Source organism: Condylostylus longicornis, unplaced genomic scaffold (genome assembly GCF_029603195.1).
Source record: "Condylostylus longicornis isolate FDR11 unplaced genomic scaffold, ASM2960319v2 ptg000044l, whole genome shotgun sequence".
NCBI lineage: Eukaryota > Metazoa > Arthropoda > Insecta > Diptera > Dolichopodidae > Condylostylus > Condylostylus longicornis.
In genome coordinates this window covers 10,755,556-10,899,734 of record NW_026578013.1, presented here as the reverse complement: position 1 = coordinate 10,899,734, position 144,179 = coordinate 10,755,556, and the positions used below count along the sequence as shown (strand labels likewise).

General features: G+C 25.2%; 1 protein-coding gene and 1 non-coding gene across 2 annotated transcripts; one reads left to right on the top strand and one right to left on the bottom strand.

Moving 5' to 3' along the window:
* Positions 1 to 5,312: 5,312 nt before the first annotated feature.
* Trnaa-agc (transfer RNA alanine (anticodon AGC)) lies at positions 5,313 to 5,385 on the top strand. The gene has a single exon. It is a non-coding gene; the product is annotated as a tRNA-Ala (tRNA).
* Positions 5,386 to 32,532: 27,147 nt separating this feature from the next.
* On the bottom strand, positions 32,533 to 94,363 carry LOC129610172 (zinc finger protein 777). The gene is made up of 2 exons (XM_055522589.1): positions 94,143 to 94,363; positions 32,533 to 35,187 (listed from the first exon to the last, which is right to left on the bottom strand). The coding sequence occupies exon 2, from the start codon at positions 35,075 to 35,077 to the stop codon at positions 32,888 to 32,890; it is 2,190 nt and encodes a 729-aa protein (XP_055378564.1). The 5' UTR covers positions 35,078 to 35,187; positions 94,143 to 94,363; the 3' UTR covers positions 32,533 to 32,887.
* Between the last annotated feature and the right edge of the window lie 49,816 nt (positions 94,364 to 144,179).

Genomic DNA, 144,179 nt, shown 5'->3' with positions numbered 1-144,179 from the left:
TTTCATTACATACAAAAATATTTACACGGGTTTAAAAAAGTTTACACTATAGTTCAATTGTGTCGCGGCTCTAATCTTTAAATTAAACAATACTTTTTTTTTGTAATAAAATTTTTGCAAGTTGCATTCCACTTTTTGCCTAACTATTATACCTGTTTCGATCTCATTTAAATAACCTAGATTTTTGTTTTGGAAAAACATCTACACATGTTTGTAAGTAAATTAAAAAAAATATATTTGTTAATTAAGTAATTTCAATTTTAATTACAGATCAGTAAGTTAATTAATATCAGAAAGCATTAATTTGAGTTTTGATTTAAAAGTATTTATAACAGTTCATTATACTTACTATACGTTAATTGTATGGGTTTTTACCATTTGAACTGTTTTTGAACTTGAGACTTTGTACGAATTGCTACCATAATAATGCATTATTGCATGCATTTGAAATATATGTACATATATCCAATAAATATAACTTTGTATATATGTACGTATATAGTATGTGAGTTAAAAAAAACAAACTTTTAGAACGTAAATATTATAATGGTGCCATAATGTTATAAAAAATTAAGTAATTTAAGCCATCAAAATGAAATAACGATCAGTTTGAAAGCGCCAAAAAAATATAGTGTTCTGCGAAAATACGGCGAATGAATATTGGTGTGACCTGTATAAAATACAATCTTGACCTCAAGTATTTATTGCGCTAATAAAACTGAAATTAGCAATCAATCAAAACATAATATGAATTTCGTATATGACCCAAATTTTGTGATAAAATTTTGGTTCATGTAAATATTACCAATAGTGGCAACCGAGTATTAAGAATTATTAACGTTTACGAAAGAAAATATTTTATTTTAATAGTTATAGAGAATTTTTTTTTGCAGTGTTATTTTGCTACCGAATAATGTTTTTGTATTTATATTTGTGTTGTCCAATCAGTTAAAGGGTGTCCATTAAAATGCATACATGAACAATTAAAATTGTTTTCGTAAATAAGTAAAGGTCCCCATTTAATTAGAAGCACTTACTTTATTACGCATATTTGATTTTCATAAAAATTTAATTAATTCCGGAATCGTGAAGAAATTTTCACATAGCGGAAGTTTAGTATTAAAAGTTTAACACTACAAATAGCTAAGCCTCTTTAAATTTTTCTAATTCTAGCTATTTGGAGCTTTTCTTTCATTAAAAATTATAACAATTTTTAATTGGTCTACATAGATATTTATAAACTATTTGTTTGGTAGTTTATTGAACTGCATAAATACTAAATAATTGTAGCATACTAACGCTATAGGTTTACTACACAAGAAAACTTGTATTTACCAATGGTAAATTTAAAATACGATTTGGTTCTTATATAACTGTATAGAAATTGTTGATGTCTAAATAATTAAGTGAACAAATTAGTATAATTTTCATTTTAGTGTCTAAAATATAAATGTTAATACATCATGTTTACGTAATCATAATTACATACATACTAATGTAAACAAGTAAAGTAATTAACTCCTCCAATAAAAATTGTGTTACGAATAACGAGTAAATTTTTCATTTTCACATTTTATACACATAGTGTATTCATATAATACATACATATTGTTATACTTAACTTTAAGAACTTAGTAAACATACACTTGTACAATAGTCTAAAATTGTATAATTTTTGTTAGTTGTACGAGAGTCGTGCTTTGAGTATTCACCATAAATTGACACCTCAGGGAATTTTTTTTTTTGTTTTAATGTTGGAATATAATCTAAGTTATTTTAAACACACTTACTTACTAACCATATCTACAACAATTTTTAGTAGAAATACCAAAGTTATTTCTGTTGAATGACGATAATTGACAGTTTTTAAATTGAATGTTTTGAATTTTTTTTTTAAAAAATATAATTAAATTTTTTTTCTCTTAAAAAATATTTTAATTGATTCATATAGGTGAAAAAGGTGAATGTTAAAAGTTTACGGTAAGTTTATGCATTTATGTGTATGTATGTATGATAATTTGTGAATATTTTATAAGATCATTATAATGATTAATTAAAGCTCATTATGTAAAATAGCATTTTGACTATTTTTCATTAGAGTTCGAAATAAGTTGTAGTAATAATTAAACTCGGTTTTTATTAAATATTTTTGTTACTTATTTCACAATTGTATAAATGAGATAAAAAGTGTTAAAGCGTAATTAATTTTAATTCATTTACTATGTGGATTTTACATGAGCATTTTTGACAATTTTACACTTTTGCATTTGAACAGGTTTTTTAAACAAATTGTTGCAGTTAATTAATTGTTTTTGATTTAATGTCATGTTTGGTATTCAGCGCTTTAAATCACATATCATAAGGTAATTATTGAAATCCCTCTGCAATATTTTGGAAAAAATTTGAAAATATCAGTACTATTCCTCGCCTATGTAAATTTTACATTCAAAAGAGAACTTTATTTCAATTCAGTAGAATTGACTGTAATGACTGTAATTGGCTTCTGCAAGAAAAGTACCTATACGTAGTAAAGTATAAAAGTTGAAAGTTAAAAAGTACAGTTTTAGGTACTTTGTATTAGCATTGTAGTTTAAAGCACATATTGAAAAAATAAATTACTGAGAAAAGTGATTAAGTTTAAATCACTTCAAGATTCGATTTTAGATTCAATTGTTCTTTTTTCTTAATATTTTTATTTTAAAATTTGGAGAGTGCCATAAATTCACTCACGAACGATCTAAAATAGTTTAAATTAAAGTTCTGCATAAACAACAAATTGAAATCTGCAAGAAAAATATTTAAGCCCAAAACTGTTATACGTAAAGAGAGTTGATGTTATACAACATTTACATAATAATAATTAAAAATTTATACAAGTATAATTGATTTTTCAAAAAGTATTCAATGAGCAATTAAAAATACGCCTTTAGTTTATTAAAATTTGATCTCTCGCAAATTTCATAAAAAATGAGTACTATTAAGGGGAATGTAAATTTATATAAAAGTTTTTACTCATTCAACTATATATACAGTGTGATTTAAAAAGTTATACAACAACATATACCATTGGTTAGAAGATCGAAAATGGGTAAAACTTTGGTTCCGGACTGGTTACCGAATCACAAGGGTTTCCGAGTTCAAGGGATTTTAACGAATTTCCACGAAATTTTTACTTATCCAAGTTTTTTTGATTATATCTTGGGTGCTGAAAAAGATAGGAAATTCAAACAAACAGTTTTTGAAAGACCTAGTAAAGGGTTTAAAATAGACATGCTGGTTAATTCTTATTTTATGAACCTTCGGAATACCAAGAATTTGAACTTTAGGGAATATTAAATTTTTCCATTTTTTTAGTTTTTTGTAACCAGATGATTTCGTAAGAAATTTTTTAAAACCTTAAACTTTGTTTATAGAATTTTTCCCAGTTGCTTAAGCTCTAATTTGAGTCCTCAAGCATGGAAAAATTTTTTATAGTGCAGAAGATATAGCACAAAAACCACAAATATTGTTAGCCACAAATTCAATTAAAATCAAACCGGATGTTGATGAAACTAAAATTAAATTCAATTTAATTTTCCTTTATCAAAAAATTTGGAACAATATGAATTCCAAATATCCAAAAATTTTACAAACAAACACCAAATTCTATTACGAAATTTACCTAATTGGGCAAAAATTTATGTTTTTCTTCTTTTAAATCTATTTCTATTCAATCACATGTTTTAAATTTTAATTGTTTTAGTGGAACACCTCTTTAGTTGCATCAACCGTACTCCAATTTCAGCTTTTGTAGAAATATGTCTAAAGTTTATTAATCCCATTAAATTATTTATTAATTACTTATTACCTTCATAATTTAAATATCACAAACTCCATTTTGTTCAACAAAATTAAATTTTCCTATTAAAAAAAATTTTCCTATTAAAATAATTGTCAAAATTTGTAAGGCATGTCTTTAAAAACTCGCTCCAGCTGGATAATTTTAATAATTTCAGATGCCAAATGATGTCTGGATTCCGAAAATATTTTTTTGAAATTTTTAAATTGCACCCAATCCGAGAGAAATGCATTTAAAAATTCCAAACCATATAGGTACCATATCTTATAAAAATTGGCAAAAATTAAAAACCTATCAATTTTCTTTACCAAGAAAAGTTTCGAAAAAAATTTTTTGATTACTAGATTTTTTTTTGTTTTCATAATACAAAATTCTAGTTTTTCTTTTCAAAAATTTCAAATTTTTTAAATTCAATTTTTGTTTTTCAAGTTTGTATAAAATTTTGTTTCAATTTGTTACATTTCAATAAAAGCATTAAAATTCTGATTTTTTATCAAAATAACGGCTCTTCAAAATGCCAACTGTATTTTCGTGTGACTGTTGTTATCAAAAATTAATGATAGTTGATAATTACAGCGTTTAAAATCAATAAAAATCAAAAAATAGCGAAAAAGAAGGCCTTTAAAATCTTGTCATATAGAAATCTTTGAGGACTTATAAAAAAAATTTCAAGGTTTTAAAAAATTTTTTACGAAATCAACTAGTTAGAAAACTGAAAAAATACAACAAGGGGAAAATTTGATTTTTCTTAAAGTTCCAATGCTTTGTATTCCGAAGGTACATAAAATACAGAATTAAGCAGCATGTCTATTTTAAGCCCTTTACTAGGCGTTTTAAAAACTGTTTGTTTGAATTTCCTATCTTTTTCAGAACGGAAGTTATAATCCAAAAAAATTGGATAAGTGAAAATTTCCTGAAAATTCGTTAAAGTCCCTGGAATTCGGAAACCCTTGAGATTTCGCATCCAGTCCGGAACAAAAGTTTTACCTATTTTCTATCTTCTAACCAATGGTATGATATATTTTGTTGTATAACTTTCTGAATCACCATGTATTTACATATTTATGTAAATCTATCTGTATGTTATTGAGCTTATAAGTATTTTTATTTTTAGTTTGATTTTATTATTAGGCTTACATGTTATGTTATTATGTAAATTCCTCACCTGCTTTTTGTCCAATAGTGTATAATTTATACGAGCAATATTCATGCAGCATAAAAATAAGCTTGATCAGCTATTTTTGAATGAACAACAAAAATCCAAAACAATAAATGAGAGTGCTAAATAAACACTCAATCAAATACAAAAAATGTCTTAGATTGCAGAAAATTTAAAAATGTGGAAGAAGTAAAATAAGTTATGCAATACAATAAAAAACAGAATCGTTTTGACTTTGATTTTTATGCGAGGCATGTAAGTATGTAAAATGAAATGATTTGTTTATATTGTTATTTTATTAGTATAATTTCAAATGGGGATGTAGCTCAGATGGTAGAGCGCTCGCTTAGCATGTGAGAGGTACGGGGATCGATGCCCCGCATCTCCAAAAAAAATTTTTATATTTTTTTTTTTTTTTAAACCAAGACAAATTATATTTTGAATTTTTAGCGCGAGAAAAAAATATCTAGGTAAAAGTATATTTGAAACATCAATAGTTTTGAATGTACTTTAAAAAAATGTTAAATATAAAGTGTTAAAGTGGTGGCAAAAAAATATTCTGAGTTAAAATTAAAATTTTTAGATCATTTTTAAATATTCGAAGTAATTTCGGGAAAAAAATTAAATAGAAAGAAAATTTCATTTCATAGTTCATTTCACCAACTTCACCAGGCATTTGAACTCATTATATCTATATTGTTTCAATCTATCATTAGTATTGTCGTGATTGGGTCAAATTTTATTATGATGTATGTAGATTCCAATTAGAATTTGGTGTTTGTGTATTATTTTGGTTTTTGTGAGAAAGAGAGCAAAAGTGTAATTAGTGTATGACGGCAAAATTGTACTGGTTCAAGCATCCGGGGCTAAAATAAAAAAAATCTGATATTGTATGCAGTGCGGTCGGGAAATAAACTTTTGCTTACTTGCTAGGGCTTGTAAACATTTTTAAAATAAAACTAATGAAAATATTTTTTTTTTTTGAAATTTTTGATTTTATTTTTTTAACAATATAATTTCTTTAATTTTTTTTATTTTTTTTTTATATTTTTATTGTTTTCTTGTATAGGCATTTTGTATTTTAGCTTAAAAATTTGGAATTCGAAATTTTATTTTTCCTATTTAAATTTAAATTAATTAATTGCACATAATGTCATTGTTCTTAAGTTTATTTTTACGTATAATAAATTACTTTTTGATTTAGAATTAAAAATTTTTTGAAATTTTAAAATATTTTTTTTTTAATTTTAAATTTTTTTTTTTTTAAATTGAGTATGGCTTTGGCAAGAATTAGATTTTAGAAAAATTTGTAAAAGTTTGTAAAATTTGTATTTGTTTTTTTTTTATTTATTGAAAAAAAGAGACTTCTTTTCTATCAGTACGATTTAATTAAAATTTGTTTTTTTTTTTTTATTTTTATTTTTCAAAGATTTCTTAATGTTCTCATATTTTAAATAACTTCGTTTTGACTTTGTTCAATAAGGAATTAAAATATTTTGTAATTGAATTTACATTTATACAAAATTCTCTCACATATTGGGCTCTAATAAAATTGCCAACCTAAATAAAGCAGCAAAATAAAATAAGAATGGATATAATCGACAATGTCAGTCTATTGTAGTCGTGCGATTTAATGATTTTAAGTTTCGGAGAGAATTGACATACAGTTTCATACAATTTCTTGCTTTTTATATGTCTATTAGTATTTTATGCAAGCTAAAAGAGTTTTATTCAAAATGATTGCTACATCACCGAATTCCTTTGTTCAAAATTTTAGCTTTGTAGCTTTAATAGTTTCAGGACTATGCACAAACAGTTTATAAAGTATGAATAAATATAATTAAGTGTATTTGCTTGTGCACATTTTCAAAATGTGGGATATGGCTAAATAAATTTTGAAGTTATATGGCATTTACCCGAACCAATACCTTGATCATATCTAATTTAAATAGGGTTCCGATATTTACTACTACAAATCATTTGTGAAAATTTGATGAACTTAGCTCAACTAGTTTTTGAGTTATAACTGCAACGGGCGGAGGGGCTCAGAATTCGATGCCGATCAAAATACTTAATGTCTATATCTCAAATACTTATGTCTATATCTCAGACCATTTGACCATTTTTAGCGTTACAAACGGTAAAGTAAGTTAAATATACCCTTCGAACATATGTTCGTACGGGTGTAAACACATGTTTTTGGAGAATAAAGTTAGGAAGGAAAAAGACTAAAGTCAAACGAGATTGCTAAAATATCAAGAACCTTTGAAATATTGTTTTTTTATTTAAATTTAAATCTTATATTGGATTATAAAGCATTGTAGTTATATAATTTGCCTTTATATTGATTGTTATAATTGTTATACAATCAATTTTTTGTTAATTTTTTTTCCTTCATAAATTTCTTTTTATTTTTTAATATTATTAAAAATTTTCAATATTAATAAATTTGTTTTAAAATAATTTGAAAGTTTTTTTTTCTTTTTTTTTCTAAATTTTGTTTCGAAGTAGACAGAAGAAAAATATTGCAAATTTAATTATTTTTACAGTAATTATTTAAGTATTGCTTTTAAGAGTGTTCTTTTTTCTGGATTTTTTTTTAATTATATTTTAAGAAAAAATATTTTTATATAAGAGTTTTGTGTTCGTTTTAGTTAGTTTATTTTTTAAGATTAAGAAGTGTTTAAGATTTTTTTAATTTTTTTTATTCAATTTAATTAATTTTTCTTTTTGTATTTTTAAAGATTTGGTACTTTTGCAATTAATATTAGTATTAATTTTATTTGTTATACTGGAATAAAAAAAATATTTTTCTGTGGTTCAACCATTAAAATGATAAAATTAAAATAATTAAAATCGATTGTCATTACTTTTATAATTTAAAAATTAATTTTAAGTTAATTACGAGTTTTATTGTAGCATAATTGTATTTAAACTTGTATATTTTACTAAAACAAAAGTATGCCATTGTATAAATGAATTTTCGCTAAGAACAAATTAAAAAATAATTTTTAGTTCGTAAATGATTAATTTTAAATTTAAAAAAACTAAATTAATTAAAAATTTATTTTCTATATTTTAAGATTGTTTTGTTCTTTGTTCTTATATTATTTTAATTATTTAAAATTATTTTTATTGTATAATATAAAAAATTATTTGCATTTTCGATTTTTATTTTTGCCTAACTAATTTTACAGATTTGGTTCAATTTTTCATATTGTTTTGTTATTTTTTTTTTTTAAATTTAATATAAAAAGCTTTGATTTGTATAAAAAATATTTTGCTGTTAATTAACTTTGTTGTTTTAAAATTGATTTTTTTTTTAATTTTATTTGTTTTATTTTTAAATTTATTTAATTTTACTTATTATTTAAGTATAATACATAATTAATATAATTAATATTTTATAATGGAAGCATTGAAATTTTGGAATTTTTTTTTATTATTGCTAAATATTTAAAAATTTATTTAATAATATTTACAAGAGGGTCGTCTAAAAAATGATTTTATGTAGGTATATTTCTGTTTCATTGCTACATGTACTAACTACATGTACTATAAATATATGACGTTGTATGTGAAATTTAACATTTCCATCACCATTCTTACAGCCTTTAAAAATTTTCATTGCATCTATTGTTCTTAATGCACATTTCTTTATTGTTATTACATACAATATATTTAACAATCCCATTTAAAATAATTTACTAATTCAATTTCCTTATATTTTTAATGTCCGTAAAATGCGTAATTGTTAAATTGGTGTTCATACTTTATTAAGCGGCTATATTGCGTGGACCTTCTTCCTTCGTCGTCCCACCTTATTTTCATTTTTAGTGATAATTAATTAAAATTAAATTAAAAATAAATTAATCAATTTGTTATACACGTCTGCAAAACGAAAATTTATTAAAATTCTGAATTATTTGATGAGATTCTGCTGTTCGAATTTAAAAAAATAATAAATATTATGTAATTTTCTTTTAATTACAGAAATGAAAATGTGTGCTGTTGTAAACTCTTGCAAATTTTAGATTTCTCTGTTTATATTTTTCCAATTCTAAACAGAATACATACACAATCGAATCTACGACCCATATTTTTTAAATAAATTTTATTTTATTTTCTTCTATTATGTAATTATAAGTGCTAGAATTATAAGTCATTGTATATGTACAATTTTTTTTTAACAAATAATTTACAAGTTATTTACAAATTGTTAATTTTCCATTTTTATTCTTACAATTTAATATTTTACATTTTGGAGAAGAAATAATCTTCTAAATTGCTTTTAAATTTCCTTTTTTTCTCATTTATCTACTTTCTAAATTAATTAAATTAATTAATAAATAAAATAAAAACATAATTATAATTTTAACTAATAGTCAATACTTTTTGTAATTACATAATTATAAAAATATTAAGGCACTCCATTGACGGAAATTTATTTTTTTATTTTCTATAGAAATTATTTAAAATGTTTATACTTAGACTGAGATATAAATTAAGCAAGATCAAATTATTTGGTACCATGTACATAAGATAAAACAAAAAGTTATTAAAAATTAATTTGAATCAAACTCATAATGGCGATTATTTCAAGGTCTCCAAAAAGAAATATTCTAAGCAAACTTTTGATGTAAAATTGCATGTAAAACTTCTGTTGTAAGTTTAGAAGCTAATTATATGAAACATTATTTAATAAAAAGATTTACATTAATAAAATATTGTAAAACTTTTAGTATTCGTTCACTTACATTTATAATGCCTAAAAATATAAGTTTTAACCAAAGTTACATTAATAATCACAAAACAATAAGAATTTTTAAAAAGAGTTACAATATTTTCATGATAAATGCATTTATTCTAACTCTTTTTAGCACTTTTTCAATAAAATTTTGAAAAAAAGTGCCTGTTAGTTTCACTCTGTCCGTCGTCCGACCGTCCGTCCTGGAAGATAGAAAGCTGAAATTTTATATGTGCATAGATCTTTACTAGAAACTTATTTCCGTTGAAGAAAATTTTTTATTTTCGTAGAAAATTTTTATCTACCTCCCTCCCTCTACAAGTTATACCCCCCTAAAACCCAATGAACGGCATTTTTTAACAATTTATTGTAATGAAACCATAAGCATTTTTCAAATTTTGCAAAACCAAAAAAATAGTACTGGCTTATTCTATCGCGACATACCATTTCTGAATTTTAAAAAAACAAAATGGCCATTAAAATTTAACCTTATCTAAAACCAGTTTTTTACAAATTTTTTAACGCGTTTTTCTTCTACAGCGTACGTTACAGGGGTCTGAAAATTTATCAGCTTTTAGATATTTATAAATATGTAGTTTATTTCGTTAGAAGAAAATTTTTTCCATCTCTACCCTCTCTCAGGTTTTAGCTTGAGCTAAAAGTCGAATTTTTGTCTCCTTATATTTCCGAAAACGCAATCTTTTTCAAATTTCTGTAAACGCAGAAAGCTAACGGAAAATTCCATGATATTAAAAAATTAAATTATTTTTCTTAACTCGCGCAATTAACCCTTAAAATCGAGCATTATGTTTACCCCTCATTAAATTAATTTTTGCTTTATTGCAAAGACTGCATAAATCGTTAAACCTAAATATATGCAATTCTAGAAATAGTTTCGTGAATGAAAATATAAATGAATCATAGAAATGAATGAAAATATCTTTAATAGTGTGGTAGGTATACATATACTGTATTTAAAAGCAGTATTTTCACTTGTTGAAGGGAAAAGTGCTCCAATACAAACCATTGGTTTGACCCAACTTTATTATATTTGAAAACAATACTTTTCATATTATTTTATAAAATGGTATTTATACATACAACAATGCCATCTGGAAATCTTCACACTTACCCAGAAATACAAAACTAAGAATTTTCAACACATAAATGAAATCAGTCTTGTTTTATGGCCAGCGAAAAGGGAATATACAAACAAGATACAGATATTCATAAATAGAAGCCTAAGAATCACCTGCGAGCATTCTAGTCCAGATGAATAACTTACACAGACCCCTTGGTTTTAACACACCAAGAGCCTACGGCAAGGGTAATAAAAGAAAAAAATTGGTGATTGATAGCCAACACATTGCGACGACCACCTGAAACAACTGCAAGGCAGATATTGGAGTGGAACCCAAAAGGGAGAAAAGGACGAAACGTTTTTTTGTTCTCCTGGAGTCTTACTATGTAATTCGACTTTCGTGAAGCGAACTTCGTTCGCTTTTTGCTATAGCTACTTTTTTGCTATACTTCCATTTCTATAAATACGAAAATCGAATTACATAGCAAGGCTCCTGAAAATCGATGTATTTGAAGAGTATGCAGAACCGTCGATTTGTTTGATTTGATTTTCAAACATTTTAAATTATTAGACACCATAAAAAAAAGTATAATTACAATTAATAGCATAAAAAATTAAAAATATTGGAGAGTTGTCCTTCATATTACAATAAAATTTTATTTTCTATAGTTTACTTTCATACACATATATGTGCGAAGGTATTTGTTTATTACAATATGTCTGAAGAACCCATAATAATTAAATTAATTTAATTTGGTTTAATCAGGGCAGACTAATTTTAGTCATGTTTAATTTAATAATTGAGTCTATAAAAATTAAATTTCCGGATCTATAAAAGCCAATTCGATTTATTTTTTCTTAAGGTATGTGATATGTAGGTATATAAAATAAGGTTCGTAGGATCTCTCCTAAATTTATCTAAGAAATTCTTTATATGTAATTTATTTTTCTTCTAATAAATTTATTTTTTTAAAATATTTAAATTTCATGCCTCCAGCAAATTTATGTTAGAGGGTTATTTTATATACATATAAAAAAAACATAATAGAAAACTTAAAGTGTTGTTATTTACAGCATTCTACTCCAAGTTTACCTTGCAAGAAGACCACCGTCATACCAATAACTAAAATTGTATATTGTATTTGTTCATTTGTGTGTGCATATAATAGGATGCTTTTTTAAAACTTGTAAAATTTTAAAATAATAGAAATTAGCACAAAAAATTAAAATTTAATTAAATTTTTTTTTTTATTTTCAAAAGATGTCATTTGAAAGTGACCTTGAGTATACATATAGCTACCGCTTTTTATGTTGACGAAGTGAATTGTGAACTACCTTTGGGAAACTTTCCCGACAAAACCGTGATCGTTTGTGACGAATAAGACAAAGTTTGTCTCTAAAATTTCAAGTGTTACTAGCATAAATCGCGCAACAGAAAATAATCGTAAAATATCAAGTCGAAGAACGTTGGAAGTCATTTTATTGATCCACTTCTCAAAAACAAAATGCTGCCAGATTTTAATACAACAAGTATTTAACTCGGCGATCAAGTGGCACGCGAGTTCATCTTGCTTCAAAATTATAATGTCTGGTTGTAACTATGTGGTCCGGTGTATAAATATTTTTCCATAATGCTTCATTAAAAAAATACGTTCCGCTTAGTATTTTTCATTCAGGCAAACATAATATAGAAATTGGTCCCAGATACCTTTGGATATAGTGAAATCTTCAGAATCTTTTATGGTCAGTTCCGACTAGATATGCGGAATTTTAAGTATTTTAAGGGTTAATTAGGTAAGGCTCATCGAGAAGGAGTTTACGCATAATTTACAGAATACAAATAAATGACACAAAGTGAGCGCAATTTATGACAATTAACATAGTGGAAAATTTTGTTAAATTAAAAAAAAAAACACCCTATAAAACGTTTTGCAGACATTGATTTGGGAACTTTTACTTCATATAAGACATATATGTTTGTATGTACTTTTTTATAATTGTACATTGATGCATATATTTAGATACAGGAGTCTTTTTTTAGAAGATTATATAAAAATTGATTTCATTTTATATTGTGAATTTGTGCGATAACATCCATCGACCGTCTGCTGCATCGAATTGTTCTAATTAATTTAATCAAAATATTTAATTTTTTCCATATTATCATATTTTTAAATAAATGCATGCGTATATGCAATAGGTTACTTTGAAGTTATTTTTAAATACCGCAGCGCAGAGCTATTAAGATGAGGATATCATTTACATCTATAACACAAAAATCTAAGTTGGATTTATTATCAACTTATGTATGGGTCTATTAATTTATTCAGGATATTTTTTAATGTTATATATATTATCGAATATGTGTACGTATATCTAGTATTTAGCATACAATTAAAATTATGCATGATATACCTTACGTACGTACTCGTATATAGGTATATGTATAGGGTAGTATAGCAGTGTATGGTTTAAAAATTCATTGATATATCAGATGCGTTAACGATTATGCTAATCAATTTGGCTACCGCGTTTCATATAATTTTAATATAAAATGCCTGCGGTATAAAATTTTCTTGTTTTAATTGTTTGTTTTTCATTATGCATTTTATTTTCGTTTATTTTTATGAATATATTAAAATTTTACTATGCGATATAGAAAATTGTCTAGATTATGATACAGGACGGTCTCAATAGAACGTACTTTGATAATAAAATTTATTTGAATAAGGTAATAAATTTATTCGAATACATAGGTCGTTACTCAAATTGGGATAAACAACTATTCATATACAGGAGCCTTCATGTTAAAAGCAAAATATTAAGTTGATCTAAATTTTGGGTGTTTGAAAATTTTTCCGAAAAATAATAGTCAACCAAACTTTCGAGAAGTTGAGAAGAAATAGAAAGTTTCTTGAACAATTTTTACTTAAAAATATTTTATACAAAGTGAAAAAACCAATAAAGGAACGTAGCTTTACACAACGATTATCAGCTACTATGTAAAGATGTCCTTTTTTGATGGGAAGGATTGAGAAAAAAGTCTAAAACAGGATTGATAAGAACCGAGATCGATATGATTTGTTGGGTAACCAATTCAGAAAAGATTTTTAATTAATATTTGGAATGAAGTATTACAATTTGGAGTTAAAACTTCTCAGTATTTTGGTTATAGGGCTGCATAACTTGTTATATTATATTGTACATTATAATGTTCTCGAATTTCAAGGGTTATATTTTATAAGACAGTTACTGGAGTACTAAGGGATCCATGAACCTAAAGATAAGCTGAAAAACAAAATTTTTTGTTATTCTGTATGTTACTCCAAGGATACGAAACTTATGAACAATACTCATAATATGGCGGCAAGGTTCAAGAATTTGACCTGCCAAGATCGCTTAATGTGAAACGAAAAAAGCTTCCCGAAACGACGTCGACGAGTGTTTACAGTCTCAAACACTTCTTAACCCTCATTTTCGAGACTTTTTAAATAACGATGCAAGTAGTTTTTAAAATTAATTATATTTTTTTCATTTTGAATTTTTCAAAATATTTAGACTTAAATAAAGTGCACTGGTAACAGAACCCAATATGTAATCCGTGTCACAAATATTTTTATGTAAAACAAAACATCATGTTTTCATTATGAACTCTACTGTGAATTTTTATTCCACAATGCAATGAAATTCGTATAATATATACATATGTATATGGATGTATTTGTTATTTGCCACTTAGAACACATTTGTATATTGTGCACTCGCGTATACATACGAATATAACATTCACATACCTGCGACTTGTATTTGAATTTTTTTTGTTATTATTCACAAAGGAACCTACACATAACATGTAAAATTCTGATTGAGACTGTAAAGAAAATATTTTGATCTAAATAAATTAAAATATATTAGCTTCGCAATTAAATTTGTCTATACTTTAGAGTACTTGTTTGATTGCAAACATAATAGAACTTTAGTCACAATTATATCGACATAGAAATACCACATAAGCATATTGATAGGAATCTAATAGCTAAAGGCAATTATTTGGCGTAAAATATAAGAACAAAAAAAAAAAATTACAAAACAACCTTAAGAATGTTCAAAATGTTCAAATTCTGAAGAGGCAACCATAATAAAAATGTTAGACATACATAGATAAATAAAATTAAAAATTTTATTACAAACAAAGAAAACAAACGCGAAAAACGGGAATTGTAACAAAAATTTACATACATGCGCATGCACATGCATATTAACAAGGAAATAAGCTGAGGCTCAAATAATTCTTCATATATTGTATAGAATGTATTTGAGACTAAGTAAAGCATGCATGTATTATATAGGGACCATAGAAATAGGATGTCATATTTCATATACGCAAAATACTGCGTATCTTCTTGATGAATAATATACGCTACTTAAAATTTTCATAAAGCATTCAGAAAAATTGAGCTTGCTTAAATTTTTTATGGACCACGGTTGTATTCCCTAATAATAACCAAAAATATCACTGCATTTTGCCAATAATAAAAAAAAAAGAAAACTCAAAGTATGAAATTGCAATCGTGGAATAGAAAATTTACTTATGCAAGGAGAAATTAACATAATTTTTTTTTCACCATTATAACGTATATAATATTTAATATAAAGTCCTACTACAAAAAAGTGTTATGACTTTATGTTAAATATTTTTCCAATAGTATGAGAATTTGTTAGTTCGACGAATTGATTAATATTTTCCAAAATTGCGTGTTTAATAAAATTGTTGTTACAGTGACGTTTGCGAACATGGGAACTTCCTTCTAAAAGAGTTAATATTTAATTATTTGATGTCTTAAAATATAAAATAAAAGCAATTTTTGAATACAAAGAATTTTGAATACAATGCGATGAATAAGAAAAAGAGAATGGCAAATTTTATCTGCAATTCACGTACAGGTTCATCTCATATCGTTTAAAAAGAATCAAAAAAGCCTTTTCCATAAAAGTTCTATTTTCAAATAATCTTTCGTATACCTTAAAATTATATATGCTCGTTATAAATTGTAAGGAAACCTGCCTAAATGTAGGACTAAAGATAAGTTGATTTATAGAAGATTAAGGTAAAATCAAAAATTTATTTGAGTATATTTAATATTACTTGCCAATAAGTTACGGGTATTTTGGCAAGGCAAGTTACAAAAGCAAGGCTTTTAATAACAATCGTCAATAAACTGACCACTAACGGAAAACTAACATTTCAATCGTCATAAACTGACTGAATATAATACCCTGCACTTTGACAATCTGAGTTTAAAAATTTGTTTTTGAAATATTTAGAATTATATTTGCTCTGTCAAATCACTCAATAGAAACTTCACAGGTATGTTTGACCTATAAGTGGACACACGGCTGCTGAGTTTCATGATTCTAGCTTTAATATTTTCCTGGTTTAAAATTTTCTTTATCTGCCCGAACCTGTCAAGCCATTTCACCAAAACTTCAGGACTATATCTTACCTGAAATTACACACACGTTTGCCTAGTTATATGAATCTACCTTTATTATTTTTTCAAATATTTAAAATTAACTTTCGGAGTTGTATGGCAGCTACCCGGACCAGTGCAACCGTTCAATTAAAATTTTCAGAATATATGTGAAGTGTAATTGAACACATCTTTGCAAAATTTGATATTAATTTCCCTTTTAATTTTTGAAATATTTAAAAAATCTCTTTGAGTTTTATGGCAACTACCCGAACCCTTTGTTCGAAACGGTCCAATTACCATTGCAGCCGTCGCTGGCACAAAAGAAAAAACTTGTGAAAGTTTGACGGATGGACGGACATTCGAAGCAAGTGTAGAATTCTACGCTGAGCAAGAATATATATAAATGTCAATACCGGAGATGACTCTTTCAATTGGTTATGAACTCCATTCCAAAGTTAATATAACCTTCACAAAGTGCAAGGCAGAATTAATGATTTATCAACATTCATAATATCACAAATACCGACTTAAATGCAAATCGCTTATTGTGATACCTACCGAAATAAGAATATGCTTGAATATTCCAAGTATACAAAAATTATTATGACTCTTTCTTTAATTCGCATGCAAAAAATCTCACAAAAATATGCACACGTTAGTTAACAGTAAAGTTATAAATGTTAAAATATACACATACATCAACCTACGAATCGTATAGACGTCAAAAATAGGGTCAAAACATTAGCCGCAACCTGCAATGCACCATCAACTTCATTATTGTACTTGTGTATAATATGTGAACAAATATTCAGAATTTGTTTGTTTTCCCTTTTTTAATTTGATATTTTCTCTTTTTTTTTTACTTTTTTGCATTTTACAATCCTTTACTGTTATATCAGTATCAAATTTGGGTATCTATATAACATTATTATTGCATAATATCCTTGTACGTAGACATGTACACGGAGACATTCAAATATGTGTGAGGAAATACAATAATATAATTATAAAAGAATACAAGGAAAATAAAAAGCAACAGTGAGCAGACAATAATAAAAAGCAAAGCGAAACATAAAAATCTCATCCTCAAAAATTGATGGATACTAAAGTAACCCACTGAACTCCTATGATTGCTAAAGAATGAGTAAAAAATAATAAAAAGAGAAAACGAAAAAGAAAATAAATGCTAACAGGACGGTTACTTTAATAAGTCATGAAGTTGCTTTAATGTTCACTATGGAAAAATAAAATCCCATGATATCCTTCAGTTCTCAATTCATTGAAAATAGAGAGAGAGAAACATGAAAAGGAAAAAGCAAAATAATTTTTTATTGTGAAACTTTTAAGTTTCATTGTAGCTTCTCTTCTTTTCGTTTCGAAGTCTTAGACATTATGTATATGTAGGTGCATGTACACGTACGTAGTTAGCAAGTTTACCACCCTTAACAGATAATTTATCTATATTGAAGAACACATAGTATATGGTTTATACAGCTCGGTATATCACATGTACATTGAGCAGTTTTTATAGTTTCTTTGGGTACTTTAATATTCTGTTTTGTTTATTATTGCGATGACTTTCGGGCCATATACACATAAAGTGCAAGTTAGTTGACAGTATATTAACTTTAGATAGAGTTTATAATAAAGTCACAAAGGAAATAGTTCTTAAAATTTAATATAAACTTTTAAGGTTTGTTTTAAAATTAAAAATGTTTTACAGAAAACTTAATAAAATTATGTAATTTGGCTGCTTACCTGTAGATACTGCCGAAAGTGGCGAAAAGTGGAAAACTTTAAAGTGGAATACAAATATTAAAATTGGTATGTAGTTCAAGTTTTACAATGGAACAAATAATTTTTGAATAAAAAATTAAGAAAAAAACAAGGGAAGATTCAAGAAACCTTAACTTGAAGTTCTGAAAAACAGTGAAATTGCATTACGAATGTCATTTGCAAATGAAAATGTCAGAATTACGACGTTATGTGGAACTAACTTGGTTTGTCTTGAAGCAATAATTGTTCTAAAATTTGAAAAAAAAATCTTGAGTTATTTTAAATATAACCGGAAATTTTATTTTTGGACATTTGGTATAGAGAGTTCAGATTTTTTGACATAAGGGAAAAATTTACTGCGATTTCATCTTTCCTCATATTGCAAAATTTTTTGCACTAATTTTAAAGTTCTTATATTTTCACCATATCTGTCTAAAAGGTATTTGCATTTGGTATTGAAAAATTCGACATTTCAAAATGAATGAAAACAAGTAAAAGGAAAGTTCTTCTTTAGATATGGTCAGCAGTGCCTACAAAAATTTTATTTCCTCTCTCACTTTTAGTGTTTTGAATGCAGCACACTTATTCTTATTATGTATCTGTGGTGTACCCACAGTTATTTTCTTTAAAGAACGAGCATCCTAATAAAAAAATATTTTAACAATTTACATTTGTTTGTGTGCAATTTATGCAGTCTATTCGTAAAGTATAGATAAAAATGTTCTTTTAACTTTAAATTGTTTATACTGAGAAAAAATGTAAGAGAAATTTACTTGAATATATGAAACTAATATCAGTTATATAAAAAAATTGTTACAGATACAAATATGATTTGTGGCGAATAAGAAGTTCCAGATAGTACACTTCTACCTTCATATTATACAACGCCATAGCCTATGATGAGATTAGAAACGTGTATAATAACTTTTGACAATGATGCTCTTGAAGGACAATAAGAGTTTTTAAAGAAAAAAATTAAAATTTTGAAAAGCTTATATATTTGAACCAATCAACAATGAATCAATGATGTTATTTTGAAGTTGTGTAGGTCAACTAAAGGTCATCTGCTATGCTTTTAATGGTTGGGAAGTCATCTTCTATGCTTCTATAGAATATATTATCACCCATAATGCGGTATCGAAGATATAACAATTTTTTTTTTTGAAAAAATTGGTAATTATTTTTTCCCAATTGTAGGTTTAACAAGATTCAGCCGATTATCGGTTCCATATTTTAATTTTATATTGGTTATTTTAAGTTATTTGTTTGATTTGAGACTGTGTTTTTCTCTGTGTTCACAAATATGTACATATGTACATAAATAGCAATATTTTTTTTATTTTTTTTTATTAAAAAAAATAAGTGGACTCTGATGATTTAAAATAATAATGTTTTGGTGAACCGAGGTCTTTCATAAAAGACCTAAAACAGTAGAAATAAAAAGAAAAAATATTTTAAGATTTTGTAAATTTTTATGTTAGTTCTCTGTTGGATTTTTGCCGAAACTAAAATTTACTCACTAGACATATTTATACAGCTAATTGAGGATTCTTTAACAGAAATTCAAAGGATTATAAAGAAATCTTCATATTCCACTAGGTATTGAACAACTTTGCCAATTTTTTTTTTTCTGTTGCAACAAAAAAGAAAAAAAAATGTAGTAAAATGAAAACAACAGAGGGTGGATGAACATTGCTATTTCCTGTCTCGTGAATTTTTTATGAACTTAAAATAGTTATGATGTTAACAAGGATACTTTTGGTTTTGTTATTTATTCTATATTTATATATATAGGAAACCATAGGTATTTGGTCTTATGTTTCTATATTTAATATTTTTTGTACGATTGAAAATATTCGATGATTTTTCGCATTTTATATACAGTCTAATTTATATGAAATAGAGGGTTCTTCTAGTATTAATGCCGCAAAAGCTAGAAAAAACGCAATTTGTTTTCTGTTGACTTGCTCCTTAAACAAAACTCAAGTTAATTTTAATCTTTCATTAACACATATTTTGCGTAACACTATCCAAGATAATTGCAATTACGATATTTTCTTAAAATTCAAAAAGTTTAAAATTTCTAAATGTTAAATTATTTGGAATTGCTTAGAACAGAGCAAATAAAATTCCTTTCTCTTAATATCGTTCCATACAGTTTCGATTTCGTAAATGTACGAACACAGTTATTCCTTTCTTATAATTACAAGTATATAGGAACACTAATTGTAAATTAAGTGTAATAAGATAAAGATATGAATTTTTCAATTTATCCAGCACTATGAGAAGATTTACTTTATCAAAACTTCCGATGTATTCCTATATCTATGTTATATGATTGTTTCCTCTCTTAAAAAATAATCAAAACATGGAAATGAAGAGAGATTATCTTGTACTTTCCTTTTCTCTAAATTCAACAAAATTAACATTGCCTATTTATTAAATCAAATTTGCATCATCCGCCAGCAACGTAAAAGTTTGGATTCAATGGATTAGTTTTAACATTTTTTAGACATCTGCCATTTCCTTTTTATTTATCTGTTTTAAAATTTTATGTTTTCGTTTCGTTTACTTGAAGGACGACTTGTTTCTTAAATTATTTGAAAAATAAAATCTTTCAAGTGTTGATCTTTCTAGTATTTTGAAAATTTCTTAAATTTCTTAAAAGTAAAGGAAACGAGAAAAAATAGAGTTGACCTTGTCAACTCCGTGATATCCGTACGAATTTGTTATCCTATGTGCGAATAAATATGCCATAACTGACTATGGGACAGACTATGACTTTAAGTTGCCGTATTACAATATTAATTTATGCAAAATTTCAGCACTGTGTTTTTTAAAATACTGTGTGTGCCAAACTACTATTGAAGTTGTATGGCAGCTATCAGAAAGAGCCAAGAAATTTTAACGCATTTTATCAAGTACAATCGCTTGTGTGTTTCATTTTCAATACCGTAGCTTTTATAGTTTCTGAGATATAGCCAAATAACTTTTGAAGTTGTATGGCAGGTACCAGAAGGAGCCAGGAATTTTTAACGACTTTTGTCAAGCACATCGGCCCTATTAATATATTCACTTGTGTGAAATTTCAATACCATAGCTTTTGCAGAGTTTGAGATATAGCCAAATAAATTTTGAAGGCAGCTACCCGAACCGGTATCCCGATCATGTCCAATTTAAATATGGTTCTGTCACTTACTACAATAAATCATTTGTGAAAATTTGGTGAAGTTAGCTCAATTAGTTTTTAAGTTATCGTTGGGACGGACGGACGGAAAGACGGGCAGGCAAAGCTAAATCAATTCAGAATTCGACGCTGATCAAAAACATACACTTTGATATATCAAAGTCCGTTATTTCTTAGCGTTACAAACGGTAAGGCAAATTTAGTATACCCTTCGAACATACGTTCGTACGGGTATAAAAAGAAACTGTCAGATTTATTAAATTTAAGAATTAATTGAGAAAAAAAGAAAAACTTTTTTTGTTGATTGAAAATCAAAGTTTTTTGCTGAGAACGAAGATAAAATGTGTCAAAATATTCTAGCCTCTTCACTTTTTCGAATTTATGCTGCGTATACAAATGTATGTACTTATGTAGTTGTGTTTTTTATTCTTAAAGAATAATGGTTAGGCGAACTTGTACACACGTTAGATTTAAAACTATTAAATTAAATTTCTACTAGAAGTTCGCATTGGAATTCTTCTTACATTGACTTTTGCCATATTGTTTTAAATACTTTAAGAGAAAATTTGTAAACGGCGATTTCGTAATTAAAAATTATAAAAGTTTTAAATTTATTTTTGGTCTAACAAAACATATGCTTTGATTGAAGTCACGTAATGAAATTAAGTTGTGCCTTTTTAAAAGTGAATGTGATTCTGCCAATTATCTAAACAAAAAATATTTCTAAATACGCCTAGCATTTAATACTGAAAAATGGTGTTGCCATAATATCAAAAAATAATTTGAAATTTATAAAATATTTCATAATTTCACTTAAATTTTATTTCACAAACACTGAAAATCGCTAACCAAACTAAGAGGAATTTATATCAAAAATATGGTAAAATCTTCACTTTTAATTCTAATTCTAAAACAAGCTATAAAACTAGATCGGAATAAAAAATCAGGAAAAATAATTCAATATTAGTTTAACAGTCATTTTACACATTCTTATTAGAATTGGTATGCGAAAAGCAGATCAGATGTCTTTGATAAATTTTCAACATAAAAATGACAAACAAATCAGATTTCCTTCTTAATGTCTGGGGTTATTAATATTTTGTATGATCGTTTCATTTATATGAACTATATAGTTAAAGTTTCATCATATTTTCTTTTATCATCTTTATTTTTATGTTCAATGGTAGTGAATTTTAACTCTTTTTCTTAAAGTGGAAAATGTACTGAATTTATCATTTCATTTACAATGTATACTCAGAAATTTGAATTTAATTATTAAATTTCGGATTTATAAATTAATATTTTTAATTTTATCATGGATTTTATGGTTTATCTCCTCGTTCACTTCTGGATAGTTTTGTGAGAGTACAAAGTTGTTAAGCCGCTGTATCGTTACGCCATCTTTGAAATCCCCTCATAAACAATTCGACTTCCGTGTAAAAAATAAAACAAAAGCTACACACGTAATGTGCTCGGCGAAAAACCCTTGTATACTAAGCTTATTACCATTCTCGGGAATCTTATAAAAATTTTTGCCACAATTTAATTTTCTGTGCACAAAACCCTCAAATATACAGAGACAACTAAAAATATTTACTGATTTTATAATTTTTTAAGTATGTTTTGTTTATGGACTAGGAAAAATAAGTGACTAAAAATGAAAAAGTAAATATAATTTGTGATTATATGTAAAAATAAAAAAACAAAAATTTTTTTTATATCTGCTGGTTCTAAAACACAACTACTTTAAAACAAAAATTCAAAACGCCAAAAATCCAAATACGCGAGCACGAAAATTTTCTAATATTACAACGCACAGAAGGAGCATAAGCATCACTTTCTGATTTTTAAGTATCAATAAACTAGATATCAAGAATTTTAAAATTTGTTTTGAATTTTGTTTTCTCGATTATTATGTTGGTTATTTAATTTCATTGGTATTTTGGTAGTCATAGATGACATGAAGTTTTACATGTATGCTTTAAAATCTGGATGAATTTTATATTGGAAAAACTGCTGAAAAACGAAAATAAGAAGTTGTGTTGTTTTTTCTACCTCCTTCTCGCTATACATGCTCTCTTTCTTAAGATAATCCTAACAAGTTTCAAGGAAATTAAAGGTAAACTTTAGTTGTTTATACACATAAACAAATATGTGTGTAAGATTCATCGCAGTTCCTCATATTTAATTTGAGGAACTACGATGAAAATTTTGCAGTTTTATTGCATAGGATTGTTTATTTTATTATCTACAAATTTGATACATTGAGCTGACTTATGAAATTTATCAGACATCTGTCCAATTTTTGTATTATATGTCAAAGTATTCCTTTATATTAGTACAGTCCTTATGGTTTTATGGTTTATGATGAGGGATTGTTTACATTCTGATGGGTAAGTATTCCTTCTATTTGAAAATTTATTCTTCTATTTGAAAATTTTGCTTAGGTATATAGAAAATATTTTTTTCTTTGCAATATTGCATGTTAATACCCGCAGAATATGAATTTCTGTATGGCTCGTGTATACTCGTATATCTGAATCTGAAATTTTTTACTTTTATTTTTTTGTTTCTCTTGAAACAAAAAAATTTTTATTTCTTAAAAATATTTTAATCTACATTTTAAATAAAAATTTTTTAAGCTTGTAATGTTTTATTGTTGAGCTTCAATAATTTGATCTTATTTTTGATTAAAGTTCACAGTTATTCCACGTTTTTAAGGAAATAAGACAAAGTTTCTAATGTTACAGTTTTAGTTACTTTTTATCACTAAATTCAATATCTATTTTTTGAAAGTTGGAGTATTGCAAATTTTGTTAATAAACGAAAATTATGAATGTAGAATTTAGGTACTTTTAATAATCTTCGTTATGCAAGTTGGTATCTCAAAACAATTTAAGCGATAGTAGTGAAAGATTTTATTTACCGTTTCTCCTACAATTTATTATACCAAAAACTGTTATATATATAGATTTATTAAATTTATCCTTCCTACAACACTTTCCCTTAAACTTTTTTATAATGCATATAAACTCAAATTACTTTTATCCTTTTACTGCATTCAAACGAGTCGGTAACATAAACGCGTCTGTAGTGAAATAAAAAATTTCACGAAAATTAAATTTAACAACCATAATAAAAATTGTCCTTTTATTATTGTTTTAGTATCATTTATGAATAACAAAAAAAAAATCAATAGAAGATTGCAAGGACATCAGAATGTTAGAGAATAATTCTTGGGAGATTTTAAAAAACTGTTAGTTGGTATACTCTGTATGGTATAACATTAACAAGTAGCTTAGTAAAAATTTACCTTATTACTGCAATTATAGTTTCATGTTTAAGTTTGGAGTGTTATATAATTAAGAGGATAAGAAGTTCCAACATTAAATTTATATTGTTGGAATTTCTCAAACATCTCTACATAAATCAAATTTAATTAACTGGAGCGTCATAATTCCAAAGATATTAATTTCACCCTTAATTAAAATTGTTAAACAGAATAGCAGTTATTAGTGTTAAAGTTGGATTTGTATAATTATCCAGGTTCTAAATTAACAATTGTACGCTATCGTTCATCTATCTGAGAAATTGTGTGTACAATATTTTAAAATAAAACAATTGGTCGACAAATTTCAATTAAATCATTGTTCATGTCGCCATTGTTATAAACTTTACGATAGTCAGCGATAACTACGGGTAAGTAAGTCAGAATAAGAAATTTCAGGTTTATCTTATAGATATCCCTCTTAAAGATTTCTATTCATTTTAGGAAGAAATTTGAATAATATACACTTAAGTGTATAGAACTTAATGTATAGAACTAGGTTAACATTTTTATTTAACAATTTAATTTCTGGCTTCATTTAGAAAGATTTCCATTACTTTATATTTTAAGAACTTAAAGAAATTTTCGAAATTATATGCATTTTTGCTAAGTAATTGGAGTGGTTTTTCTCAATTAATTTAATATTTAACGGGAGTAAACTATTTTTAAAGGTATTATGTCAACCTTCCTGTCTATCAATTTCTATATCCCGACTAAACCGATTTGTATGAAAATTCATATCAAAGCTTATTGTATGGAACAGACATGTTGATTAATTTTTAAGGTATGTCATGTCCTCACTGCAGAAAAATTTTATAATTTTGCAAAATGTTTGAATCTGCAATGATTGAATTTCTTTATTCCTCCAACCATATCTATGGAAATAATTGGCAGAGTTTGACAAAGAACTTGTTAATAAATTTCTTATAATTTGAAATGAGTATACAAATGAAATATCCATAATTAATTACTTCGTTAAACCCATAAGAATAGATTTATTGAATTTTCAGAAAAAGCACATTGTTGTTGTCGGTATGACAATAATGTCGGTAAGACCATATCTGGCTTTTTAGTTCTATCCGTAAAGTTACGACGTAAAGAATTATTTCCTTAAAACCCAATCGTGAAAAAGAGCTCTTTCGTGTCTGTTATTTTTTCGACTTCCTCTTATTCAATCATATGAGCTTTATTTGTTAGTCTTTAAGGTACCTATGGTACATCCAGTGATAGACGTGCTGTCTTTGCACATACATACATATACCGAAAATATTTTCACTGAAAAAATTATGAAAATAATGAGAAAATCCTTGTGCCTTTGTGCTTGCTTTCAATTTATTTATTATTAGTGCAGAGAAATGATTGTGTCTAAGGAGAAAATATTTTGTCACTTGATTTCGGTTTTTTTTTTTCATTTTCTTTGCAATTTCCAATTTCCGTTCTTAATGGAATTATTTAGTTTTATTATCCTATATGGTCAACTATAAAATTTATTTATGAAATTTTTACAGTTAGTTTAAAGTATAGTTACAGTTATTCCAAATATGGTCACAATGAAATGAAAAAAGAAAGAAAATGCCTTTTTCAAATCAAGGAAAGAAAATTTTTTATTTTCGTTTCGTGTTTTTTTTTTTGTTTTTTGAATTTCAATTTCAGAATGCAATTGTTTTCTGGTTGGACACAAGGCTATAATTTAAATTATAAATTTTATGGTGAAGACAAGTTACAATAACATGCACGTAAAATGCCAAGGCAAAATCAAGAAGTTAATTAGAGCAGCAGGTGCACAGTACATGTTTCAATTCTTCTTCTTTTATAAATCTTTTCGGATGAAATGATAGGTGCTCTTTTTTTGTGCTGACTTCTGTTTTTCCCTTTTTATGTATGTGCATTTTATTGCATGTATGAGCATTAAATTTAGTATTGTTGATCTCGTTAAAAATATGAATTTTGCAATTTCACGTTTCTTTTTTTTTTATATTATTGTTTTTTTGTGAGCATCATAGAAGTGTTGTTTTATTTTTCATTAATATTAATTTTTTTTTCTCATCCGCAATTTTCTTAAATTTATTATTGAAAATTGTGAGGAAAAACAAGAGGGGAGAAACAGATTTCCTTGCTGTTCCACCATAAAATATTACAATTTTTTTTTTTTGTTTAACTTTTGATATATTGCAAGCTATTCTTCACCCTCTTGACAATATTTATATTGTTAAAATGTGATTACTTTTAATAGTAAGACATGTTGGCTTCTACACTTGAACATTTTATTCATACAAAATTTTCTTTTTGTTATTTTACATTTTTTTTAAGGTGTAATTTGTTAGAAACTGAATTCTTGTAAAAGTGTAAATGAAGAAAGCTCTCTTTTAATTTTAAAGACAATTATTAATTTGTTTTTTGTGTGTTGTGTCCAAAAAGTGATGAATAAAAATCGACTTTGGCGAGAATGAATCTTTAATATTTGGTACAACACCATGGCTGTTATTCCATTTTCATGTGTGTGTGCATTTTAAATGATCATGTAAATGTTTGTTAATTGAAATATTATGCATAGGCAGAAATTTTTATTAAAAAACTGTGCATATTATGAATATAGATTGCATAATATTGTGTGTAGGTAAAATTTTTTTGATAAAGAACTTTAATTTATAAAAATTTTTGATTGAAGATTGCCAAGATTATGTAAAACATATTTTAAAATTTTATGTGAAATGATTTGATTTTAATTTTTTTTATTATGATTGCAGAGGAATGTTATATAAAATTGATTAATCGGTTTCATTTAATCGAGTACAAGCAGCACGGTCTTAGAAAACGCAACTTTTTTTGTATGGGTTTCGAAAAATGGTGTTCCATTGTTTACATATTCTTGCTAAATCAATTTAGAATTTCATGTGGTAATTCTGTTGCTTTAAAATCACATATCCTGCGAGAAATTTTCAAAGTGATGTTTTAAATATGGATAACTCTAAAAAAATATTGTATTTTATTTATAAGATTTTAAAATCAGTTGAATTTTTGAGCATTAACTTGATATTTACAAGAAATTTAACGAATTTCGATTGTATATTGATCACAATCAATAAACTAGAACCTTTAAAATTAGGCAAGTTCTCTTGTTAATAACCTATTGGAATTTCCCTGCTTTCGGGATTATCATTTCATGTAATGCAAAAATTGGCAAGTGACATATTGACAATTTCATAAATCACATCAGTTTCAATCATATGAGAAAAGAGATTAACGAATGAAAGATGAGATTAATCAAAAAGTGGAAGTAACATATGTGCTATTCTATTTTAATTTTTCCTAGCTTACAAACACCACTACTTATCGCTCGCTCTAAGATGTTTCAGATGAAGGAATCTTGCAACTTGTTCGAAAAATAGCTGAGTTTCTAAATCTAAATGTGAACTAAACATAAAATCTAAATAATATCAGAATGCGTTATGCACCAAAAACCAATATCTGTGCTATCTGCTGTTTTTGATAATTAATTTTATTTAAGTTGCAAACCCGAAAGTATGACATTTGCAACAACGACTTCAACTAATAATATCGAACTTGGATATTTACGCAAATGACATTCCCGAAAGCAGGGTTTATTATTATTTCTGTAACATATTTAAAAGCTGTTTATACCAAGGACCCGAAAACAAAAAAAATTTAAATTTTATTCAAACAAAAATATTCTTACATTTTAAATTGAAAATTATTTTTTGCCAAATTTAAATAGAAAATATTGAAGCAGAAAAAAAATATAATTTTTTTTTTGCAATAAACTGTGAAATTTTAAAATCTCGACTGGTTTTAAACTTATTTAGAAAAATTGAAAACAATGCCAAGTTAACGCAACTTATATGCGGGTAAATTGTGTATGTCTACTTGTACACATAAAATTTCTTTATTTTCTAATAATAACGAAGAATTTGATTTCTAAATTTTTTATTGAAACTTTTAAATTTTATTATAATATTATGTATGTAGCAATACACACATACATAAATTGCATATATCCTTGAACTTCATCCAAAATTTTAAAATTCATAACCCTCATGCATATTAATGAATTAAAGTTTCATAAACAAGTCTTTCAACTCTAATAAAAAACGAATTTTTGCTATTGAATCTTGGAATCGTATCGTATATGTAAGGAGAGACAATCTTAAATTTAATTTGGAAATTTTATCTTATTGGTTGTCACATTTATTTCTAAATTAAAGCCGAATTATTCTTATATTTAAAAATTTTTTGATTTGGAGTATCAAGAAATTTCTATAAATTCTATAATAAAACATAATATGAAATAAATTTAAAGATTAATTTACAATCCTGAGTTATGTACATACTTATATCGTTGGTTAATGAAACTAATTACAATATGGCTAAATCGGGAACTGAGAATGAAAAATTTCTGACTATTGTTAATAATAATTGACTATTTAGTAATAATTAGTACAGCAACTAGCAAGCGAAAATTTGTAGATTTTGTAGATTTGTAGGACCGGGATAACAGCTCGTCACGACCACATATAAGAATCTATTGTGGCCCGGGAGCATTACCTTCCCTGATGTACAAGAGCTTCTTGTGAGGCGTAACTCTGCCACTGTGACAGCAAATTTCCCCAGTATTTCCATATAGCGAATAAAACTGACCCCCTACATTCCAGTTTTTGACCAAATACTTTATAAAATAAATTTTTCTTATAAAAATTTAAAATGGAACTAAAATAAAAAATGGTAGAATAGAAAATAAATAATAAAACTGAAATAAATGTTTTAATAAAATATTTAATTTAAAAATAAAATTAGAAAAAAAAAACTTCACAAATTTTAATTTCATTTTTTTTTTTCATTTTAATTTCTTTTACAGTTTTACAATGATCAATCATAAAAAAAAAATGCCAAACAAAAATTTAATAACTTAAATCGGGAAAATTGAAAACAAAAAAAATTAAAAATAAAATTTAAAAATTTTTCTTCATAAATTACAAAAATAAAAATTAAATAATAGTTAAAAAAAAGAAAAAAATTCACACAATAATGTAGAAAAAAAAATAAACTAAAAAACAAATAAATAATTTTTTTTTTAAAGAATTTTTTGCTTTCTTTGCTATTTTTTTTTTAAGAATATTTAAATATAAAATTAACTTAAATTAAAAATAATTGATAATTTTAACTTAAAATAAACAAATTTCATAATTTTCTTGTTTTTCTTCTTGTCTTCTTAAATTGAACTCAATTTTAAAATTAAAATTAACAAAAAAAAAAATTCTTTTTTTTTTTTATAAATTAAAAAACTAAAAATTATACAAAAAAGAAAATATCTACTGGAATAAATTTTTTTTTTTTAAATTAATTTTCTTTTTTCTTGCATTTTTTACTATTAATTTTATTTTCTTTTTTTTTTGTTTTTAATTATCTAACTGTCATACTTTTAATTAAACTCAAAATATTGTACATAAATTTGAAATTAAGAATTTAATAATAAAGAACGAGAAAAATTGTAGGGGCAATAAGAAAATATTGTGCTAGTGTCAACAAAATCTCAAAATTAATTTCAGAAATTCAAAAGGAAAACCGAGAAATTTTCAACTTTCGTGTATTTTTCGCTAAGTTTTAGCTAATACGCCCCAATTTATGCAATATGAGTGCAAATAAGCATGAGTAGAATTGTGAAATTTTTGTCTTATTGATTTTACTTTAACGTATTTAAACTACTAAAGCTATTTATCATTAATTCAAATTTTTGGGAATTGAAAGAAAAAATTAATTTATTTATAATCCGATCTGTTTTGCTGTAATGCTCGTAATCCGATTAGCAAGTGGAGCTTCAAATTTATCAATCTATTTTGTGTATGGGGACACATTGAATTTCTGATATAATTTCTGTATAGTATTGATGAAAATTATAATATGTGGCGATAAACTGTAACTAGTGTATAATTTTTACTGTTGTCTAATCAAAAAGAAAAAAATTTTTGAAGAAATTGACAAAATAGTCATTTGTTTTTTTTTTCAATAGACAAATTGAATTTTTACAAATCTTTAAGAATTTGTGGCCTAAATTCTAATGATTCACAACCTTTAATATGAAATCTATATATTTATACATGATGCATGTTTATGTATATTTTCTAGTATGTTTAATAATAAATTACAAGAAAAAAAAAACAGGACTTACAAATTTTACAAGTATTTTTTGTTTTTCGTTTTGTTTTTTTAAATTTAAATATTAACTTGTACATATAATTTTGTTCCACATTAAATCAATTAATTATTAATTATAAATTAATATTTAACGTTTTTTTCATTAAGTATTTTTCTCAGTGAGTATAAAATAGTTTTACGATATTATTATTAAATAATAAAATTTGGATATAGAAAAAAAGGAACGTAGAATATTTTTTAAATAAATTTGGTTGAGCTTTGTTTGTTTTTTTTTCTTTTATTTTTTTATTTTTTTGTTTTAAATAAAAAATACGAAATCTTAGATTTTAATAAAAATTTTTTTTAAAATGTATTAGGAAATTAACGACGAAACTTAATTATAAAGCATGAAAATAATATTCTCCTCCCCATGTTTATAGTTAATTGACCAAAAATATGGCAAATTTTTAGTATAATTTCTTAAAAAAATTACAATGGAGTTTTGTTTAAGTTTTAGGGACTATATTCTGACAATATTTTTTAGTACTAATTGCAAACAAGCCGACATAAAGAGAATCAATTTATTATACTTGAATGTTAAGCATGAGTGAGTGCTCCATTTTAGTGTAGGGCTTTGGAACTTTTTGTACGAACAGCTAAACGAGCAACATACTTTTACAAAAAAATCAATTAAATTATAGAGCGTGAAAGTGAAGAAATATAGTTGGCAAGAAAAATACGCTTTAACAGAAGCACAGTGAGAAACTTTTATTGTGCGGAAGCTTGATCCCCACTCTCTATCAAAAACTGTAAGATTCTTTCATTTCGCTAATTTGTTGCTGCATTCAGGCTGTTGAACATATTGTTGAAATTTGGAGCCGTGTATGGCGTTTCACTACAATAGGTAATAAAAAATACATGCAATTTTTAATTTATTGAAAAAATTAATAAAATACGAAAGAAAGGAAAAAACTAATAGCGAAAACCAAGAATTTAATGAAAAGTGGGAGATTCAAAGAATCTCGAATGAGTATGAGAAAAATTAGTACGTTTTGAAATGCAAAAATCGAGTGAGATAAATATGAATTTCAATTGTGTATGCTACATTTGAATGTGTGGCCCGTATAAAAAATTTTATTTTGAAAATTTTCCGCCATCCGCAAAAGGTTACCGTCCTCTGCTGTAGAATGTTAAAATGTATAACATAAAATCGGTATAATTTATTAACAACATTTTTTTTTAAATATTTTTCTCGTTGCGAGTCTAAAAATTATTGTCAATATTGGAAATACACTAGGAAAAAATAAACAAATTTGTTACATACTAAGCCTTTTGCTCCTTTATACTCTTATTATAACTTTTTTGTGCATCTCTTTTAATCTTTTAATTTCAATTAGTTTTCCATTTTATTTTTAAAAAGTTTAGCATGGTTAGAATTATGTGACCCGGCCCCATACAAATTGGTAATTTTTAAGAAATTATACTTTAATATTTACGCTATCTTGTCAATTTTGTTAAATAATGTATAAATTTACAAAATAAATAAAAAAAAATGAAATATGAAAAAGTTCATAACAATAAGCACTATAAATAAGAAGTTTTTGTTGGTTTCTTTAATTAATTCTTAAACAATTAAATTGAGCCTAAATTTGTTCCTTAAAACTAAACTGAAATAGCCTTAAATTATAAATATGTTTGTTACCTCCCTAATTATTAAGAATTATTTAAATAATTTATATCTCAGTCTTTGTATAGAGATTGAACTTTTTTTTTAATTATATTATTTTTTTTAAATAATTTTCATTTTATCTAGAATTCCATGCAACTTTAACAAAAATCAAAATTCAGAAAATTTAGCGCATTTTTTTTTAATTTTTAAATATAGTAACATTTAATTGTATTTTAAAAAATAATTTAAAACCAATTTTATTTCAAATAAATTAGAAAATTAAATTAAACAAATAAGAGGAAAAAAATTTATGATCTCCATGGGAGTCTAAAAAAATTTTGTAAAAATTAACATTGTTTTTCTTTTATAAAACAAAAATTTTGCTTTTTCTGGGGTTCGTATTCAAAAGAAAACTGTTTTAGTTAATAATTGTTACCAGATCTACTCAATAAAAAAAAAAAACAAATTAAATATTCTCTTACGCACTCTCCGTTTTAACAATTAATGGCATTTGCATACCAATTAATAATGGTTGTTGTATTGATTTATGTTCTAAATTTTCTGTTTTAACTAAAAGTGGGATATTCATTTTAACATCGGTCAATACTGATGATTTATTATCATTATTATTTCCAGATAAAACATTATTATTAGCACCATTTCGTTGAGCTTCATAACGTGTATGAGTTCTCATGTGACGTGTAATCATATCACGACGGCAAGCAGCATATGGACATTGTGGACATTTGTATGGTTTTTCACCAGTATGTGTACGTTGATGTGTTGACAAATGATCAGAACGTGAAAATACTTGACCACAAACTTTACATGTATATGGTTTAACACCGGTATGAAGACGCATATGTCGTGTTAGCATATCAGATCTTGCAAATGAACGATTACAAACTTCACAGGCGTATGCTTTTGCAATATCAGATGATGAGTTTCGACTTTTATGCCGTGATGCCATATGTTTAGCTAAACGATCATGCAATGAAAACATTTGGCCACATACAGGACAAACATATGCAACATCAGAACCCGGTGGCATTTCTTCAACCACTGGAGATACATCTAAATTATAACGCCATGCAACAGATTCTTTAGTTGTAGGTGATGCAACATCACCTTTAATAACTGGCACGCCAACAGTACCATGATGACCAGCTATCATGTTTGGTATTTCACATTTTATCATACGTGGATCTAAATTTGGTGGAGTAGCTGCTTGTAATACAGATGATGGTGAATGTTGCACATTTGAACGATGTGGCGGCGCTAATAATGGCGATGGTATTGGTGACTGATGTTGAGTATGATTATTTGACGAAGAATTCATAATTTGTTGATGTAATTGTAAAGGTGATAACTGCCTTTGATTATTATTAATTGGTGAATGAAAATTATTTGGAGAATTTGTATATTGTTGTGTATTTTGAATTGGTGTTGATCTTCTACTTAATGAAGTAAATTTTTTAATTGACAAATCCAATGGTTGATCTTGTGGTGGAGCCATTAATGCCCCATCTCTTGATTGTTGTGCTAATTGTAGTTGTTGTTGCTGTTGAAGTTGTTGTTCTGATTCACTTGTGGGCGTTGATAATTTTAAAACAGGTTTCTTCGGTGAAGGAGTTTTTCGCATATCAACCGGTTGTAAATTATCTAGTTCATCATTATTACTACTAATTTGACATTGATCGGCGGTTACACTTTCATTATTTGATAAATATTCTTTTTTAATTGTATGTGATTGCGATTCTGATTGTATTTGTAAATTTTGTGATTGCAGGTGAGATTGTTGTTGTTCTGTTATCTGATTTTGATTTTGTATATGAGATCCAATTGTATTTTCATTTGATTGTTTATCTTGAGGTGATGGTAACTCGGATTTTTTTGCTTTTTGCGATATATTTTGATTTTCCGTCAAAAAATTATCTGTTGGTCTTAATGGAGGTTGAATAGGTGGCGGAGGAAATAAATTATCACCCTTACGACAAAATACGTCATTAAAATATTTTGTATGCAAGTAATAATGAAAAAATGGTGATGGTATTGGAAAATATCTATCATATGGACTAGCTAGTGGTTCAGTCTTAATATCAACATTTAATGGATGATTGCCATCGCTGCCGATACCACCAACACCAACACTGCCGACACCACTATCATCTGTCATTTGAATACCTGGACTAATACTGTTATGTATACGTGGACTATGATCATCTGGATTAGATAATTCATCTGTTGATTCTTCTTCACCACCACTACTGGCATTTTTCGTTGAGTATTGTGAAGGTGATGTGCAACGTTGTATTTTAGCCTCACTTTTGATATTATTATTGTTAGTACTATCATTATTATTATTAATATTACTATTATTATTATTAATATTACTATTATTATTATTATTATGTAACTTATCTAAGACAGCAGATAATCTTTTACGTTTACGTTGCTTCCATGGAATATTGTTATTTGCAACATACGGATGATTGTTATTTGTTTGATTTTGTTGTTGTTGCTGAAGAAAATGTTGTTGTTGTTGGCTAAAATAATGATTTGCCACTGCTTCATGTAAATGTGGATGTAAATTTAAATTATTGTGATGTTGATGATGTGAATTTAGTGCATGATGCCCAATTGGGTCAGTTCCTTCTGCCATAGTCATCAGGTCAATTTAATATTTTAATTTCAACGTTCGAATTCAAATTTGTTGACGATTTTTGTTATTTTTGTTTTTAGTTAAGTTGAAGTTAATGCGCTTAGCAATGTTGGTACCTGAAAATAAAAAAAAATTTTAGTTTAAATTAATTTCGTTCGAATATTTCTTCAAACATTAATTAAATGAATGTAGTTGCAATTTGACAGTAGAACAAAATTTTAAAACAAATTTCTTGAAAATTTCAAAATTGACAATTTTCAAAATTTAAAATAAATTTGATTAAAAATTAAAATATTTTCAATATGAAATTAAAGTATTTGAAATGAAAAAGTAAATTGTGAACTAAGTAAATTGGAATCCAAAACTACGTAGTCTGAACTTTGCTTCTAAGAGTTCTAAAAAACAAAAAATTCATGGAATTTGCTTTTTCTCATTCTTTATAGTAGCTGTTATAGAAAATTCTATCGAATCTAAACAAGAGAATTCTTTAGTTTCTTAAATTTCTAAAAGTTTAAAAACTTTTTTAGCAGCACCCATTTTTGGCTTGCTGTAAAATAAGAGAATATGCCACTATAACCAATTAATCTCTGGACAGGTGTAGGCGTAATGTTAAAGACTGGGTCAAAACTATAGAGTTACGGGAATATTCCTATCAGATATAATGATGAGAACATTTAGAACGTCATGCAGAGAGCTTGTGCGGACAATAGTCAGTCACTGACGCATGGTTCTTTCTTGACGCATGGGATGTTTTTCTTTTTCTTCATAAAATTAATATTTTATATTCAATATTTTTTAAACCATTTTCTAATTCAAAACCAAATTTCAACCTTAAGTTTCCACCCATACACTCAAAAAAAAATATTACTACATTTGCTAAAGTTTTGCATGCTCCTAGTTATAAAAACTGGTAGAAATCGGGATAGTGCGAAAAAATAGCATTTTCTGTCATGTTTTATTGCACTGAATTATTAACATTAGTTGATATTTTTTTATCTGATGCTGCTAAAAAATACAAGCCGTTTTCGTTACTGAGAGCCATATATTATTGTCGATACAGCATAAAATTTTATTCTTTTCGCACTTATTTATTTCACTCAAGACTATGCAACTTGACTCTGTCAGATATGTATTATTAGTGTTACAGTCAGTGATTTTGCAAATATATAATTAAAATTTTACAGTTCTTATAGTTATTTATTTTATTGATAGCGATGTAATTTGGCTCTGTGTCTATATATTATGTATACTGCTGTTAGAGATTATTGCAAATGCAGCATTAAAATTTAATTGTATTAAGAATTATTTAAATCATAATAACAATCTAAGGTGGCTCTTTTAGCAACCTATTAGGTCTGTTTCAATTGGGGATTTTTGCAAATACAGAATTTAATTTTTACTACTTTTACAATTATTTATCACTATGGAAACAATGTAATATAACTCCATTACTTAAATAAAATGGACTATTCTGAAATGTGTTATAACTAAAAGAAGTGAAACTAACAATAGCCTTTGGTTCATTATTAAATTTTTATTGATATACAAAATAAACATTTCACATAATCAAATTATTTGGTTGTTTAATATTTTTCATATACTAAGTTTTACATTTTTTTCTTCTTAAACAATAATCCTTATAAATATGAATTACCTATTTAAGTGAGAGTTTTGCTTAATAACGTTTGTGTTTTAAAAACTTTTCGCAAAGCGCTGAGCTTGATAAATACAAAATTGGCAAAGATGATGTTGATTTGTCTTGCAATAACACAAGTATTTTATGTGATATTGTAACGCTGTCGCTTTCCACGATTTCAGTTGCGTAAGTATTTTCCGAAATACTTCCTGCTGATGGCGTTGAATACTGAAACATAATATACATTTTAAATTAATTACTGATGAAGAAATTTAACTCAATTAACAAAATATTTGTTTTCACCTGCATATTTTTATATTTTTTAACGAACTTATCCCAAAATATTGCTCTTATTCCTTGTTTTTAATTAAATTTAAGACTCCTTGATATTCCAAGCTCTCAAAAGCTTCTTGGTTCAACTCTTCTTCTAATAATTTCGTGAAGCACTTTTATGAAAAAGAAATAATATTATTAATAACATATTACGTAATTCACTATATTATTATAAAACATCAATTAAGTTATATAAAAAGAAATAATACTTATATTTTAAAAATTTTTAACATTTTTTAATTGCACAATATTATTGCGCACTACAAACGTGTCCGCTTATGTTTCTGATTCTATAAAAACTAAAAATCTGATCTAACCTTTATATATTTTTGGATAAAAAAAGAACGGGATTATTAACATTTACTTGTATTTGTAACAATTTAAACAATTGCTGTCACGTTTATCACTGCAATGGAATGTTACGTTTTATTTCGAGAATTTGATAAAAGAACAAAAAGTAATGAACGAATGTATTACCAGCATTTTATTTTAGCCTTTACAGTGATGTTTTTTACAGCATCACAAAAAATATAACTGTCACAGCTATGAGCTCGTATAATTAAAGCTGTAATATTGTTAGTTACACATGTAATGTTGCAATATTAATAAACTAATTTTAGCACAATTTCTTATAGCTAAAGCAGCTATGTTTTTTTGTAAGGATGCAGAAAAACATGGACATAACAGCCAAAATAAAATACTGATATGATAATAATATATACATATATCTTACATATACATATATATGTTCAATTAATAACTCCATACTCATATTCACCTTCCGATTAATGATATGTTTTTTTTTAATTAAAATTTGTAAAAATTTTACTTACTTACCTTCAAAAATAGGTTTTAATGAGCTATGTAAGCCCCTATTCTTCCAAAATATTTTTTACAAAATTATCCATTTTTACTGCATTTAATTTTTTATTTTAATTTTTTTTTTTACCTTAACTTTCACACTTAACTTGCGTATAGTTCAATCGAAATATTTGAAGTACTTCTTACGCATAATAATTCAGACGCAATATTCAAAAATCAAAGTTTTAATATTATCGTTATCCAAAAACAGTCTTGAAATGAGAAAATAGATGTTTTAATAAATAATACTGCAAATTTAATATAGCATTCTCGTTGTAGATTTTATATATAGAAAAAGATAGCTGTATAATTGGCCAAATCCTCAGCATATATTTTAGCTATTACAGCAATTTTGTATTACTGCACAAACAAACAGTGAGAGTTGTGAGTGAATATGTTCTATTGCAAAAACAGTCATAATATTTAGCTTAATTTTCAATACAACACAGTAATTTTAGAAATGTTTTGTTTGTCATGTACATATGTAGAATCTCATAGGGGCAGTTAAAAATGTAGTCATAAAATCTAGCTACATTTTACATGTCTTAAATCAGCTATGTATATCACTACAGAATAAATATGTATTCCATATGGAGGCAGAAATATTGTTAATTTTCTTATTTTTTTTAGCACCTTCAGATATAAAGTTGTAGTTATGTTTTTTGGCTACGAAAATAGTGATCATTTTTTTCAGTGTACTTACACATATAAATGGAGAAGATTTTCGAAAATAAATTGCACAAAAATAAAAGCAAAAGAAAAACAATCAATATAAATCTGAAAAGAATTCATACTTTCATTCCAAATTAAATATTCTCAAAGGATTATATTGTGATTTATAAATATTTTATGTTTCAGAAAACCAATAAAATATATTTAAGGCTTATATTTATTTAATTTATTTATTTATCTCTCCATTTTATATATAAATATCCTTGAATAATAATAATATATAAAATTTAAAGGGCTATAAAATTTTTTAGTGCAAAAAAAAAAAAAGAAAACCATTCTTTTTCTTTTAGAATTTTATTTTTAATTTTCATGTCCTTGCCTTCATCACACCAAATGTAATATCATAAATTTCTTGACCACTGCTACAGCATTGTATTATCCTTTAATATAATAAATTTTTCTTAGTTGTTTTATTTCTTTGTTTTCTTTTTTTTGCTTTCTTTATACTCAAACTATCAAAAAACCATTCAGAATTTCAATTCAACACACGCACCAACTTTTTTCTTCTTTAAAATAAAAATTTTTGACTTCACTCTTAATTTTTATTGTGTTTTTCCTACACAATTTTTTACAATAAACACAGCCCAGCGGTAGATCGCAATTGTGTGCAAAAAGAACAAAAAGGACATACGTACACATGTTTGTGTAAGTAATGAACATTATGTAACGTTTTTCATACAAGTTGAGTGAAAAAAAAAAAATAATTTCTTAGCCGAGAAATAAAACAAATTTGGTTTTACATTAAAAATTGTAAGTACAAAGAAATTTTGGATATTTTTTTCGTCCTTTATTTATTCAGTTTAAGGTTTCTTTTTTGGAATAACACAAAAAGTAAATATAGAATAATTTCTAACACAGAAGTAGTAAAATTTGGCTTGTACTCTATGGTTTTAAAAGTTATCATGAAATTTTAGAAGTTCAAAAGCAAAAGTGTGAAGACGCGGCACTTTTAACTAAAAGACTGAACAAATTTCAGCTTTCACATTTTTTAATTCTTATATTCAGTAATAATATTTTTCTCAACGAGGGGCTCTGTTTGATTTTGGGTATTCCAAATATACAAGTCGAAAATACGTCGCGAGTTAAATATAAACTGAAAAGTTGAAAGTTTTATAAGAACTTTTCTTAATCGAATCTTAATGGACTTAGCAATGGATCGGAATATTCAAAAACGATTATTTGACTGACGAAACAAAAAAATTTACTTAAAGTCTTGTTTGTTTTGTAAAGAATTTAAAGTTTTTTGTAAGCGCTTCTCAAATAATTCTCAGTATTTTTTCAGAAATAAAAGATGATTTGCAATATATGGACTAAGAATGAACATTCTGACCAGCAGATTAAGATCATAAACATAATAAATTTAGCACTTTGTGTTAATAAATAATGAAAGGACGAGGTTCCCCTCTGCATAACGATTCAATAGATGTAACAGAATTTTGTGCTTTTTATTAAATCACAGATTTAATGTCAATTCGACTTGCTTAAGAATATTTTAATTTTAATATCATACGAAATCTTGGTTCCAGAAAAATCTTTATATATTTAGTATTAAATTTTAACTAAATTGTAGAAAATCACCTTATGTAAGTGAACGCAAATCGTCAAACTTTTCGGATGAATCAAAAATTTATCTTTGATTTCGGTTAAAAAGTTCAATGCGAATAATATGCAGTTAAATATACGTGCATCCAAAATAAAAACGCTATGAGAGTATAGAATATTATCATTTACACAAGTTCTAGAATTTTAAGTCTTTTGGATTTTGTACTATTTCATTAATTTTAAATATATTGCGTAATGATTCACTAAATATAGAATTAGAATCGCCATTTTCGAATTCGTTTACAATTTTCAATGAATCAATCAATCGAAATTCTTAACTGTATGGAATGCCTGTCTTTCTTCTTTAATATCTTTTCAAATATTCTCATAAATAACGTCAAATTCTAAATACACCGCATCACAATCATTTTGTTATAGTTTTAGCAAAATTATTTCTTTTATACCATTTTGATCTTAACGTAAATAGAAGTTTTAATGGAAACCTTCGCATTAAAATTTTTGATTATAAACTGCGTTAAAATTTTCACAAATAATTAAGAAAAAATGACAATGATAAAATGAAATGCGGAATAAGTTTTTTCGTTTTTTATTACGACCCAAATTATCTTAACCATTTATGTCACTCAAGTAGATATTGCTCATTTTAGAATAATCCTTGAATATTTCAAAATATCCTTCTTAAATTATCAAGTTTTTTGAAAGTTCCACTACCCCATCAACTACACATAATATGTGCATCATTAACATTTTGATGGCTTTTTCCCTACATATGCAGAATTAGTTTTAAGTCTCTTCATCTTCAATTCTGTTAGATTCTAGAAAATCCTATATATATAAAATACGTTTATCTTGAGTATTTATGGATTCAAGCTCTTATATGTATGTATGTATGTTAAATAGAATATTTTTACATTTTCGCAAACTAAATTAAATTTAAAAGAGCAAACATAATAGAATCAAAACTAAACAAAAACAAAATAGAAAACAGAAGAAATAAAAATCAAAAATATTAGTGAAAGAGTCCTTTAAATTTTGTCACATAACGATGCATATTTCGTTATTCGCATATACTATGCACAAGTATACATATAGTAGGTGAATAGTTGTACATGTATAAGTAAATATTAAGCATACATGCTTACAAATGTGTCTATGGTGTATTATAGGAAGAAAATAGAAAAATACATTACTGACATACATGTCTAGTGTATCTGCACGGTTGGTTTTCTGCTGCAATGCGCTTATCCTTCGCAATATATAAACCCATGTTGTTATCCTTTTTATTTTATTTTTGATTTTCTCTTTTTTTTTTTATCATTATTGTCGTTTTGTACTGTGTTGTTTTTATACGTTGCCCACATATTTATTATTATTTTTTGTTTTTTTTTTTTTTATTATTTTTTGAATTCATTTTCTTACATTTTACGGCTTTGACTGTGTGAAAAAAAGGAAAAAGCAAAAAAAAAAAAACAAATTTTTGGTCTCATAGATAACTAAGATTAGGATGCCTACTCTAACAAAAGTGGATAAAAATTTTCTCTATAGGTTTTTCAAAATGAAAATTTTCTTTTTATTCCCCAGTATGTGAAATTTTGGAATTTCCTTTTTCGCTTTTCTTTTTTGTAAAGCAGTTTTGTTAACGTTCTTTTTTCGTTTCTTTTACTTTATTTTTTTTCTTTTTTGTTTCCATGAAAGCGTCTGATAGTCGAGAATTGTTTAATTTTTTTTTTATTTCTGCATTTTACAAAGGAGTAACAGCATATTGGTAGTAGATTTAGTAGAGGAAAAAGTAGAAATTTGGATTTTCCTATATGCAATAAAATAAAATGTACAAGGGAAACTTATGAAAAAAATTGCATCCGATAAAAAAATTAAAAGAATGGGTTTTATAAATTTTTTGTTAAAATTGGGGGCCTAAATAAAGCGTTAATATAATAGTATACAATGTACATGCTCTTGTATGTGAAGATTTTACTGCAAATATTAGATAAAGTTAGTAAAAAGCATATACTAACAAGGGAGATAGAGAGAGAGTTAATTTTATTATTAAAATGACTAGGATTCTCTTTTTTTCTGTTTAATTTTTTTTTTTTTTTGTTGATAGTTTAATGGACAAGGATGTAAAATTGTTGTATTCCGCATTGTCAATTTAATTTAATTTTTTTTTCGGTGATATTTTCTTTTACATAGTTATATAGTTTGCACGTATTGTTTAGTTAAATGAATGAGCAAGACGAGAATCTTAGAGATAGGAAAAAAATAGTTGCTTACAAAAATGAAATTATTACAGTAAAAAGGAAACCATATTTAGAGGAAATAAAAAGATAGTAAAAATATTTTAATATTTGAAAATGTGGGAATTTGTGAAAAGTTTTAGAATTCTTTCTGAATTTATTAATTTGTTCTATAAAATATTGCTGTGCTTTGCATTTTTAATCTTATTTTGGTTATAAAAGTCTTTATTGCAAATATGATATTTGTGGTGAACAACTTAATGAGACAATATTAGTCTCAAACGTATTTAGGCGAAATGAAAGAAGTTCATTTTTGATTTGAAATTTTTAAATACTAAATATTTCGTAAAAATTGCACTTTTGTGGAGAATTAAAAATAAATGGCTGTAAAAATATTTTTATTACTAAAAACATAAAAAAATCAGATTCGGGATTCGTTTTTAGTATTATTTTCAGGTAAAAATCGTATGTCGACTACTATAAACGCATGTAATTTCCTCGTTTGCTCCGATATACGAGAATTCAAGTTATTACATTAGATTTCAACAACTGCATTTTTAAAGCGAAGTGTTTTTTATTTCAATAAAATTTCGAAATTTCTGTTAATACGTTGATAAGTCGCTAACACCTCCGGCGTAATGTGTGGAGAGCTGAAATTGAGCACGATTTAAAAAAAATCTATTTCTTCATTTTTCAACATTGTTTTCTTTTCAAATGAACCTTAAGAGATTAAAATTTTCGAATTTCCCGAATTTTTTTAGTTAAAATTTGTAAATCTTTCACAGTCAGTAAATAGCCAATATGGTCCAAAAGGTACAAACATTATCCGAAATATAAGAATTTAATATTTTTCCAAGAAAACCAAAAATTTCTTAAATATTTTCAAAATTTTTGTCTTCTGTGCTAGGTCCTCCATTTATAAATCCACGAAAAAGTCATAATATATATTTGTTGCATTGTATAGTTGGGTGCCTTTTTGCTCTATAATAGCAACTATTACTTATAAGTTAAATATATGTATACGATTTTCTATAACTGCCAACCATATACCTGTATTAATTACTAGCGTAATATTTTTCAAATTCTACCAACATTTTCTTTTTTGTTTTCATTTTACATTCTTGTTCATTATTGTTTTTTCCTTTATCCGTTTTAATTTACAAACATGAAGAAATCTTATAACAAAATTTCATTTAATTCTCTTATTAATCCGCATATAAACCGTATGTATCGGTAATATTGTGTTCGTACAAATGTATGCATGCACCTATATATATGCAAAATCAAAAACAAACTTTAATGACTTTTGATTTAATTTAGCAATTAAAAGCACAAAACTTTTCTTTAAAAGCCATAATTTTATGTTTACTATAAATAGAATTGGAATTAAAATAACCTTAATTTTTTTCTTGTTGTTATACGTTAATCCTTAAAATACACATATATAAAGAAAGACTTACGAACATATACATATGTATTATAGCATTTAAATGTAAAATATTTCAACTGTTATTAAAAGAAAGTTAAACAACTATAGGGTCGTGTCTTTGTATACACATAAGAATAATTTTAATATGTGAACAGATTCAGCTAAAGGTAATTAGCGATTTTAGATAAATTAATTTGCCAACAATTTTTGAATAGTGTTGTAGCATTTTAAGATTTAGTTCAATTATAATATTTTGAGTATTCCCACTATTCGCCATAATATGAGTACAAAAAAAAACATGTATTACTAGAAATGTCAAACATATCTAAGCAAAAAGTGAACTTGGTTCAGATTCTTAGTAAAAAATCATTCTTATTCACGAAATAAGTATGATGGTGAATTTAGAGAAAAAATTTCCCATACAATTTCAAATTTCACACAATTTACAATAACAATGAATGATTGAAAAATTTTGCTACACGTGCTCATTTTGATAATTACATTAGTGGATCACTTGTTCAGTACACTAACAAAAATTTTGAACCGACAATGTTTTGAAAAAGGACTTTATATAAGAGTTTTAATTTATACCGTGTTATAGGAGTCTATACGTTACTCAAACAATCGTTTGACAAGAATAATATTAGATCGCAATTAGCCGCCAATTATATACTTAAAACTACTACATAAAAAGTAGATAATTTCACACAAACATTACCGTATTTTTAAGAGTATATCACTAAATGTGCCGAATTCACTAAATCCAACACTGTACTTTAATATTGTGTCAATTTATTCATTTCATTTATTTATAAAAGCAAAAAATTAAAAAATATTTTATTTGCAATAAAGAAGCCAAAACAAAATTTTCGCTATATCCGTGTATAACATGGCAATGGTTAAAGTGTAAGTATAAATAAAAGCCAAGAATAAAAGAAAACTAAAACAAAAACAGCAAAACTCCCTCATTTTGCACGTCATACAATAATCACCCATAGTCAGTGTAAAAATTTTTATACCATTTTGATGGTGCAATGATGACGGCAACTCATTATTTTTAAACTTTTGACAATTTTAACGACCACAAAACGATTCAACTTAAATGTATTAACATTTATATTTATGTGTACTAATATGATAATTTCAGGAAAAAAAAGAGAAATAAATGCATACTACCACAAACATAATATGTAGAATTAAAATAAAGATCCTTACGGCATTTTGGGTATTGAAATATACATGAATATTGTAAAGATGCTAGTAGAAATTTCCCAAAGCAATTAATTTCCATTAGAAAATTTTATTTTATAATATTTTGTTTAATATCGTAAATGAATTTTATAATTTATAGCAGATTACCTGAAGCAGGATGGGGGCGTCTCTGAACAAGCATAACAAAAATGAGATTTTTTTTACATAAAACTGTTCAATTTGCAGAAATTTCATAAATATACAATAAAAGTAAATGACAATGTTTTTAGTTTGATTTTTACATATCACCTTTAGGACAAAGCCCAAATTTTGAGAATCTAATGACGAATATCGGAGAGATTAGTACTATTATATTCTCAAAGTGTTAACCATATTTAACAATAAAACAATTTAAATAATTTAAATAGCACACAGTAAATTATTTAATATATAATAACGGACTGGCAAAAAGGGTTCTAAATCTGAACCTGTCTCCAGCGAAAATGAAAATTCTTGAAATTACTCCAAATTCGAAATATGTGTAAGTATTGTACTCCACCTAATGTTCAAGCAAATTTCAATAATTTTTTAAGTATGTACACCTCACTTACATACAAATTTTTTAACATATACGATTAGCTTCACTTTATCTTGAAACCAAAATTGTGCTTTGTAAGTCGTTTATAGTTAATTTTAAGGTTCTTAAGGTATATGAGATAATTTTATTTTTGTCCCGAATCAGTTTTAATAACAGAACACTGAATAAATAAAATGTGATCGTACAAAGACGGAAAAACTACTTTTTAAATTTACTCATAATTATTCTCGCATTAAGAGATGAAAGGAACAATCAAAAAAACAATCAGAGCTTCTTTTAGCTTGGTTTTCTTACGAAGTATTTTAGCGAAATTTGAAAATTAAAATGTACTTGCCTCTAAGATGCTTACTTTGTAGTTAAGCAACTTTTGCTTAATACCTCCATTATTTCCAAATTTCGTTAATTACCATGTGAGGCAGCTTAAATTTTCAGTTAAATTGCCAAATGACTAAAACGACAGCATCGACCACAAGATATATAGCTAACTGTAAAAGTAAATTATTTCAAATTATTGGACTCTGTTTCAAGTAAAATAAAATTAGGACTAATATTCTACCGTCATTAACATTTTGTTTAAAAAAAAAAAAAACAAAAAAAAATTCTGATTGTTTTAAGAGTAAAAGAACAGTAAAATGAAAAAAAAAAATTAAAATTTATCAGTATCGCATGTAAGGCCATTTATAGACATATGAGGAAATAAGGATACAAGTAAATTTTTTGGATAAGAATTTAACAGTTAAAAAGTAATTAACTCAGGATATAAAAGTAATATTTCGTCCTTAATTTTCTATATTTTTTTTGACTTTTATAACATATTTATATTGCATGTATGGTGGTTGGTATCCTTTTAATTTCACTTTTTTTTTTGGAGTAATTTAAAGAAATTTTTCACTGGAAATGATGAAAAATAATATTTCTTTAAAAAAAACAATAATAACAAAAACAAAAATTTTTATAAAAAATGGTTGTCGTTTTTTTTTGTAATATGAAGTAAAAACAAATTGTGGCGGTGGTATAATTGTAGAGAATAAAACAAAAACAGAAAAAAAGCAAAAATTCGATTTCATATTTACTCTATTATAACCGTATTGTTAAAGGGTTTTTATGCCCTTTTTCATGCAACCAGAGACCATCAATTATGTTAATTAGGGTAATTAAACAATTTTCGCTGACAATTTTGTGTCAAAAATATATTTTAAAATTTTCTGCACCACGAACACTGTTTTCGTTTTTTGTAGAAGTTTGCAAGTCTTTAATGTAGACAATGAGATTTTTAAGCATATAAATTTTTGATTTTGACTTGAAGTAGGCTGACGGCATTCACCCAACTTTAAGTAATTCATATTGAGTTTTTTTTATTGCACGTTTTCATTTTTTATTTTGTATTCCACTGTTAAAAAAGTGGTACAATGAAAAAAAATTGATATAGTTTTGAAATTTTATTAAATTAAAAGAGGTGGTAAATTAAAATTTTCAATTTGTAAAAATGCATTTGTAAATTTTTATAAGAAGTGCAAGCTCTTAGTTTATTGAGCTGGTGCACAATTTGATAATATTGATTTTTCAAGTAAATTTGTGAATGTTCATTCAAAATTTTGAAAAATGTATACTTACAAGGTGATATTGTAATAAATACAGAAAAAATTCTTTAGAATGCATTTAGTTTCTCATAAGAATCAATTGTCACAATGGTACTTATTTTCAGCACATTATTACGGAAAAATATTTCATATAAAATTTTGAAAAGTGCCCCAGTTTAATTTTGGATTTTGAAGATTTCCACTATAATATAGAATATTTTGGAGGTCACTACAATAATTGTACCCTACGTAATTTTAAATATTAAAAAGTCAACTAATAAAATAACAGCAATATAGCAAGTTTAATGAATTCACAAAATTTTTATATTGTATTCGAGTTTATTCTATAACATAATAAGAATTAGTATACACATTATGTTGTTTTACTTCAATATTAAATTTATCATATCTACCTATTCGGAAGCGTTTAATATTCAATATTTTGAGAGGAAACAAAATTTGGTGATTCTGAGTTTCCAATAGATATGCAATTTTTTTAGGTAAATAACCTTGCTGATCGAATATTCAATTACATTTTGAAATGTAAAATGCAATATTTCGTGTTATGAAACAAAAATTATGGTAGGTATATCTCGATTTTGTTGGCTGTTATTTGACACATTAATAACAGAATTTTATACTATTTACAAATAACATTGTACAAGCAAAAAATTTCGGTTTTTCTTGTTCCTGGCGAAGAGATACTTTTTTTCATCATTATACTTTTATGTGGAAGCAAAAAAGGATTGAGTCGCCACTTCATTTTGGGATGATAGTGACCACTTTTTTTAAGCATTTATTTGTAAAATACTGTTTTCTTCAATTAATCAATAATTTATTGCTTTTCTGTTTATACAAAGTATGAATATCATTAAGAATTAATTGCACAAATTAATTATTTTTACAAACAAATTGAAATATTATTTCCTTTTTATAAATTAAAACTATTATTAATTCATTATCATAAGCTAGTAACAGTGTTAGATTGTAAAAACAATTTATATTTTCGAAAATTATCCATTTTCGAAAATTAAACATTCATCAACCTTTATATATCTTCAGCTCTTAACAATTACAATAAACAATAATTAATTTTACACTCCTTAAAAAAATTTCCTTTAAATTATTATACACAATTTTCTAGAATTAACAAAATAAAAAAACTAAAACTCATAGTTATAATTATAATTTTTAAACGGTAATATAAATTTTGATGTTGTTAGACAACTGCCTTTCAATCAATAACACTTATAATGTGCCTATGTACCACAAAAATATAAAATTAACCTTGCGGCTTCTTCGAAAATATTATTTTAAAACGTTTGAAAATCCTTAGAATCTATCACTGCCAAAACTAAAATGTATGACCCTAATTATATAAAATCAATTTCTTAAACCACTTATTTGTATGAATAAATTTCACACACACAAAAAGTAAATAAAGAATGAAAAGCTATAATAAATAGCACCTTTTCAAAATATGAAAATGCCTCTTATACCTTAAAGCATTTTATATTTTTTTAGTTGCATAATTTGCAAAGCAAATATTCAAACGCGCTCTTCTCTAATTCTTAAAGAAAATCTTGATTTTTGTATTTTGTCAAATCATTTTTGAGTGATTATTTTAAATTTTTATTTTTAAAATCAAAATTACTGTGAATCTATGAGACGAAATTAGCGTAAGTTGCTGAAAAATTATAAGAGAAAAAAATATAGAGAAAAAGTGTTTAAAATTCAATTAAAAAAAATTTTTTTTAAATATAAGTCTAATTATTTTCCTCTTATCTCTCAAATCCCTATAAGATTTTTTAAAATAAATAATAAAAAATATAGAAATTTAAACTTGACTTTATACCTACAAAAAAATATAAACAAAATTATAATGGCGAAAAAAACGTAAAGTTTAATGCAGTAAAATAACAGAATGAAACATAATGAAAAACTATGATATATGAGCCCTGTAGATCGCAACTTATTCATAAAATATTATTTTGTATATCTTTTTATACAAACGGGGGGACTCCCGTATATATCAAATAATAGTCAAGTCATTTATTTAAATTGTTACTATCCTAATGATTTACGGATTATATGGTAAGTATGGAGAATTAACTTGAGATTTTGAAAAATTTTTCCAACATTAAGAGAGTAAAACGAAAATATAATGAAAACAAAGTAAAATAGAGAGAAAATGAAAAAGTATAAAGAAAATTTTTATATTATAATCGCGTGATTCTTGTAATTTTAATCCCTGCTGCAGCTACTGCAAATCACTTGTAATATTTTTTCATTTTGTAAAAAAGAAGGTTTTTACGCTCTCTATTCTAACTTTTTTGTTTTTCGTGCTAATTTTATTTATTTTCTTTATTTTAAAGTCCTAAGAAATTTTTAAGATATAGAAATGTAGGGTACATGTTAAACACTTTATCTACCCTAACAATATGAACAAAATTTCAAATTACATGTAAAATTCAACAAAGAAAAAAAACAATATTTTGTAACTCCGATTCTGCTTTTGTCTGTATTTTAAGTTTAAATAGTAATTCCGCCGTTCGTATATAAACCGCTGTATATAAACCTTTGAATAAATAGAGTTTTCTAAAAAAGAACTTCAAGGCACCAACAAGCATCCCAAAAACAGTAGTTTAATGTGTTTTTGATAAAGTTTCAACTAACATTGTGGGCATTAACGATTTAAAGTTAAAATTTAATTAAGTAATAAAGTTATTTTAAGTAGCTGCCTACTGATTTCTTTTAAAAAGTACCGAAAACTACACAGATTTTGACATTTTTATTTTGCTTATTTGACATATACATAGTATTGCTTATTTCAGTCCATAGTATTATACACACCCCTAAATGTATGCAATATTTTCTGCGATTTTATTAAGAAAACTATTTTGAATTAGTCACTTGTGATTTCCCTAATTTTGTAAAGAATTTCGGGAAATAATCGAAGGGAAATTTAATTATTATAGAATAAATTTAATCAAATGGTGTTGGCTAGACTGACTTTAAAATTGGCTGCATGAACAGACTATGTATTTAGTTTTATAAATTTGACTTGTTTTTAATAATTGTCGTTCGAGCCTATGGTCAACTTCAAATGAATAAGAAATGATTATAAAGGATTAAAATATTTCTCTAACCTTAACTCTTGTGTTTAATAAAAAATATTTTAGATTAGAGCAATTTAATTATTTTCAAAAACCGAAATGAAATGTTAAAATAATTTATTTTCCGTTTTCCAATACTATAATCTTCCGCTATTTAAAAATTCTTCACCCTAACAGAAATAAATACACAAAAAAGTGCGCAAAAAAGAAGAATGTGTAGGGGTCCCACCTGCATTACCACAATTTAATTTTTTTACTCTTTTTGTTTCATTCAATTTTCATCCAATATCTTCCTTATGATTTCAGTTAAATTTCCTAGTACCTTGTAATGGGTTATATGGTGTTATTTTTAACAAAATTGTTGAAAGGTGATAAATAACAAAATATTAATGTTATAAAAAAAAATGGCGAAATATTTTAGTTAAACTATAAAAAAGAAATAAACACTAGCATAGATACCTTGCTTCTACATTGTAGAATAAAAAAAATTAAGCTTAAGGTGATTTCAAACGCAATTTTAATGCTTCTGTGCATTCAATCATTTTATTTGAACTGAACTGAAAGAAAAAACTATAAAGAAAAGGATATTAAATAGATGTAAGAGTTTTAAAATTGCTGTAATCCATTTTTAGCTTTAAACTAACTAACCATTCAAAAAAAATTTTATGTCGTTTTGGTTCAAAGAGAAATTGTTAAATAGCCTGCATTCTTATTATTTTTATTTTTTTTATTTTTGAGTAAGTAATCTAAGATGAACGTTTTAAAGAGAATGGCAAACTCAAAAACTATACTCGTACAATTTCGCTTAAGGGTAAATAAAGATTAACAAGCAAATCGCACGCAAATTACAATCTGATTATTAATATTTGGCATTAATATTTTTAGATAGTGAGATTTAGATAGTTTCTCTTCAAAATTCAATGTAATGATCAGTCAACGAAAACAAAACGTTATGTAATTATTTTTGTTTTTGCAAAGATTTTTATTACATATTTAAAAGAAGAAAAATGAAAAGGAAAAAATTTCAATATTTGCTCTTATATTTGACGTACTGCTAAAAGTTTATTGCTTAGCAAGTAATTCTTTAAATTTAACACTATTTTTAACACTCAAAATGAATTTTTATAGCAAATAATGTTAGAATAAATTGTAAGTCTGTACGGTCCGAATTGCTGTAAAAGTCGGAATAAGTGCATTATTACTAAAATAGCCTGAATTAGATTAATGCGTTGCTACAAAGGTAGTTCACATGACCTAGTTTTAATTTTCATTAGGAAATATAAGATGTAGGAGCCTGAAACTTCAAATAAATACCTTGAATAAATGAAAGAGTTAAATAATATTTTCCGAACGTTATCAGAACGTTATATATCTTGCACAAAATTTCATTTATCAATATTTATCTTTTCACAGGATCAAAAAGCAAAAATCTCGGAGTGCAGTCCCATGATATATAAGAATATTCCATGTAACAAAAAGCACTAATTTGCAAACAATATTAATATTTATTATTAGTTTTAATCACTAAGTATACTCTGTGTTATGAGGAAGATTTATGGGATTTGGGTGTATATAGCATAAAGATTTCACTGGATATACAGTTTACAAAATTTAGAATAATAAAAGAACATTTTCGAATTCTTGAAATTTATAAAAAAAATTTTTTTAAACTTTGATATTTGGAAAAGAAAGCACTTGAAAATAAGTTAAATTTTTTTTTTACTATTAATTTCTGTTGAATTGTAAAAAAATTAAAAATTTTTATTTCTAAATTTACAGTATTTTTTTAATTTTTCTAAATAACTTTGAGAGTTCAATTTAAAAAATTTATTTCATAAAACAAGAGAATAACAAGACTCTCATTTGAGTACTTTAAAATAATTAAAACACATCGTGTAATCAGCCGAATCTTGTACGTCAAGAGCTGAATACACAAGTATAAATTGTTTATTAAAATCAGTAGCTTGTCTACTGTCATGTAGACAATATTATTTTTAGTGATAAAACGAAATGCCAAAAGATAACAAAACAAATAAACAAAATAAAAAATTTTATCTGTTTTGCTTCTTATAATCTTTATCACACTGTTTATTTTTTTTTTTTAATTCACATACACATTTATAATGTCACACTACGGCAGTACCGTAATACTAGAACAATTATTAATTTTAACTGCGCAAAAGAAAATTATCACTATCACATACTTAAAGTGATTTTTATTTTTTTTTTTATATCAAGCCTCTGAACTCCCTCAATACTTCTGTTTTTTTGTTGCACAAGAAAATTTTTATTAAACACCTTTATCTTCTCTAATACAATCAAATTATTATTTTTTTTATGCAGAGTTATTATCGAATATACTAGAGTTATAGTTAGTGATAATAAAACAGTGGGGCTGAATAATAATTTAGAGTAATCAATAAACTAAATAACTGTTATACATATATATTATTCGAATTCAAAGTAAATAATTAATTTTCTATAATAGTTTAGCTTAAAAATTATTACAGCTTATGACATTTTATATTAACAATTATTATTATAACAATACAAACCGGAGTATAACGAAATAAAAGCGTTTTGTCACATCCCAAGCGTAATAAATCGGAAATACGTAATTATTTTCCAAAATATTTTTTTGACGTTTTAAGTTTTCCCTATAGCATATAAATCAATTAATTAAGTTTTAACTTTAGAACGCCAGACGATCTCGTTGTATCAGCTCACGTGTTGTAAGTATTCCGGCAGTATGTATTGAAATTACCCTTAGTAATTTCATATTAAAATTCAAAGCACATCCATAAATATATGTAAAATATCCATAATGTTTATGATTTTATTTTGGAATTTATTTATATGCATTTAAAAATATGACGATCTTTCCCACTATTCCATAGTAAACAGCAATCAATACTTGATTAATAGAAATTTTCAAGGAAAACTAATATATCACCTTCAAATATTTACATTTATAAAATGTTATTATTAATAATATTCAAAAGAAAACTATTTAGCTTAAACTTTAAACGCAATTCCTTAAAAATGAAGTAAAAAGTAGAATAAAATTTTAACCACTTCAAAAATATGACGTATATGAATAAATATAATTTAAATATTAAAAATTTTGACACTTTCCTTTCAAACAATTCAAAATTATCTTTATACGTGAGGCTCAACATGTTTTTACATACATTCATATATAAAACACACCTAATGGCATTTAAAAGTGTTGTCATTGAGATTAATAGATTTTCAAGTAGAATTTTAAATTGAGGATTTTAAGGAAAATTTTATAGTTTTCTATACAAGCGTAAAAACGTTATCTTATAAAAAAAATTCCATTAAAAATTGGAATCATCTTAAATATTTAAATATTGTTTTGACTAATGACAACCAGAAAATAATCAAATTAGGGAGGATATAACTGACCTCAACGGAAAGTAATAGAACAACACAAATTCCGGTTATAATAAATAAATTTATAAATCTTCTTAAATTTTTTTGAAATCATTCTATTTAATTATATTTATATTCTATTTGTCCTTTTCACCTGTTCCTTCAAGTTTCTTTGTCAACTGTTGTGCTTGTTAGTTTCCCTTATCAGAATATAGAGAGATCTTTTTAATCAAATTTTGGATGAAATATGTTTACGAAAGCATGTAAAAATTTATTAGGAACAAACTTATTTTAATTTTATTTGAAATGGAGTAAATATTACTACATTCAATGACATATGGAAATATAGACTCTTGCAAAATAATAATTATTCTCTAGTATATTAACTTGTGTTGGTAAAAGAAAATTGAATGTATAGAAGAAAGAGATCACTAATGATCGTATTATAACAATATTATTTATATACAAAATAATTTTATTTTTTATTTCATTTTATTTTATGTTGATATATTGTGGGGGCACAATATTATAATAGTGTCAGATCATATGTCAGCTAGTTAGTTAGCTTGAGCGTAAAACTACATGAAAAAATATTGTTTGTAGTTTACATAAGCATAATAATCACTTGTATGTACATTTATGTATATAGGTACTAATTATATGTATATATAACTGGATATATGTGGTATGTATGTGTGCATACATAAATATGCATGAATACATGTAGATATAACAAATGAATTTATTATGCTTTCATTTTGTTATGTTTTCTATTTTTTATTGTTTGTTGTGTCTACCACACGATCAGAGTATGAACTTCTGTGTACAAAAATTTCTTATTTTTTATAATTTTTTATTTTTTTCATTATTATTATTATTAGTTTAGTCATTGCGCTATAAGTAGACTTACATATTTACATATGTTTTTATATACGGAGACTTATAAGACGAGTGTAAAGATGAAAATAACAATAAAATATTTATTTTCTCTTTCTTGATTCATGATTGGTTGGTTTATATTGTAAATCAGTCAGTCGCAACCAAATGAAAATGGGTTGGCTAGATTTCATTTAGCGTGTAATAATGATCATTTCACAGTATATATTATAAGTAAGTGTATATCTAGTTCTATACATCTATACTATAGATAGAGATTATTCACGTTACACTACATAATTCAATTAAATAACAATGTTTGTAAAATTATATAGGCATGTTATTGCAAACATACATTACATGTATAATAAAGAAATTAATATACATATATATGTATGTATATTAATGTTCATCTCATATTATATATATGTACAAATTTAAAGATATTTTTATGTAAAAATGTCTAAAAATTGAATGAAATTGTAATATACCGCCGGTAATTTGAACTTACATACGTACATTTTCTTTGTGATACATTTTTTGGCTTTTTCTCTTTCTTTCAATATTTCTTTGCAGTTCAATTCACAAAATAATAATATATTTTTTTCATAAATTGATTCACGAGTTCGTACATAACAACACAACAACACCAATTTAAAAAAAAACCAAAACAAGATACGGGTACGAGAGGGGAACTGCTTATAAAAATTTTCTATATATCCGTACATGTGTGCGTATATGTGTTTACACTAGTTTAATTGAAATGAATGAGTGTTGTGTTCTGTTATATCTACATAGATTTTAATAAATTTTATCAACTTTTAGCTTCCAAGCTGAATAGATAAAAAATTTTTATACATTTTCATATTTTACATTTGGCTGAATATAAAGTGTGGGTGTTGTTATTTTTCTTTTAGTTTTTATAAATTACTAAAACTATACAAACAAAGCTAATTTTGTAAATGTAATTGAAGACGTGGGGGCAAAAACCAGATAACTACGAATTTAGCGCAATTGCTTTTTTCGATTATTTAGAATAAAAATAAAATAACCCATCGTTTTAAGCTAAAACCAGACATAAAATGTGAATTCTTACATGTTTTCTATCAATTTTGTAGTTGTCTGCCTAATACTTTTACTGCAAAAACCAGATAAAATGTGCAATTGTCTTATTTATACACTAAAGACATGTCACTACATGTTTTTGCGTTGTCTGTTTTGAATCATATTCTTAATAATGTTTTTGTAGTAAATGATCAGTTGCAGGTGGTTTTTCGATGTAATAACATCTAATGTTGTTTTTGTGTTAAGTTTTTAATGAATGAACATAGATTATGAGTGAACTTGACGATTTTAGTGTTTCAGAATCTGAATATGAGCCCTCTAAATCATCAGAGGAAAGTGATATATTATCTAATTTACAGGTGCAGAAAGGTAAAGTATTTATTTTATTGAACTATTTGAAACAGTGTTGAATACTAGACTTAATGATACTAATACTAGATTTAATAATATTTATAAGGCAAAAGAAAAATACGTAATGAGAAGCAATGGCAAAGAAATATTAGAAAGAGAAAGAAAGCAGAAGGCAAGGCATATGTTAACTACAAAGGGAATACTGTTTCTAAACGTATGATGGGAAATTTTTGTGAAGAAGCAAAATGTCGTTTAAAATGCTGTACTACGTTAAATGAGAGTGATAGAAAATTAATTTTCCAAGAATTCAATAAAATAGGTGATAAAGAAAAACAAGACGCTTATCTTTGCGGGTTAATGAAAGCTGAAGAAATAAAACGAAGTTGTTTAAAAACTGGACCTGTTAGGAAACAGTCGAATAAATATTATGTTAAAACAACATCATTAACCATCGTTCAGGTATGTAAAAAAACATTTTGTGCTGTACATGGTATAAATAAGAGTCGAACTGAACGTTTAGCATCTTTTATTGGCAAAAATGTAACATTTCCAGTTGATATGCGAGGTCGTCATGCTCATAGACCTAACAAAATTCCTGAAAATATTATCGAACAAATTCGAAAGCATATACAAAGTTTCCCTTGCCGATCTGCGCATTACAGTCATTCTGATTGCAAATATTTAAGTTCAGAATTAAATATGAAAAAGATGTATGAACTTTACTTGGAAAAATTTGAAGGATCTGTTTTCAACAAACTATTGACAGATAAGACTATAAAACCTTTAGTGTCATATCACTTTTATAGAAATTTTTTCTTAAAGAATTTCAAACTTTCTTTTGCTACACCAAAATCAGATACTTGTTCAAAGTGTGACCAATTGGCTAAAAATATTGAAGGCTGTAAAATAGAGGATGAGAAAAAAAATTTTAAATTGGAACTAGACTTGCATGAGAAGAAAGCCAAAGCATTCTACACTGATCTTAAAGATAAGGCTGATAAATCTAAAACTGACACAACAATAGAATGCATTACCTTTGATTTTCAACAAAATATGCCTTTACCTCATGTGCCATCAAGTGACGTATTTTATAAAAGGCAACTATGGGTATTTAATTTTTGTAATTACCAATGCAGCAACTCTACTAGTCATATGTATATGTACGACGAGACCATCGGCAGAAAAGGTCAAAATGAAGTAATAAGCTGTCTGCATCATTTTGTAAATAATATTCTAGGAAAAAACGTAAAAGAACTTTACATTTTTTCGGATAACTGCAGCGCACAAAATAAAAACAATGTTATGGTTCAATATTTGAACTCACTCGTAAGATTTGGTCAACTAGATCGTGTAGTTCACCATTTGCCAGAACCGGGTCATAGCTATATGCCTTGCGATCGATCTTTCGGAGTGATAGAAAAACAAAAGCGGAAAGTTGAAAGACTGTATTTACCTTCGCATTGGCAAACTATGGTGGCAAAGTGTTCCACAAAATTTAAAGTAATCAATGTGAAGATAAACGATTTGTACGATTTTAAATCGACTTTGGATATGTATTACAATAAAGTGTATAGAGCAGATAAAAAAGAAAAATGGACTATTTCTAAATATAGAGTTTTTGCTTATTCCAAAAAGGAACCTCGTGGTGTTACAGCTTCTATTAGCCATTCTGGTGCAGATGCTATTTACTTCCAGCTAGCAAAACTAGTTAACATTAATGGAAACCCATTTTCACCGCTACTATTACGTGAAGAAACCTTGCCAATCAACTCAAAGAAGTACACAGATGTGATGCAATTAGCAGAAAAATATGTTCCCCGAGATGATATGGAATTTTATTTAAATTAAAAATCTTCTGCTCAATCCACATCTAGTGAATTTGGCGATTAAAAATGAATTTGATTAACATTTTATTAGTATGTCACCTCAAATTTTCAATTTTTGTGCAAGAACCAGACAATGGATTTTTTTGTTTTTGTTTTTTAATGTTTGAATAAACGATTTATTTATCTTTTCGTTATAAAAAATATTGAGTTTTATTAGCATTTCAAAATATATTGACACATTTTCCAATAAATATTATTGGTTACTTTTTAAAATAGTTTTTTGTCTCTCCTGAAAAATTTAAAAATTGTTAGTTATCTGGTTTTTGCCCCCACGTCTTCAATTGCTATTCATTTGTACAAGGTGATATGAAAATTTTACCTGCAATATTTTGTATTTGGAAAATTATAGATACTTAGTTTTGTAAAAAAAATGTAACAGATTTAGAGTAGTTATACAATTTATGGAAGGAAACTGAAATTTTTGTATTGATCAATCATAGTGATGTTTAAATAATAATTAAAAGCCTTGCACTAAGTTTAATACGTAACCATTTTGACCAAGCACAAAGAACTCAAGAAAATAATTAGTTATCGCAAAAATTCTACCACAATGAGGAATATATATACATACATTTAAATGAAACTAATCTTGGAATTCATAGTTTCCAAAATTTTTTATTTATTTTGATTAGAATGGTGTCCTTTTTATATTATAGCACTATAGTGACCGGTTAAGATGTAAAACCATGAATTAAACTGTAGATTAATTTAAGTACATGAAATTTCATTTACAAAAATTGGAATTCTTCGAAACCTTAAAAAACTTTCAATTTCGAAATGCCACGAAATTGATTTAAAATTTCAGGATTAACGTAAAAACTTTTACTATTACCTTTGTATTAAAAAGTAAACGTCGAAAATTTCATCATTTTCGAAATTTAAACTTCATTAGGAATTAGATTATATTCAAAATTATATTTGCTTAACATTTCATAAAGTTGCTTTCCTTCCTATTTTGCTCGTAGCCTAAAAAATTTCGAAGTAATTTCAAAATTTTTATTTTTGTCAGTTACTTGATTTCCAATTCCAACATAAGTATTATATAACAAATTTGATAACATTTGATTTTAAATTTTATTTTAGGAATAAAGGGGAACACATTATGTATATTTATCCCATTGTTGATGAGAAAAACAAATAAATTTCTTTATTCAAGTATAAAAATCCAACGGAAAAAACACCTAAAATTCCCAGTCATTTACAGAAATACCCTCAAATAGTCGCCTATTTACATATTATATGGAACTAGACACTTATATCACTTATATTTGAATGTGTAAGTAGGTACATATATTATTTTGCAAAATCTGTATACTTTAATCCCAATGCAAATTTTGATTATAGATAAGATTACGTAACGATAAAGTATGCGCCTAACAATAATGAAGATAAGGAAAATCTTTAATGGAATATTAAGGGGTGTGATATTATTCAAAATAAATGCAATTCTTGTAAACATATGTGTACCTATATAATTATATTTACATAAATGTCAGATATTAATAAATAAATAAATTAATAATGTATGTAGGCATGTTATAGAAGATTAGATGAAAATAAAATGAAAGCATTGTTTAAATATTTGTTAAACAAAAATGAGCAAAAGAAAACATGGACACTATATGGGAATATTTTTTTGTGACTCAAAATATCATGAGAATTTTATTTTTTTCATATAAAAATTACTTAAATATTGAAAATCAATAAAAAAAATTGACATTGCTATTTTCGTAAAATTTTACTCTCAGAAAATTTAATAAAATTATTTTCTCCCTTATATTTTTGGAGTTAGGATATTTAATAATCTTTACTAGATTTCGCGAAAACGTTCAATATTTGAATTCTAGGAATTTAAATTTATAATTTAGCAATATTTGGTTCTTCTAAAACATTTTTGTCGTAATCAAATTAAAATGGATTACACTAAACAAAAAACTTTTTCGAAATTTTTGGGGAATGTTCTCAGAGATATCACAAATTTAATCGATTTTGTAATATCATTGCAATTTGGATTAATTTGATAATATATGAAAGAGAGAAAATATTTTCATGTGTCTCAAAACTTTGCCTCGAATTATCATTAAAATTTTTAAGATGTCTGTACAAACTCATTATTTAATATTTATTTTATTCTAATAATTTAAAACTTGATCATTTTCACTTCTTAAAATTTTAATGAGATAAAATGTTCGCCTTCGTTTCTTTCTATGTTTGTTTTTTATCCAAAAGAAACGATAATTTTGTCTTATATAAAGAGGAAATCAAATTATAACCTTTTTCCTTTATTAAATTTTCAAAACCCGTGCGTAACCTTTAATGGATAGGATTAAATTAAATTTAATTACATAATTATATAATATATTATATATAATTTAAATGCTTATATTTAAATTTTTATATTTTAAATTTAATTATAGCATTTACATGTTTCCGTAATAGAATTGAATTACACAGAGAGTAAAATTAATGCAATCATCTCTCAATTAAAATAATATTAATTACTGACGTGATTTAGACTAGTAATTTTAAATAATTGTTTTTAATAACTAAATATTGATAATTATATTAATAATATTTTTAATAAGCATTGCGTTGCTAAAAATATTAGGTTATTATTAAAAAAAATTTCCACCACTTTTGCCATCAAAATTTTTTCCAGTAATTACTCGTATTAGCATGGGTATAGCAAATGAGTCTCAAATTTATTTAAAAAAAAGAACGATCATTTTATTTTATTAATTTTATTTATAATAAATTTAAATAAAATATATGTGGATATTTACGCAATTTTATCATTAAACAATAATTTTCAATCTTTTAGTTTTTTTTTTTTTAAAACTTTTGTTTAGAAATTTCGTTTTGTGTACCCAAACTTCTTTGGTATCTTGTTATACAGATACCACATGAAAAAATTGTATTTTAGTATACTGCATTACTACAATAACATACTGCGCTATATAGTCAACAAACAAACATTCACATTATGTACATAAATGTGTAAAACTACTATAATAATTGCGTATATACTTAAATATATACACGTTTTTTTAATCGTTTTCGCGAAATCTAGCAAAGATAATTCTTGTGGTGAATTTAGAAATAATTTTAAGCCATTATTTTTAATTATATATAAAAACACTTAAATGTACGTACATGTATTTATTTATATAAAATAATATCAAATATATCTACAATACATACCAACATACATACATACATGTGTAAATATATGCGGTACCATTATAATATGCACAATAATAATATGCATTTCTCTGTTCATATGCAGAAAATTTTCACGCAAATATTTAACTATCTTATATTTAAGGCATCAGAAAAAAAAAATCATAAAAATAAAACAAAAAAATTGTAATAAAAATTTATGCGCATGCATAAATTTTAATAGTTTTATGTTTACACACTGGTCCAGGTGTATATAGAGGGTGGGTTACTACTAAATTTTATGGTTGAAATGAATGAAAAGTAAAATTGAAAATGCAAGATGCAATTTTAAAATTGGAAAAAAAAACAATGTTCGTTTTGCTGTTTTTCTTTTTTTTTTTGTTATAACTTCTTTTGATATTACTGCTATTATCTCGTAGATGAAAAACAGTGCTATTAAAAAGTTTTAAAATATAAATTTAATTTGATATTATATAATCGTATTTTATAAGATAAAATATAAATTTGTTGGGTATTATACACATTCCGCAACAATAATAATGAACATTTACATACACATACTTTTATAGGTACAAAAGAATACAAAAGAAAAAAAAAAAATTTTAAAATTCTTAAGTATTTCAAGTGTGTTGGTTATATTTGAACACAGCTATATTTTGAACTTTTCTTGACAATTGAAGTTTCCCGTCATGATATTAATTTTATCATAAATATAAAAAATTGCATACGTATAGGGGTTTAATTCTATGTAAATTCAATTATAGCATACGAAAATTTTAAAACATAAAATATAAAAGGCCTAAATTATTACAAAACAAAATTTTGAATTAAAAAACGAATTAAAAAAAAAATATTGTCATTTGGGGTAGCTTATGTGAAAACACCTTTAATAATAAATTAAACACATCTTACTCATAAGTATATGTGTGTACACATATGCATAAGATAAATTTCTTTTAAAAACAAAACTGCCTTCATAAATTTGGTGTTTTTAAATATTTCTGATCTTCAAATTTACACCATTTTGAATTTATTACCATCATCAACTCGATTCGGATTATATGGGAATTCCATTGTACTACACAATATATTGCATATTTATAGGACTTAACAAAAATTGAACATTTATAGAGGTTTAATTCTAGATTAAACTTCTATATTGGATAATTTTTCATAATCGGAGTTTTGCCTGATAAAATCTCGTACAAAGGTTAAAATTTCACCGCCATAGAAAATTTTGCATTCAAATGCATAGAAAAATATTTTGACAACCTCAATAGGTTCAATCCATATTCGATTGTGTTTCTGCTGGAATTCTATTTTTCGAATTTACACTGTATTTTACCTACATAAATATTGGAAAAAAATATAGAAAACAAAAATTAACTATAAAATGAGTTGGCTAACGCATTCCAGAAGTTATTTCACGGAATGATACAAATTCTTTTGCGTGTGCAACTATTTATCAAGTTAGAGTTTAACTAAAGGATTGTGCGTATATGTATATATTCACCGGTCCAATGTGAAATTCGTTTTTTCACTTTTATCAAGAAATGCATACAATTTTAAAGATATTTTCATAAAGAAAAACAAAAATAATTAAAAAACAGAGAAAAAAAAATTCATTTTTGTTTGCATTGCGTTTTTTTCGTAATTTTTTTGTTTTTAATGCTTTTAGCATAAAACAGCATTAAATAGCCCAAAACCAGATTGGTGTTTTCCATTTATTGTTTCATTTCATTTTGTTTTTGGTTTTGCAACAGGTTTATCAAATCAAATTGCATACACATACTCTTAAAAACTGAAATATTCAAATGTTATGATTTTTTTTAAATCTCACTTTTAGCAATTTTTTTTTTTTTACTTTGTGATCATCAATTTTAATATGCACGGCGGCAATTTTCAAGTATAATTTAATATGTAATTCACCATAATACTACATTGAATTTTTCTTTTTGTGTTTTTAGTGATAAAAAACGGACATTTTTTAATAGATTTAAAATGCATTTAGATTATATTTTTATAATATTCACAAATATTTTTAATATTTAAAATGTGTTACATAATTTTGCCTTGTCTGTAAGCTGGAAAATTAAAAATATTAAGTAAATAATATTTTTGAATATAGAATTTTCATTGTTTTGTAATTTTATTTTTGTTTTACTGAATCGCGATTTAAAATATACTGTGTATGACAATATGTATATAAAAAATCGACATACAATGGAATCTATAGCAGAGATAGTGTGCATCTTTTAAACAATGTTCAAAATCAAGTTGGAATATTCTCTAAGTGAAATTTCATGTTGACATGATTTTTGTTGGAGAGAACACATAAATATTCAGAGCAAAATGTAAGGGGTGTTTCACTATATCAAGAGTTTTTTAAGACTTGCCATTTTTTATGGGTTGTAAAAAGGCCAGTCCAGTTTTCAAAATAGTATTTGCAACATACATAAGTATTTTTGGAAAAATTCATAATATTATACAAATTTTGCGCAATAGTTTTGGAAATCTCAACATTAGATTTTCTTCTAAAAGAACAATAAAATTCTCCAAAAAATTCTAAGATAACTATCCCATATTATTTTTGAGGCTCCCATTAATTATTCTCCGTATAACGAATTGGGATTTAAGTAAACTCTTGCTTTTTACATTCTGAGGGAAAGACTGCTCACAACAATAATGAAGGACAGAGACAAGATCTATGACGATGTAGAATCGAAACAGTAATTATACCAAATATACTCAAGCTGATTTCTTACATTGCATTTTTCAGCAGTATTTAATATTGCAGTCTAGTTACTGAAATAAAATATTCTAAAGCTAACTTTGAAATTATATTAAGAAATTTCTCTGTAAATTGCTTGAACTAATTACTATATAAGCATAAGTAATGAATTAGGTACAAATTCTTGGCAGTGATACAAACGTTGGAAGTGAGACAAACTTGGCAGAAGTCAAAATATTTTGATGGTTTAAATACTATTTTTATGTAGAGTGGAAATTGAAAATTGTGTTCAGTTCATACGATTATACTTATTATAAAAATTATACTATCATCCCGGTGCGGGTACAAATCGCATCATCATTACGAATATTATTATCATCATCACTATCATCATTATTTATAGTTCTTCAGTCGAAAGAATAGTATAAAATAACTGTTAAACTTTAGTATGAAATCATGTATGTATGTGCTTCTGTATGCTTTGTTTTGCGAACACATATATTTAAAAATATATATAAAAATATATACATATCAATAATGATTATAATATTGATATTCTTATGGTGATGACCATTACTATATAGTATCGCCAATATTCTCATCACCAACATCATCATCATCGTATTTAAATTATTCGCCACCATCTAAATTCAAATTAGAGTATACAAGCTAAAAACAAAACAATATTAAGAGTTAAGAAAAACTTTTACAAATAAAATTCAAAATAACAAGTTAACTAACTGAACAGACACCGGCAGGTGGAATTGTATAATTTTATTGAATTCCAAATTAAAAACAATAAAAAAAAATGAAAACACAAAACCAAGAAAACTAAGAGAAATTGCTGATTGTCCTACATCGTACGCTTATAATTTCATCTATAAGTACATCTTCGTTTCGAATATTGTGAGATGTGCGAGTCTCGTTAAATACTATTTTTATAATAAAGACATGAGTTAGCCAAGAAACAACAAGAATTCTCCTTTTTCTTTTTCTTCTTCTTTCACATTTTTTAATTGCTATAATTATAATAAATTTTAAATGTAAATTAAATAAAAGTTTAAATTTCATACATAAAAAGGCTGCATTTTGTTTATGGTTTACGTTAAATAAAAAAATTTCGTAAATAAAGCAAAATATTGGTGTTATATATAGCGCATTTGCCTTAAACAAGTGAAACATTTATTTAAAAAAACGTTCTTCATAAAATATTCTCATTAATATAAAAATATATCTCAAAAATTGCATACTTTTAGGATGGGACTAATAAAGGTTAACCTAATGGTCGAATTCGTCCAGTCTAGTAACTAGAGTTCAGTTCAGATAAAGAATTTTATTTTTTCACAGGAAAGCATTTACTGTTAAAGTGTTACGGTTTTTCAGAAATCTGAAGAGCGCATCATATTTTGCTATTTTTCCGAGACGATAACTTGGATAGAAAAGAATCCTAAACAAAATCTAAAAGAATCCTAATAATAATCCTTTTTCGTTGGCAGGTGGTTTAAGTGCTATTTTATATTGTAGACTGGAGATTAAAATTCTTTAAATATGATTTAAATGTAGGCCGGAAAATATTTTCTTCTAAAAAAGAACATTTTTCGCAAAGATCTATTTTTTGTATAAGATTTTAGACTTCTTAATAGATGTTGTATCTTAGAAGTTTTGTAAGTGGAGGAACGGGCGTACAGACACAAGAGAGTGAGAATAATTTGTTATTTAATTTTGCTGGAAATATGCTATGAATAGAAGACAACAATTATGTATCAATTATTCGCTTATTTACTTCTATATACATACTTACTACTTATATACATAGCATTACTATATGCACAAATATATATTCCTACATAACTAAATAACTATTTATATAGGATTTAATTCATTTAAGAATTTAAAGTGGGCAGGATATGTTTGCATAAAACGAAAAGAAATTTACTATTATTACATTGCATTAATTGAACTATAAATGTTGTCTTACTTTTTAATTGGTTGAAAATTTATTAGTTTTGAATTTAAGTCGAACCTCTATAATATTTTGCATTATATAAACAATTTTACAAATATGACTTTTCCAAGCTTTAAAACAGTACAAATTTATTTCACAGTAATTTTACTTATGAATTGGTATAGTGTTATTGATCGCATCTTCTAAGTATGGCTTTTGTAATTTTGCCTTAAAGACTTCAAACGGATGATTTACTGATCCCGAATTATATGATCCCGAAAACTTTCTGCTGAAGTTCTCGAAATTTGATTTTTGCTGTAAATATTTATAAGAATCCAGCAAAATCATATTAGGAACGCTCTCTACTTTTGACAATAAAAATTTTGAATTAAAGCTAGCATAACATTAATTTTTAATTACCAAGTAATTTTATAATCTTGTGCATTATATTGAATCTGCATTACTGTTATTAACAAGCTATTAATGTTTTTATGTTAATTTAAGTATTTCAATTCATTTTCAAAAGCCTACAAATAAAAAATAGACAGGAAATTCTAAAATTAATAGAAATGTTGTCGAAAGATTTTGTTAAATTTAACGCTGACAAAATGCCAACCATATAATTATTAGCTGCTCGATTTATCTCTCTAAATTGCAAAATAATACGCTTTTGACATCTCATAATTGTAACAAAACTAATATTATTATATAAAATTTAAATGAAGGGCACTTGCAATGAACTGGTTAAAAAAATTCTAATTACTTAATTTTTGATTCTTGGAAAAAATCTTAAAAATACGTTCCCCATATTATTGTAATAAAGATTGTACTCTTATTTAGTCATTATATTACCGCATGAAAACCATTTATTGTCCTTAAAAAAATTGCAACTGTATTCTAGGTCTTTGTTAACAATTAGATTATCAGATTCATCAAGTTTACCTGCAAATAAAAAACAGAAATTATGTATTAAAATTTTTAATTTTCTTAATTTTGTAATAAGAGGTGATTAATAAAATTAATTTATATTACGACAAATTAAATAAATATGCACAAACACTACAACTTTAATAATTATTATGTAGTAATAAAAATTTTCATAATATAATGATGTTTTTACGGTTCTCTGCCAGCATAGATGACATATTTGTACTAATGTACACCCTTAAATAATTAAAGAGTTTATTAATGATAATTTGTAGACCTATGTATATTTAATATTATATTATATTACTTTTCGTTTAGTTATAGTTTCCTGTAGAATATTCATAATTTGATTAGGTTTAATTAAAATTTAATAAGAATTAAAACTATTATTGAGCTTCTGTATTACTCGAAGAGTGTGAATTAATCAACACATCAGAAGGACTCATTTTTATAAATTTAAATTTTCCACATAAAAGCCGTAATATAATAATTTTTTTTTTTATATTTTATTATTTTTAAAATTGTAATTGTTATAATGTAAAAGACAATTTTTTCTTAAAATGTCTGTTAAGTAATAAAATTTTTATTATCGAAAATTACAAAAAATATGAGGACAAACCAGATGAATCTTATGCTAATTATCCACACGAACAGAACTTTATATTTTACTGATTAATATTTTTAAAAATTTCGATAGAATCAAACCTGCTAAATCTATTTTTTTTTAGATTAAATAATTTTGCATATTGGAGAAATCTTTATAACTCCCATTTTATCCGAATTTGTAAAAAATATTGTCCAGATTTTATGAATGCGTCGAACAAAAATTATTTCCAAATGTAATTGTTCGATGAAGATTCGACAAATTTTTAAATTATGCCAACAAGGGCACATTTGGAGTAACCCGCCCTAATAATACCCATGTTGAGGTTTAAAATTTTATAATTGGGGGGCTTCATTATGTCTGGAATTGCTTGAGAAGGCGAAATTCCCGTTTTCGTAAATTTAAATTTACATCAATCGCGCAATAGAAGATGCAAAATAAAATTATTGCCGAAAAATTCAGATACTGTAAGAAACTAATAAAATTGAAAAATATTGACTTAAGCACATAATAATGAATTACTTTCACGCCAATTCTTACACTTTTACAAATATTTCAAAAATTTCGATAAACAAAGATTTTGGGCAAAAATCCAAACATTTTTTTTTCATTATTTGATCATAATCATTTAGAACGCCCTGCAAAAAACCCACACAACAAAAAATATAATTGTTTTAAAGTGTGTAAAACAAATTAATTTCCATTGTTTCATTACCAATTAATTTATGTAAATTTTATATTTGAAAATTTTTAGTTAAAGTCACCACGTAAAAATTAAGAAGCCAAATAAAAGCTACCTTTTATTTATTTTCAAAATACTAGAACATCATATAGAATTTGACATGATGAATTTTTTTTAAAATAAGAAATAGATAAACCGTTCGCTGTCTTCCCTTCTCTATAACCTCCCATCTTTCTCTCAGTTCATTGAGAGTTTTTTGATCCAAATAGCATAAAGGTGACTACAAAACAAATCGAATTCCTTACTCAACATTTAAAATTTCAAAGTGCTGTAATACACACAGTGTAAAACAGAAACGAAACTATATTGCAACACACAATTTATACAGTGGCGTGTAACTAAAATATTGACTGAAAAGATTTTTATTATCTAAGACATGCGATAAAATTTTAATGAACTATTTTAATTTCAAGCATTAATAAAGTACAATAAATTGAACTTTGCATCATTTTCACTTTTACTTTACATTGTGTGTACACGTAAATACGTTGCAAAAGCAACTGTAAAAATATTTCAATTGTAATTTCAAAATATTTACTTTTTTTTTCTTTTTAAAATTTCATTCATAACATTTTTCGTATCCCAAAATCCCAAGGGCAAAAAATCACAAAAGTAAGAAAAATGAAAACAATGAAAATATTTCGGCTTTTTTTCACTCTGTTGATCAATTTTAATAGCCGATGCCTGTCCGTCGATTCGATAAAGATCAATTTTGGCAATAATTTACAAAAGGAAAAAAGAAAGAAAAATTGCAATAAAATAAAAATGTACCGTTAAAATTAGAGCATTCAAACTGTATAACAGTTCAGCACGAGAGCAATGTGAAAAGCAGGAAAAAATTAAAGATGAAAATTTGCAAAATAATAAAAAATAAAAATAATAAAAATAAAAAATGTGCGTTTCTCAAAGATGCTTCGAAATAATGTAAAAGACGAAAACCAAAAAAAAAAATTCAAATACTAAGAAAAAATTTTTCGTTTACTCAAAAAATATGCGAATGTTCAATATTAAAACAAGTGAATAAGGAAGGCATAAATGGCTTTTTAAGAAGTGAAATAGTTTTCAAAAAGTTTTTGTTTCAATTACATTTTGGGCGAATTGCAGAATCAGCAATTTATTTCGAAAAATAAAATTAAGCTTTCTTAAGGAAAACAACTTCTTATGATGGATATGATGTTGCAATATATACAAGTGACTTGTTTTGTAATTGACTGCAACGCTACTAAATAAATGTATAAATTTCATATTAATGAGATTAATAAAGCTGAAAGAGAATAGAAAATGAAACTAAGCGAAATCTACATTCACATATAACTAACGCCTTTTAGTTCTGGAAATGTCCAAATACTTGCAATACTATATTTGTTAACCATACCTAATTGGAAATAAAAAATATTCATAATTTGACTTTGGTATGTTTCAATTAGAGATACTGAAGATCACATTGAAATATGTTAATGAAGATTGATTGACTTGCGATGATTGCAAGTAGATCACTATGGAAAACAATGTAAACTGATTACTCCATCCTCTGTATAGGAAATAGCAGATAAATGGCAGGAATTCGCCACTAGCAAAATAATATTTGTTTTAATATCCTCTTACAATAAAAAATAAGATTTCTAACAGACGGTCATTAAGAAATAAAAATATAATTTTGAAATTCAATATAGGAAATGAACTAAAAATTTCAATTCATCATTTTTACCGTGTGCCCTGGACGCAATGATATGCTAATAAAGAGAGAATTAATCTTATTGTTGTTTTTATTATTTTTTCTTTTTCAAGAGATAAGGAATCACCTTATTTCACTTCGATATTTTCTAGAGAAGGATTGGGGGATAAAAAAAAAACTAAAAAAAAAAATTTGAAAGTTGCTTTAGTTTTTAAATTTTATTTACCTTATGTTTTCCAATATAATAGCGCTCTCTTAATATTTAAATGCGGCGGTAAAATGGGATAGTTTGGAATGTTAAAAAATATTTTTGTTTTTTTCAGAAAGGTGAATCTTTATCATATGAAATATCTTTTGCATAATAAAAGAACAAACCACAAATCAAAATAAGATGAAATGCAACGTAATTTTATAATTTTGGACAGACTTCGTTCGTAATTATGTTGATGAGATCATGATGTACTGTTGAGAAATTGGGCTAATTATTTCTTATGAAAAATATTATTTTACTTTTTTTTCTTGTTTAATTTTTTAAGTTTCGGGGGAAGTATAGTTTAATTTTTATAACTTGAGTTTAACTGTAACATTTGTTGCATGAAATGTAGGTGATGGTTTTTGATTAATTTTTCATTTCGAAGAAAATTATATTTTTGGTTTCCTTTAAGTTATCAATGTCGTTTTATATGCTTTTGTTATGAAAACTCAGGCTAATCATGAATGATTTCCTAAATTGCAACATTTGCTGACAAGTGCTGAAGCCAATTGATAGATATCCTATATTTTTAAATAATAGTAGGTGTACAATAATTTTTCTCCAATAAACTAACTTCAAAATATTTAAACTTTATATTGACAGTATATGAGTAAACAGACATAAACCGCAAAACACTCCATTGAAAAATTATGAAAATTATTCTTATGGAATGAATTCATGACTCATTCATATTTTGTACGATACTTGAAATAAATGATAATGGAATTTAACTAAGTACGCAAAATTGTCTTTTTTTTAATTAATATTTGTTTTTATTACTAACTTTTTGCGACATGAAATTTAATCACTAGTTTGAAATTATATAAGGCGCTTAGAAATACAATATTAATTTTTTTCTAATACATCTAAAACTACATACATAATATTATATTGCACTTTTAAGCACAAACGTATGAAAATTATTTAAGTGTTTTTTTTAAGTATAACTGAATTTACTGAATTTGATTTACACAGGAAAAAAATACATATACATTTCAGTTTAATTTGAAGCTACTTGCTTACATCTAGGGCATATCCATTTAATTACGGTCACATGCGTTATATTTCCTAAAACTGACTATATTTCGAAGAAAATTCAAAGAGGTTTTTTTAATTTAAAATAATTAAAAACAACAAAGTTTGAAGCTATTCCATTAATTAATAATATATAAAGAAGTTGTTCCAGTGCAATATTTCCTAAATATTAATCCAGAAATTTTGTTGACGCAATTTTAAAATAAATTTGGTAAAGTACATTTTATTTATTAAATTTTAATCGTTCATCATAAAATTTGATAAATTAATTAAATATTTTTTCTGAAGCGTTTCTGTATTTTTTCTCTGTGTACATTGTAACTTGATAGTAATTATTTTTATTTTTTTTTTTCTAAAAAAAAAATAATTAATGTACTTGATATGTATTTGTATAGGAAGACTTACGTTATTCAATATATGCAGTTCAGAGAATTTAGTCTTCGGACTAAAATTTGCGCCATCCCTATTATTCTTGTAACCAATTATCTGGTCCGACGCATATTAATTTAGATCCGGGTATAACCATAAATTTTGGTTTTACGAGTATTTTTCAGAATAATATGTAAACAAAATGATTTTTGAAGTATGCAAAAAATTTTCAATAATTTTAACGAAATTCATTAACATACAAATTGTGACAATTTACTGTCCAGATATTTAAAAGATTTGCGTAGATTTGAAAGGTAGAATTGAGTCATATACGTGCATAAGTATATAAAAAAGATTTGCCCAAATAAAAACTGAACTAAATTATTTTGCCCTATATTAATGAAATTCTCCCGCTATGTGACTTACTTATGCACGTATCACACTGTATATAAATAATATATGCAATATACAATATATCTTATGCATAATGTATGTATGTAAGTGTATGTACATAATAAATTCTTTACCCACAAATTATATGTATTTGAAAATTATTTGGAAAATTGTTTATTTTTCCTTCATATTTAATTGATTATAACACATTTTCTGTTATACCACATTTATTATATATTCTGTTATACCACATAATGTTATAACTATATTTTTCCTATATATTTACGTACTAATTTATTCTAATTTTTATGTAATAAAAAAATAATATTTTTCTTGTTTCATTTTTGTTATATTTTAATTGAATAAATTAATTATAATAATTTATTTTGATTTTGTTTACTTAACTTTTAAATATAAATTGTATACATTGATCTGTATACATACTAAAATATTGTACATACAAATTACTACATATTACTTACAATATTATGAAATAATTATAAATATTTCATTAAATTTAATTTATAATAAATCACTACCATATATAGAAAATTATTTTAAATAGATATATGAAAAAATGATGTATAAGAACTAAGAGTTACCTATGACTTTAGTAATTAAAATGGAGGATAAACATTAATTATTTAAAAAAAAATAATAATAATAATCGTAACTAATTATTATTACAGAAATAATTTTTAATTAAGATATTTATTAATTAAAAATAATTGTAAGAGAAACAAATTATTTTAATGTTTAATTATCAATCATCTTCATTAAGATTTAATGAAATTGCAAGAGCATGCAAATTAATTGTTTAATTATTATAATTGATGGTCATAATTTGGTTCAACACATCGAATATAATTGAGAGGAAATAAATGTTAAAGCTTAGAGGGATTTATGCTATACAGTAGCCCAGTAAAACATTTTTTGTTTGGAAATGGAAAATATAGGAGGTATGTACTTTTCACGCTTTTATAAAATTAGAAATTAAATATAAACGTTTATGCAAATATTAAAAGTATTTGCATCTAAGCTATTCATAAGATTTTCATGTTAAATAGAGAAATTAGAAGACTCTTTTTCTTCTACACATATACTTACTTTTCATACAATATTAACAAATAAGATTTTATCATGAAATGCGCTTATGTTTTAACAAAATGGTTGTAATTAAAATAACATGCACTTTGTATATATATAAAGCGTGTTAATTAATTTTAAAGAAAAAATTAATGTAAAAAAAGGTGTCTATTAACATTGATTATTAAAGTAGTTACAATTACAAGTGATTTACATAATTTAACTTGCATGCATATATGAATGAAGAAGACTAAACTCGCCTTACAGGTGAATATTGTTAATGTAATTTATGTGTTTTCTATTTTACTATGGTATATGTAAAAACCATTTTGTAAACAAAGAAATTAATGATCTAGAAATATTAAAATTAATGATTGTTTTAAAAATTACTCAATTATTTAAATTAATTGAGTTATTTTAAGAATTTTAAAAATTTTATAATAATCAAATAAAGTTTACAAAGTAAAAATGAAACAAGACAATTAGGCGGTTTAGTTACTATGTTACTTTGTTATGAAAATGGAAGAAGATTAAATCTTTCAAATTGCTCAAGGGGTTTTCCATGGAGAATCTGGAAAATCATTGATTAAGCAATTTAATTTTGTACACAATCAAACAAAAAAAATTTAAAAACTTTGAAGTGCACTATAATAAAGGGTGAGTATCACGGCATCCACAATTTCACATTTACTACACTAGAGTTATTTCACATCTACCTTCGGAACAAGATTGTCTTAACATCATTAGCGAAATCATATTGTAGAGTTTTAAAAAAGCATATCTATATTTATTCTGCAAAAATTTAACTAAAAACGTGAAACACTCGAGAAACATCGCAGCTATTTTGAATGCGAATACTGCTATAGTATTCTTACAACTTCACATATGTAAACATTGTTAACTTTACAGTCACTCATAGCTTTAATATTCTATTTGTAAAATATGGCAATAACCTTATTTTAGAATTTACTTTAATTACATAATATTTACCATGTTATACAATAAAATTCATCATTTTTCAAATTAAATTTAATTGGTTTGAGAATTTATTTTATTACCCACCTGCGCATTAAAATACTTTAACATGCTTATATTATTCTTTTAACTATTTATTTCTAATTCACTTAATATAATTAATATTTATGTTATAGTTTGTATATGTGCCTTTATCAATATAGAGCAAGTAAACAGCAACCATGTCAATAATGTTCCAATTTAAAATTAATTGCATCGCAACAAAAAACGTTTTTTTTTTTGCCCCTGTATTCCCTTAACAACTAGAAACCATAAAACATAAAAATTACATAATGTGATTATATTTTATACACATTTTAAGTATTTATAACAAAAAAAAAGATGCCTCCAAACTAACTATGCCTTCAAACGTGTACAAAATCTTTTCTTTATTAACAAGTTGAAAAATATTAGCGAAAAAAAAAAAATTATTTAATAAGTAATTTCGGTTGCAATAAACATTCAAAAAAAAATATGTAATTTTAATTTAACTTTTTAAAATAACAGAAAAAAATAACATTAAGTGATCGTTATCGAATCTATTATTAATTTTTTTTAACTTGACTTCTGTTAGCACAAACGATGAAAAAAAAAACGACATTTTTGCTATAATAAAACAATGCTTAAGCTACATTAGGAGTTGTATACAACTGGAAAGCATTGAATGAAATGCACAACCGCTTAACCATAATTTACAGTACTGTACATAAGTATGTACGTACGTATGTATATAAAGTTATTGGTAAATACGCCAGTTTTTTTGATTTGTAAAAATTTTCAAGAAAATCCAAGTACATTACTTATTTTCGTTAGTTCTATATGAGTGTATAAGTGTACCCCTTACGGAATATATGGTATAACAATAAAGTGCTATGCTATTATTTTATACTTGTATAAAAAAAAACAAACTATTGCAGCAAAAAAACAACAAGCAAAATAAAAACAAAACATTTGAAAAAAAATCAACGAAATGAAAAGTTTAAAAATGGTTACGTTTTTTTCTGTTTTTTTTTCTTCTTATTATTTTGCCTCCTGCTTTATCTCAATAAAACATCACAGAAGACATCGAACACTTGTTAACTTGAAACAAAATATTTCTTGTCTCGTTTCGGTTTTTCTTTTACATTTATTTTTTTGTTGTTATTGTCTTTATTATTTTGATATTTTTTGAGCTTATTACCAGCTATGATTTTTAACCAACTAGCTAGGTTATTTATAATGCACAGAAGATTAACAGGAAAAAAAACAAAGGATTGAAATTAAGCGTATTTAAAAAAAAAATAAGGCCGTCGAATTAATTGAGATTCAAAACTTAAAATTTTGTGGTTGAAAATCAAAGGAAGCTATAATTAGTCGAACACGCTTAAAAGCACTTACATGAATTAAGGCCCATTTTTTTCATACGCATGTTGCCAGATAATGCATAGATGCAAATCTCGGCTAAGTCCAATCATAATTTTCAAAAAAAAAATAGTTAGCGTGCTTCCGTGTTCGAGTATTATTAAACTTTTTACAAAAATTAGATAATTCTTAAACTGTTTACAAAATTAATCGCCTTAGTGTATCTTTTTCTGGCAAATTGCAAAAAAAATTGTTACAAGAAAATTAAAGATTACCAATGAATAACAAGAAAATGTTCGTAACTTTATTATTTCGGTTTTTTAAAATCAATTCCGAAAAATATCGACACTAGATCAAAAGCTAACTTTTTTTTTAAAAAAAAAAATCTATTTCCAAAATCTAGAGAAAACTATTCATATCACATTTTGTAGAATATTTTATTTAAACCTAAAAGTGCATCGTGGTTATAGGTTTTGCTGTGATAATTTTTACCTTAGAATAAGAGCAATAATGAAGCTCATGACTGAAATGCTTTTGTTTTAACCTTATGCAATTCTTAAAATCTATCTTAATTTTTATAGTGAAATTAATTTCGCAGAATCACAAACAAGTAGACAGACTGCAATACTTTAAGTTTAACAATTTCATTTGCTTTCAAGCGTTTCATATAAAAGAAAAAACGAAATTGAGCTGCCAAATAAAATTAGTGTATATTTATAAGCCTAAGATTGTTATTAAAAAGCTAATCGGATATTATAAAATGACTGTGTCTCATTTTTACAATTGTTGTTGCGGTTATGGCTTGTACATTTAATTTATTAATCCAACATAGGTGCAATGTAAACATCAAAAAATTTCATTCTTATACTACACAACATACACATTTACGTATTATGACATTACATATATGACATTACATATAACATATAGGTATGTATGTGAAATGTGAATGCATATTTATATTTGTCTGGTTAAAAATTGTGAAAAAAAATTTGCATTTTTAATAATAGCAAGTTTTCCTGATACGCAAGTTAACTGAAAAATGAAATTGAAATCTACTGTCTATAGAATAACGATTTGTAATTATTATGAAAATTACATAAGATCCGTTGTTACCTGCTATAACTATTAATAATGCTTTGTATTTGTTGCTTTAACATTTTTTTTATTTTAACTGAAGTAGCAATTTTCACAGTTTTTATTTTGAATTTTTCATTCATCTCCATAACATTCTTTATTTTAATGAATTATGCGTTCAAAAAGTAAAAGTTCAGCTATTTTTCAATAATCTCAATAATCTTCAATAATGAAAAACTTTTAAAAGTGTTAGTTAAAGATTGCATGCTTCATTATGCAACAAATACTGACATATGACATTAAAATTTAAGCTCTCAGAAGAAATTTCCGTTGGAGTGAAAAATTTTACGAAAGCTCAAACCAATTACTTATTATTTCGATTATGTAAAACTGACGTTCACCACTTTACAACAAATTTCGGACATTAACACATCGAATTTCTAAAAAAAAAACTTAAAAGATTTTTGATGATGTGAAAAAGAAGGTAAACATAGAATATTTGCCTTATTTCTTTAGTAAACAATTACTTAAACTAAACGTAGTAAATAAAACCCTGGTGTGTTATAGTAAAAATTCGAAAGAAACTGTTCGCTTTTAAAAAGAGAAAAATTTAAAAGAAAAAAACACATCAATTTGAAATAACTGAAAACCTACAGTTCCAATTTTCGTTTATGGCAATTTTAAGAAGTTTCGTCTTACTTAAATATAATCGCGTTAAAAGAAACACAACTTAATAATTATTTTATAAAAGAATACAAGAATTGTCTGTTCAATTTGAAACATTTTCTAAAAATTTTTTTCAAGAACTCGCTGTTAATACTAAGTGTTTGTTCCATGCTTTATCATGGGTTTCTTTATTTCAAAAATCAAATTGTTATAAAACGAAAGAAAATATTCATACTAATTAACTAAACCTTTCCTGAAAGTCGTACCTCACCAACAATAGAAATAATAATGGAAAGCATGTAATATATTAAATTTACTTACACAAATAGATATAAGTAAGGTCTAACAATGACCTACTTAACTTTCAAAATTCTATCTACTTCCTTTAACTTAAACTTCTTAACCTTTTAAGTGCACACTTATTTTTTAGGAAGGTTGAGTGCACACATGTACCACTTTTGTCTCTTGTTCTTAAATTTGCAAAAAAAGAGCTTAAATTTTCAATTTTTAAATACCTCTCTGTAAAAAAAGAAACACTTCCAGTTTCTTATATTCTCAAATTTTTTTATATTCGCTCTTGAGAGTTGAAAGTAAACTAATTAGATAAGTTACAAACGATCTGATTTTTAAAATATTCTTGGACAAAAGTGAAACATTCGTGCACTCAAAAGGTTAAATAAGCTTTGTTTGTGTTATAAAGTTGTGTACGTCGTCTTAGATGACGTAATGTAAATTTTTCCAAAATTGCACTCTACAATCCAAAATTAATGATTAAGCAATAAGAGTTTTGTGAAAATTTAAAAGTGGCACTTAATAAAATCACGGCAATGACTTTCAATTAACTTACACAAATATTGTGTGCATTTTTAATGCAAATAGTAATTTTAAAAGTAGATTTTTTCAGAATTAATTATTTTAAGCTGTGTGCGTGCTGGAACACTGTAAATGCAACTTATTATAAATCATTTTCTTATGTAATATCAAATAATTGTAATCATTTCGTGCATAATTATAAAGCAGAAATTTTTTCCCCCATTCTTCTAATAATGAAATTCAATTTTATAAATTATAAACTTTAACAATTTTGATAATCACCTTAATTTTTTTTTCAAATTAAATAATAGTAAATATCAAATTAGTTAGGATTTTATTTATAACAACAAACAGTAGTTGTAATTGTAAAATTGTATATTTTATATTATAAATTTATATTAAAAATGAAAATCACATCACGATCAAAATTTATCAATTTAAATTTAATTTATTTTTTACACTTTGTAAAATTACATATGTAGCGCCTCTCCTAAACAGCATGTGGAATGTATGTTTGTTATTATTTTCAGTTTTCTTTGTACCGCGCGTTTTCAAGAATTGACTGTAAACCGAACTGATGTTGAATTTTTCCTTTTGATGATCATTTATTTTCTATGTACGATAATTAATACAATTTTTTTTTCTCTTCAATTCTTTTTATACACGTTTTGGTGTATATCGAATGAAATTATTATCGTAATAAATAAGAAAATAAATAAAATTATATCGTAATAATTAATCTTAATAAAATCGAAGTTAATAATTTTAAATACAATATTTTTTTCTCTCTTTTTAGCACTTTTCCAAAAAAATTTTTGAAAAAAGTGCTTATTAGTTTCACTCTGTCCGTCCGTCCGTCCGTCCGTCCGTCCGTACGTCCGTCCGTGGACACTTTTTTTGTTTACAAAACTTCTACACCCTTGAAGATAGAAAGCTGAAATTTTATATGTACATAGATCTTTACTAGAAACTTACTTTCGTAGAACAAAATTTTTACCTATCTCCCCCCCTCTAGAAGTTATACCCCCCCAAAACCTTAAAAATGGCCTTTTTTAACTTTTTGTTGCAATGAAACCATAAGCATTTTTGAAATTTTGCAAACGCAGAAAGGCAGTGGCTTGCTTCCCCTAGCGAGGTATGCTATAGTCAAAATTTAGAAAAACAAAATGGCCGTTCAAATTTACCGTTATCTAAAGTCCTTTTTTTCCAAATTTTTGATGTCATTTTTCTTCTAGACCCCAGCCTGTAGAAGCTTGAAATTTTAATGGCTTATAGACATTAAAAAATAGTTTATTTCGTTAGAGGAAAATTTTTTTCCATCTCCACCCCCTTTCAAGTTATCGCCCCTTGAAATTTGTAAAATTTGAATTTTTGACACCTTATATTTCCGAAACCGCAAGCGTTTTCAAATTTCTATAAACGCAAAAAACTAACGATAAATTCAATGGCATTAAAAAATATAATTATTTTCCTTAACTCACACAATTAACCCTTAAAATCGAGCATTATGTTAACCCCTTTTTATATTAATTTTTGCTTTATTTCAAAGACTGCATAAATCGTTCATCCTAAATATATGCAATCCTAGAAAGAGTTTTGTATATGAATGAAAATAATTTTAATAGTGTGATAGGTATACATAGACTGTATTTAAAAGCAGAATTTTCACTTGTTGAAGGGAAAAGTGCTACAATACAAACCATTGGTTTGACCCAACTTTATTATTCTCAAAAAGCAATTAGTTACGATACACGTAATTTAAAACAATAATTATTTTGAGGCAAATGAATCAAATGAAAATTTATATGTACATATACATAAAAGTTTTATTTACGAAAGTAAAACTACTTAAATATTTTATTAGCATAGTTAGTCTAGTAGTCACAAAAGCTCTGCATTAACATTAAGTTATTTATGAAATAATATGTTTGTTGTACTCGCTTCATTTGCTATATACGTCGTATACGCAAGGTTGTAAAGCCTTAATTAAATTTTATGTTTTTTGTTGTTAATTGTTATAAGTATATACATATATACACTTATAAGTATTTTTTTAGAATTTTTTGAATTTTAATCTTAGCTTAAAAGAGAAAACACAAATCTTTATTAATTTGCAAGTTTTATGTTAACGAGTACATAGCCAGTTATGCACAATACCAATTTTATTTGAAACTGTGTCTATTTCCTTCAACATCATCCCTGTCTTCTAAAGTTTGTAGGACGATTTATCTGGTTCTGAATCAATTGCTGTATGCTTTCAAAGAGATTTGAAAAAACAAAACATAATATAGTTAATATTAATTACTCTTCTAGAGCTATATTAAGGATAAAATGAATCGAGATGAAGGCATAAACAATTAGTTAATTGAATTTCGCCTCAATATATACAACATAATGGACTAAAATTACAACAAGACAGTAACGTTTAACGTGTAAGAACAAAAACAAAATTTCTATTATTTGAACTAATTATATAAGTTTAGTTCAAATCTTCGGAGTTTATAAAGAAGTTTTGGTTTTTAGAGCACAAAATACGATTCTTTCAGTTTCAATTTTCTGAAACTTACATAAATTTGTTTTAAAGCACTAGCTAGTTGAATATTTTTTAATAACATCAATAATTATATGTTAATGTCGCTATATTTTCAATTAATATGAATTTAGAAATTTTTAAAATTTATTGTCAATAAAAAAGGATTGCATTAAATTAACAAAATAACTCACAACTACTTTAAAGCAAGGGAACTTATTAAATTATCATATAATTCGTAAATTAGGTTGATAAGTCAATACTATTAATTATAGAATTTATAGAAAAAAAGCAGCAAGAAGCATTATTACTAGCTGTCCCTGCTTCTAATTTCGCTGCTAGTACGTAGTATTATACAGAAGTTGATATACTCGTATTATACAAATAATAATAATATGAAGGCATGAAGCAATTAAATTACCATAGCTACTTTGCCGCAGTTCGTATGGCATCTCGAATCATAATGACGAACACGAACCGTTACGAAGACAGATACTCAAAAATTAGTGTTTGAATACTCCTGTTTTATTTGCTGAATCCTATATAATATTACTGAGAATTCAATCTAGATTTAGAAAGTAATGTAATTTTATACATATTTAAAAACTAATTCTTATTTTAAAATAACAAGAATAATGATTTTATTTTAAATTCTACCACAATATCTGGTATCATAAAATCAAAATATTTCATCATTTATTACTACTGAATTTTGAACGAACACAAACTGAAAAATATTCCAATTAATTAGACTCTAATATTGAATTTAAAATTTTCAACTTACTTTGGTAGCCAGTAATAAAAAATAATATAAATATTAAAATTTTGCCATAAGCATTTTTTATTTTAATAATTCCTAAAAATTGTTTAATTTAGAGTGCATAAATAAAATTGGACCTCCAATTAAATATCCTGTTTTTTTTCTGTTTTTTAATATTATAGTTATTTTAACTATCAGGTATTTTAAGTCATTAAAAATGGAATTTCTTATATTAAAATCTATTAAAAATTTCTGAAAAGGCATAAATAATCAAAAATCATAGAACAATAAAAATCACAGTTAAACAGAAACTCAACTCAATTTACCAACAATTTGCAACAAGTTGTGTACGTTATACACTATCCAACAAATGGTATTAAAACCCAAAAGAATAAAACAAAATCATAAAAATTATAATTTTGAAATCCTACATGCAAATTTATATGAAAAAAAAAACAGTAATAAAGCATTAAACTTGGAATTCTAGCGAAAATAATAGCCGAAACCAAAAAAACGAAAAAAAAACTAAACCAGACAGACAATAAATTTTTTTTTTATTTTCATATTTTTTACTATTTTTGAATTAAGTTACCAATCATAAAAAAAATAAGAACAAAAAAAAATAAACATCTTTTGTGGGTAGCCTTACTTGTTGCAAACACTGCCACAAAAAATGTCAAAAACAAAAAATTTCTGTGAAAGGCACACAACTTAAAAGTTTCCAATTCATAAATGCAATCATAAAGTGTTGAATACAAAACCGCATTGTCTGACAATATTTTATTTTTCTTTCGGTTCCCACAATAACAACAAAAATAACAAGAGCAGTTTTGAACCTAGTAACAAAAATATTAAACCAAAATGAACTATTTTTACTTTTGTTATTTTAATGGTTAATTTTAAAAAGAACAAGAATTTTGAAAAAAAAAAAAATCAGAACGGGACATAATACCACCTGGTCAACTATCAAAAATAGAATTTTTGGTTAGTCTTGCCGCTCAGCTACAAAAATATTGTTATGTAGCACTAAAGCAAATCAAGATAAATTCATACGCAGTTTTTCAAAATCAAATTCTTAAGCTCAGAAAAACAATAAGTTTCATAGTGCCTAATGTAAACAATTAATTGAGAATTGAGTTTTCGAAAAATTTTAGGTTTTAATTCAATCTGTATTTATTTTTGTTTTGAATTACTCGGCAACACTATCGTTTGGCTATTTGGGTGCACACGTATATAAAAAAAAATTATGCTTTCAGGATATATCGAAAATCACAGTAGACAATTTTAAGTGATCCAATTTTTATTGAATTGTGAATTGCGAAAAGGAAACCAAAAAAAGAAAACAAAAAAAAATCATAGAAGTTTTGTAAAAAGTTGGTTAACATTTTCCACTGTCTACAAATTTGTTGGTATTTACAGAATTGCACAGAATTTAAGAACAGAAAAAAGGTAAAACAATAAAAGTCTGTCATAATATTTTGCTACTAAAAATTACTTTTTATTTTATTTTAAACAGTAAAATCAAATAGTTTACTTTTAAAGGCAAATCAGTCTTTTATTTTTAAATGGTTTTGATAGTTTTTCAAGTTTATTACTTTTTGTTTGCTAATATGAATTTTAAGTATAGACAACATATTGTATGTATATATATGTGTGTTTATATTGCAAAATATGTTTTTGACTATAAAACTTGAAATGTAAGATATGTTTGAAGTTTACTTAAAATTTAGTATGTTAGAGTTGAAACGTTAGTACGTCCACTGTTTTCCATTCAAAACAATATTGAGGTAACATTAAATGAAAAGTTTATAATTAAGTCTAGTGGTGTGGCACACCTGTGTATATTCTTATCGTAGTATAACGTGATAGTACACGTAGTATATTTCCAGCCCTCTTTACATCATCATTAGAACAACGGATAACAATTACTTCCAGTCAGATTATCCCAGTCAGTTGTACAAATTAAAGCCAACCTCGCAAATTTCCAGTAAAAAGAATAAACAATACGTAAGCTTCCCTGATGGAAGTTATCAGTTTCCAAGAATTATGGAAAGAAATAGAAATAAAGAGCCTCAACCTTAGCACAACTTTTCAACACTTCGGCTGTCGTTTTATTGTTTGGTTAACCAACCAAACGTTCCTACAGCTTTTTTAAAGAAATATACAAGTATATTTTGACTTTAGATTTAAAGATTGAAAACGCTTCCAGAATACGAAAATTTTAGCAATAGAATTTAAATTTATCGCCAATAATTGATGATATATTCTTAGGTTAATTTGAAATTTCTGAGGCTTTTGATTCAAACTGTGAAAAAAAGGGAGAACTTAAGTTAACGTAAAGAGAGAACTTATGTGAATTTAAGTTAGTTTAAATACTGAAATCCTTTTCGGCTCCTCATTCGAACCAGCCCGAGCTCCTCAAAAACCGGTTCAAATTCTTAACGCCTACATTCGCTTAGTCCATAGCGCGCCCGAAAAAGTAAGACCCAAGAAATCTCGGCCTGGAGTTTTCCAGCGCCGGACACGAGCATAGAAGGTGGGTCATGTTAATTTAATTTCTTTTATAACTGTAGTTGTCCTCTTTAATATTAGCTATACATGAAATATCTTTTAATTTTATTTAATTAATTTAATTAAATTCATTTAGAAGCAAACCTAAAACAAATGTATTTACTCTTATGAATTTGTTTTATCTAATTTGCTTCTTACTATTCACTGATAACAGCAATTAACTTGTAATTTTATTACATTTTACTTTAATTAAATTTCACGTGCGATATAATAAATTTAATTTGGTATTTCGTTTGGTATTTTACAGCTTGTACTTGTATTTCTAAAATTAAATATCAAGAGAATTTTTGGAATTTTGTATATATATCACTAGAAAAACTGGTAAAAACATAATATTAAGATCTACATATATAATATAAAGTTATGTATGACTTTTTGAACATAATACATGCCTATAACTCTATGGACCTACATAGAATACGATAATGTACAAATTTTTTGTTTAAAATTTTTGGTTTATTTTTTCTCTTAATTTCGATAATTCAATTTTGATTTTTCGCGTAGTTATGCTGTTTTATTTAAGAACTTTATGAACATTATCACGTACTTACAATGTATGTACATGTTCCCCATCAATTTACAATTCATTTCAAATTGAATATATTAATTTTAAAATTATATATTAAAATAGATTAGCATTCGATTAAGCTATAATCATTTTTATAAATTAAACTGTCATTAAATGAAATATGAGAAATTAAGAATATAAAAATATTTACAAAATATCAAAATTAAATAAATTATGAATTTAATGTTCATACAAGTATTTTATGGTTGATTAAGTATTTTTGGGTTTTTGAGAACTCTATCAATATTTAAACTACAAGACATTCGAAAATTATAACAAAAAACAAAAAAATACAATAATTAAGATAGCAAGTATTCAAAATAATAATTATTAAATTTTATCGAAATTTATCAATATGACTATATGATCTAAATAGCAGAAACAGCAGCAGCTGGCAATTTGAAGTCATAAGATTGTTTGAAATTATTTTTAATGTCAGCTTGAAACAATTTTTGGTTAAAAAAATGTCATCAACATTTGCACAAAAAAAAAAAAAGATGAAATTTTTTAAATATTCTTGTTTTTCATTTTGCATAAATTTTTCAATTTATTATTTTAATAAAATTTTTATATTAATTGAAAGAAACAGTCATTCTTAACTTGTCAATAAAAATTTGAAAGAAATAATAATGATAGTCACATATTATGAGATTAGATTTTTGTAACGTATACAGAAGTTATCAGTTGTTAGTTAACGGTTTACACATCAAATATTGTTCATGAATTTTATTTGATAAGAGTTGCTTAGTCTTCCATTTTGTTCACTAAACAAACTCCATATGAAACGTGTGATGCACAAAATTTGATTTGTATAGACGCTGCCTTATTGCTTTAATAGAGAGTTGGTGCAAAACTTTTCAAAACAACTGGTTAGAACAGAGAATTTCGTTAATGTATAAATCATTGATATTTTTCAAAATTCTCTCTTTTTCCGTTGCTCAAAAATATAATACCTACTTCTTTATAGCAAAATATAGAAACGCAGTATATTTTTCTATAACCATTAACAGAAATAGTAAGAAATTGTCGAATTGATAGTCGCCGAAGCCTCGCAGCTTATTTAATAAATTAAAAATGAAACTTATACACCAACAAACAAGATTCTTAATAAGAAACTGCGGGCAATTACATGAAATTTTAAATTATAATTGTTTCCTTATTATTTTAAAGATTTTATTACAATATTGGTAATATCTTCCTAATTTCAATGTAATTTGCGTTCGATATCAAATAAAAATGCTATAATTGAAACATTTTTGTCAATTTCAACAAACATTTTGTTTTGGGGAATATTTTAAGCGTAACTCTACATATTGTCTATTATGAAATTTCTGTAGTATGAAATAATTTTAGTCTTACAAATTTTTTTGTAATTCTAAATATTTTATAAAATCTAAATTGTTCTGCAAAAATAAAAAATAAAGAAAAAATAATACGTGACTGTAAGTTAACTTATTTGTAATATTGCGCCAATTGTAGACAATTGCCAAATATGGCATTTAATAAAACAAGCAGTGACTTTAACAAGTGATTTTAATAATAATTTCGATATATGACAAAGGCACAAGCTTTGCTATAAACATTTAATTGAATAATATCTACACGCTTCACAATCCAAAGAATCATATATATTTTGGTTTAAGTAAGAATAAATCCCATTATTAAATGTAATTAAATGTATCCCATTTAAATTATTGAAAGCATCAAAACTTAAAAAGTGTTCTTAAGCAAAAGATACTATTTACAAGCAACAGTGTTGATTTTATGGATTGGATTGAAAATATATATCAGAATCCCATCCCATACGATATTTTCATGAATAAGCATGCATGTCGATTTCTGGTTGAAATCAAACTTCGAAAATTGACTTTGCCAAATGAAACTTTTTCTACTCCAAATTCGTAATATGCTGGCAAGTTCAAGCAATTTTACAAGTGATGTTAAAGTTCAAAAACATTTTCAAACGAACAAAACTTTTAATTTTCATTTCAGTTTTATTTATTCTAAATTAAAAATTTTTACCTGTCAAGAGCAACTAGATTTTGTTCTTCAGCTATTATCATTGTTTCAAGTAATTTAATAATATAAAAAAAAATTATATAAAATTCCTACTTTAGAATCGAATGCATAAAAAAAATAAGAAATAAAATCGCGTAATTCGTTTTAAATTCTCTGTAGTCGCGTTGATTTTCTGAATTTTTTAAGTGATGTCTCTTCATACTTTCGTACTTATCAAGCGCGTGTTCATATACACGTGTATGTATGTGTTAATATACATAATATCCATAAATGTCAATTTAATTTAATTTTTTTTTATATTTTTGATTTTTTGTTACTTTCATTTAACGCGTATATACAAAAAACGAACGTGTGTACACTTAAAATGGGCTCAAAAATTGTTGACATTTTTAAGCTCGTTTTAAAATATAAAGAAATATGTATTGCAGTTAATTTTAATTTAAGAATACAAAAAAAAAAATTAAATTGTAGTTTTTGAATCCACCTTACGCGATTTAAACTAAATATAGTGATAATATTTCAAGATTTGTTCTCATTAACTTTTCATCATTATTATTATACATGGTCATTAAGGTAACTTGACTTTAAATGAAAAATATTTGAGTACAGTAGTGTATTCAAATATTAGGGAAATATATGGAAAAATATTCTGATTCTATCGTTAAATTGATGTTGTTCCTTCACACTCAAAAAAAAATGCTATAACCCCGAATGGTTCCTAAATATCTTTAGTGAAATACTAGAAGCAGAATTTTTTTGTCCAAGTCGACTTAATAGGTACATAATATATTAATTGGCTCACAACACGGAATGTAATTAAAAAAACACACCCTTGAGAATGGAATAATTCTTAGTTAAACACTAAACCATCGAAAATTTTATCCTTTACTGGACGTATGTTTAGTTACAATTAAAAAATTTAAAATATGATTTAAAAATGGTATAAATCGATCAGCTCAATCAATAATTGCAGGAATTCGGGATGACTAGCTTCATACATTTAAAAAAAAACTGTAATTCAATTAGAAATGCATCAATACTACAATACTATAATGATGCGACATTATAAGTTCGACACTGTTTTTGTAAATTTTTTTTTCGCGTAATAAGACAATTATCTAAGTTGTTGTGTTTTTTTGCTCTATTCCAAATATTCTTATAAGAACATTGGATTCTCAATGAACTTGAACAACTATAGAATTTTTTTCTAGACAAATTTGAAATATTTATTCGAATTTGTAATTAAATTTTATATTGAAAGTAGAAAAAAAAACTACATTATTTCCATTTATTTGAAATTCCAAAAAGAAAATTACTTTATTTTTAAGAAAAAATTCCATTTTAAGAAATTTCAATTCCTATAAAACTATTAAAATTAAAAAAAAAATTTTTTTTGCTAGATATTTTATATAGTATGTAATTATTTTTGGTCACAACTGGTTTTAATAAAACATTTAGTTTAGCTGAGAGGTCTTTCTTTGTGGTATAGAAACAGAAATTGTTTTTATAGCTTAAAATAATTTTAGTGTAATTTAAGCTGACAATTTTATATAAAAACAAAAAAAAATAACAGATTTGATTTCTATAAGTATATTCACAAGGACGCAATTGGAAACTGAAATTAACTCATTTAAAAATTTATAAAATACTTTTTTAATTTTTATAAATTTTAATTATTTAGTTGTTTTAATAAAAAAAAAATACACATAGACTTTAGGGCAAAATTTCCAAATAAGTTTTTGACGACGAACGATTGAAGTCTAGAAATTAAAATATACTTAAATTTAAGCACAAACTAAAGTGGGCAATGTTGTTCGTGTAAGCTCGATGCAACTGTACAAATAAATGATTCTATAAGTCGCATAAGAACACGAGTTCGTACGAGTGTAAAAACATTTTTTAGCATTACTTGAGAACATTAAGGTGCTTCTACTTTAAGTTTTCTTTAGAAGAACTTCTGGATCTATACGCTTATATGAGATAATCTAGTCTCTATACGCTTACGAGTATATGAGATACTTTTGTATATTATTAATTAATTGTAAAAAAATAATTTGGAAAAATTGACTGCATTATCACATTAGAAAAATAAAAGTTTAGCAATTTATTTGTAATTAAACAAGCTTGATAATTATTCAGATTTAATTTCAATTTTTCTCAATTCAATTGAATTTTTAAGATATTGTCAAATTTTTATGGTAAGATTGTTTTTATAAAATGTGATATTTTGGAAAAGCGAAATGAACAAAATAAATTCTAAGCACTAAAAAGTTTAATTAAATTCTGGCGTCATGAAATAATTAATACTGTATTGTACTAAATAATTTTCGAATATTACCAAAATGCAATTTAACAATACTTGTAAATTTACGAGAAATTGTTGAAATCATTTGTTTAAAATAATTTAAAATCTAATTTTTAATGGTTTAACTCGAAAAAATTCAAGCATTGTAACCATTTCGTAGCTTTATTGTAACAATAACATAAACTGTAGCAATTTAATTGCATATTGATTACACTTTTATACATAACATTGCACTGCAATATTATTACTTGCATATAAGTGAATTGTTGTCTAAAAATGGAGATCAATTTCCATTTTAAAATTGTATTTGTGCTGTTAACATTTTAATTTCTATAAATATTAAATTTCAAATCATTTTAAATTACAATTATTTTATTTATTATCTAAAACTAGAATAGGTTCAATTCTTTCATCATGATAAATCTATTCATGTATTTTCTTTAAAAATTATATAATAATTTGTAATCCATTTAATAATAATTTTATTTTAGAACATCCTTTGTAGATATCAGATTAAAAAAAATATGTTGTGTATTTTTTAATTTTTATATTACCAATTTATTATGCCCATAAATACAAGAATATATAGTTGATTACAAAATACATTCTCTCTTATCATCGCCATTTTATCAATACATTTAAAAAAATTACTATTATTTTATAAAATGTTGTGTGTTGTTTACCAATTTCGGTAACATTTCTATCAAATAAATTACAATTAGTACTTCATTTATAGTTTGTGCATTTAAATCTAGTCATATATGAAATTCACTTGTTATACATAGCTATCCTTATTGAAAAATCTTTACAAACTATTTTGACCTATTTTGGTATTCATATGGTTAGAATATATATGTAGGTATATAACAGAAAATAAAATTGGCGGAGCCAAACCTATTTTTATTTTTTGTTTTCTTCAGAAGATCTTCTGGATCAGATAATCTAATCTAATTTCTATATACATATATTCTTTTAACTAGAATTTTTAACCATAAGCAGGTGCAAAGTATTATATATACAATCATTTCTTAAGGTTTTCCTTGCATTTTATTTATAGTAGTGTAATTTGTTATATAAAATAAAATTGTTATATTCAATCTATATAATGTGGTGTCGTTTTTATGTCTTTATGAAAAAAATAATTTAGAGTAATGGGTTTAAAAATTTTTGCAATCAAATTTTCCCGACTTCTATTGTAACTGTTATACTATTTGTTATTGCGTTAGTAATAAACTAATAACATATTAATTGAAGTTTTGTAGGTGCTAAAAAAAATTGCTAGTCTAGTTAGATTGATCTTAATTTCACTTGAATTGTTTCTCATTCAGTTCATTATGGCCTACTTAATTAAAGCTTTATAGGTAAGAGGTTCACTTTTTTTTGGAAAAACTGATTTGAAGATTAATCCGGCGTCAATTAAATTTTTAATACTCGAAATTTTGCCGGTTTAATCATGTACAAATACACAAGTATTGTATTAACATGAGTCAATAGCGATTTTTGGAAAAAAATTTCACTCAATTTTTTGAATTGTTCTAATTTTTGAGATTCCATTTAATAATTTCCAAAGCTGTGATCAGAAAGAATCAGAGATGAAGTCGAGAAGTGTTTTATTTTTGTTTAACAGGCTCTTAAATCTTTAAAATTTTTTGTAAGATTTATTCATTGTAATTATAAAACATTTAAATTTTAAAAATGTTACAATTAAAAAAAAAAAATTAGAAAAAATAGGTGAAAAACGTTAAGAAACTCTACAAGTTTTGCACAATTTTCAAAGAATTTAAATTTTTTTTTCTGAAAAGGGTTAAAGTTGCTGAGATTACCAAGTAAAATTAATTTAAATCAAATAAAATTACAAAAAATCCGACGAAGAGAACTTGAAGACAAAAATTGAATAATAAAATTAGAAATGTTTCCCTTAATACTACGCATTTAGGCGGTAGCTTGTTCATCGTTAGAAATAGTCGGGAAAGTAAAAAAGACGGAAAACGTTGCTTTCCTAATAACAGATTTAGCGTGGATGCGTTATTTTATTGCAAAAATTTCACAACTAATACAGACTTAATTTGAAATTGTTTCAATTTTTTTTATTATTAAATAGTTTCAACATATTAATATTATTAATATTTTTGTTATTGTTGCTGTGATTTTTATCGCCGGAAAATTTGCTCTCTTTCTTTTTATTTACTTTTTACGCATATTATGAAAAGTGAAATATTATAGCAAGTTGTAATCAATTTACTTTTTCTATTTTCTTTCGCAAGATTCAATATAAACTTTGGTTAAATGCATTCGTAAAAGATAAATGTATTTTATAGTAGCTTTATATTATCACATTATGACGCTATATGACGTTGTATGACGTTATATGACTCCGTTTGGTATATAATAACAATTTGTTAGTAACATGTTATTAATTTGCAATTCTGTTTCGGTATTATTAAGTCCATGAAATGTACATAATATATTGGAAGAAGGGATCTAGTCTCAAAATGCTATATATAGATTAGATGCCTCTAAATATAGATACCTACACACACATTTTGTTTTATCCATATAAATAAATTTATATGATAATTTATCTAAGATAAAACCTAAAATGTAAAAATAACAAATTTATATTACCGAATCGTTATTGTAATCACATCAAAAAAATCTCAACATTTTATTTACCTTGCAACTATTTTGATGCTGTCTTGCGTTCTCATTGCTGTAACTCTAGAGTCATATGGTGCGAAAATTTTTTATATGCACATTATACGCGTGTTTTTGTATTGAACGTAAATAAATATGCGTAATAGTTTTCTACGACTGAGTTTACTCACTTTTTCTTTGAAATAATTTTCCATAATACAGTTTTCATCTCTTAATATAAAAAAATTTAAAACTTTTTCTATATATTTTTTTGTTGGCAATTTGTGGTATACTTAATATAAATATTTCATAACAATATACACACGCTTATCTAATGATTTTATTTGATTAAATAATTTTACACGAGCGTTAAATATTAATTTAGTTTTTTATATTTTAAAAATTGCAAATAATAAAAATTAATTTTTATTATTTTAAAATAGAGTATGCAATACTTATAATTTCAATATGAATACTAGATTTTAAGTAAATTTTAATAAAAATATGTAGTTATATAATTAATTAAAACTAAAAAATTTGATTTGCGTTTTTTTGTTCACAATTGCAATTTAAAACGAGCTTGTTCTATCACTATACATACACATCATAAAATTGATGAATAACACATTAATTAATCAGTCTTAGTAATTATCTGCTTAGTATTTCGTAATATGTAATTAGCATATTAATTTTTTAAAAAGCAATATTCGTGCAGTTAGAAGCCCGAAAATGTATAATTCAATTTTGCTCAACACCATAATTTAAAATTTACGAATATTCTATACAGTTCAAAATTTAATTAATGAACACCGATAAGTTATGAAGTTACGTTTACATTTACAAAAATTACAATTTTCTTCAAAAATTAAACCCAATTTTTGAATTCAGAATTCAGATATATGTAGCTCCCATGTTTTCAAGTTAGCAAGTGTACATTCTTTATACATGTAGGTATATTGCTTGTGATTTAAATTCACCTTGTACATTAATAATGGTGGTGCATGATGAAATCAAGTGTAGAATTAAGAACAAACTCAATGTTATACATATGAAAAATAAAAACACATGAGCGTGGGAGCCTTCATTTACTCACGTATACAAATACAATGTTTTACATATAAGCACCACACACGTGTTAAAATAACTTTTTTATTTAATTAAAAACTTTTACAATATTCAAACTTAATAATAACATTAACATTATGTTATCAAATTTATTATTATATATGAGATATAGTTATTTTATGAGATTTTATCAACAAATTTTTAACAAAAAATGCAAAGTCTAAATTTGAATAAATGCAAAATTTTATTAACTGTCTCGAAAAATTTCATCAAAAATTTATAAAACGGAACGGAAGCGAACATTTACGCTACCACTCCAAATAATTAAGGAGTGATAATAAAAATCATAATTTTGAAATAAAAAAAGAAACTAATAAAATAAAAATAGTAAAATTTTTCTCATAATTTTATTCAAAATTCCAAACACATTTTAATATGGATTTCAAATAAAAAATATGAAAGTTTGTTTGATTCGAAATCACACCAATTTTGTTAAGCAATGAGGAAGACATAAAAATTATGAACAAATTTAGAATTATTAAAATAAATTTGTAATAAAAAATTAAAAAACTAACAGTTAGTATCTGAACTTTAAAATAATATTACTTAATATTTTTGATTGCATTTTTATTATTATGTAATCAACTGTTTTTTAGAGTTGCAAATCGCCTTGTCTACATATGTAGATAAGGTAATGAAAGTGTCAAATATATAAAAATAATGTAAAGCTATTGCCCAAAATTGTAAGTTTATGGTATATCGCTTTCTTTTTCAACAAATTAACCGCAAATTCTTTAACGTCAAAATTTTGTTTTCAGTCTGAAAACTGTCTGACGTATAAAACTTTTACGGACAGAAATGTAGTAAACTTTTTACCCGTAATTGACTTTGAATTTTGATCATCCGTAAACGTCAAAACAAAAAAAAAATTTTTTTAGATTTAAAATAATTTCATACTTACATATTAAAAATTAACAAAAAAAATATTTTTAACGTAATGATAGTCACTCAATACATCAAATTTATTTACTGAATTACTACGTCAGACTGTATGCATGTAAAAAAAAAAATCTACAATTTTGACGCTTAATTGACTTTTTTTAAACGTTTAAGAATTTAAACTTTGACTGAAAGTAAAAACGCAGTAGAGTATTCGTAAACTCAGACAACTCAGATTTTGTAAAATTTGACATTTAAGAATTTACCATAAATTTCTCTAAATTTGACGATTTTAAATTAGTGTAAACTAAAATTAGCATGGTGATGGATTACTCGGAGTTATAATGATAATTCGGGCGTACATCATGAAACATCGAAAATTCAATGTTGTGTTCGTGTTGTGCTTACATAATACTCGTAATATATTTATGTATAAGTTTGTTTAATTTTTAAAATAAAGAAATATAACAGTTAAAGACAGGTCAAAAGTAATTTGAACTTTTTGAGCCATTTAATTGGAAATTAGCATTAGATCTACTTTTTGATAATTGGAAATTAGCATTAGATCTACTTTTTGATAGGCACCTCTACAATTATAACCAAAATTTTCTATTGCCATCTAACTATTGTTATAAAAGTGAGAATTGACGAGAGAAAAATTTGGTAGGTCCAATATTAAATTCTGCCATTTTACTACGTTTTGACATTTTTTTTAGCATTTTCAAGAGAATTCCTTTAACTATTTTTGCCATACAAGAAAAATTTTATTAAAAACAAAGGTTTCCTGTCACTGCACTTAAATACATACATTATTAATTATGATTTATTTCTTTGAAATAAAAACCGTTATATTGATTTCGTTTAAAATTAAAACAACTTAAGTGAATATTTATTACTTTTGTAGTTTTAATATTAAAAAGAAAAAATTAATGTGTTTTTAATGCTTTTTCTTTTTGTTTAGGTGTTTTAAAATTTTACCTACCTTAATTCAACACATTCGCACGTAATTAAACAATAATATTCCGCAAGAGGGAAAAAAATATTTTTTTTTTTCTGTTTGATTTCTCTCTCTTTCTTACTTATGTTGTAATATGCGTTTTGCATTGGATTGTTTAAAAAAAATTTTTAATTGTTTATCATCATTTTTTTTTCTCGACTTGGTTTTTGGTTTGTTGCCTTTAATTTCGTTGAATTTTAAATATCCGACCTGGAAAATAAATGAAGAAATAATCATTAAATAAATGTTGAAAATTAAAAATTAAAATTGAATTTATTTTTTTCTTTTATATCAATTTAATTTTATTTTTTATTTTATATATTTTTTGCCAATAGAAAGAGAATTTTAGATGGAAAACCGACTGACAAATTTTTTTTTTTATTTTAATTTTATGTTTGTAAAAATTTTAGGTGAGCATATTTAATTAAATTTTAACAATAAAATAAATGAAAAATAAAAAATTTTAAATCGATTTTTTACAAAATGTTGAAATTTGATATTAGCAAAAGTTAATTTTTAATAAATACGAAAAAAAAAATTATAAAATAAAAAAAATTATTAAAAAATGCACACGCGTCTGACCCTTCTGGACAAGTTGAGTTTTTTTTTTATGTTCAGAGTTATAAAACTTATAACACATTTTTTTTATATTGCGTTTTTTTATTGCTTTATACATTTTGTTTTTTATTTTTCTTCATTTTGGAATATTTTTGCATAAAATTTTTATTATTTTTGTTATCTAAATGGTAGCCATAATACTAACGGTTGCCATCATAATTTTGATTTAATGATTTTTATGATAAGAGATATTGCCATTACTATAGCTGAATATTTTAATAACACTATAAATAATTTCACATTCATATACAACAAAAAAAAAAAGCCAAATTTTTAGATAATTGAAATTTTATTGATTTTTAAGAAAATTATTAAAATCGGAGCTTAAAATTGCAAACATTTTGTTGTAATTGGATAAAGAAAAACACAGGCAATATAAGAAAAGTTTTTTAACAAAGTCATTTTGATTTTAAAATTGAATAATTGTCTAACGATTAGTTCAAAAGGTCTTAATGCCTCATTTCTTGCAAAAGAACAAAATCATGTTTATCTGGAGAATTGATTATGAAAGTTTGACTACATTTTTGTATAAAAGGTGACACAAAAGATAAAAATACCAAATGGCTAAATTGCATGATCAAAAGGTTTTGTGTTTCATTAGCCGAACATGAATCAATTATCCATATCAAAATTTTAATTCTTGAAAGAATCGAATTCTGAATTCTCGTTTTTATTTTAAAATACTTATTTGGCAAAGTAATAAAATTTATAATAATTAAAAAAAAAATATTTATAAAGTTAGGTAACGTTTGCATTAGTCCCAGAGCTTTAAACTATAAAAAATTTTAACTACAGGATCTGAACTTCAAAAGCACATACATATAACACAAACTTTTTTTAAAACATCTACAATTTTTCCAAATTTTAAAAATTAATTCTGAATTAGTATGAAATTACTAAAAAATTAATAATGTCATCATAAAATATATTAATTTTGACATCAAATACAACATTACATTCCGAAATATTTATAATTTGGTAACATAAAACTAAAAATATTTTTACAATAAGCTTAGAACAAAAGGATTCTGTTTTTAATACTCTTAATATTACAGTATATGAGAATTAATTTCAATGAAAATTAAATATTTTCATAATCTTATCAGGTAGCGGTTTTTGTTTCAGAATCACTTGTAAGCTATTAAAATTTATGGCAATATTGTTTTTGTTTTTGACAGTCTATAAAAAAGTCAGTTGTATTGTTTTTTTTACTCCAAAATGTTATATTTGTAAACGTTATTGCCAGATGAAGAAGATATACTTGCTTTTATTCCAAATTTTATTAATTTGAATGTAAAATTATTCTACCATTATCGTTATTTTCAATTAGTCAGTCTTAAGACTCTGTTTTCTATATATATATAAACTAAAGGAGATAAATTAAGTTTAAAAGAAAAGAAAATTATCCACTAGATCAAGAAAGAATAAAACTAAATCAGTGGTAGTGTCAAAACAAAAATAGATTTCCGCAAACTTCACATTTGTTATTACCGTTTATGACAAATTCTACTTGCTTTTATTGCATACATAACTGGAAATTCGTATAATCTGGCAATATTGTCAACAAAAATTTCTTAAAAGCAGAAAATTTGATAATTTTTAATTTGTTTTATAATTTTGTTTTTATTTAGAAAATTCTTTTTGTTTTGATTACGAGCAGTTTTTTTCTAATAGAAAGTTTTTACATCTAGATTTCCCAAATATTCATTGATAAAGATCGTAAATATGTTGCATATAATAAAGTTTGTTTTGTTCAATAAGCTCTTAAACAGTTTGCTAGAATCGAATACACAAGAATATTTTATTTCATTTTTTTTTTTGTTAAAATTAATTTAAAATGTTATAAAAAACAGATATTATATTTTATGGATCTTTGACAGTTCTTTTCTATTTTATTCTTAATTTTTAATAACTAACACCTTTAATAAAAGAAATATAATAAAGATTATCGAAAATTTGACTGGAACGTTAAAAATATATTAAAATACAACTACTATATGACTGCTTTATGTGTATTTTTATTCTTCAGATTGTTTTATTAATTTCTTTTATATAAAATATTTAATATTTCTTTTCTTGTATGTACATATATGCTTCTCTATACGAGTATATGAGTGTATATATAGAATTTGTGTATACTGGGATGATAAATCGAAATTATAGCCTTATTTAAAATTCTATTGTGTGCGAATAGATCACGATCAGTTAAGTTTCTTTACTCACGTGTTTATTTAATTCAATTTAATATTTAGGTGAATTTTTCTATTGTATTTTTAATATTTAAGATTTTAAATTGAAAAACGAAGTTTAATATTATGTAGATTTTTAACATATTGTAGTATACATAAAAATAATAATGTATTTTATTGTTTCAAGAAGCCAACAAATTTCACGCATCATACGCTAATATTGTTGGGGTTCTATTGTTGTTTCTTCTCTATTATTTATTCAAAAATTAAATTTATGGTAATATTTTTGATGATGACTTTTTACTTTTTTATTACATATATTAAAGATTATTTTTAAGATAAAATTATTTGTTTACATACCTATACATATATTACCATCTGAGATATTTATGTACGTGAATAATATTAACAACATTGTTTAGTAGATTTTAGAAATATTTTACATTTTACATAATTTTTTTTGATATAGTTTTAAAAATTTATGTAAGTACCAAAATTTTTTGATGTTTTAATAAACATTAAATGTAAATTCGCAACATACTCGCTCTTATATATTATGAGTGTAGTCGATTTACTCAAACATAAAAGGCTTTGGGAAATTAACAGCCTAATCGTGTTTCTCGCTTTTTTACTCACTTTTTATTCTCCTTCAAATGAGAATTCTCAGTATTTTCTAATGGATACTTTACTTTTCCAATAAAATTGCTCATTTTTTCAATTGGATTTTTTGCAAAGTGAATAAATTTTGTTTTCATTTTAGAGAAAAAACGAAATACGCAATGCCAAATAAATCTTCTCAATCGAAAATCACTTTATATAAGCATATGATAGTTACTCACTTTTTTCTCAGTTTCCTAGTAAAATAGCGAGATAGACTATCAGGCCCTTAGAAAGCTAATCACGCGATGGATTATTTTTTGTCAAAATCTTAGAGTTCGATGTGGCCTCTTCCTTTTTTGAAAGAAGAAAACACAAGCAAGAAAGGTAGGTAAATAAAAGAGCAAATAATTTTAAAGAAATGTTTTGTAAAATTACATTTCAAATATAATATAACAATAAGCAAATGACTCCACTTATTGTAGCAAATTTTATTAAATATCTGAATTATGTGATTAGGTATACAATTATACATTACGGCGATATATTTTTTAACAACGAAGATAGAAAATTGTTCTTGATATGCACAGGTGCCTAATGTAATAATACACAGTTGTGACTAGTAGTCAGATATTATTACCTAATATTTAAGACTACTGGTAAATTTTAGGTAGGACAATTTGACGGATAACGAATAGCAGTTTTTCCCAAAGTATGCTATATGAATTTCAAAGGTTTGAAAAATTCTTGAAGACAATCAATAAGAAATACTTGAAAGAGCCTACTAAACAAGAAACTTAAGAGTATACAAAAAATTTTGAAAAAATTGGACAAAAACGAACTTGGAACTGATTTTGCTCGTATGCCTGTCTACTATAAATTACATATCTTTAAAAAATATAACATATAACAAAATGTGTTTGTTGATAAGATTTTCGGTAATAAATGCAAGCAAAATGAACTAATTTCAGAATTATTTCAACAGTAGATTTAAACCAAACTTAATCAACCACATTAGAATATTAGGCGATTAGTTTCCATGTCTGATACGTTAAAAATTTTTCCAGAAGGTTCTCCTGTTATGGCAAACTATTCTAAGAATAAAAGTAAAAACAATTTAAAAATTTCATTGCGAACGAATCGCAGTCGGACAATGACAAGGTAGGCAGCAATTTTTAAAAATAAAATTACGTTTCAACAAAACTTTGGGTAATTTTTTTAATTAAAAAATAATTTGAGAATTGATAAAATTTTAATTTTGTTTTGCAATGTCATTTCATGATCCTCCTATTATCAAATCACTTTAAAATTAAGTTATCGTAAATTATTCCAAATCATATTATGTGAGGTCAGTATTGTTTTCTTTTCTTATCAATAATATTAAAAGTACACATGCGTAGGCTTTTAAACTTTGTACGCCATACTTAAATTATCAAAATTTATAAAATTTCAAGTAGTACTAAAGTAATAATAAATTAAAATTAAAAATCTATATTTAAGTTGTTTACCATCACAGAATAATAACGTCATACCAAAAGTACCATAAAATGCAAAATGCGTAGTTTTTTTTAAAATTATTATTCGTTTGTAGGAGAAGGCAGCCACTTAAAATGTTTACAATTTTTTATGATAAAACTTAATTATTTTGTTTAAAAAAATATTTTGAGTTCTCTAGTCCTCTGCAATTTAGTACATTTTATTATAAATCTTGAGATTTATACGTATGCGTATTAAAAATTTTGCTTAAAAATATTTACCAATTGTAGTTATTTTCTCATATCTAATCACTTTTAAGTTAGTAGACAAAGTCGAAGGTATTTAACAAGCAATAAAACTATCAAGAATTGTTATGTTTTTCAATATAAAATTGTAAAATCATAGTCATTACTGTTTATTTAAAATATAATCGAATTAAAACGGAGTTTTGATTAATATTTATTAAAAAATATTTTTAATAATCCACATTAAATTGTGGCGCCTATATACATATTTATAGTTTAAGTATTTTGATATTTATGGGAACCAGAAATTTACCGAATTTGGAGGCATTGAAATAATCGACATTTAGTTTAGGCATATGTTATGGAAAACAACGAAATTAACTGGAATTTTTTTTTTTGTATTTTATGCAAAAATTTCAAAAATTAACCTTAAGAATAATCTAAATTCAGATGACATAGCATTTCAATCTTTTATACAATTTCCTTTTTAATTCAGCTTTATATACAATTACATATTTGCAAAATATAAAAATAAATTTTGTAAATTCGATTTAAAATAAGTTTTCCGGATAGCTCATTAAAAACGAGCTTATGTTCTGGCACTATTTTCTGGTTTGATTGTAGTGCTTGGTGGTGTTTTTGTACATGCTGTATATTTAGCAAAAAACTAAATAATTTGAATTGCTTCTCATTTTCCCTATGAATTTTTGATATACGTAAATATTAGAGAAAAGTATCACCATTCTAAAGTGGCTGTTTCTCATTTAAACATAAATTCAATTTAAAATTTTTAAATACGAGTATTTCTCGCTACAAAAGGAACAATTCTCAATTCCGGCGCCAAATTATTGTGGCAAAGGAAGGTGGAGAAAGTAGAATTAAGTAAATAAATTTCGTATTGTTATGTAAAAAAATAAAAAATTTTTAATTTATTTCTCGTAATTGTTTTATTTTTTTTCTCTTAATTGGTTTTTAATAACCACAAAATGTTATGTGATTACTCTTATCTTTATAATGTTGTTGTTATTTCCATAATTTTTTTATTAATTTTTAATCATAATAATTTTGTCTTGATTTTTTATGTTTTTTTATAGATAAAGTAAATATGATAATAGCATGAGCTTTAAATAAATAACAAAATTAAATTAATTATAAGTAAAACACTTAATCTCATGTGTACATAAAACACTTTGAATATAATTTTATCTATGCAGAAAATCATAAACAATACACACATTAAATGCTGCATTTATTGTTAAATATTTTGCCTCTTAAAGGCTTCAGGGTCTCAAAAACATGGAAAAAAAAGTAAAATCATGCAAAAAAAAAAAATTTTTTTCTATTTAAAAAATTTGAAAAAAAAATGAATGTTAAAATGTCAAGAATAAATTGTTACAAAAGATGGGTCAAAAGGTTTAGCTCACCGTCGTCGTCGTCGTCATAGTCATAATCGTCGATAAGGTCGGTAGCGTATTTGAAATTATTTTATAAAATATTAAAAATAAAAAATCAAAAATTGTTTATTAAATTGAATACAAGGTATGTTGGGGTATGCCTTATAATTTACATAATATGTGTATGTGCATATGTACATATATTTGTAAGAGCATGAAAACTTATTTATAAAAATTAAGTTTTGCGGCAATTTTTACAATTAATGATGGCCAACACTATTGAATACACACGACTTTCGTATCATGTACACATACATACCACATTCTTGAACGGTTTATGTATGATTATACGAGTATGTATTTTAATATGGTTACAAAAAAAAATTATAAAAAGGCGGTACAAAACTTGTAATGTTTATCTTCTCACTACTTAGTATTTTTTTTTATTGTTGTATTTAAACACTATTATCATTTTATTGAATTAGATATGCAATTTTGAAAAATACAAAAAAAGCAATGTATTCGTGAATATTATAAGAATACATAAATATGTACATACACCTCATATTAACACATAAATATTCATCCACATAGTGTTCCGCAAAAAGTCATTCTTAATAGGCAAAAAAATTGAGAATAAGAAAATCATTAATAGTTTTCTGTAACGTAACGTAACTCGTATATAACGTGCGTTTGGCCTAAAATTTTACCAATTTTGATTTCGGATAATTTTAGGGTAAAATTCAGAATATTTCAAATTTCAATTTAAATTTCAAGGGAATTTAAATACCCTTTGGGATCTCAGAAAATAGCGTGGTTGACATTATGGGAATTTTTGGTAATTTGAGTGTTCTGTTAAACAAAATTTGATTTTGTTTCATATTTTAATAAAATTTTTTATAATGTTTCGAACTGAAGCACATGTTATTCCCATCAAACTTTTTTAGACTTATTCGCGGAAAAATTCTTAATATTACTTTAAAAATAATAATACTATAAATTTAATAGAATATTTTTTAATTTCTTTTTTTCAAGCCCCTAATAAAATTCTTGTCATTTAAATTTGTTACACTCTGTAATTACACTCTGTGCGAATACGTGTTATTTAATTTATCCATGTGCATATATTTATATATATACGTGGATTTGTAACTACAAATGTTTTAATTTATAATTTACTTTACTATAAAATAATTAACATTATTAAACTCATTGAATATTTTTTATGTACATATGTATGTATGTAAAAATATAGGTATATGTATGCGTGTAATTTACTATTGTATAGATTGTTGCTGCGGCTAATAAATTGATTGATGAAATCTTTTTTAATAGAAATTGTTTAAATGATTTTATTTTGACATTTTTATTGTTAAAATACAAAAAGAAAAAATAAACAATATTTAAAATAGGTAAAAAAAAACAATAACAACAATAAAAAAAGTGAAACGAAGAAAACAGCAAATAACACAATAAAACAACAGTAATTGATGAAGCCACCTGCTGGAGGTTACAGGTTATAATTTTATATTGTGTGTTTAATTTTGAAAGATTTATGTAAATATTTTAGATTAAATGATTAATAATTAATTTTTTTTTTCTGTTAATAAGTATATTTTATGCTTAATAGGATTAAAGAAACCATTTTCTCAGGGAGTTGTCAAAAAAAAATATTTTATTTTTGTTTTAATTCAATTTTTAATTTTTGTCATTTGTTTTTGCATAAGTCTGATTTAGAAGTGTGATTTATAGCCAAGTGTTACATGTACTCTTGTAATGTTGTAAGCATTTATTTTATAATTAGTCAAAATAAAAAATCCAGGTGTGATCAGGTTTATTAAATTTCGCCATTGAATTTGAAATGGTAAAAATTATACCATACACAAACTTTGATATTCTTTGATTACTCTTGATTAAGAAATAAAATTTTAATATAACACTTTTGACAACTAATTTTTTTATACTGTCAAATTATTATCAAACTGCTTTGTAAATGAGAAATGAATTTCTATTTTTAAAATTATATTGTTAAAGATCGTCTATATATTATATCGAAGTGTTATAGAGTTCAAATATCACCCGATTTTCAAAAATCACCACAAACTTTCGCCATTATTTATAATATTATTAATTATATTCGGAATAAATTAAATTTTCCTTATTATAGATAACCAAACGCACTTTTAAGTATTCAATTTGATATTGTTATGCCAAATATATTTGACCAGCTTTGTTGCAGTTTACACTTTTGTTTTTATTTTATGAAAATTTTCTAAATTTTTTTCTAGATTTTCAATATGAATATTCATTATATATTGCGTAGCTTACAAGTGGTAATTAAAGAAGAATTAATTAACAAAATTCAATGATTGATCACCAAAAATTAGCTAAAGAAACTTAATCTTGTACATATATTATAATTATAGGAATAAAAATGTAATTTTGTAGCTTTTTGTTACAAAAAAAAATTATTTAGATTATCATTGAGATTTAGATTATAATGAAGAAAAAAATTCAATTTTAAATATCAATAGCACAATCAGTAAACAATAAAGATAATTAAATTAGTCATAAATTAAAATTTACAACTCGACAATTAAAAATAAATTTGAAATTTATGAATTTAAATCGTTATTCAAAGAAATAATTAACAGGAAAATAATTTAGCTTTTAAAGTTGCGGTTACAAAGTTGTTATGGCTAAATCTTGGAAAATTGCAGAAATAAATTCTTCCAATTAAAAGTACCTTCGCACGTGCGTCTTATTATAGTTAATTTTATAATAGCTAACATTGCATGCAATGCGGATCTCACTGCAACAATAAACTAATTAGCAGCAATAAATATTCATTGGGACAATTCAGATTAGTTGTATTTTCCAACAATTTCCGGAACGGTAAACAGCATGTACAAATTGAAGAATAAAATTTCTTAAAATGTAAAAGACTTGTTCGAAGATTTTCATGCAAGAAAATTTCAACGGGGCGACTTTAGATTTTTGAATATCAAATATATAGAGACATGTTATGTATATACGAATCTAATCATTAAAAGCATAAAACCCAGTTGGCTCTGTCTTCAATAACCTATGAGATGAAAATAAGAATCAACAATTAGTTTCATTTGTCGATTAGAATTGATAGTTAGTAGTTATTAGTTAAACTATTAACATCTTTTTAGTAGTATGTACATTTTACCCATCATTACCCATATAATCAAACTCATGTACCCCCATTAATCTAAGTAATAAATTTTTAAAAGGTTAGATGTGATTTTTTTAATCAATTCACATACGTTACCAATAAACTCATTTGCTTACATAAGAGCTGCTCAAAATTTTATTGAACCCATTCTGATTAATAAAAAGAGTAAAAAATAAATTATCAATACTTTCTTAATTAGAATTTTACCGCCTTCTTTCCTCCTTTATGTACCTACAATAAATTACTGTTATAATTTTTTTATTCATTGAAGTTAGTCTTAACTATTTTAAGTTTATCTTAACCATAATACAAGAGTACATTAATAACTATAATTATCTTTACTTTATTTTAAAATATTGCCTTTTTTCATGGTAAATCTTCAACCCTTTCAACCCAGATGTAAAAATTGAATATTAGTCTGATCTCATAGATGAATTTCATATTCGTGGTTGTATAGCGGAACAAAAACAAATGATATAGGTTTTTTAATAAAATTTTCTAAGATTATAAATTTTAATTAACTTATATAGGAATAGACTAAAGTAGCGAATAGCTATTTATTATCTTAGCAATGAAGACTTTTTTCATAATTTTAGGAAAAAAAATTTGTTTTTTTTTTTCTTATTTAAAAGCATATTTTCGGTAAATTCAATAAACTTTCACCATAAATCAAATATTTATTTTTTAAGTGTACCTTAAGTATACCCTAAAAATTATAAGAAAAAAAAATTATTTTAGTTTTTTTTCTGTAAAATTTAAAACTAAAAAAAAATTACTAGTTTAAAACTTGCATAAATTTTATAATCTAAGTCCCGTTTTTTTTTAAACTCTTAAAAGAAAAGGGGAGTTTTACATAATAATATTCCACCCAAAATCAATTAATCAAATTTTTAGAAAAAATAAAAAAAATAAAAAACAAACCACACATTTTGGTTCATTCCTGCCCCCCCCCCCCCCTTCCATACTTAAAATTTTTTCTTAAATTTTCAAGATTTTCGAAGAGTAAGAGAGAAAAACAGACTTGAAAACAAAACCTTTTACATCTTATCTATACTCTGGCACTATAAAATTTTATAAATAGTTTTTTTTGTTTTCTTTATAAATTTTATGAAACTCTACTAAATCCATTCAGAATTAACATAATTAATATAATTATTTACGTTTAAATATGCTAATAATATATTTATAAAAAAAAAAAATGAAAAATTTCAAGTTATTTTTAAATTTATAAAAGAGAAACAAAAATTGAAATAAAAAAATTGAGTGTTGCTAATTCTGATTGAAAAATTTTTGTTATCCAAAAAAAAAAACCAAAAAGCCCCGATTGATATTTAATCATACGTATATGGAGGCCTAAAATTAAAATATTAATAACGCTCTTAAAACTATTATTATCTTTAAAATGAATTATAAAACTCGAATTGGAGAAAAACAAAGAGAAAAATAAAACTTTTAACAATAACCCCTGCGGTCATTAATAAAATTTCCTGACTCTTTTTCAAAAAAAAGTTCAAATTTTCTACTCGTTTGTTGTTTTTCTCTTTTTTTAACATTTTTTTTCGGTGGACGCATACGCATTTTTTATGTATACAAATATCATTTGAACACCTTAAATATTTCACTTAAATGCGTTAAGAATTTTTCTGATAATTTTCCATTTTCTATCAAAATGTCAATATTACAGTTTTCTAAATTGGTGACATTATGCACGCACCTATATGTTTGAAATTCAAAAATTTTTAAGCAGCCAATACCAATTGTTTCAACTCAAATTTAAAAGTTGGTGAATTTTAAAATTATTGCACCTCTTACACCCCTCTTGTACTTATATTCAATGAAAATTGCAGTGGCACTGAATAAAAGCATTAATACAACGGACTTCATAATCAATTAATATTCGAAAATTTTAAATTTGAGAATTTGTATATCAAAAATTTTAGGATGTATATGTATTCTAAATGAACGACTTTGTTTGCATTTCTATCTTCCTTTATTGCATACCTCTAGGAGGGAAAAAAATTAATTAAAATTACCAAAAAATAATTGAAGCACATAAGATGATCAACGAAATTATCAAAGGTGAAAGTGAATTTTGACAAAGGCGAAAAAGAGTGTAAAGAAATTTTCTTCCAATAAGACAAACTATTTAATTAACTTAATTATTAAAATATTAAAAAAAATATAATTTTCAATTGTTGTTATTTCTGACAATAATTAATTTGTTATAATGACATTGTCATTATGTTATTATGACATAATTGTGCTTTGCTACTCGGTTATGTATACATAAATTTCAATTCGCATAATAAATAATAATATTATTCATTTGCTATTAAATTGTCTGCTTTTTGACTTAATAGATGTGGGTAAAATTTTGTTAACATACGCCAGAACAAGCAAACATACAACAAAACTAATTCGGTTAAGTTTCTTGAATTTCCTAGATTTTCTTAAATCGGATTTTCCTGCTTATTCCCAGAAAAGCTGCTTATTGTTTTGCGGTTATTGTTCATGGTTTCTAATATATTTAGTAAATGTTGCAGTTTAAATGAAATGAAAGTAAGTCACTGTCTAAAAAACCATTCAAATGGTGATTAATTAAAAATTATTAAAGCTTAACATTTAATTCAATTTTGGAAAATTGCAGGAATGCAAAAGGCTCAACTCTTAATTTTTATTTCATTTGATCGAAGGTAAGCACCATAATATTAGAATTATTTTTAATAACTCAATAATTTTTCTCCCAAAAATTCACCTTTTTCTCATTCAAAATCCGAACATAAACTTTATTAAATTCATACAAAAGAAAAGGTTCCACTCATATTAGGAAAGAGGAAAAAAAATCACTCTACTTCACTTCTCTACAGTTTTCTTGTACCATTCTCTTGTTGTCTGCTATTCACCTTAATCTTAAAAAATTTTTTTTTCTTCATCATTTTTATTTCTTCATAAAATATAAGTAATTTTTCTTAATTCATTTTTCTTAAATTAATTTCAAATTTTCAATAATAATTTTAGCTGTTTTTTTTCATAATATTTTTAATATTCGCTTAAGTTAAATGCTTTTTACGCGATTTACATTCTTAATAGCCTTTCTATCTATCTTAAGAAAAAATTGTTTTTTTCTCAATTTTTAATTCATTTCCCCCAACGCAACTTAATAATATTAGTGTATATGTGCACATTACAAATATCTTCACATTATATACTAAGTTACATAGTTGCGTTTTGGGTTTTACTTGCTTGCGCGTTAATAACAAATCTTTGTGGTCATTTGTAAGTAAAAGAATTTCATTCTGTTAAGATACCTACAGGTATTTATGGGATGTAGAATTTAATGAACAAGAAAAAAAAAGGCAATTTAACTTTTCCTACTCTTTGAAATAGAAAGCCACCCAAGTAGCAATCAATCATTCATTATGTTATCTCTCTTTTTTTTGTGGGTACACATGCACTATACATAATAGATAAGCATATGTACATTTGTTCATCAATATTATGCACATTTTTAACAACATAAAACATAAATGATTTCGAATTAGTTATTTATATTTTTTACGCTTTATGAATATTTTTTTTCTGATTTTCTAATTTTTTTTATTATATAACATCATTTCGAATATTGTAACTCAATATGTATAAGAACGGCTACATAAATAACACTTAAATATTTCATATACCTTTATATACAAGTAAATTGATATATAGATTCATATATGCTCATATGTGAGCAGGTGTTCACATACACCCAGACAGTAAATTTAAATATACATACATACATACATAGATAAAAATTCATCTATCAATTCTAAGTAATTACTGGCAAGGTTTTGTTTTTTTTTTATAACCATGATTTTTCTTAACATTTTCCTCTTTATATTACCTTATAAATGATTCGCTCAGCATATAAGCATATAAGCTATAGTCGATTTATGATGATTGCTTTATAAATGAATTATTGAAATAGAATAAATAAATATAGGATTGCGAAATGAAATCCTACCAGATTGAATATGTGTGCAGAAATATGTAGGCATTACGTTTGTATGAATAGTACATACATGTACATAATATATTCCTCTTCTCAATTTAAAAATTATGAATCAAATTTGAATACAGCGAGAAGCATTTTTTCTAAAAGTGAGCTTATAGTGGTTTGTTTTATTGCTACATTTTATTTCAATTTTAAATATTTTCTGCAATAAAGATAATTTTTTAATATTATTGTTGGCTAACAGGTGAATAATAAGATAAGAATAATGTCCAAATTTGTTTGCTCATTATTCCGTTGTAATCTTAAATTAGAATAGGTTAATTTGGGATCTATATAATTGCAAAGTATTTTCTAAATTGCGAGTCATTTAAAAATCGAGAAACAAAATAAAATTGCTTGATATATGGAGTCGGATTCAAAGGATGGAGTTTAGTATTTCGGATATACTTCCGAAATTTATTCATTTTTAAAAGTTATTTTAATAAAAATTCCACAGTAAGCAGGTGAATTTTTTTTTAACAATTCAGAATAACAATCTAAAGCACATAAACATCACAAAGCATAACGAATGCAAAAACAAAATCTATCAGCCCTTCGACAAATACAATTTTTCACAAATCTGATGCTAGATTTTAAGTACATTCCTTCTTTCAAAAAATTCAAAAGTTGATTTTAAATTATTACTTTGTTCTTCACATCATTTAGTTCTTTTTTTGCATAGTTCTATTTGTGAACTCAAAGTTTGTACTAAAGACATTTATATTGTTAAGCTCCATTAATAGTAGATACAACGTGAATTTCGTTCGCTTTCACAACCCAGGAAATTTTAGATTTTTACACTGCCCCTTTCCATCCTTTCCATTCCTTTTAATCTAAAGCTACTTTGATTTCTTTGTAGCAATTTTTCTGGACGACAAACTTAGCGAAATTCATAATATATCCAATATTTTATTTCACTTATACTTTAAATGGTTTTTGACTAAAATGATCCACCCTAATCTACATACATAATATACTCATCTATCTATATGAAAGTGTTTTATCAATCATTGATTCACACATAATTATTTAAAATTGGATAAAGGCATATAATTTTTATTGGCTCATTAGAATTTTAGATATTTATGTATGAAAACGCGAAAATTTCCATTTTATAAATTTCTTCTATGCCTACAATATACGATAAATTAAAATGCTACTTTGTAATCTTACGCACTACATAAAATATTTATTTTGAGTTTTGAAATTTTCATTTTAAATTTGAATTTTAAATTGAACTTTTTTTCTTTTTCTCTTTTTGTAATATATTTTAATTCCATTTTGAATATTTGGGAAAAAAAAAACATATAAAAACTCTCATCTTCGTCTATTATACAAAAAAAAACCAGACAGCATACAAAATTAAAAAAAAAATAAGAAAAATGTCAAAAATATTCAAATGTCACAACATTTCATATTATACTTATAATCTTAATGACATTTAAAATAATAAAAAAAAACAACATAACAAAAAAAAAATAATTTTGTCCTCTTCTTTTTTTATCTAATTTTTTTTTTGCTTTTATAAAGCATCACCTTTGAAGTTTTAATCCAGATTAAATTTCTAATATTTTCAAAATAATCAACAATACTGTATAAGATTGTGATCGTTATAGTTCATTAGAGAAGCTATAAAAAATTTACATATAAAGAGCTTGGTTAACTGTTTACATACTCTTCTACAAAATTATATGTATATCATATTATAGCGGGAGGAACATTTAATTATTAAAGTCTCCATTGTTATAATATAATACACTCAAATATAGTAAATATGAAAAAAATAGAAACTGGAACTATAAAATTTTTATTTGACACGGTCACTCAAAAGTATATTGAACAAAAATGTTTCTCTTTAATCAAGTAACTAAACTGTAAGAAGTAATTTTGTGGAGAAAAGGAGACGTAGAGAAAAAAATAATGAGAAAATTACAAAGATTGGAGAGGTGAGGAAGAATTTTTTATATTAAATCTACAATCAGTGATCATTTCAATCAATTTTGAAAAAATATTTTAATGGATTCCTAGACGCTCTGATCAATTTTTTTTTATTTTCATTTTGAATGTTAATTTATTTCTGTTATATATTTCACATTTGCGTTATATTTGTTACATATAAATTATATTTTAAGATTACGTATAAAGAAATTGTGGTTCAGTTTATAAGACAAGCTGAATTGTTTGAAAATTTAAGACCAATTTTTAAATATTGTACGAAATATTAGAACGATTTGAGAAAGAAACATTTAAATAGCGTTGGTAAATTCACAAAAAGACTGTTGAAAATGCGAAGTTTGTAGGTATATTGTAGTATCTTATTAAGTTAATAGGATGACACCAACTAGATATGGTGCAAGTTTTCTAAAAGATTCTTTAGAATCTCATTATAATTCAAAATTTTCAATATAAACTTTCAAAAATGAATGATATGGGATAACGCATATTCGAAAATTTACCAATCAATTTCACACATAAATGTTTAAGGTGCATTTACATTTACGAAAATGTACTGTTTTTGTAATTGTAAATACATCTTATGAATGAACAGAAAAAAATAGTTCATAGGGAAATAAAAAATTTTATTACTAATTGCAGTGTTACCAAAATTAATGAATTTCCTGGTTAGTATACTAGCAAAAGGGGAAATTGCCGTATAAATTCATATTATCAATTTGAGTTGAAATTATTTTTAAAACTACTTCATAAACACAGGTGTCGCCCTTAAGCAACGAAAAAACTCAGTTCAGAAAATATTCCAGCATTTTTCTTTTAATTTGAAACTATGAGTAACAGAAGGCCATAAGTAACAGAAATTCTTCTCACTAAGTTCATTGTAACAGCATTAGCAGAATGTAGAGTCATCATTCTAACTTCATCATCTCTACAAACGATTAATATCATATGTACTTAATTCAACACCACAATGCCGAATGGGTGAACGCAAAGCAAAACACGAGAACAAAAGTATGAAATAAATATGTGTTAAATTTTTAAGGAACTTGGACTTTCCTACAGATTGTAAACGAATATTCAAAAAAATTAAAATGTAAATGAAAACTAAATTGCTTTTTTGTGGCAATTTAATTTTAGAATATTTTTTTTTGTATATTTTTTCCTTTATATTATTAAAAGCAAATAAAATCACTTTTGTATATTTCACCTACAATTTAATGTATAATAGTGCGACTTTAATGCTTTTCTATTATTCATCAGGGGTCAACTATTTTTATGTATAATGTAGTCCACTATCAGTGCTTGTAGATCTTCTGTCATAATAATAAAAGGCATAGCCATAACAAAATAATTTTCTTGTAAAGATTTCTGATACGAATCTTTGTTATGTAAAATAGTTTGAAATATACTTGAATTTAAATTGTTGATTTTGAGTTTAACAATAAAAAATAAATAAATAAATAAATCAATTAATCAATTTATATTTCAGATTCAATCCTTTTGGTCTCCCATCATTTTAAATATTTTTCTGGAATTTTTTGTATTATAACCTTTTGGTTTAAATTTCGGTTTAAATTTTGTGTTTTCCAACAATAATCAAAAAATTAATTTTTATCTTACATATTTCAATTATAATTTTTTGATAACAAGAGGAGAAAAAATTTATCATTTCTAGTTGAAAAATACTAGTGCAAAATAGGTTTATGGAATTGAAAATTCAACTTAACAATGAACCGATTTAAAGGTGATAGTAATTATTATACAGTTAAAACCTTAAATTATCTAAAACTTTAGAACATGAGACATCTACTATCAATGTAAATCAAATTGCGAGAAAAAAACTTATCAATGTAAATTAAATTGCGAGAACGACACTTCTACGATTTTCGTTATCGCAATTGTCATATTAAGGTGATTCTTCAATTATTGATGTTTCTTGATTTATTAAAAATTTTTCTAAAATTTTTTTAAAATCGCCCCTAACTTTATGCAATTTTAATTATTAATAAGGCTTTATGTCAAGTTTTAGGCGAATTTATTTATTTATTTCACCGAATGTGTTTCCCGAATAACTTCAAATGTTTCTTATTCCTTATTGTAATGAACCACAAAACTATAAACTCGAAATAGCAAAGCAATTGATGATAAAAATTAAAAATAAATCGTGTTATTCCGAAAAATTTCTGCTTTGAAATATGTGTGCGTAGATGCAAGGAAGTTAAACATGAACTTTATTTCTCGAAGTTCTAGGCAAGCTAGTTGAACTGATATTAGCTCTTAATTTCTTATTACTATAGTTTATTATTTTTGAAACGAAATAATTTTTTACCAATTGATAAATGAGCTTTTTTCACATAATTTTTATTTTTTCACGGTTACATTTTGTTTTTTTATCGTACAATAGACTCAGTATGGGGTAATTGATTTCAATGTTAAAAAAAAAAACATTTTATTTGGATTTTTTTTTGTTCTTCTGTACTTGCTTATTTTCGTTGATAATATTTTTCCTACCATTGGTTAGAGCTCATCAAAAGGTCAAAATATTTAACGCTTATAATATAACATTGAAATTAATTAGAGTTATTAGTTAATTTGACAGCATTTACGAAATACTAATATTTTATATTGTTGTAAATCGTAAAATAAAAAAAAAATTTAATATAGTTAAATATTAAATAGTTATTAGCACTTTACAATGGAAAAAAATTTTTTTCAATAATTCTTTTTTTTTCTAAAATAAAAATTATGACAGATAATGCATTATAAAATTTTGATTTATTCATTTAAGTTTTTCGATTGAAATATTGTGGTCGTTATTTAATTTATAACGTGCAACACGTTTTTATTTTACAGGTATGACATTAACAATAAAGGTTTTTTAAAACAAAATCATGGTCTGATAGGATTTGATATATATGTAGAGGGTAGTTGGTATAATAGTCATATAAATAAATAGTTTTATTTTACACTGTTTACTAAACTTATGTAAACAAAACGTGATAACAAATTAATGAATTAATAAACAATAAATTTAAAATAAATTTATTTTAATATTATTAATGTGTAATCCACTTCTTACATTCAAGTTGACAGTTCTACAAAACAGAATTACTATCTAAGTTGACATTGTATACACGGGTTGTATCAGATTTCCAGATACTTGAAGTAACATTGAAAAATTATTCAAGCTCTAAAAGTTCCCTTTATTAACAATCTGCCGTTAACATTGTATTTTTCTTAAACCATGTACTTACTCTATTAGTGAACGATAAAAATGTTCATTTACTCATTGAACAAAACCGGAGGTGTAACAAAAGAATCCTATTGAAAATTGTAGAATATTAAAAGATCTTTGGTTTTTGATTTTGTCAGTCATAGTTGAATTATCGATTCGGCTACATTTAATATTTCTTATTATCAAATTTGACATAACTGACATTTATAGTGCCTCGAGTTTAGCTATGTTAAAAAATTTTGATTGGAAAACAATTATCATAGCAAAAGGAATTAGATAAATTAAAAAAAATTACTGACGTATAAAATAACAATGACAGTACAAATGACATTTGAATTCATTGAAAACAAAAAGCAAAACTAAATTTAATATCATTTCTGCCAGGCTAATGTTTTTATCTTCGAAATTAGGGGCTTAATTTACTAGCTGTTTCTATTTAAAAAAATGTATTGGTACAATTAATATAAACGTTAATGCAAATGTTTGCAATACGCTACAATTACTCTCCTGCATAATGTGAATAAGTAGACCAAGAAAAGGAAAAAGAGTTCATGTCGAACCTACATGTCACTAACACAAAAATAGATCATAATAATAATAATAGAAGCATTATGCATTAAAAAAAATGTTAATTGATTAGAAATATGAAGAACTAGCAATTAAAACGAAATAATTCCATATTTCTAATTCCGCTATATTAAAGGCATTCCATAACCTACATGCATACATGAAATGTTTTATTTGAAATTTTGATATTTTTCTTTTGCTTTCAAAATTCTTCTCAACATTATTAACAATTTCTTATTTCCCATTTAATTTACATCCCGTTTTTTTCCTTTCTTTCTTAAATATTATTTTGTCAATACAAAAATTTTTTTTCAACAAAATAAACAAAAATATCAGAACGCAACGGTAAGTCTTCTTTAACAATAACAAAAGATGAGAAATTTCATACGAAAATCAAGATAAAATCTATGAAAAGGTAACTTCAAAAGTTGAGGAAATAAATTAAATTTTGTTGTATTGCACAACAAAAAAAAAATATTGAATGAATTTTAATCATGCTTTTGTATTCGATTAATTTTATTACTTATTATAACCATCACTGACATCTAATGAGCGAACAATGCAAAGAAAGCAATTTAAAAGGATTAAAAAAGATTTAATATTTTTATCGAATGGTCAGCTTTAAAATAGAAAATAATGAAAATTACAATGAAAAATGATGCTAGTTAAATACACAGAGAAAAAATATTTGAATTATTTTGAATTAAGTAGAAAATATTAAACATTAAAGATAAAAATAAAAAACTAATAGGATAAAATTTTGTAATTGATAATTAAAATATCCACGGGTTTAATAAAAACTGACTGAAGTTAAATGAGCTTATGTGTTTTCCCTGTTCAGTAGTCAAAATCAAATGTACACAGTTAATATACACCCAAGTCAATTATTATATTTTACCGTATAATAGTTTTGAAAGTTTTTGATTTAAATGCAAAGTATTAAATAAGAATATTTGGTATCTACTAGATCTTGACTATGACACAATATTAACGTAATATTTTATATTCTTGTAGTAAAATATCAAGAGCGAATTATGAAAATACCTTCCGTTTCAAAATAAAATCTTTTTCCGATTTTGTGATAAAAGAAAAAATATTTTTTTCTGTGTAAAAGAGAAAACAGTTTATATACCATTTTAACAGATATTTTAATGGTAGAATCATGTTTAAATAATAAAAATACATTAATTCCAATCAAATGACATATTACTTATTTAAATTTAAATTTTTCTAATACCTTTTCAATAGATTTGTAATTTCTATTAATCCCATCACTTTTCAATTCGATATTTGTATTGCTGTAGATATATATACAAACATACGTATAGAAAAATTTAATAATAATAAATGAAAAACAAAAATAAATGAGAAAAGAAAATTAAGGGGCTTCTTCAGAATTTCTTCAGCTCTTAGAATATGTACCTATGTATATGAAATTGAAATTGTTCGGTTAACAATATTTATATTCTAAAGAGAACCCAGAAGCTTGTAACATTTGACATTAAAAACTGATTCGTATATTTAACATCTTTTTGTATTTTTTCCAAGCATGACTAGTTCTTTTAATTTTTCTTTTTAATTTATAAGAAGAAAAATATATTCTTTTTGTATTTTATTAATAAAAAAAATATGTCTACATTGGTAGCTAGATCTCAATATTTCGTGTTAAAATCTTGACTACATTTATGCCATATTTTATTACTAATTTATGATATTGTGATTAACTGTATGTAACCATTAAATAAGCTGTCTATTTTTGCATGTAATCGATTATCATCATGTATATCGCATATTATTATATAAGAGAACCCTCACACGATTTAAAAATATCTACTATCTTTTTGAAAATTTGTGTTTCATATGTAAAACTATATACTTGGCTTCTTTAGGAATTAGATTGTTAAATTAAATAAAATTCTCACATGGTACGATATTACGATAAGAGCATTCAATAGGGTAGTATTGAATTATAGTATTACGTGTTTAAAGTTAATAAAACAACAGTCGTCTTATAACTAACCCTTTAATAAGGCATACAACCCTTACAAGGGGGGACCTATAGTCTTATAATGGAAGGACTTTTAGCATATGATTATAAATATTTTCTTAATTATATTGTTTTAGGCTACCTATTGTTATATCAAAAAAATTTTTTATTAGAAAGTTTTTGAAAAAAGTGTAGGTCGCCTATGAGTAATAACTTGCTGCTAAGATTACCGTTTGTTCAGATATTTGGGCCAGTTTACCAGTTAATTCAATTTTTATATGAAGTTATTTTTGATTCATTTAAAAAAAAAAATTAATTAAAAAAAATCGCCTAATTAGTTCTATCCTAATGTCTGTGGATCCTTTAAAACATTATTGAATTTCGCAGTATATATATATATATATATATATATATATATATATATGTCAATTGGCGATCAATTATTTCTATTAAAATAATTAATTGGCAATCAAATTCAATATTTATTCTAATAAATTTTTTTTTAAATAATTTATAGCTCCTCATAAGTAATCATGTGAAGACACACGAGAAGCTGTACTTCAGCAGCAATACTCGACACATTTCCCCCATCAAACGATTTCACATCCAAACCCCATCAAATTTTTGCCAAATCAAATAAAATTCATCAACAATATTTGTTAAAAAAACGTTGTTTTATTCGTTAATAGACGGATATGCAGAATTTAAATAAACTAATGGCGTAAAACTAGTTCTGAACAACCCTTTCGTACACCTTTTTAATTTTCTTATTGAGTTTTAAGAGAAAAACAAAATATAAAACATGATATGAATGCTATTTTAAAATTATGATAAATAAATTTACTTGTAAACGTACAATTTTACTGACAGAAATATCTTCAACAAATCTTTTAATTTTTTATTTTGTTTTCCTCTTTTTTTCTCTTACATGTGTAAAAGAGTTAAGACATAGAAGATTCAAATGTGCTGTACAATACGGAAAACTGTTCGGATATTCTTAAAACCAATTTATATTTAATTTTTTATTTTTTATTGTTGTGTTCTTGCAAAAATGGGGAGTTATAACTATGATCTTTTGAACTGTAATCAATATTATTTATAACTTCGACATGATAATAAGTATGAGACGCTATTTAACTAGCATTTTATTTTACTTTTCTTTTTAAAGAAAAAAAAAGTCCTTTTTATATTTTTAAACGGTGAATGAATCGTATGTGATTTTTTTTTCTTTTTTTTTAATATTTAGGTACCACGTAGAATTTTAAAAGGAATCTTTATTATAATTGAAAAAATTCTTCTTCTTATTGTTGTTTGGTGTTAACTCTCTATTCAAATCTGTCGTTCCAATAGTTTACTATAAATTTTTATTTTTTTTTTTTGGTTTTGCATCGTCATATTTACTAAGAGGGACTAAGAATTTTATTTCTTTTTTAAATTTTAATAACAATGGAAAAAAATAGTAACAAAGAGGAATCACACAGGCTATAAAGTGAATGTTAATATAATTAACGAATTTGGATAAAATAACTGGCATATTTCCAACTGAAGATTTTAAAGAAGACTTTTTAAAAACATGAAGTTCTTTGTGTTCTTGCATTCTTCTTTAAATATCATAATGTTTGCCACACGTATCTGAATAATTAGTCAAAATTACCAATAATATATTATAGAAATTTTTGTTTGTGTGAGTATCCAAAACCGAACTGAAATTTTGATTAATTTGCCTCCAGTATCCAAAACCGAATTAAAATTTTGATCAGTTTACCATTTTAGAGACAAAATTAATGTGCCATAATTATAGCATACTTTCGAAATGAGAACCCAGTTAAAAATGTTGTAACAAACTGATGGATTAGATTTTCTGATAAGAATACCCTCATCCTTATTGATTTGTTTTAATAGAAATTTGATAAAATTTGAAGTTTAAAGAAAATAAGCTACCAAATATTTCAATACTTTCATAATTTAATTTTGAAAAGCGGTAACATGCAAGGGGAGGCAAAAAAAAAATAAACTTTCTTCTAATGAACTGAATTATTTATTAATGTCTGTATTAGGAACTGTAAAAATTTCATATTCCTCACAAACCGACAAATGAACGGACAGAGTGAAGCTAATGAGCAAATTAATTTTCAATTTTGCTAGAAACGTACTAAAAATGAAGATTTTTAATGTAATATATCCGCATATATGCAAATATTTACATAAATACACATACCCATATGTACATGGAAGTATATTAAATATAAAATATCGAAAATCACATTAGAATTACCATCCGTTTTAATTCATAATGGAAAAAATTTTAATTTAAAATATAAAAAACAAAAAATTTTAAATTTTCCCTCAGGCTCTTTTTTTTTCAAACTTAGAATTGATTTAATTAAATTAAGCGATCTTTAAAGGTTATTTGGTATTAATTTAACTAAAGGGCATATACCATTATTATGTTTCATAAATACCACAGACGTACTTGTATAATTATGATATGTGCAACTTAAGATAAAAATAACTAGTAGATATATTATTTAAAAGATTAAAGATTCCGTGTGAAAATCCGGATTTCGAGGTTATTGAAAACAAGAAAAAGAAATACTAACTAACAATTTATTTAAACATTTGTCTTTTTCTTTTTTTTAGTCAAAATACAGTCAAAATGATGAAGGTTTAGTCAGTGACATTGGATTTGCAAAAATTTATTTTTAAATTCACATGAATTACTGCGTATGCATGCATATAAAAAAAATTTATTACCATCAGTGGCTAATTAGGCAATATTGTTTAATTTTTAATATTTCTAACAATTTTACTAATTACTTAAATCTTTACTACTATTCAATCTTGTTTGAAATTTAAAAATAATTTGAATTTTATTTAAATTTTCGCCTTTCTAAGTTTTCGAACTAAATATGTACTTTTGTAAAATAAATGCAATGTCCTTCTGGAATTTATTTATTTTAGGAAACTTAGTGGGACAATTACTCTATTAGGTCTGACTTATATTGCCCGTCTTCTTTATAAGAAGAACAGATAAAACGAAATTTTCGAGAATACTTTACACGACATATACATACATACATGCATAAATATTTTCACAAGAGATGGAGACTTGACCAAGGAATCTCAAAGAATAGTATTAATCTTATACATGATTTTTATGTAATTTTATTGAGGTCATGTAAAAAATAATTAAAACATTTAACTTTTTAGCTGCAGATTTAAGATGTATATAAGCCCACTCTTCGGTACTTCTGTTTTGATTGCAACAGATTTTCCCCAAAATTCAATTATATGAAAACTAAATTTGTATAACTGTTACAGATTTTGCAATAAGGAATAAGTAGTTTTTTAACACATTCAATTAAGACCATGATACTTCATTAATGAAAATTACAATATTTGAAAACTAAATAGCATTTAATAAAACAGAAGAGTTGGCAATATTATCTAAAAAAATTTAATTTTATTCTAGTGTATTGTGTGCGCCTTAAAAATTTATAGAACCTAATTCAGACAATGTGATCCGCAATTCAAATCAAATACCTGCTTGATGCAGGTAGTTGAAACTTCAATTTAGAAAACTCAATAAACCTTATTAGATAAGAACAATTTTTTAGTGAGAAACATGAATCTTAATTGATGTTCATTTCTTAAAAATTTTTCAATTGAAAAGTAATGGCAACTCTATTAAATAAAATCATTTAATTGCATTTAACAAATTTATGGTTATGTGGAAATGAAGGAAATACAAAAAGAAAACAAATATACTTTATGGACAATTTTTCATTTTCTCAAAGAGATTTTCATGTAGATTTCAATATTATGCTCCTAAACATCAGGTATTCATTATTTTATTATTAAATAGAAGGTGAATATGAGAATTTTCTTTCCAGAAATTCATACGTACCATAAACACATACATACTACATATGTGTCTATTACTCATATTAAAATATTGCATGCAATTATATTTAGTGTACGTATAAGTTAAAATTTAATACCATATTATATGACTACTTACTTATGCCTTTCTCATCTAAGTAGTAAAAAAGATAAACCTAGGTTTTGTAATTATCTATAATAGTTATGAATTTAAAATATTAGACAAAATGATAGTTATTTTTTTCTTTAATTTTTTTTGTATATATAATAGCCTTGCATGTGAATCTATGTAGTTGTAATTTATTATGAAAAAGGATGTAAAAATGTTAATGAAATTTACTAATATTGTAATTGAAATTAATTTCTATTGGAGTGTATAGATTTTCTCTAAGAATTTTTTATTTTGACTTTGCGGAATGAAATGTACTTTTAATGATGGAGTTGAAGTCATATTTTGATATTTAATTTTTCAATTAAAATTTCATTTAACTATTTGTCACTTTTGATTTGAATTATTGAATTTTATTTACAAAATGTTTTAAGAAATAAATTGAATTTATCTTCAGTAATTTGACAATGCTTTTAAGAATAAGATAATTTAAAATACTATGGGATGAATATTAGAAAATTTCATTACAATTTCAGTTAAAATTAATATTTAATTAGCATTTGCATCCAATGTTATAGAAACAATTAGAAAATAACACTGATCAGCATGAATTTTTCAAAAGAGCTCATCTTTCCTATTAAAACAACCTAAAAATTGATTACAATCGATTGTGCTGAGATTGTTACTTTAAACAATCAAACTATTGAAAACAAAATCAGGCTTTAGCAAATCAGGCAGTAATATTCGCTGATAAACAAATTTATTTCAGTACTTATGCATTAGAATTTTTCTATCAAACTAATTTTCTTAACAATGATTTTAAAATAAAGCTGCTTACTTACTAACCAAAGGATATTCTTATTAAATAAGCAGTTTCAACAGGTGAAGTAACACGTAACAATAATAAATCAAAAATTTTTTTTTGATATTGGTAGTGAAACTACTTCTTTATATGTTGTCATATTGGTTTTTGTGAAGTTCAAAAGAAATTTTGGATAGTTTTTTGGAAAAATCTGTGACTTTAATGCATAAACAGATACGCAGCTATGGTCAGCAATAAAAGAAACAACTAATTTACGCTCTTAATTTCTTTCATATCTTTTGTAAATTATTTTCGAACTAAATGCCATCTTTTTGCAAAATTTTGCTATACCAAACTCTATTATGGAAGGATCTAAAAGAAGCCGTTTCTAAAAAAAGTAACAAATAACAATCAATTATAGACAGAAGTTAAGACTGTATAGGGCAATATTCCTGTGCAAATGTGTCAAGCTTTAATTAAGTCAATGCCAAGAAAATGTAGTCAAGTTATACAAAACAAAGATTGTAGAAAATTATTAACTACGTAAAAATAACATAAAAATTTGTTAGTTTTTCAGCTTAAAATTGTAGTTTTTGTCCAACACAAAAGAGAAAACATTGAAAGACCAGAATTCACTCTTATGAATTTTTAAATTTTCTGTTAAAAAAAAGTTAACAAAAAAAAACTATATAAGATTTACTTTCAGCAAATTGTAAGCAAAAATTTTTTTTACTTTAATTAATTTTCAGAACAAAAATATTAGGTGTTTCTATTATTTTGACTAAAACTGTATGTAAGAATATTGGCACTGGTTTTAATAATAGTATTAGAAGCGAAACAACAAATTTGAACAGTATCTCTAAAAATTGAGTTTCTTCGTATATTGTGTGTATATAAAAAAAAACAAATAATGTTTGACACTCTTGCCTTCAAACTGGCATAAGAATGATATACAATACCCATTCGCTTTTATTTGTATCTACATATACACAATGTATATGTAAATGTGTACACATTATATCCTAGCATACCTCGCAGAAAATGTTTGGAGTATATTAATTTTAAAGTTTTTTTTTCTTAAAGAAATAAAACTTTCAAAAATCTATAAAGTTATCAAAAGTAGTAAATTTATAGGCAATGCAAATATTTAATATTATATACAAAGCTATAAAATGCAATAAATAGGATATACGAGTAGTATAATTTATGCTTGTAAGGTAATAACTTTCAACTGCTTATTATTTATGTTTCTAATATTATTATGTGGTGTTGAAAAACCAAAAAAGAACAACAAAAAAATATGAAATGTAGGAAAATATCCAAATGATAAAAATATAAACTAACCGACACATCAGACATAAATATTAAACCATAATTTAAACGCAAAACTATCTTAACTGAACACTTCATAAAAACAAAACAACAACAACAAGCGAACAAACAATTTTTCTCATCATCAAAAATTTTTTTTTACCAATATTTAAACAGAAAGTGTAAAACTTAAGAGTCTTTCTCCCTTACTTTCTTACCCACTCACCAGACACAATCATATAAAAAACTTAAGAAGAGTTGACTAATAATTTTTTCTCGTTTTTATACCCGTACGAACGTATGTTCGAAGGGTATACTAAATTTGCCTTACCGTTTGTAACGCTAAGAAATAACGGTGTTAGATATAGACTCAAGTGTATGTTTTTGATCAGCGTCGAATTCTGAGTTGATTTAGCTTTGTCTGTCCGTCCGTCCGTCCGTCCGTCCGTCCCAACGATAACTCAAAAACTAATTGAGCTAAGTTCACCAAATTTTCACAAATGATTTACTGTAGTAAGTGCCAGAACCCTATTTAAATTGGACATGATCGGGGTACCGGTTCGGGTAGCTGCCATACAACTTCAAAATTTATTTGGCTATATCTCAGAAACAATAAAGGTTATGGTATTGAAATTTCACACAAACGAATATATTAGTAGGGCCAATGTCTCACATAAAAGTCGTTGAATTTACTTGGCTCCTTCTGGTACCTGCCATACAACTTGCAAAATTATTTGGCTATATTTCAGAAACTATTAAAGTTATGGTATTGAAATTTCACATAAACGAATATATTAGTAGGGCCAATATGTCACATAAAAGTCGTTGAAATTACTTGGCTCCTTCTGGTACCTGCCATACAACTTCAAAAGTTATTTGGCTATATCTCAGAAACTATAAAAGCTGTGATATTGAGATTTCACACAAGTGAATATATTAGTAGGGCCGATGTGTCTCGTAAAAGTCGTTGAAATTACTTGGCTCCTTCTGGTACCTGCCATACAACTTCAAAAGTTATTTGACTATATTTGAGAAACTATTAAAGCTATGGTATTGACATTTCACACAAACGAAAATATTAGTAGGACCAATGTGTCTCATAAAAGTCGTTGAAATTACTTGGCTCCTTCTGGTACCTGCCATACAACTTCAAAAGTTATTTGACTATATTTGAGAAACTATTAAAGCTATGGTATTGACATTTCACACAAACGAAAATATTAGTAGGACCAATGTGTCTCATAAAAGGTGTTGAAATTACTTGGCTCCTTCTGGTACCTGCCATACAACTTCAAAAGTTATTTGACTATATCTCAGAAACTATAAAAGCTGTGATATTGAGATTTCACACAAGTGAATATATTAGTAGGGCCGATGTGCTTGATAAAATTCGCTAAAATTTCTTGGCTCTTTCTGGTAGCTGCCATACAACATCAATAGTAGTTTGGCACAACCAGTATTTTGAATAACACATAGTACTGAAATTTTGCATAAATTAATATGGTAATACGGCAACTTAAAGTTATAGTCTGCTTTATAGTTAGATATGGCACATTAGTTATTCGCATTACGATAACAAATTCGTACGGGTATCACAGAGTTGACAAGGTCAACTCTATTTTTTTTCTCGTTTTTTGTTGTTCTTGTTTCATCCGAAGATTTAATATGCTTGTGGTTAACATTCTTTACACATATGTAAACATATTTATGGTTTATGAGAGTTAAATTTGATGTATTTGAAAATTAGGAACTTAAACATGTTTTTTTTTTTTCCTTTAATAAAATATACAGGTTTATTTATTTTTGAATTACACCTGTAATATATTATACACATTTATACATATTTAGTTAGCGGGTGGCTATTTATTTGTTTTGTGATTATGGGATTTTTTTTTTTTTAAGTTTTTCTAAAATTTTTTGTATAAAAATATTTTTGGTTTTTATAACTGAATTGTTTTAAATTGTAAAATGCGTTAACTTGTATGTGCATTGTGAATAACACTGGGAAATTGAGTTTGAATTGTAAAGTCGAAAAATTTGTAGCTAATCTGGTCGTAATATAAATAAAGTCCACTTATTCTGAACTTAAATAATCTTCTTTTTGTGAAATTTTTGAAAATGTCCTAAAATTGCATTTAATATGCAAAATTTCGAAGCCCAAAACTTTGAACTATTACTTGGACTTAATAACTAAAATAATTTCAAAAATATCATGACATTTACTTCAAACTAGTTACAAGTTTTAGAGCCGAAATTCATGCCAATCTACACTTTACATGTTATTAATTTTTTAAACATTTTTTAGCTATTGTAATACCAAATAGAATACATATTTATATTGTACGAATATACGTCATTACTATAATTCTGTAGTTATAGAGGCAGATTAACTGAGTAATAAGACACGGAAGTAGAAAATTTTTGGGACCCAATTTGTCACGACATTATTTTACTATCAAAGCCTTGATATAAAGTAATAACGAAACAGTTTCATGAAAACTTTAAAAATAATCAATTACCTGTAAGTTGGGACTTAAAATACTTTGATAAATAAATAAAGTAAAATCGTAATGAGGTTCAGAAAGATGAAATTCGAAATTCTCATTAAATTGTCCAATTAAAAAAAAATTAGCAATTTTTATATTTTACTCAATTTTTTGAGAACATTGCTCTTTTCCATTGTATTTTGTCTTTGAGACATTCGGAATAGAATACTCTTAGTTCTAATTAGAGAGAGACCCGTGGAATGTTAGTAAATTACATAACATGTAAGAAATTTAATATAAATTATGAAATCATAAAATTTGCAGGTACCCTCTATTAAGTTAAGATTTTCAGAATTTAACATTACAATTTTTACTTAAAAATTACTACGTTCCTTAGTACTTAATGCTATATATTAAAATATTAAAATGAATTCATTCCTATATCACCATAATTTGCAAATATTTTTAAAATTAAATTGTCGCAAAATTTAGACATAAAATATTAACTTTCATAGCCAGTCTAAAAAATCATACAATCATTGATTTAGATTTTAAAAAATCTTTTAATATTATATAGAATTTATCGTATATTATCCTAGTAATTACCTATTAAAGTGTTACCCGCTAAAATTCAGCAATTTTTTTATTAAAGCTTTATTCACACATACAAAATATTCATGAATGCATAAATACATACCATAAGGAACTATAAATTCCCATTTGCTAATCCACATAATGTATATGCACATAAGTAGCGAAGGTGATACTCAATATCAAAAAAACTATACCATTATAATCACAGAACATAAAATAAAAATAAAAGTAACACACCACATGTCTCCAGTTAGTAATCTTGTTCTATATAGCAAACATACACAAAGCAACGTACACATAAGAATTTGAGAAGAGTTTTGTGAATAATCTGTACAAAATAACAGAGGCTACTAACCGCCAACACCACATTTAATAAAATATTTTTTTTGTGTTTTATACTTTAGCTTAGCCGTTCATCTTATTAGATTTCTTCTGTATATATTTTTATTGCATTTTATAAAGATAATTTTAGTTATCTTAAAATTTTATATAGGTTGGATTTGTATATAATGTTCCACTAATCTAAAGAAGAAAGAAAGGAAAAACTAAGTGGTTACAATAACCACTAAAAAAAAAAACCATGGAAAATTTATGAATTTAACCTGTCGTACAGAGAAGCTTAAAACGTAAAACAAAACAGGAATCGCTTTAAGTGAAAATGATTTTTTTACTTCTGGAAAGGTGTATTTCGAGATTTTTTTAATGTTTGAATTAGATTCTCATAAAATAATTTTCTTATTTTTTAAAATATACTTCTAATCCTCGTTTAGCGGCAAAACAACTCTATATATTTTGTCGCTTAAGATTTAGTGGCGTACTTATTCTAATTTTCACCTTATTTTGTAATATCAAAGTTAAACTGGGTTACGGAAAAAGCTTTGAAAAGCTCTGAAATAGGGAATTTGCGAAACTTGAGCAAAACAATCATGCTTTTCAAATCAATTTCTAACAAAATAAGTTACACACTATTAGCTAAGGTGAACTGTTGACTGGTACTCTTTGATGGTATTCGATAAGAATAGAATTCGATAAGAATAGATCTTAAATGTTTCCTCTATTGGAAAGATTTTTAACTATGAGTATATGTCAACTGGATCTTTTTGATTTATTTCTTCAATAGTAATAAAGAGAATTTATTATAGTCGCAGGACAGCTACATCAAATGATAGTTAAATTTTCAAGAATTTCAATTTATGAAACCAATCACTATTATTATAAATGCAGGTTCTTATATTACAGTTTCTGACTAATGTCTAATTTTTAAATCTAGCAATTGGCCTCGTTATTTTACTTATAGGAGCTGGTGCACTGATTCACATTAAAATTCGATTTTTTCTTAAACTTTTCATTTGTGCTCAAAATATCTACTTGTATTTCATTGTGTATGTAAAATGTGTGATTGCAACGTCATATTTTTTATTAACTTGATTTTATTATTTCAGATTGGTATTGTATTAAAATTGAAAGCAAGGTACAAACATACAATAGCTCAACACGATTTGTAATTTGAAAAAAACAGCATGTTATAAAATTCTTTGTCTTGTTCTCTCCTTGCTGCTGCTGTTGATAAGGTCTTTCGTATATTGTCAATTTTGTAATTTATTTGTTTTCCTGTTGGATGCTCTAAAAAACTTACACTTTCTTTTGAAATTTTGAAATTTTAAGAAAAAAAAGTGAGTAATAATATTTTTTCTAGCGTCTATTTAAAAATTAAAAGTGCATTCGATTTTAAATGACCGTAAATTTAAGATGACATAGATTTTCTTGAATGAGTTGAATTTTTGCTTAAAATTTTGTAAGATCAACAGAACCATTATTTTGAATAAATATTCTACATTTTCTTTTTTTGAAAATAACACATAGATTACATCATCATTTTCTTTTAATAGAAATCAATATGTTTTTTATGATTGTGAGGATGGTGTCACACATTTTAAATTTAAAATTAAATAGAATTTTATAAAAAACTCTTCTGAGATTTACAGGTTAATCTCTTATGGGATTACAAATCTTCAATGAAGAAAAATGCCTTAAAAAGCTTATAATCTCATAATAATTGTGATTTAATTAAAATTAATCTGTAAAGAAAAATTTATATTAAAATTTACTGCTTTCGAAAGGCGAACACTGAGAATTTTTTGAAACATCGCCGATTAACTAATTAGAGCTTAGTAAAATTTAAATTCTAAGCTTAATTAATTGTCCCAAGTAATTTTGTTTTGTTTTGTAAAATATTTATTTAGCATTTGTGAAAACAAGCATATTTTATGCATTCATAAGGTTAAATCGAAAATTTACACACAGAAAGGCTTAGTTATATAAAAAAGCTTATCACGTAAATTTTTAGCGAAACTAAAAGTTTGTGTGAACACAAATATTGCTTTGGGTCTAAAAAGGATATTTTAAGGCTAAGCGCGATTTCCATTAGTGTATTTGTTCTTGCATAGATTAAACATTGTGTTTTGCTACCATAAAATAAATGGCAGTAACATTTAATCCGTCATTTTGCAAAAGCCTTACGAATTATACATTTAATAACTTGATCACCCTCAATCTGGTTTATAATGAGTTCACCCGCTATAATATCATTTTAGTTCATGATAAATCTTGTGATAAATCTTCTTTCCAATATCCAAATTTTCATTTCTCACCAATTAATTTTCCATTTGGTAATTTTCGTTCTCTATTTCTCCTTAACACAAATGTTTGTATCATGTAGCGACAACAAATTATCAAGGTCAAATATTGTGTAGAGGGTGGTAACTTTTAACATTAAACTGTAACAAGACTTGTTTTTTACTTTTTTATTATAAGTCATTATTATCCTTCCACCGTTTATCGTAGCTTTAATTAGAAAATTTTCAAGTGTATAAATTGCATTGGGACAGACAAACTCATATCGTAAAAATCAAAATAAAATATTAATTTGTTGTTGTTAAATTTATTGTGTGCATTAACAAAATGTGAACATAAGGCACATACAAAACTTTAATAATAATTAATTTAAAAAATTTGTTGTAATAACAAAAGGTGAACATTGGACAGGTGAATTATCAAATGATTTTTTACATTTTTTTGATTCTTTTTATTTTATCTTATAAGATCAATCAATCAATGTGATTTTGTTTTTGGTTTTTACGATTTTTTTATTATTCCTTTTTAAGAAGTCTTGAATGTTTTTTGTTTTGTTTTTCTATTTTCTACCTTGTTTGTTAGTTTCTATTATAAAATGTTGACTTTAAAAGTTGTTGTTGAAATTATAAGCATTTTTCAAATTATCTAAGCTGGAGTTTTAAATTTTTTTTTCTGATTTTGGTTGTGTTCCATAGTGTGGGGGGCCATTGTAATTTAACATAGAGAAAAAAAAACATCAGACTTTTTATCTAATACAGAAAGTTTTTTTTTTTTTTTTCAAAAGATTTGTTCAATAATTGTATTCGCTTATGAATGTTTTGTTATTAAGGTATTGTTTTATATTGCACACCATTTTAACTAACCATAGAAACACTCTTAGAAAAGTAAGGAAAAAATAATGAATTTGGAATAGAATTAAGAAAAATATCCACGTTTTCTAATTTCAATTTGAAATCAAAAACTGCAGGAGATTTTTTTTTCTCTCGATAACAAAAGCATTGAATAAAAATTATTTGTCTTACATTATTTTGTAAACTTAAATAGTCAACAAAAATTTGTATTGATATAGAAAATTTTTGATATAAGAATAAAATCGTGGACAGCCAGTTTAAGAAATTTGTTTGAATGCAAAGTGCATACAACGTGTAAGCGTGTAAGTTATGATTTTAATAATGTTGTTAAATTTAGATTACATTTAGATTCTCAAGTATACTACGATATTTTATTTATTAGGCTCAATAGATTATTCTTAAATATATCAAACTAGTTGTAATAATGTATATTCTGTGCTAATTTTCTATATATTATAGCACGAGTTCATGATTCTATATGATTGTAATATGACATAGAATGGTTAAACTTTCCAAGTTTTAAAACAAATTTTAAGATTTTTAAGTGCTAAATTAATGAAATGATTCTTAAAATTTATAATATAAAAAAATTAATTTATAAATTGCCAGCAAATTCCAGTTTCAAATTGAAAGCCATTGAAAATTGGAAAAGTATTAAATATTATGTAATCTTTACCGCAATTTCTAGAAATATTTTACATAATTAATAAACTTGTATTTAAGCCCCATGCAAAATTTTTAAAAACAAATTTAATGTAACCTAACAATAAGACGGAAAACACAATGCAATTTCGACTTTGAATCCGGAATTATAAAATTCAATGTTGTGATATTCAGCATGTTTGACAGAAAGACGAAGTTTGAACATTCTAATAACATTTTAGATGAAATTGGATCAATAATTTTAACATTTCACAAGCTTAACATACAACGCAGAACCAATTGTTTAATTAAACAAAATATGTATATAAAATTATCAACTTGATCAGCAATTTAAATTCTATAAATCGGCAACTCTATTTCCAAAATCACAATTTATCACAATATAGAGAAAACCTGAACAACCGAACTGCATTAAGTGCATTAAAATTTAGTGTACTTTTACAAAGGGAAATTCAGACAAAAAGACCAAAAGGAAACAATAACAGTTAGAAACGATAAACATAAATAAAATAACAAAAAAATCTATAATCATATCTACTAAAGATACTGTTACATAAATTAACTTTTCATCGTTTATATTGTCCTATATACACAAACTATAAAAATCGTAAATAAATTAAAAGTGAAAAACTTTGAAAAATACAAAAAAAAATTTTTTTTTTTAAACTTAAAAGGTCAATCATTGTCAACATACAAAACCGATTTGGACTTTTCTATTCACCAAACATATACACCTTGTCTAATGCATTTATACACATGCACACTACAGTATATAGAAGTATAGGCAAATGGGGTGGTGGGCAAACGAATTGTAATGAAAAAAAAACAAAAACTGAATATCATTTTGGTGTCTTATGGAATATTCAAGTTTGTTTTTTTTTTCCTTTTTATTTTTTATTTGGTTACGTAAAAATGCATACCTGTATATATAAAATATAGTTTGTGAATTGCACTCTCAAATGTTAGCTTATTTATAGGGTTGTCCAATATTGATTTTTCAAAAATTTGATTTACCTTTTGCGTATTCTTTTCATTATGATTTAATATGGAAAACACAACAGATTAGTTAAAACCATAAAATCTTTAATATTAACATGCTTACAAAACAACTGTAATAGCATTTGAAAACACTTGGTTTAAAAATGCGTCGTAATATAAATTATATTTCGTTGCATACTTTTCGGAGGCAAACAAAATATCAAAATGTATTTATAATTTTATTAACGGTATTAAAACGGTTATTCAATTTAAATAAAGCATATTATTATAAGAAGAGAGGAATTTGTTTTAAAAGCAGTGATTGGCCAAAAATTAAATTTTTTTAATTTTTGAAAAGCAACGATTCGGAAAAATGAGACTAATTCCCATTTCAATAGTGGACATCTTACACACCGAACCATTTTGTTTTTTATTGTATACCAATAAAAAATACTATTGAATCACCAATATTACTTCCAATGGAAGTACATAATAATTTTTACTATTGAAAACAACTTAAAATTTTCATGACGTCACTTATTTTTTTCTCATATTACGAGTAACCATTATTTATGCATATGTTTGAACGCACATCTTTACAAAAATTAAAATTGCTGTTTATTGTATGAAATTTCCGCCTTCATTCACATCAAAGTTAAAAATAAATCCGTGAGACCAGCGTTAGGAGCCACAGGAATAAACATATAATTTTTTATTTATTTCCTATATATAGGTCTTTACTTTATTAATTTACTGTGTCTGGGGCAGCCTCACTTTATATTAATATTGCGGTTTATTTAACAGTTGTAAAATAGAGAAATTTTTAAGTTTTTAATTTTATTCTAAACTTTCTTCATTAATTACAGATTTTTAAGAATAATGCTGACTAAGCAACTTCCAATAACAAATTAATATCGTGTTAGAACATTGCGGACTAAGCAACAAATATTAAAATAAAAAGTATTTGGTATTCACTTACATTTTATGGAACCTATTGAATAACTGATCCAACAAAGTACGTCAAACAAAATAATAATAATATAGTTGGAAACATTTTGTGCATATGACACTTTATCATATTATTATATTATACATATAGTGAAGTGAATTTATTTTGTATAATAGAAAACATTTCAAGCACACACACGCACACTCAAATTATTGCCCAATATTCACATATGCATTTGTACATTAAGATTTTGTTCGTATTGATTTTTTTTTCTTAAAGCTTTGTTGTTTATTCGAAAATCGTAGCGCTGCGATATTGATCAAAATTTAAGCGTTTTTATTGTTTTACCTGTGTGTCTTTGACATTTTTAACTTTTAAAATAGATTTTATAATTTTTTTTTATTTTTTATTATTATTTATTCACCTGTTGTGTTATTTGTTTTGTATTTTTTTAACATTTTGTTTTTTATTTTTCTTCTTTTCAATTTAATTTATTAGGTTTAAAAGTTTTTTGTTTTTTTTTTTTTTTGTAAAATTTGTGGTTGAGTTTTTTTTTCTTTCTTTATTACATTATTATTTTAGATTTATTGCAATAAATCTTAACAAATTGATTCACATATTAAAATTCTATATTTTTTGAAAATTTTCTGATGTTGATAAGACATTGAATTTTATATTAAATTGTATTTAATTTGGCACGATTAGGTTTTTATATTATAAATAGCTGTTGAGAAGCATTTGTGAACATTTTTAACTATAATAGTCTTTCTATAAAATAACTTGTATATTAAAAATTCAAAAAAGTTTTTATAAATGCAATTTTAAGTAAAAAAATCTTATATCGTATATTATTTGATTGCGATTTTTCATCTCTTTTTCGCTCGCTTTTTCTTTCTCTATTTCTCTTTCTTTCTTAACTTTAATTTATTTGTTTAACATATTAGGGCGATAAAATTAAAATTTATTAGCTTATAAAGATATTAATCTCGAATAATTTGGAGTGAAAAACTTAAAAGGCAAAAATACATATAACGAGAGAGAAGGAAAGAAAGAAATAAATTCATAAAATATACATACATACTTAAATAAATATATAATCACAGTTTTATATTATATGTACATATATAATATGGAGTCCTTAACATTGATCCAATATAGATGCAAAATATGGAATAAAATTTTAATGATTAAAGCAAGTGAATTTTATATGTATTTAATATGATTGAATTGCACATATTTGTTGTCATGAGTGATCGTCATAAAAATTTTGATATTTATGTAATTTATTATTAGTTATTAGCTATATATTCAATATAAAATCAAAACACACACATATTTGAACAAACAACAAAAAAAAAATAATTGCCTTTTTTTCAGTTCATTAGGCCTTTATGACCCTAATAATTAATGATCTACAACAGGTAAATTATAATAAAATTTTTACCTTACAATATTATTAAAACCAATGTGAAGTTATAGAAGCTCTTAACTACATGGCCACTATTTTTCATTGTATAAATTGTTAACCAAATTTTGTTCTGTGGTAATAAATTAGAATTCCATTTTTTTTTTTAGTATTTTTGATTTTTTACCTGAAAATAAAAAATAAAAATATAATAAGTATGTAAATATCAAACGATTGTTTTAAAATTTTAAAATTTTTATTAAATAGAATATTGATATTATAAAGTGAATGACGTAATAGAGCTCCAAGTTCAACGCTATATAAGATTTGAACCCTGGGTTAAATTATAATGGCATATAATGTCCTATATTATGGAACTTTCAATTTAAGTGTTTAGGCATATTTAGATTCTAAAGCAATAACACAAGTGTAAAATAAAACTAGAAATTGTAATTCTTATAATTTTTAAAACTGACGAATAAATTAATAAAGTTTTTTTGCTTAAGAAGCAATGGTGAAACAGTGAAAACGTGTGTGTGTATATACCGTAAAATTAACGCTTACGTTAGTTCACGTTTATAAAGAAAATGCGAAAGCTAATAATTTTGAAATAGGTGCAGTTATATTGAGTTATATAAGCATAAAGAGCTTAAACAATGTCTTCGCCCAAAATTCAGGATCAAGTATCATAAATTTTAGAGCGTTATGAAAAAATGCGCTCAATTCCTATTCTTTTTTATACTTGGACATGTTTAGTGATTTTTTTTTTAATTTTTTAAAATTAATATTGTGAAAACATCAAAAAAATTTCTATTGCAAATTTGATTTAGATTTAAATTTATTGAGTAATTCAAATGAATGAAATTGTTTCATTTTCCACTACCAAAGGAATAAAGGGTATTAAATAATTTCTAAAATTAAATCAGTGACTCAGTTTCTTTACTCTATTTAGCAAACGTCGATAAACTTGTGTGGTTTATGGGCAAATATATACTATGTGAGTATGAGCCACTCGAGTTTATTCGCTACTGTTTTCTTTTGACAAATAATAAATTTATATGGAATTTTATGTTCCCATATCTATGATCAAGTTCTTTAAATCTTTTTGAATATATTTTTTCTTGCAAATAGAACGATGTGCCACATTGTAAAGTTGAGTGGGCTATATGCTGCCAATGGGCCGCAATTTGCCGACGGCTGCTCTATAGTATCGGAGAAGAACAATAAACGCCAATTTAGTGTAAAAGAAACAGCAAAAAGTATTTTTTTGTAAAATCGCATTTAAAAATTGCAAATTACTGTTTCATAAGGCTATTGCCATGTTCCAGTAGGACATTAATTGGATTAGAGTATAAAAGTATAAAATATTTATAAAATATAGAATATTTTATAAAAATATAAAGCTACTCACTTTATAATTACATATTTATTTTAAATTAAAATCCCTTTAGCCCTAATAGTGAGACAATAAATTAATTATTTTATTTCCTCAGGTATAAGCACATCTAATTTAACAAAAAAAAAAGGAGAAACCAAATTAAATAAAATTACCGATCATAAAAAAGAATAAAATATCCTTAAATTCATTTAAAATATAATTGAAACTCACATATTTATAACCATATTAAAAATTCAAACCAATGGAAAATGAATGATCCATTTATACTTTAAGTAATTGGAGTAATTTTAAGAGTTGAAAAATACATCAGAAGCCCAATTTCAACTGCTTTTAAGCGTGATAAGTTAAAAAGTAATTAAGAATCCTTTGAAGATATCAAAAGCAATATTTAATTTAAATAGTTTGATAAATAGTTTCTGTATTCATCTAGTCTTTAGTGCTCAAAAATCATTACTGTAATCGTCTATCGAAAGTACTTAATAAAATATCAAGTTTAGTTACTTTTATTTATATAATTACTTTTTTTATTTAATTTTTCTTTTATTTTTTTTAATAATTATCCAACGCAGGAGCACAAAATAACGAAAAAAAGAAATACTCCCAGACATTTAAATATTAAAGTATAAAAATTAAAAGGAAGGAGAAAAAAAAACTAAGACTGCATCCTGTATTGCAACAGAATAACTAATAATTGTCTGCCGCATAAATTTGTTTCGTGAGTTTTTATTTTGTTTCTTGTTGAGTTTTTCTTAGTGTTTTTTTTTGTTTTTCGAATATTTGTGTTCAATATAATAATAGGTTTGAATTAGTTAAAAGACGGTATTAACAGTATAGTTTTTTTTCTTTTGTTTTGTAAATGTTAGGTAAAAAGTAAAAGTACCGGCAATGAAATGAATTTATAAAAGGAAAATACTTGATATTATTAAATTTGATTACAAATATTTTCAAAAGAATATTTTCATCGGGGTATCAGTAGCTTATGTACACGCAAGAATGTGTGTTAAGTTACGTCACTGTGGCTTCAATCGAATATGCAGCTAAATGTAACAAGAGACATCGGATTTTTTATCCTCTGCATTAAAGGCTTGATTATATATCTGGCACTTATACTCGCCTGGTGAGAAGATTAATTCGTATTCTACACTTCGCTTTTTCACTTTTTTTTAAAATTACAAGTTCAGTGCATCTTATGAGTTTTTCTGCTTTTTTACTAATATTTTGGAATTGAAAGATTAAACGACTGAATGGAATGACCAATCCGAATTAATTGAACATAATTTTTTTCACATTTCTACTGAATATACATACTTTATAATTCTCACTCACTTTTTCTTCGTGAAGTAAATGAAAAATAAAACTAACTCGAACTTTACTCTGTACCTCATTTCTTAAACTTTCAATGTAAAAAGAAGTGCGTAAATATACGATGTAGTCGTATAAAAGACGTTTTAGGACTCAGGCAGACATGTTATTTTTAGTTTTGCAATTACTGGTGTATTATAAAAGCGTTGCGCCTGCATCTGCGCAACAAACTAATGTTTTGTGTCAAAAACAGTTGTAAAAAATTACAAACTCTTTGATTGCTTAATTGCATGCGATCGTAAATACAAATAAGCAATCAAACATTTGCAAAACTAAAAATTGCATGTCTCTCTTGGAAACAAGTGGATGAAATATTCGGAATTTATGTAAATTTCAGTGAATATATTTTAACTGTGATAAAGTTGGATTATATGAAAAATTACAAAATGTTATTGAACTCACACACTGATTGCTAAAGTGCGATAGTAAATCATGAAACAACAAGGCTTTCGATTTTAACCACCAAAGATAGTAAAAATAAATTTGTTTTCAAAATCAACTCACATTTTTAAAGAAAACTATATCTGAATTTGGTACTTTTAAAATTTTTGTCTTTTTAAGAATCGAACCAATAAAATTCATTTCATCCAATTGTTGAATGTCAAGCACTGAAAATGGTCTAGTTCTGATAGAATTATTGGAATGCAAGATGCTATTCTGGTGAAAAATTCAGTTAGAAATTTTACTCTTATTTTAAAATAACTTTAATATCATTGTTCAGGAATACTTTTAGGAATATCTGTTCTCAATTAGACCTATACCTTTAATTGAATTCAGTAACAACAAAAATGCTAATTTGACCACAAATCTCCTTATGAGTATCGAACCTATTACATATAATCAATATGGAAATTAAAAAATTTATTTACAAAACATATCATAAAACTTAATTATGTACGTAGCACAGTTTACATGTACGCATAAATGCAATATGTACAAATTAAATTACATATTTTGTTTCAATAAAAAACTTAAATAGTTTCTTTCTCTTTCATATTAAACTAAAAATTCAAAGAGAAGCAAAGAAAAAAGAAAAGTTCAAAATGCTGACGCAAAATGGTAGGAATGGAATGAGATTGTGTGGGAAGAATCTATCTAAAAAAGGATGTGAATTGAATATTATTATGCATTTTCATTATTTTCTGATATACAAACAGGCATATTTAAGGTTGTACGCTTGTATTTTACAGTACTAAACTGATATGATTGTTTTTACGTTTTATTTGCGGTTACAAGAAAAAAAAGAAGGAAAAACAAAAGAAAAAATTCGCCTGTAACAGAACCTTGAAATTATGTTACAATTCTTCCGATCAATGTGCTCCTCGTCATCATCATCATCATCATTATCAACGTTATGATCACTATAATCAATAATCATTATCAACATTATAATAATCATTCTCGATCAATGATCTTTAAGTGGCAGGCAATCTTTTTTCTTCTATGAGTTTTTCTGCATTTAATTTTACATGTAAGTATGTATGTATGTTAATAAATATGTAAAACTTTTAATGTTTATGATTTTTACCTCTTTTTTTTTTGCTTCATAATTTTGTGTTTTGCTTATTTTTTGAGTTCACATTTTAAAACAAAATTGGTTACATGTTAAAACATCCCGCATAAAATTACAGTGTACAAGGTATGTATAAGCTGGTGGACGACTTTTTTATCATTATTATTCATAATATACATATATAAATATATTATGTGTACCTACACTGCCGTTCTTTATCATAATTTTTGTAACCATCACAAGGTATATTACTATAATAGCTTAGCCTGTTTCCATATTATACGTTTAAATGTTTGTTCAATAATGTAAGATATACGCAATAAACAATTTTATAAAGAAAAAAAGAAGGAGTTATGATTACCATCAATATTTGAAAATAACCAAAAACAAAAAATAATAAAAAATAGTGAGAGACTTGATACATAAATGAAAATAATCAAAAGGAAACCATACCAAAATCACAAAAACAAAGATATGTTTGTCGTATTTATACATACACATGCACATAAATAAAGTGAAATGATCCATAATATGTAGGCAATGTGTGTAATAATGGGATAATGGTAGATATATTGACCAATATTGAAATATACCCTTAGGTTACAAAGAGAAGCAATGAAGAAATGGGCAAAAAAAAAAATAGAAAATAAAAACAGAAAATTATATGTCCAGAATAAATATATGTAAGTATATGATTAAAATATACAAGATGTTCAAGTGTGTACTGTAAAATATAACCGAAACAGCTATTAGCTCAAAATGATTTTCATTTTAAAATTCCAAATTTTTGATTGTATGAGTTTATTCAATTTTTGCACAGACTTTAATATTATCTCGTACAGAACAGCTTTAAAAAGAAATTTAGTTTGATTAAAAAAAGATTATTTGCAAATCAGCAGCAATATGTACAGCAGGAAAAAAAGGGGTAAAATAATTTTTGTGTACTGAATGCTAAATGCCGCAAATTGGAAATAATCAACATTTCTGTTAAAATATATACTGCGTGATTATTAGGGTTTATTCATAAAGGGCATAATTAGGATGCTACGACAATTAATTAACAGTTTAAAAAAAACAATTAAAGTTGCCAGCAAGCTGGTATTGCATAAAAGATGATGATAATTTTAGGTTTTCTGGAAAGAAGAACGAAACCTTGGCACATTTTCTAATTAAATCTACTTCACAAGTTCCTGTAGTTTCTCTGAAAACTTTGGTTCGAGTGAGTACCTGCCACTTAACAGATGTATGGCGATAGACACAGGAGATCCCATCATTATGAAGTATCAAAGATTACGGGATGCATCGCTACCGCGTAATAGAAAATATAGAAGAAGCTACCCAATTGAAACCACAATTAAATCCTTTTTATTGGACACCCCTATAAATTACTCCTATACATAAACATACTTCTTTTTATACATTTGAACTTTGTGTACAATCATACACAATTGTGATCCTGAAGCTAAAATGAAAGGAAAAGAATTAAAAAAATATAAAAATGTTGTACAAAATATAAAAAACAAAAAAAAAACAATATATTGAAATAGAGAACAGGTATCAACGTAAATGTTACAGGTATGAACGCCGACGCCTTTCAGGATATGAAGTTGTTGCATATTATTACCTTTAATACATTCTTGTATAAATGTATGTAAATTAAATGAACCATAGGAAGCTGTAATTTTTTTTTTCATATTTCTTGTTTTTTATTGCTTTCTGTTTTGCAGTTGAGTAAAAAAAAAATACCTATATTACGTCGCGTTTTAATTTTACTTTTTTTTTTTGTGTATAATGTTTTACGTCTCCTGAAGAAGCACGTAAATGAACGAGTTTTTTTTGTTATTGCTGTTATTTTCTTACATTCATTTTCTTTTTTGAATGTCCAACAATATTAATAAAAAAAAATATTGAAAAAAAAAGTAAAATATCAATTTTTGTGGTGGAATAAAGACTCTTATAGAACAAATAATATGAAAAAGAGCGATTGCTAGAAATTAGGATTTAATAAAAGAGTATTTCCTAAACATGTAAGCTTCCGTAGAAAAATGCTTTAAAAAAAGGAAGGAAATGTAGATATTCTCTTATTTTAAATTGAAAATGTAAAAGATTACGTAGATTCGAAAGAAAATTTACAGGTGTTCTATTGATTAAAATTAAAGAAATATTATTAGCAGTTCCGTTTCTTAATTTTCAATTATCGCAAATACTTTCTTACTTAGTTTCAGTGTTATGCAGTTAAAAGAATCTCTCAAATCTGAATTATTATTTTTTTTAAACATAAATGTAATTGTAATCACAAAGGATCTTTGGCCTTTCGAATTTTCGGCCAAAATGCGATTTTAAATTACATGTATCATTCACATTAATCCACATTAACACTCTCGATTATTTTCAAATACACCACCTCATTCATTGATCCACCGATTGGAATGTAAAATAAATATCAAAAGAATTTATTACCGAAGCAAAATAAGGGTTAGGCTTAGAAAATACTTTCGTTTAATGTATCTGTTCAATTTTTCGCCGCAATTTGTAGCAATTTCATTGTAGCAATGAAACTAGGAATTTTTTATAGCTTCCAGCTTCGTAAGACAACTTTTGATAATTAGCAAATAGTACATACACCCTTAGGTTCTTTATGTGCAATTTTAATTAAAATAAATGCAAACATTACAAATTTTCTAAATCTCCTTGACAAGAACGAGCTTAAAATTTTCATAGCTTTCAGTATCCAGAAATTTTACAGATCAAGAATCTAATAATTTAGTAACAATAATCCGTTTTAATATTAAAAGTTCATTTTCAATCAAATTGAACACGAAATTATTCTAAAATTTGTGCTAACATGGAAAAACAAAATTTACAAAAACATTAAAATACAAGGAGTTGTTACTTTTATAACTACGAGTAACATTCTACTGTGATATTTTGAAGTACAGTTTTTTATTTTGGTTTTTGTTTTGTTGTTATTTTCAATTTTTGGATCACTTTTCAATGATGTTATTTTATACGTTGTTCTTCTATAATTGTTACTGTTCATCGATTTATCTCTCCATACCTTTAAATTTTACATAAATAAAATGAGAAAAAATAAATATATAGAGGACGAAAGTTATGTGTAAGTGTAATTATTGTAATTTTAGTTAATAATAACTAAACAACAACAGGTTTTTTTTTTATTATTTTTAATCTTTTATAAAATATGTATAGGTATTTTTTTTTAATTTTGTTTTTTTTTTTGATTTACCTGTCCAATCAATTCAAATTTGAAAGTGGGAGTCATTGTAACATGGGTAATATTTAAAAGGGATTGATTCACATAATAAATGCGTACATGGAAGAATATTTATTTTAATATTGCCAGCTGTTTTTAATTATTTATAAGAAAATTATTGACAATAAATTGATTGCTCAATGAATGTTAAGGATTCGCAAGGGTTCTGCATAAAAATGATGCATTTGCTTAAGTGAGTTTAAAATATTTTTTTTTGTTTTTACATTGATAATGAATTTTTCATAGAGCAATCAAGATTCACTGTTGTATACTAATCACTTTATGAAATTATGAACATAAATAATTGTGAGTGTATTATAATTAATAGTATCTATTGTGCACCTACATATTTGGTTCAATCACTTTAACGCTCGCCACCAACCTCCATAACAGACTAAAGCCACCTGTAAAGTTCAGTACGTCTAAGATTTTTCTTTACAACTGTGAACTTGCTCAAATTTTCTATTCTTATGCGGATGAATTGATTTTCTATTCTCTAAATTGTCCGCCTTCTTGAATGAGTACCATGATTTCACATTTCTCTTTACTTTAGGTTCTTTATACATAATCACCTATAAGCTTCTTCGGCTGTCGATATTCTGAAATTCTTCAGTGTTCTGACTATATTTTACGCTTTTTAATTAAACCTCAGCCCTCGCGTTTCCTTCTACTTCTACATATAAACTCAAGATAACATCACCTTGTTACATCTCCTTAATTCATTCAGACTTTCAAAGATGTGATACCACTTCAGTAAAAGTAAAATAGAGTGAGTGAAGTGAAAAATATTTTATTAAAATTTTTGAAATTAAATCTTCCAATTTTAAATTTTTCCACTCATATGTCACAAACTGTTATCACAAGTGGCAACCCCAATTATATCATTGGTATATTTTATGAAACACATATAATTTTAATTTATAGATATTGGTAGATAAACAAGTTAATACGCATTCCAAAAAGGAATCTTATATGTTTTCTTTTTTATAATTCTGTTAAAAATAAACGTACGAGAAAGAGAGATGTAACAAGAAAAAAATTAAAAGACAGCTTCTTGTTCTGTTTTGAAGAGACTCAGACAATGAATTTATGATGTATCGATAATAGCTGCTGTTTTGCAAAAAAAAAACACAAACAGAAAAAACAGTAGAAGAAAAGGATCAGAAATCTATTGGAACAACAGCTCACTTCTTTATAAAAGTATTTATTATAAAATATTATTAACACAAAAGGAAAAGGATGTTTATCGATTTTAAAACGATAATGTAGTAAATTATAGATGAGAAATTCTTAAATGAATTATGTAGGGAACAACACTGCAGTTTATGTATGGTAAATAGCAAGAGTATAAAAAGGAAGTTAAGTAATAAAATTGATTTTAAACCTTTTTTTTTTATTCAAGAGTCGCTTTATTCAAAACTAAGATTATATTTGAATAAAATCGTTATAGCTTGAATTAAAAAATAAATTATAGTAAAAAGCGGCAACAGAATTTAAGGAATTTGTGGTAATAAAATTGTATTTTACTTAATTAATAGCATACAATAAACATGTAGAGAGAAGATTTTCAATTTAAGTTTTAAGTATTTTATGTATTATGGATGAAATTTGCTGTAGAATAGTGCAAGACAAATGCTTAATTGTTAGACAATGTGTGCATTGATATTAAAAGTTTGGCTTTTTAGCATATGCACATAGTTTATGTTGTTCATACATATACCGATAGATTGCCATATAAGTCATGTATGTCATCTAGATCTGACAATGTTCTTATATCAAACAGTCTAATATAAGTCAAATACAAACATATTTCATCGCTGTTTTTCAGATTTTCTGTTCTATTGCGGATCAATATTTAATTCTTCCCCTTTCTTTCCCCTAACAGGATATTTTCAATCAGGAAATTATTTTATATTTCAAAATGAACTGTTATAAATTTAAGCTCATTTTTAAGCTCATAACGAAAATCTTTTACGTAATTTTAGTATCTTAAAATCAGCATTTTCTATTTCCTCATGTCTAATGACTTCCCTTTTCGGGAAATATCGCGTTTTTATAATTTCAAGTGGCGTGTGATCATTTTGTCTTAAATCGAATACTGACGTCGTACACTTTTTTCTTTTGAATTTTCGAAATACATGGCTCATCAATAAAATTGAGAGACAACCATAAAAACATCATTTCAAGTTCCAATCGTATATAAATATTTCAAGTTCCACATAGGTTTTATATAAATTATCAAAATTCAAATAAATTAAATGAACGTAAATCAAAAATATAAGAGAAAATTTTTCAATTTCTCTTTTTTTTTCAAAACTCCTTATCATGTTTCACATAAATTTTGTTGCCATTAACAATGTGTCATAATTATAACGCTTGTAATTGAATTTTATCCATCAAATATATCAAAGGTAGATTAACACTTTATGTGTTCATTAATTTTACGTGTACAAACAAAATCATGACTGCCTTTTTGAAATTATATCATGTCCAAAATTAATTTTGTGCTTTCAGATATAAATAATTGTGTACATTCTAATATAAAAACAAATATGGAAACAAATATAAAATTACATCAAACAGTTTTCAGTGAAACTATAGGGCAAGTAAAATGTTTGGGCTTGCATTGATATTTTAAGTATAACTTGTGTATTTTAGTAGCTTTATATAAAATTATATTTTGAAATTCACATATGGAATTCGTTACAAGTGACATATTTGCTAGTGATACCAAAAACAATTGTAACAGGACGTTCTGTAAGAAAACGCACAAGTAAACTACGCACAGAGGTTCGTAACGAAATCTTAAGGTGAACCAAAAGTGACAATATTAGCGAAGTCAAATGGATGCCACAATAATGCATTCATGCATACACAGCGTGGTTTATTTTATTCATATACATATTCCAACTATTCATGTTAAGATTTTAAGATGTACATATGTATGTGCGCAGCAAAAACAGCGTTATAGGCCTCTCAAAGTACTTAAAAATCTTAATTATCCTTCCTATAATAAATGCCTATAATGTTAAATACTTAAAATGTTAATAACCCAGCTCAAAAGCCAAATCAGACAAATATTTGAATCTCAAACTACTTGCTTGTTTGTGCTGCTATGCACGAGAAAAAATATTCAGTTTTTATCAATAAATTTCGTCCATAACACACTTTAACATTATGTACCCAGAGTAGGTACACCCAAATTTTATGTTAAAATTGGAAAACGAAATATGAAATGAAATTAAAATTTTATTAAAATGGGTCTAATTAATAATAGTCGCGACTTGTTTTTTTTTCATCTTTCGAAGGTGCCAACATATTCCAGATAAATGTGGCATTCGATTCTTATTTTGTTATACAACTGAATACAAACAATTCATATATGTTTATTGATGTTAACATTATGTACACATATAGACATATTCGTGTATATTACAAAGATTTTATATACATACATACAGTTATGGTTACTTTATTAGCTACAATACAAAATTTCATGACTTATTACTTTACAAAAAAAAATTTATAAAAGAAAAAACAAAACGAAATCGTCGTGGTAGGTATAAAAGTAAGCAACTAACCAGTCAAACCAAAAAAAAAAAATACCGAAGAGGGAGAAACAACAAAATGCCAAGAAACCATCAAATTTAATATTTTACAATAATTTAACCTGTTTTATATTTAACGCTTGCATGTAAATCTATAAATGTTCCTATATAATAAAAATAACCTTTATTTTTTTAAACACAATAATATTTTCCTTAATTTGAGCTCTCCGTAGGTTCATGTTAAATTTTGTACCATTACATTTGATTTTTGTTTTCTTTTTTGTTCTTCAAATATTGTAATAAACGAAGCATAAAGGTGCAAATTGATTGCTCTAATAAACCTCCCTCAATTTATTCACATTAGAAATAAAAAAAAAATGAAATAGATTTTATTTGTATGTAATTTTTACCTGTGTGTAGTAGAAAAACAAACAGAAAAAAATAAAACAAAATTGAATTTTTCCTTATATACTTACTTGGCTCCAATTTATCAATTCGTCGGTTCAATTCAATTTTGTTTAATTTTGATATTAACAATTTGTATTTTGTTTTGAACGATTTTAAGCACTTTTAAATTTTCGATTCTTATTTTTAGATTAAACGAATATGGGCAGTGTGTATACGCGTAAAACGTAACTTGATATCACGATTCAATATCTACTAGAAACACTCATATAATTGAATTGTCTCGATATTCTTTAAATAAGTTTCAAATTACTAAAAACATTAAAGTTATGTACATTTATGTTAAAGTTAGACTGCACGA

Excerpts from the sequence above, each read along its gene's own strand:
- LOC129610172 (XM_055522589.1), bottom strand. The coding sequence starts at position 35,077 with ATGACTATGGCAGAAGGAACTGACCCAATTGGGCATCATGCACTAAAT.